The sequence below is a fragment of the Corticium candelabrum genome, chromosome 5, assembly GCF_963422355.1.
Source record: "Corticium candelabrum chromosome 5, ooCorCand1.1, whole genome shotgun sequence".
Lineage (NCBI taxonomy): Eukaryota > Metazoa > Porifera > Homoscleromorpha > Homosclerophorida > Plakinidae > Corticium > Corticium candelabrum.
The window spans coordinates 1,068,952-1,210,066 of NC_085089.1; the positions used below are offsets into that span (position 1 = coordinate 1,068,952).

At 39.7% G+C, this 141,115-nt stretch overlaps 15 protein-coding genes across 24 annotated transcripts in view; 7 read left to right on the plus strand and 8 right to left on the minus strand.

The window, feature by feature from the left end:
* LOC134180610 (uncharacterized) overlaps positions 1-4,307 on the minus strand; it is a 4,997-nt gene extending 690 nt beyond the window's left edge. The window contains exons 1-7 of the mRNA XM_062647798.1: positions 4,113-4,307; positions 3,895-3,962; positions 3,734-3,820; positions 3,039-3,154; positions 2,879-2,976; positions 144-296; positions 1-68 (exon numbers count right to left, since the gene is read on the minus strand). The exon at positions 1-68 is cut by the window's left edge and continues 690 nt beyond it. Coding sequence (XP_062503782.1) covers positions 1-68; positions 144-296; positions 2,879-2,976; positions 3,039-3,154; positions 3,734-3,820; positions 3,895-3,962; positions 4,113-4,307 — 785 coding nt within the window. The remainder of the gene's footprint in view (positions 69-143; positions 297-2,878; positions 2,977-3,038; positions 3,155-3,733; positions 3,821-3,894; positions 3,963-4,112) is intronic.
* A 25,848-nt stretch (positions 4,308-30,155) lies between these two features.
* LOC134180064 (uncharacterized) lies at positions 30,156-31,690 on the plus strand. The gene has a single exon (XM_062647144.1). The coding sequence runs from the start codon at positions 30,162-30,164 to the stop codon at positions 31,308-31,310; it is 1,149 nt and encodes a 382-aa protein (XP_062503128.1). The 5' UTR covers positions 30,156-30,161; the 3' UTR covers positions 31,311-31,690.
* Positions 31,691-35,582: 3,892 nt separating this feature from the next.
* Positions 35,583-38,912, plus strand: LOC134180347 (uncharacterized). The gene is made up of 7 exons (XM_062647485.1): positions 35,583-35,683; positions 35,777-35,855; positions 37,590-37,686; positions 37,761-37,875; positions 38,166-38,283; positions 38,548-38,622; positions 38,692-38,912. Exons 1-7 carry the CDS (start codon positions 35,619-35,621, stop codon positions 38,710-38,712), a joined length of 570 nt encoding a protein of 189 aa, XP_062503469.1. The 5' UTR covers positions 35,583-35,618; the 3' UTR covers positions 38,713-38,912.
* Positions 38,913-39,329: 417 nt separating this feature from the next.
* On the plus strand, positions 39,330-67,745 carry LOC134180612 (WD repeat and FYVE domain-containing protein 3-like). The gene is made up of 54 exons (XM_062647801.1): positions 39,330-39,423; positions 39,499-40,557; positions 41,900-41,955; positions 43,768-43,914; positions 43,975-44,072; positions 44,229-44,457; positions 44,840-44,927; positions 45,043-45,468; positions 45,828-45,934; positions 45,993-46,457; positions 46,516-46,730; positions 47,353-48,088; positions 48,999-49,472; positions 50,147-50,838; positions 51,273-51,533; positions 51,641-52,154; positions 52,739-52,927; positions 52,993-53,019; positions 55,906-56,067; positions 56,125-56,320; positions 56,380-56,451; positions 56,620-56,892; positions 57,127-57,316; positions 57,377-57,424; positions 57,485-57,656; positions 57,801-57,881; positions 57,949-58,081; positions 58,146-58,228; positions 58,286-58,475; positions 58,527-58,591; positions 58,669-58,719; positions 58,847-58,995; positions 59,053-59,127; positions 59,380-59,526; positions 59,626-59,703; positions 59,761-59,815; positions 59,880-59,999; positions 60,066-60,183; positions 60,898-61,161; positions 61,216-61,307; positions 61,409-61,541; positions 61,619-61,698; positions 61,767-61,932; positions 61,998-62,155; positions 62,210-62,302; positions 62,362-62,430; positions 62,489-62,566; positions 63,470-63,571; positions 63,636-63,818; positions 64,820-65,225; positions 66,535-66,646; positions 66,717-66,787; positions 67,243-67,366; positions 67,434-67,745. The coding sequence occupies exons 1-54, from the start codon at positions 39,336-39,338 to the stop codon at positions 67,552-67,554; spliced, it is 10,581 nt and encodes a 3,526-aa protein (XP_062503785.1). The 5' UTR covers positions 39,330-39,335; the 3' UTR covers positions 67,555-67,745.
* LOC134179257 (probable inactive tRNA-specific adenosine deaminase-like protein 3) lies at positions 67,608-69,533 on the minus strand. Its single transcript, XM_062646117.1, has 7 exons — positions 69,430-69,533; positions 69,322-69,376; positions 69,197-69,258; positions 68,807-69,014; positions 68,546-68,657; positions 67,957-68,381; positions 67,608-67,898 (listed from the first exon to the last, which is right to left on the minus strand). The coding sequence occupies exons 1-7, from the start codon at positions 69,488-69,490 to the stop codon at positions 67,730-67,732; spliced, it is 1,092 nt and encodes a 363-aa protein (XP_062502101.1). The 5' UTR covers positions 69,491-69,533; the 3' UTR covers positions 67,608-67,729.
* Positions 69,534-69,699: 166 nt separating this feature from the next.
* On the plus strand, positions 69,700-81,629 carry LOC134180613 (uncharacterized). The gene is made up of 20 exons (XM_062647802.1): positions 69,700-69,958; positions 70,215-70,406; positions 70,468-70,642; positions 70,709-70,855; positions 70,914-70,975; positions 71,852-71,923; positions 72,003-72,111; positions 72,264-72,317; positions 72,679-72,935; positions 73,954-74,142; positions 74,295-74,466; positions 74,530-74,670; positions 74,734-74,867; positions 75,165-75,273; positions 77,253-77,494; positions 80,066-80,254; positions 80,416-80,587; positions 80,652-80,792; positions 80,849-80,982; positions 81,490-81,629. The coding sequence occupies exons 1-20, from the start codon at positions 69,729-69,731 to the stop codon at positions 81,599-81,601; spliced, it is 3,033 nt and encodes a 1,010-aa protein (XP_062503786.1). The 5' UTR covers positions 69,700-69,728; the 3' UTR covers positions 81,602-81,629.
* A 133-nt stretch (positions 81,630-81,762) lies between these two features.
* LOC134179437 (cytochrome c oxidase assembly protein COX16 homolog, mitochondrial-like) lies at positions 81,763-83,113 on the minus strand. Its single transcript, XM_062646331.1, has 4 exons — positions 83,037-83,113; positions 82,899-82,979; positions 82,764-82,829; positions 81,763-81,895 (listed from the first exon to the last, which is right to left on the minus strand). Exons 1-4 carry the CDS (start codon positions 83,088-83,090, stop codon positions 81,827-81,829), a joined length of 270 nt encoding a protein of 89 aa, XP_062502315.1. The 5' UTR covers positions 83,091-83,113; the 3' UTR covers positions 81,763-81,826.
* A 9-nt stretch (positions 83,114-83,122) lies between these two features.
* On the plus strand, positions 83,123-87,793 carry LOC134179436 (small ribosomal subunit protein uS5m-like). The gene is made up of 11 exons (XM_062646330.1): positions 83,123-83,267; positions 83,324-83,371; positions 84,689-84,796; positions 85,178-85,441; positions 86,247-86,281; positions 86,347-86,434; positions 86,917-86,963; positions 87,018-87,075; positions 87,132-87,194; positions 87,260-87,396; positions 87,456-87,793. The coding sequence occupies exons 1-11, from the start codon at positions 83,144-83,146 to the stop codon at positions 87,606-87,608; spliced, it is 1,125 nt and encodes a 374-aa protein (XP_062502314.1). The 5' UTR covers positions 83,123-83,143; the 3' UTR covers positions 87,609-87,793.
* Positions 87,794-92,303: 4,510 nt separating this feature from the next.
* Positions 92,304-96,605, plus strand: LOC134179918 (small ribosomal subunit protein uS5m-like). Of its 2 annotated transcripts, XM_062646941.1 has the most exons (10): positions 92,304-92,336; positions 94,711-94,835; positions 94,900-94,972; positions 95,029-95,157; positions 95,218-95,577; positions 95,631-95,704; positions 95,759-95,816; positions 95,873-95,935; positions 96,001-96,137; positions 96,197-96,605. In XM_062646941.1, exons 6-10 carry the CDS (start codon positions 95,696-95,698, stop codon positions 96,347-96,349), a joined length of 420 nt encoding a protein of 139 aa, XP_062502925.1. In that variant the 5' UTR covers positions 92,304-92,336; positions 94,711-94,835; positions 94,900-94,972; positions 95,029-95,157; positions 95,218-95,577; positions 95,631-95,695; the 3' UTR covers positions 96,350-96,605. The 2 variants fall into 2 exon arrangements, with proteins under 2 accessions (XP_062502925.1, XP_062502924.1); XM_062646940.1 differs by lacking the exon at positions 92,304-92,336 and adding an exon at positions 93,060-93,207 and having other exon boundaries at positions 95,631-95,816.
* A 2,058-nt stretch (positions 96,606-98,663) lies between these two features.
* LOC134180260 (exportin-5-like) lies at positions 98,664-108,476 on the plus strand. Of its 3 annotated transcripts, none has more exons than XM_062647365.1 (36): positions 98,664-98,774; positions 100,280-100,404; positions 100,469-100,541; positions 100,598-100,726; positions 100,787-101,146; positions 101,200-101,276; positions 101,343-101,436; positions 101,510-101,599; positions 101,656-101,781; positions 101,854-101,947; positions 102,009-102,122; positions 102,179-102,297; positions 102,357-102,398; positions 102,461-102,556; positions 102,620-102,664; positions 102,720-102,803; positions 102,868-102,971; positions 103,025-103,117; positions 103,728-103,795; positions 103,861-103,889; positions 104,149-104,202; positions 104,277-104,365; positions 104,425-104,525; positions 104,586-104,673; positions 104,744-104,880; positions 104,981-105,078; positions 105,143-105,198; positions 105,272-105,360; positions 105,420-105,497; positions 105,582-105,652; positions 105,972-106,076; positions 106,152-106,208; positions 106,893-106,970; positions 107,023-107,088; positions 107,152-107,247; positions 108,170-108,476. In XM_062647365.1, the coding sequence occupies exons 1-36, from the start codon at positions 98,685-98,687 to the stop codon at positions 108,308-108,310; spliced, it is 3,456 nt and encodes a 1,151-aa protein (XP_062503349.1). In that variant the 5' UTR covers positions 98,664-98,684; the 3' UTR covers positions 108,311-108,476. The 3 variants fall into 3 exon arrangements, with proteins under 3 accessions (XP_062503349.1, XP_062503350.1, XP_062503351.1); XM_062647366.1 differs by having other exon boundaries at positions 108,174-108,476; XM_062647367.1 differs by lacking the exons at positions 98,664-98,774; positions 100,280-100,404; positions 100,469-100,541; positions 100,598-100,726 and having other exon boundaries at positions 100,787-100,881; positions 100,946-101,146.
* A 12,190-nt stretch (positions 108,477-120,666) lies between these two features.
* Positions 120,667-126,539, minus strand: LOC134179818 (uncharacterized). Of its 2 annotated transcripts, XM_062646788.1 has the most exons (4): positions 126,387-126,539; positions 126,300-126,324; positions 125,209-126,241; positions 120,667-121,103 (listed from the first exon to the last, which is right to left on the minus strand). In XM_062646788.1, exons 1-3 carry the CDS (start codon positions 126,400-126,402, stop codon positions 125,215-125,217), a joined length of 1,068 nt encoding a protein of 355 aa, XP_062502772.1. In that variant the 5' UTR covers positions 126,403-126,539; the 3' UTR covers positions 120,667-121,103; positions 125,209-125,214. The 2 variants fall into 2 exon arrangements, with proteins under 2 accessions (XP_062502772.1, XP_062502771.1); XM_062646787.1 differs by lacking the exon at positions 120,667-121,103 and having other exon boundaries at positions 125,205-126,241.
* A 539-nt stretch (positions 126,540-127,078) lies between these two features.
* On the minus strand, positions 127,079-128,628 carry LOC134179347 (uncharacterized). The gene has a single exon (XM_062646215.1). It carries the CDS (start codon positions 128,626-128,628, stop codon positions 128,038-128,040), a length of 591 nt encoding a protein of 196 aa, XP_062502199.1. The 3' UTR covers positions 127,079-128,037.
* On the minus strand, positions 127,079-133,821 carry LOC134179346 (uncharacterized). 6 transcript variants are annotated; one of them, XR_009969865.1, is made up of 4 exons: positions 133,611-133,821; positions 132,809-133,549; positions 129,776-130,646; positions 127,079-129,712 (listed from the first exon to the last, which is right to left on the minus strand). XR_009969865.1 is itself a non-coding variant. In XM_062646214.1 (3 exons), exons 1-3 carry the CDS (start codon positions 133,791-133,793, stop codon positions 130,095-130,097), a joined length of 1,476 nt encoding a protein of 491 aa, XP_062502198.1. In that variant the 5' UTR covers positions 133,794-133,821; the 3' UTR covers positions 127,079-130,094. The 6 variants fall into 6 exon arrangements, 1 of the variants encoding a protein (XP_062502198.1); XR_009969862.1 differs by having other exon boundaries at positions 127,079-128,631; positions 128,733-130,646; XR_009969861.1 differs by having other exon boundaries at positions 127,079-127,715; positions 127,867-130,646.
* A 187-nt stretch (positions 133,822-134,008) lies between these two features.
* Positions 134,009-136,713, minus strand: LOC134179349 (uncharacterized). The gene is made up of 2 exons (XM_062646216.1): positions 136,451-136,713; positions 134,009-135,459 (listed from the first exon to the last, which is right to left on the minus strand). The coding sequence occupies exons 1-2, from the start codon at positions 136,658-136,660 to the stop codon at positions 134,158-134,160; spliced, it is 1,512 nt and encodes a 503-aa protein (XP_062502200.1). The 5' UTR covers positions 136,661-136,713; the 3' UTR covers positions 134,009-134,157.
* Positions 136,714-137,680: 967 nt separating this feature from the next.
* The window catches only part of LOC134180414 (E3 ubiquitin-protein ligase listerin-like), a 7,594-nt gene continuing 4,159 nt past the window's right edge, over positions 137,681-141,115 (minus strand). Inside the window, exons 15-25 of the mRNA XM_062647564.1 lie at positions 140,829-140,973; positions 140,561-140,768; positions 140,256-140,499; positions 140,104-140,202; positions 139,848-140,043; positions 139,576-139,783; positions 139,409-139,523; positions 139,262-139,349; positions 139,001-139,195; positions 137,853-138,020; positions 137,681-137,788 (exon numbers count right to left, since the gene is read on the minus strand). Of these exons, the coding sequence (XP_062503548.1) occupies positions 137,729-137,788; positions 137,853-138,020; positions 139,001-139,195; positions 139,262-139,349; positions 139,409-139,523; positions 139,576-139,783; positions 139,848-140,043; positions 140,104-140,202; positions 140,256-140,499; positions 140,561-140,768; positions 140,829-140,973 (1,726 nt within the window). The 3' untranslated portion in view covers positions 137,681-137,728. The remainder of the gene's footprint in view (positions 137,789-137,852; positions 138,021-139,000; positions 139,196-139,261; positions 139,350-139,408; positions 139,524-139,575; positions 139,784-139,847; positions 140,044-140,103; positions 140,203-140,255; positions 140,500-140,560; positions 140,769-140,828; positions 140,974-141,115) is intronic.

The window sequence follows — 141,115 nt, forward strand, 5'->3', positions numbered from 1 at the left end:
GCAGTAGACTTGATTGGTGTGACGAGCAGATATAGAATCGACAGCACAATTGCAGTTGCTTGCATTTTCTAGTAAAAGACAACAGAAACGTTTCGTTAATTAACTCAACTTTAAAACCATATTGACTGCACTTCTTCACGTACCTCTGGATAGAATTCTGTATCTTTAACGTATACGAACAATTCAGTTGACTCTAGTCGTTCTGAAACGCTTGCAACACGTCTGCTGCATTTATAGGCGATTGTCTCTACGAAGGGAATCTTTTGGAAATTGTAAACTTGCAGGAAACTGTAAACCTGTAGGAAATTGTAAACTTGTAGGAAATTCTAACGTAAATTACTTCTTGTGTCTTGTTCGTTATTTTAGAACACCGTGCGTGTGATGTCACATAGCACTACATAAAAGTCCCTGTTTAGGAAAATCTTCTCCGTCCGCATACTCGAAACTTCGGACAATTTACAATAGGCCACGATGGCATGTATGAATAAACGGAACAACAAATTTCTTACAGGAAAAATTAATAAAAATATTTAAGGTACGTGGAACGTCAACACTGCAGACAATACCATTAATTATTACGATCCTGTTACAAAGATCACTAATGAATTAGAACATATTGAGATCTCAGTGTTAGTCAAACAAAGTCGTGGTTTGTCCAGTTACTTATATAAGACACGATTGCGCAAAAAACATTGCTTTAATTTAAACAGCACTACAGTATGTGTATTATGTATTTCTTGCCAATCCAGGCTTCCTTGTGTATATACAATTTTTTTGATCTAAAAGCTTCCTGTTTTTACTGTTGACTTTAGCTGTTTACGTCTCAAGTTGAGGTTTACCTTTACTCATCACTAGACCGGAAAATAGACTGAAGTGCAACCCAGAAAACAAACATTTAATTGAACATACAATCTTTAAAAGGACCATATCAACCAGACATATAATGTGTAGTATATGTTTATAGCAGTAAGAACTAATCCTTAACTGTATATTCGCTGGCTTCATGCGGTTGCAGGAAAACGACTTCCGCGTACGTTTGTGGGTTTCTGTACTAGACTCTGATTGCCAATTGACAATAAATGAAGCGTACTGCATGTCTAAAGCAGAAGCTTGCACGATGCAGCCACACGGTGTCTGTTTCTTGTAAACGTATATAGACAGCCACTTATTCTTCAACAGCGCGTGCATCTCTCGCTGACAGTCTAGCAACAGTGAAGTCGACAAAGTCAAACGATAGACGATCATGTGATTATTTGTATTATGTACGATTGAACGTTGTCTGTGCATAGTGTCTCACTTGTCTTTAGATATACTTACTACAGAAACATACTGTTACATTGTGAGTATTTGATCTTGTTCAAGAATGCTCGCGTTCATCTTCAACTTCAAATACAAATTAATTAAAATGTCTATTCTATACGTACTTGCAGACATTCAATTGTGAGTAAAGTTTACCTTCATGTTGTTCGTCGTTCTCTAGCCGAGTCGATAGTCTTAGTTTTGTACTATACTCGCTGTAGTCTCCGGCTCTCTCTAATCTATTCAACTTCGTTAGATCATGCATCCAGAATATATACTACTGTATGTATACTATCTATATAGAACGAGTATGGACGCATTCACGTTTCAGAAGCTTAGAGAGCGTAAAATGAAAGTGTGACGCACTTTGCTAATAATTATTAAGTTAATAACAAAGCTTTACAACAGCCTGCATTGACAATCGCTTTCAATTGATTCTAGTGTACTGTAAGGCAGATCATTCCACTCTAGCTATGACTCGTATAGCTGTAATGTTGTTGCCTAATGCACTCTAGTGCATGTTTATAGATCAAGACAGTGTACATATATATATATATATATATAGCTAGTACAATAATTGTAGAATTATTTGTATACACTGTCGCATGCAGTTGCAGATTCCAAATGGCGTTGTACAGATAGTGTGCATTCGGTGGTATTTCCGCTTGCACTCTCTTCCATAGATAAAATCATGCAACGCCTATTTCCTTCCCTAATGTTTCTCGTCAGGTTGCTAGTTGACAAGTAAACTTACCATTAATAGTTTGTTTTATAATAATCAGTAATATAAAATAACTATGTTTTATTAGATAATTTCTTTATAGTTAAGTCTCTGCTTTGTACAAGTTAAGCCATGCACTGCACTCAGTCACAAAAGCTCGTAACTTTTAATTTTACGGTTGACTCTTCGTGTGTAATTTGATATTAACTAAAAGTACATACAAAATGGTGAGTAACAGAAATAATTAGGACTTACATTGCTATACAGGAAATTGCAGTATTAACAATGTACGTCTTCTAGTCAATTGTGTTTAGACAGGAATTGCAAGTTTGCATGTAGTCAACATGCAACTTGAGACTGTTGTTACGGAAAACAGACAAATTTTGAAAAAACACGGAAATCAACCTAAGAGCAAGTAGGATTACTCTACTTCTTTTTTTGATTTTTAGGGATGATGCAATCTATCTGGACAAGCAGCTGGAATCGCTTCTAGGTGACCAGGTCTCTATCTACAACTAATCATGATTAATATTTCTACGCGGTCAGTCTAACAATTAGATTTGATGTCAAGTGGCTGCCTGGCCCCAACCATGGAAAGCTGGCGACGCCTCTGCCCCAGACAAAGTAAATGGTTAGCACACTAATTGTTGTTATGACTTACTAGATTGTCAGTTTGACACCATTCTTGACCTTGTGTCAAGAAATATCATTTAATTAATTAATAGATGTAAGGGCCTGACTCCCTACCCAAACCGATTTTATGAAAAAATTATTTCTATTAACTCTTTCCTTTATAATTTTATTTTCTCATCAATTGCTACGTCTGCAAAGTGACAATATTCAAACTCCTGGCTTCACCTTTAGATCGACGTGCATTCTTGAGTAACCCTTCACTTCCGGTATTCCTTTCCTCGTAGTCAGAAGTGACGGTACAACATGACTAGCTCCATTCGTCTCTTAAAGTGTAGAAGCAGTGTCTGTAGCTTACGTCTGGCTCACTTGCAGGTTTCCAACCAACCTTGCAACTTGCCGAGAACTTCCGGCGCACTCGACCGTTGAGCGAAGACCGTATGGATGCCATTACGAGCCTTCTTCTTCTTTAAGTTGACAAAACTACAGCGTAGAACCAAAAACCTTGCCACGACGATTAGTTATACACGAGGTAGGGTAATCCGGGGTATTTCCGCACACGGGGCAATTCCGCACACTTTTGAATTCAATTACTTCTCATTTCTTTCAACGGAGACGAAATGGAACGTGTGAACACTCGCTGGATAGCTTAACGTTCTGCGCTTTAGGTAGTGGCAAAATACCTATGTTTGTGAGACGGAAGAATTTTCTAGCTAATGTTTTTCATGCAAAGGTGAGCATCACGTTGCAGAACAAACCGTCTAACTTTTTAGCTAGCAAGTTGCTTGGTGACTTCATACTTTCCAAAGATAAGCACACCAATATTACTGCTCGTGCATATCGCGGAAGATAAATCATCATCTGAAATTAACCGATCACGGGATTCTTCTCGTCATATAACGGGGGCCCTAGTAGGGTGCAAAGTGGATATCATATCATAATCATTTCATTGCAAATTGCTATATATATAGTAGGCAAAAGACCATTAAAGAAGCAGGCATGGGTTTGTAAACGGTGCAGACCTGAGAGAAGAAGCAGAAGACAAAATCAGTGTTGCAGACTTCCCGAAGACGGACGCAGCACCTTACGAGAGAGGACGCGTAGACTGCCCAACCGTTGACCGTGCCGTATATTGTAAACGCAATCTTAATCAACTTCCACTCGCTACCGCTATCCAGTCAAATCTAACTCAATCAGAATCAATCGCGCTTCTTATACTACCCTAGCTCAGTCAAACACAATACCGGTCCAATGACCAATCACAATCATCGACGTATATGTCACATGTCTCTACGTCACACAACTCCCTTCTCTAGACAAGATTTGCTTTCAGCACATCTTTGTACTCACGTAGTAGACCGACGTCATCCCATGCGGCTGAAAAAATCAGCCTTATTCTCCCTCCATTTTACTATTTCAATCTTCATGTTGTATTCTGTAAATATAGCGCCCAACGCATCACTCGATCGTTTAGAAATCTTGCTTGCTTGAGGTATGTTAGAGGCTGGTGATCTGTTTGAACGACAAATTCTCTTTCATACAAAAATGTTCTTAACTTCTTCACACTCCAGACGATCGCCAAACATTCTCTTTGAGTCGTTGAGAAACGTTTCTCCCTTTCAGTTAGCTTCTTGCTGATGTAGGTGACTGGAAACATCTTGCCCCATGTTGCTGCATGAGCACAGCCCCGATGCCTGTCTCAGAAGCATCTGTCTGCAAGAAGAATGGCTTGCTATGATCAGGAAGGTGAAGAATTGGGTGACTTGTTATCATAGCCTTCAATGTCGTGTAGGCCTTCTCCTGAGCATCATCCCAGATTACTTAGTTGGGTTGTCCCTTCCTAGTACAGTAGCATCAGTCAACGATACAGTTATAGCTGCGTAATTTGGGACGAATTCACGGTAGTACCCGGTCAGGCCAAGAAATGACTGCACACCCTTCTTAGTCAATGGCCTACTGGCATTTCTCACCTTTCGAAGGTCTTTTTCAAGTGGTGCACTTGTTTCGCAACCGACTTGATGACCGACAAAAGAAGTTGTTTCTGCCCTAATAACAGTCTTAGATGGTCTGACTGTAAATTTGGCCTTAGCCAGTCGTCTCAACAGCTCTCAGAGCGTCGCCACATGACAATCCCACGTGGTTGTATGAACTAAAATGTCATCGACATAATGCTCTACGTTTTACATTCCTCTCAACAATTTTCTGATAGCTCTGGTCAACGTTGCGGCCTTGAGTTCGCCATGCCAAATGGCATACGAAGAAACTCATACACCCCATCTGGTGCGGAAAACGCCGTTATATGGATGTCGCCAGGTGTCACAGGTACTTGCCAGTAACCCCTACTGAGATCAATCTTTGTGAAGAAACGGTCATTCCTGAGATTTTGGATGAGGTCCACAATCGGAGTCATGGGCTCCACGTCACACACTGTCACCTTATTCAATTTTCAATGGTCAACACAGACTCGGTTAGTACAATCCTTCTTCCTCACGACAACGACAGGCGACAAATATGGGGAATGAGATTCCCGTATTATCTTCAGCTGTAGCATTTTGCTGATGTCTCCATGAGTGACTCTCTAATGCTATATGGCACCGCATATGGCTTGGTCCTGATTGGCTCAGTAGTAGTCAAACTTATTCGATGCTGGATAACGTCAGTTTCCCCTGGTAGGTCGGTAAAGACCTGCTGGAACTCTGTCAATATGTCTCGGACCTGACCCTTTGCTCTTTGGTTAAGTTCTTCCCATGATGACATCCTCTCATGATTCATCATCCTGGCAAGCACCGAGATCTAGTAGCTTGCTGTCGTCAATCGCATCGTTGGAACCAGATGACTCGTCATTCTCAATGATGGCTAAACAGACCCTCTCCAAAACAGAACCACCTACCATCATCGGGTTTCTGTTGACAGCCTCAGCCACCTCTCCATCCTTGACTCTCTTCTGATACTTCTTGAGCAAATTAATGTGATAAGTTTTGCTCTTCCCTCTAACGTTGATTCGATAATCTTTGACACCACGCTTCGTCTCGACTTGGTATGGGCCCTTCCATTGCATGATCAGCTTGTTGCTGTCAGTAGGGCGTAACAGTAGCACCTTGTCCTCTACCTCAATACTCCTTTCCTTGGCCTTGCGGTCATAGTAACACTTCTGTCTAATTTGAGCCTTACCTATCTCTTCTCTTGCAATACGTAACGTCTCCTCAAGCCTCTCCCTCAGCTCGAATAAGTATTGATAGCTAGTTCTCACTTCCGGTACATCATCCTCCGTAGTCCAAGGTGTCGTAGGATTCTCATGGGTCCTCGAACTGTTTTTCCGTAAAGTAGTTCAAACGGAGAAAAACCTGTTGACTCCTGAAGCACCTCTCTGTACGCAAAAAGCAGTGGGTTGACATACCTGTGCTACTGCCTTGGCTGCTAGCTACATAATCTTTTCAGCATCGTCTTGAGCATCCTATTAAATTTTTTCACCAACCCATTGCACATTGGATGATACGGTGTTGTACTTAGTTGGCGTATACTCAGAAGCCTTGAGACCTCCTGCATGCACTCCGACACAAATTGAGTGCCCATGTCGCTAAGGACTTCCTCAAGCACCCCAAGACGGCTATACATGTTCACCAGAGCCTCGGCAACTGCCTCTCTGCTCACCTTTTTTAGGGGTATAGCCTCAGGGCACCTCGTGGGCTAATGTCAGAATGTAGCGATTCCCCTCTTCACTGGTTGGATGTATCGGACCAATTAAGTCGACTGCGACTCTCTTAAATAGCTGAGCAATGAGAGGCATGTTCTGCAGAGGAGCCCTTGAAATCGATTCCTTCCGTATTGTTCTCTGACAAATGTCACAAGACCGACAAAATCTCGACACATCGGTGTGTATGGCTGGCCAATAAAAGTTGTTGAGTATCCTGTCAACTGTTTTCCGGATGCCCAAGTGTCCCCCCATTATTGAGTCGTGCGCAAGCTTCATCACTTGCCTTCGTAATTGCTCCGGTACCATCACCTGCAGAACTGGCTTGCCATTTTTGACATGGGAATGTTTGAACACTCGGCACAGAACTCGATCTTTGACTTCGAACTTAACTTCTTGTAGACCCTTCTTCTTGATATCGGTCTTCTCGTAATACTTCTGTAACGAGACATCCTCACCTTGCATTTTCACAATCTTGTCTCGGTTGATCTCGAGCCAATTTTCCACTAGTCGTACGTTGAGAGGGGTCGCATCACCTACTCTCTTCGCGCTAGATCTTGTCGTCACCACGTTGGCCATATGCCACTCAGGATTCGGGTCGTCTGCTGCCCTTGCGCCTGAGACGTTACCAACTATCACATCATACACAGCATCAGGTGGGCATAGTGCCGAGACCTCTCCTGTCAAGTACGGTGATTCGATGTGAACAGTGGCCATTGGTACTCTACGAACAGTATTGCCCACCATTTGCATCAATCCATAGCGCCCGTATACTGAGTATCAAGAATAAACTTCTGCTTCACTATCACTCCACTGCACCCGGTATCTCTCAAAACACGTACCCTTGAAGTACCAATCCTCCCTTCTGACACTGGCATACACTGACCATTCACTGACAATTCCTCACTCACAGCACTGCTTATCAGCAGAACCTTCTTACCATTTGCTAGAAGTAGGCATCCATCATCAATTGATTCCTTCAGGTCACCCGTTGACACACCATGGGCTTCAGTAGCAGAGTCCAGGCGATCAGTCTTTTGCACTACTCAGTTGCACTTGACAGTAGTGTTTCCAGCCCTGGGATTGCTCCGGCACTTCCTTGCCTCATGACCTGCCTACCACACCTGAAACAGTTCTGTTTGGTTTTGTCTCTGCAGTCAATGACTTTATAACCATACCTGCCACAAACAAAGCAGTGGATACCTGATGGCTTAACTGACTTTACCTCGCCTTCACGATGCGTGGCTGATCCACGGTCTATGCTGGCTTCTCCAGTTGCGCGAAGTCGAGTCACGGAAAGTTGTCTGTTGCGCCCCGTTAGAAATCGGTCCGCGGCTTCGGTCACCTCCTCCAAGCTCTTGAGTGGCTTCGCTCGCAGAAATGCAGCTAAGTCTTGCGGGCAAGCTTCAAGGAACTGCTCTCTCACGAACAAGTCACGCACCCGTGCCGGCGACGTGTCGTCGACTTCAGCCAGACTCATCCACTTCTTCACGTAGTTCAAAAAACGCGCAATGAACTGCGACGAAATCTCGTCCATTTCCTGTCTCTCCTGCCGAAATTTCAGTCTGTAGCCTTTATCAGTCAAATTGTACTTTTTAAGCAACGCCTGCTTCAGTTGCTTGTAATCGGCGGCGGCGCTATCCGGCAATCTCGAATAGACATCAAGCACTCTGCCCGTCAACAATGCGCTTAAGTAGAACGCCCATTCTGTTTCCTTCCATCCACTATCGGTAGCAAACCTCTCAAACCGTCGTAAATAGTTACAGACCGTCGCAAAATTATAAAGCCACTCCCGGCACGTGACTATACCGGAAGTTTTTCAGGCTGATTTACCGATTAGTACCTAGAATGAGCGTTTAACAAACAACCATGTGATAAAGTAAGAACAGAACAAGAACGTGACAAGTTTTATTTGGGAAAACTTCAAAAGTCATCGCGTTACGAAGCAAAATGCAAACGGCGTTTGCGTGGGCGTCTGCGCTGTCCAGCAGAATGACCTTTCTAGACTGTTTTTGGCTTTTAAAAAGCCAGTTATTTATGAAACGTTTCTTTGATGTAGACTCTTTGCTTTAATATTTTATGTTTCCTCCTCTTGCTTTCCGGATTGATTCAACTCGTCGCGGAACACTCTACTAGCGCGCGCACTCCCTCTAGAGAAATCAATGCAAAGTCGCCTGCACTGCCGCCCACTCTTCGCGAGGATGACCAGCGGTTGCCGCTACCTTCAAGATTCGCCAAAGGTTCTCAATTGGGTTGGCGTCAGGCAAACACGGAGGACAATTCAAAACAGTGACGTCATTGTCGCGAAACCATTTGCCGGAGACGACGTTTTTTGGTCGTCTACCGGCTTCTTGCGAGGGCGACGGGCGTGCATTTCTCTCTCCGCAAGTCAACGACAAACTAAAGATCTGGAAATAGCTTGTCCCGTGCTCTCCTCAAACTCTCGTTTCAGCTGGCGCGATGTCAAACGGCGATTTCTCTTTGCTGTCTCCTCCAGAAAGCGGTCATCTCTGTCACATGTTTTTCTTGGCCGACAAGATCTTTTCTTACAGCATATTGTTCCGGCCTCTAGTCTTTTTAGACAGTTTTTCACCGATCCACGTGAAACACCGGCGATGTTACGCTCACTCAGACCACATTCTTTCAAGCCTTCGATTTTACCACAACGTCGTGGACTGAGCTGCCGATCTCGGGGCATCCCCAAACTCACACCAGCTGTCCGACTTTTCCTCTATTTCGTCTAACGAAAGATTGGTCACTCAGCTACAGGAATCCGCAATTTGGCAGCTCTGTGAGCTCAAACAACGACTAGACAATCAAAGATTTCGCGCTATCAACATCATTTTGCAACATTTCGACCACAACCATTTCAAACTGGAAGTTACACTTTTAGAAATTTTGTGTACAATCTAAAGAATTTAGTAGATTTTTACAAGATGTGGTTTTCTAGACAATATTCAGTTGATGTTTCAAGTTATTGTGGTTTTTGTGGGTTTTCTTATTGACAAAAATGACAAATAGTCCCCTCAATGACGTCATAGTGGTTTTTCGTTTTCTAAAGAAAGCTGAAAGAAGTTTGTATTCCAAGTAGATTATGAGCAAAGCATGCGTAGGTTTCTTTCAGCAAATGGCAAAATTGAATAACAAAAATGTTTTGTTGAGCTATTCATCACGTGTTTGTTTTGTGGTGAAAGTAGCGCGCACTTCAAAATTCAAAATTCTGTCATAAGAAACAAACCCAATAGGAAGAGTCCTCCTCTGTTGTTTAGAATAGAAAATTTGCAGTACATTACAGTTGAAATTATTTTTGCAAAAGCTTTTACAATAATGTTGTGGTCATTCAAACTTCAGGTATAGTCACGTGCACGAAGTGGCTTTATACTTTTGCGACAGTCTGTATCTAACTCGTCCGTACCATCTGCGAATACAGGAAGCTTCGATACCTTGGGATTCGGTCTTCGGGCGCCGCCCTCGCTTATTCTAACTGCATGCGCGCTAGCCCCTAATTCGAGTCGATCTCGTGTCTTCGCCGTGCTTCTTCTCTACGCTCATCTTCTTCCGCACTGGCTCTTCGTGCTTCTTCTTGATGCTGGCGCTCCTCGCGTTCGAGTTGGCGTTCTTCGCCTGTTGCTGCGAAACAAACGCCGCTAAGTCCTCACCTTTCAGGCCAAGCTTCTCGCCGGCGTCAATAAGACGATTCATTCGACCACCCACTCACGGTTACTCGCGGCTACGATTCTCTGGAATGACCCCGCAGTCTCTTCTGTTCCTCCTCGATATGCTGGTCGCTCTTCTTGCTGGGACTCACTCCCGGACAGGCCCCCAAATGTTGCAGACTTCCCGAAGACGGACGCAGCACCTTACGAGAGAGGACGCGTAGACTGCTCAACCGTTGACCGTGCCGTATATTGTAAACACAATCCTAATCAACTTCCACTCGCTACCGCTACCCAGTCAAATCTAACTCAATCAGAATCAATCGCGCTTCTTATACTACCCTAGCTCAGTCAAACACAATACCGGTCCAATGACCAATTACAATCACCGACGTCTAAGTCACATGTCTCTAAGTCACATGTCTCTACGTCACAATCAGTAACATCTATAGGGAGGACCATAATCTAACATTCGCAGAAAACCTACAAAAACTTTAACTTTGCTCTAGGTATGCTCAAGTCGTAATTTCTAACCGTTGGTAAAATATACACCAACTAAGTATCGTGTTTACAGCCATCAGAGGGAGAAGCGGCAACTGTGCGGAATAGCCCGACCCCTGATATTTAGTGCAGAAAACGTCCAAACGCTTGCTTGTATAGTGGCATACTGCCAAGAACAGCCGTCCACGTATACTACAGTAGCAAACGAAAGAACCATACGCAGGTAAACGCGGGACGCGATCTCTTGCAGAAGATACGAGTCATCTAACTAAAAGAGTGTGCGGAATTACCCCGGATTAAGCTACAAGAATCTGATGGATTACCTCCGTTACGCTGACGAGCGCATTCGACGTCTTTTCCATACAAACCGTAAACACTTCGAGGTAGCGAAACTCGTCAAAATAAGCTTGAACGCACAAAAAAGATTCTAATCACATCAGACTGGTCGCGACGCAACCTCGCGTTCCCTGCACGTTCGAACTAGGCGAGCGTGCAATAACCGTTGCAAAAACAGCAGAGGCGTGTCTTGTTGCTATGGAGACAACTTGATTAACCGTTGAAACTCTACTAGCATTAACAAGTGATAAATTTTGGAACGTTTTAGCTGATAGTTTATATGTAACAGTTATGTCATGAATTATAATGATTTTATTTTGTCAGTAGGGGATCAGGCCCCTCATTAATGAATTAAATCCTGTCTTACAAAAGAATTTTGACAAAATACTTGTGTAATAAATTTTAACACAAATTTTATTAATTACGTTAATTAAATGCAAGAAAGTTGTTGCCAAGACAGTTCACAAAACTACTAATGTTCAATAAAACATTTGATTTAGTGTACCATCAGCACTGTGGAAGACTTTGTCACACTCTTGAAAATAAATTTAAATATGCAGTAAAGATAACTTTTCATCACTGCTGCTTTGCCGTCTTGCTCCATACTTGTCACTTTGTAAAGGCAGAGAGTCGTTTCAATCTAATACACAGCAAGACATCGTCTGGATCTAAAATGCTAATGCATGCTTATGTCAATTGCTGATGAGAGACTAGAAACAGGTTTTTGAGATCATTTATAATTTAGTTAGTAATAGCGTAGTTGTATTTGGATATTCTGTATTCTGCAATTAGGCAAATTTAAAGATTACAGTATTTACTAGCAATTATCTAAAAGGCAATATTGATATTAGTAGTTGTAGCATCAAATTGTCGCTTGCATGTGCGATCATTTGTCAAATTGCACTGGCAACCATCTAGAATATTATAAAGTATAATCTCAAACTTCTAGACGGACAGGACTCGACTTTATCGGCATATCTATAGCTATTGTTCAATCTCTTTTAGACATTGTGTAACCATTTTTTGTTTTTCTCATTGGAATAAAATATTATTTCTAGACTATAGAGATGCAATCGGCACACTCGACACTGCAAAAAATTGTGTTAATTAGTTAATCGAGCGATATTTTAATGTAATTAAGAAGACTATGTGGGAACTTGTTTGGCCTGGCCTAAGACAATTTGTTACCCATCGGTATATGACCTAGGCAAGAAACGACGCTAATCTTTACCATCTGCATACAACTCAACACAAACGATATTCACTTGAATGATGAAGAAATAATATAATTAGATGTAGACATGTGGTTACCCCAGGTATATACTCTTAGAACTGGCTGATGCTATAATTGACTGCTACGTTACGTACTTACATGTATACAATCGCCTTCATTATATATATATATATATATATATATATATATATATATATATAATCATATATATATATATATATATATATATATAATTCATATATTCTATAATATAATATAATATTATATATTTCATTATATATAGAACGTAACGAACAAGACACAACAAGTAATTTACGTTAGAATTTCCTACAAGTTTACAATTTCCTACAGGCTTACAGTTTCCTGCAGGTTTAAAATTTCAAAAGATTCCCATCGTAGAAAAAATCGCCTATAAATGCAGCAGACGTGTTGCTAGCGTGTCAGTACGACAATTAAGAGTCAACTGAATTGTTTGTATACGTTAAAGATACAGAATTCTATCCAGAGGTACGTGAAGAAGTGCAGTCAATATGGTTTTTTAAATTCTAGTTAATTAAATAAAAGTTTCTGTTGTCTTTTACTAGAAAATGCAAGCAACTGCAATTGTACTGTCCATTCTATATCTGCTCGTCACGCCAATCAAGCCTACTGCAAACTCTTGTATTACTTCTGACAATCAACACAATACCGTTCTATTAACGATATCTCCCATCTCTCGCCTTATCACTGCAGCCCAGCCAGGAACCACATCTTACTTCGATTACTGTGGAGAGAGTCGCAGTCTTCGCAAGAGAAGTGACGAAGTTGGTGTCGTTCGCGTCAATGATTGCTATGAAGGAATATATCCGAGCATGTGCGATTACAATCCCAACAGAATTCCATCCGAAATCCTGATGGCCGATTGCGGAGAATATGGATCAAACGACAATCGAAGTCGTAGACTAGCGAGATGTATTAAGTACATCAACGGAAAGGCAGTGCGCGGACATTGGCAGCCAATCGCGATGAAGATATCTCTACCATTCAAAACATCGATGACTAGTAGTAATGATTATCAACTCATGACTCAACAGATCTCTTATGCTTGTGATTGCAAGACCACAGAATAATCGAAACTGTGTAACTCATGTATTATAACTTGCTACTATATTATATATTGAGTCTGTATAGGCATGGATGCACGCTGAACACATTGTTCAATAATTGCCATACCATACTATAGTATGGTATATGACGACAACATTAAATGTTTTTAAATGTTTTGTTTTATGAAGCTACAACATTGCTGCGTATATATACATGTATACACATTAATTGACTTACCAGAAAACATCATCAATTAATTAATGAATAGAGATGCCCTGTAAAGTGCTAAAGCCTCGGCTGGTGTACTTGCACACCACATGGCGCTAAGACATGTGTACAGTGTAAGACAGCTGATGCAAGAAGCACAAACGTTCTTGCGTTTAACATCATTGAAAACCTTGTCACGTTGTGAGTAGTACGCCGACATACCGTATTTACACAGCTATTCCTCTGACTGCAATTCAATTTTGCTGGTCGTAATGAGGTGACCCCATGCAGAGCCGCCAGAGCCAAAACAAAACATTAATGTGAGCGTACTTACAGGTCAGCCGCTTCGTTCGACAAACAGACGCTGTCATAGACAATGCACGTTGCCCTTTGCAAATTCCCGTCAAGCGCCAAATTTCTGTTGTGATTTTTGCAACAACACCGCAGCCGCTCAACCACGCACACCGAAGCTGTCAGACTGCAGAACCACTATGCAGAAACACTGTGAAACAAGCAAAATGTTACAAGTCAGGTACAGTTACACCTTCCCTCCATAGCTAAACACCTGATTGTTGGTGGGAAAACATACACACTTGTCTTAGCGCCATGTGGTGTGCATGTACACTAGCAAAGGGTTTACAATGCTTTTCTATTCATTAATTAATTGATGATGTTTACTTGTAAGTTAATTAATGTGTATACATGTATATATACGCAACAATGTTATAGCTTCATAAAACAAAACGTCTAGAACATTTAATGTTGTCGTCATATACCATACTATAGTATGGTATGGCAATTATTGAACAATGTGTTCAGTGTGCATCCATGCCTATACAGACTCAATATATAATATAGTAGCAAGTTATAATACATGAGTTACACAGTTTCGATTATTCTGTGGTCTTGCAATCACAAGCATAAGAGATCTGTTGAGTCATGAGTTGATAATCATTACTACTAGTCATCGATGTTTTGAATGGTAGAGATATCTTCATCGCGATTGGCTGCCAATGTCCGCGCACTGCCTTTCCGTTGATGTACTTAATACATCTCGCTAGTCTACGACTTCGATTGATCGTTTGATCCATATTCTCCGCAATCGGCCATCAGGATTTCGGATGGAATTCTGTTGGGATTGTAATCGCACATGCTCGGATATATTCCTTCATAGCAATCATTGACGCGAACGACACCAACTTAGTCACTTCTCTTGCGAAGACTGCGACTCTCTCCACAGTAATCGAAGTAAGGTGTGGTTCCTGGCTGGGCTGCAGTGATAAGACGAGAGATGGGAGATATCGTTAATAGAACGGTATTGTGTTGATTGTCAGAAGTAATACAAGAGTTTGCAGTAGACTTGATTGGTGTGACGAGCAGATATAGAATGGACAGTACAATTGCAGTTGCTTGCATTTTCTAGTAAAAGACAACAAAATTTTTTACTTAATTAACTAAATTTTAAAACCATATTGACTGCACTTCTTCACGTACCTCTGGATAGAATTCTGTATCTTTAACGTATACGAACAATTCAGTTGACTCTTGTCGTTCTGAAACGCTTGCAACACGTCTGCTGCATTTATAGGCGATTGTTTCTACGAAGGGAATCTTTTGGAAATTGTAAACTTGCAGGAAACTGTAAACCTGTAGGAAATTGTAGACTTGTAGGAAATTCTAACGTAAATTACTTCTTGTGTCTTGTTCGTTATGTTAGAACACCGTGCGTGTGATGTCACATAGCACTACATAAAAGTACCTGTTTAGGAAAATCTTCTCCGTCCGCATACTCAAAACTTTGGACAATTTACAATAGACCACGATGGCACGTAAGAATATACGGAACAACAAATTTCTTACAGGAAAAATTAATAAAAATATTTAAGGTACGTTGAACGTTAGCACTGCAGATAATATCATTAATTATTACTATCCGAATACAAAGATCACTAATGAATTAGAACATATTGAGATGTCAGTGTTAGTCAAACAAACTTGTGGTTTGTCTAGTTACTTATGACACTATTGCGCAAAAAACATTGTTTTAATTTAAACAGCACTACAGTATGTGTATTATGTATTTCTTGCCAATCCAGGCTTCCTTGTGTATATACATTTTTTTTATCTAAAAGCTTCCTGTTTTTACTGTTGATTTTAGCTGTTTACGTCTCAAGTTGAAGTTTACCTTTACTCATCACTAGACCGGAAAATAGACTGAAGTGCAACCCAGAAAACAAACATTTAATTGAACATACAATCTAGAAAAGATCATATCAACCAGACATATAATGTGTAGTATATGTTTATAGCAGTAACAACTAATCCTTAACTGTATATTCTCTGGCTTCATGCGGTTGCAGGAGAACGACTTCCGCGTGTACGTTTGTGGGTTTCTCTACTAGACTCTCTGACTGCCAATTGACAATAAATGAAGCGTACTGCATGTATAAAGCAGAAGCTTGCACGATGCAGTCACACAGTGTCTGTTTCTTGTAAACGTATATAGACAGTCACTTATTCTTCAACAGCCCGTGCATCTCTCGCTGACAGTCTAGCAACAGTGAAGTCGACAAAGTCAAACGATAGACGATCATGTGATTATTTGTATTATGTACGATTGAACGTTGTCTGTGCATAGTGTCTCACTTGTCTTTAGATATGCTTACTGCAGAAACATACTGTTACATTGTGAGTATTTCACCTTGTTCAAGAATGCTCGCGTTCATCTTCAACTTCAAAAACAAGTTAATTAAAACGTCTATTCTATACGTACTTGCAGACATTCAATTGTGAGTAAAGTTTACCTTCATGTTGTTCGTCGTTCTCTAGCCGAGTCGATAGTCTTAGTTTTGTACTATACTTGCTAAAGTCTCCGGCTCTCTTTACCCTATTCAACTTCGATAGATCATGCATCCAGAATATATACTACTGTATGTATACTATCTATATAGAAGGAGTATGGACGCATTCACGTTTCAGAAGCTTAGAGAGCGTACAATGAAAGTGTGACGCACTTTACTAATAATTATTAAGTTAATAACAAAGCTCTACAACAGCCTGCATTTGACAATCGCTTTCAATTGATTCTAGTGTACTGTAAGGCAGATCATTCCACTCTAGCTATGACTCGTATAGCTGTAATGTTGTTGCCTAATGCACTCTAGTGCATGTTTCTAGATCAATACAGTGTACATATATATATATATATAGCTAGTACAATAATTGTAGAATTATTTGTATACACTGTCGCATGCAGTTGCAGATTCCAAATGGCGTTGTACAGATAGTGTGCATTCGGTGGTATTTCCGCTTGCACTCTCTTCCATAGATAAAATCATGCAACGCCTATTTCCTTCCCTAATGTTTCTCGTCAGGTTGCTAGTTGACAAGTAAACTTACCATTAATAGTTTGTTTTATAATAATCAGTAATATAAAATAACTATGTTTTATTAGATAATTTCTTTATAGTTAAGTCTCTGCTTTGTACAAGTTAAGCCATGCACTGCACTCAGTCACAAAAGCTCGTAACTTTTAATTTTACGGTTGACTCTTCGTGTGTAATTTGATATTAACTAAAAGTACATACAAAATGGTGAGTAACAGAAATAATTAGGACTTACATTGCTATACAGGAAATTGCAGTATTAACAATGTACGTCTTCTAGTCAATTGTGTTTAGACAGGAATTGCAAGTTTGCATGTAGTCAACATGCAACTTGAGACTGTTGTTACGGAAAACAGACAAATTTTGAAAAAACACGGAAATCAACCTAAGAGCAAGTAAGATTACCCTACTTCTTTTTTTTGATTTTTAGGAATGATGCAATCTATCTGGACAAGCAGCTGGAATCGCTTCTAGGTGACCAGGTCTCTATCTACAACTAATCATGATTAATATTTCTACGCGGTCAGTCTAACAATTAGATTTGATGTCAAGTGGCTGCCTGGCCCCAACCATGGAAAGCTGGCGACGCCTCTGCCCCAGACAAAGTAAATGGTTAGCACACTAATTGTTGTTATGACTTACTAGATTGTCAGTTTGACACCATTCTTGATCTTGTGTCAAGAAATATTACTCAATGAATCAAATCCTGTCTTACAAAAGAATTTTGACAAAAAACTTGTGTGATAAATTTCAACACAAATTTTATTAATTACGTTAATTAAATGCCAAAAAGTTGTGGCCAAGACAGTTCACAAAGCCACTAATATTCAATGAAACATTTGATTTAGTGTACCATCAGCACTGTGGAAGACTTTGTCACACTCTTGAAAATAAATTTAAATATGCAGTGAAGATAACTTTTTACCACTGCTGCTTTGCCGTCTTGCTTCACGTTTGTCACTTTGTAAAGGCAGAGAGTCGTTTTAATGTAGTACACAGCAAGCCATCGCCTGGATCTAAAATGCTAATGCATGCTTATGGCAATTGCTGATGAGAGACAAGAAACAGGTTTTGAGAGAGTAGTTATAATTTAGTTTGTAATAGCGTAGTTGTATTTGGATATTCTGTATTCTGCAATTAGGCAAATTCAAAGATTACAGTATTTACAAGCAATTATCTAAAAGGCAATATTGATATCAGTAGTTGTAGCCTCAAATTGTCTCTTGCATGTGCGCTCATTTGTCAAATTCCACCGGCAACCATCTAGAATATTATAAAGTATAATCTCGAACTTCTAGACGAACAGGAATAGATTTTATCTGCATGTCTATAGCTATTGTTCAATCTCTTGTAGCAATCGGCACCTCGACATTGCAAAACATTGTGTTAATTAGTTAAGTGAGCGACATTTTACAGTAATTAAGAAGACTATGTGGGAACTTGTTTGGCCTGGCCTAAGATAATTTATTACCCATCGGTTTATGCACTAGGCAAGAAACAACGCAAATCTTTACCATCTGCATACAACTCAACACAAACAATATTCATGATAAAGAAATAATATAATTAGATGTAGACATGTGGTTATTCCTGGTATATACTTTTAGAACTGGCCAGAGGCGGATAGATGGGAGGGGGTCCTGGGGGTCCAGGGGGTCCAGACCCCTCCTCTGCAGTACCGTACCACGCCCACTACAGTTTGCTTATTCACGATTATCAATGAACCGTACTGTTGGATTACTACAACAGGCACAAGGTAACAGGCGAGCAGACCGATTGAAGACTCAGTCCCGGATACTCTTACCCGGATATCGCCACTAGCCAAAATTGATATGTCCGGTGAACGCGTGAAAGAACTCCTTCTGTTTCTGGAAAGGGATACCGTGCCTTCTAATGCTTGGAAAATTTTGGAGGAACTCGGGAGCTTTGATAGGTATGGAAGACCACTACCTAGTTGTGCAGACATCTTTGAAGTTGATGAAGTAGGACGAGCTCTGTATCCACGTGACGCTGATCCAGGTCTTCTACCTCTCAGAGTGTACGGAGACGGGAACTGTCTCTTTCGGTCTGCTTCGCTGCTCTTTTACAGTGATGAAAACAGACATCTTGATCTCCGCTTACGAACAGCAGCAGAACTATGTATGAACAGTCGTCACTACGCTCAAGCTACCGTTCAACGCGCTAGTAGCAGGTGCGCTACTTTTTTGTCGGCAACAGCGCTTTTGTCCTCTACTCTGCAAAGAAACACTAGTCTCGTCTTTTCCAAGGCTTTGGAGTCCTGCTCTTCGCTTCAAGATGCCTACTTTGAAGTAATGCAAGAAGAGATCAGGAATACTTGCAGCTCAGGCTGGTATTCATCAGTCTTACACATACTTGGTTTATCTACAACTGTTGGGACTACAATCAATTTGATTTATCCCATGTACAATGAGGGCATCTCGCCATTTGTTCACACAATCATTAATCCGATGGATGTGGAGAGTGGTAGTGATGCTTCAATCAACATCATGTGGTCTCGACAAGCAGAAAGAATACCATTAGTGCTTGGTTTGAACCAAACCACTTTGTGCCCCTACTTTCTAGTGCAGCAGAACCTTCTAAAACAATTTCTGCTCTCAAGTTCAAGATTCAAGATTTCTTCTCGTCTTCAATTGCTAGTAGACGTCCTGCAAACACAACAGGACATTCTTTAGAAAGAACAGAGACGGTCCACTCTGACAGTGGAAGTGCTGTCACAATCAGAAAATTCACAGAAGCGACTTGCTGTAAATGATACTGTTCAATACAAAACGTGCAGTCCTATTGCCTTTCTAAAAGGTAGTTTAAAATCACCCATGACTGATCTAAGTGCAACTGCAATTTGTGAAGATAAAGGTAGTACCCAATAGTCACGTTTTAGAGGAGATGTCTAATTATTTGATTTTTACAGCTGTCTTTGATCTCGGCGACATAGTTCATTGTCGAACAGCTTTCACATCTCAATAGAAGTGACATATTCTGCTACTTGAAGCATCACACGATACCGGAACAAAAACACATGATAACACAGCAGGTGGTGAAGGGTACAGAAAAAGGAAGAAAACCTTGGCATTCCAAAGGTCGTTGGTTAGATAAATTTTCATGGCTGGCATACAGCTCAAGTGCAAGGTGCGGTCTGTGCAAGTTTTGTATCCTATTTCCACCTTCAGGACGACAGAGTGGGACCTTCGTTAGCAAACCATTTCAGAATCTGCAAAAGCATGTGGTGTCAATGGAAAGCTGCAGACCCATGAGAGTTTGCAGTATCATCGTGATGCTGCCACTCGAGCTCAAGCCTTTATTTTGACATACCACAATCCTGAGCAAAAGATTCAACACCATGAATCACAGCAGGCAAGAGAGAATTATGAAGGAATTTTTCAAGTCTTGTCTGTCATCATAAAAGCCATTTTGTATTGCGGGAGGCAAAACATCGCTCTGCGGGGTCACCGTGATGACTGGACATCTACCTCTTCAAATAAGGGTAACTTTATAGAGCTACTGAAACTCTTTGGAGAGTTTGATGAGGGCCTTCGCATACACCTAGAGAGTGGAAGGAAAAATGCAATGTACACTTTAAAAACAGTTCAGAATCAAGTCATTGCAATCATTGCTGATATGATACGTGAAGAGGTCACAACACATATCAAGGGAGATAATGCTTCTTCTCTATAATTGCTGATGAAGTTACGGAAAAGCATTCTAACAGGGAGATCATGTCTCTATGCCTACGGTTTGTAGCACCGAACAACGACAAGCCTGTAATCAAAGAGGTATTCTTCGACTTATGCTATCTGACAAGAACAACAGGAGTCGCTATTGCTGCTGCTATAAAAGAAAGTCTCAAGACTCACGGTGTCGACATCCAAAAAGCCAGAGGGCAAGCATATGACAGTGCAGCAGCTATGTCATCGGATAAGGCTGGTGTTGCAGCTCGAATTCGTGATGTGGCACCGATGGCAGTGTATACTCACCGCAACAGCCAAATTTTGAACCTGAGTATTGCAGCAAGTTGCAAACTTCCGGAGATTATGAACACGATAGATTCCATCAACTCTTTGTTTCTCTTTTTCAACTCATCGCCCAAAAGGCAGAAATTCATGGAATTGGTGCTGGATGTTGAGAGCGCCCAGACGAGGAAACGACATATAGAAGGACTTTGCAAGACTCGCTGGGTTGAGAGACACACCTGTTTTGAAACATTCCAAGAAATCTATGAGTAAGTTTTGTATCTCTCTGGAGGCTATGTCTTGGCCTCATCTTCATCCTCAACTAGAGTTGGTAACACCCTCGGATTTAACGAGTGAAAAGTGGAACTGGCAAAGGGATAGAGAGACCACAGTCAAGGCGCAGGGATTGCTTGCTTCGCTGCAGAAGCCAGAGTTTATAATGGTCTTTGTTGTTGTGAAGAACTGCCTCCAATTGTTAAGAGGAATGACAGCCAAATTGCAAAAGAAGGATATCGACATTGTTTCAGCATATAATGTGATTGACGACACAAAGAAAAAGATCACTGATCTTAGAGCGAACATCGGCAGGGAGCACGCCGACTGGTACAACGAAGCACAACAAATGGCAAAGAAAGTGGGGGAAGATATCACCATGCCACGTATCACTACAAGGAACGTTTACCGGGCCAACGTGGCAAGTACTTCTACTAGCGACTACTATCAAGTCAACTACACTACAAAGTTTGTAGACCACCTGCACGGTGAATTTGGCACCAGCTTTAGCAATGACCACCAAGTCGGAGAGAAATTGCTTCGCATACTGCCATCCTACATATATACCCAACCATGGGCTGATTTGGACCAAGTCATTCATGATTTGGCGTTGTGGGAAGGTGATCTGTCACACCCTGCCTCTCTGAAGAATGAAATCCGGGACTGGTTTAAACTATGGAGTGACTGTGAGGCAACTGGTCGCGAGACTGTACCTACTAATTTGCTGGATGCACTCTGTCAGTGTGATCCAGATGTCTTCCCCTCCATCCATCGACTTTTGACAATTGGCTGCACACTGCCTATCACTAGCTGTGCGGCCGAAAGGTCCTTCTCTGTTTTAAGACGTACTATGAATTACATGCAGTCGACAATGGGTAGAGACAGACTTACTGGACTTATTCTTATGCACATGCATAGGAATATTGACATCGATCCAAGAAAAGTAGTTTCACGTTTCATTAAGGACCATTCCACCAGAATGTTTACTAGTTCTGTCTTGTTTGATTAGGTTACTATTTATCTAAAACTATTTCGTTCGTATATCGTATCTTCAATTTTCATCAGCAAGAATGTTTAAAAGTTCTTTGTTGTTAGACTAGCTAAAAGATTTCATTAATGTGTGTAATGATAATTAATAAGAGGATTGAATATGTCGTAGTCTACATCGTCTTGAAGAGAATAAAATGTGCTGCACTTGGATCCACGCCTACTCCCGACTTTGTAAGACCCCCTCGTTTACAAAATGCTGCATCCGCCTCTGATGGCTGATGCTATAATTGACTGCTACGTTACGTTCTTACATGTATACAATCGCCTTTATTATATATATATATATATATATATATATATATACCTAAAATAAAAATTATTAGTTGTCAAATGCAACAGTATGGTTGATAACAAAGAAGCCTCGCGAACGGTTTCGTTGTACGTCAACCTTTGCTCCAAGCACTGATGCAAGCATTTATGGGTATTGACCGTCTTACCTGTGTTGTAGATAATCAATGCAGACTAACAATTCAGCGGTATTCAAGACAGAGGTATATAACAAAATCTGGTAAAGTGCTTAATTAAAGAGAAGATGGAACGTCGCGATTCTACATTCGTTTGTCTGCAAGATCCTCACAGTTACAGGTTAGTAGGGTAGAGAGATCTAGATCGCTGCAAATAATTCAATTTTTAAGTTTTAAGTCTGTCTTCATCCATCCATCACTACATTCATATCTCTTATTCGTGTCTTAGCTAGTCCGCCTTTCACACTGCCGATCGTCAAGCAGAAAGTGTAGAAAAGCATACAAAACGGAATCTGTTGTCCTGCAACCGTATGAAGCCAACAAGATAGGCTGTAGGTTCTAGTAGCGTCTGCGTGACTTTCCACGTAATCTTTGCACCATGCACATGCATGCACAGCAGATCAAGACTTCGTTATTCAACATAAATGTTTGCATCATGCAACACGGTGTAAGCACACTAATGACGTGTAAGTGCCGTTTCTAGATGGCATTGCATGCAATTAAATTTTCCGGGTTCACGAGGGATGGGAAACATTCCCAATATAGCAGAGAAACGTAAAGCGAGAGAAATACCAACTAATCGAAGGAATGTTGAAGTTTTGTTTAACAGTTGACGAATTACTAGACTAAGAGCGCAAATCACGTACATTGTTCTCTTAGTTTTAGCCAAAAATTAACGTTTGCTCATAAGTAAAGAGTGCATGTTCAGACCACTAGAGATAGAATTTGTTTGACTAGTAGACACGAGCATTTAGCTAGTGCCGTTTGTTTTAGTAAACTGCTAAATTAGGAATGCTAATCGTTGTTTGTTGATGGAATAGTACCGCTAATCAATTATAATAATCGGCATTAATGATAGCGCAACTACACACATAAATTTGATAAGTTTCATTGACGTCTTACAAAGACCTGCGGACAAAAGCATATCAATCGATTTGTCGCATACGTCTCGTCATGGTCTATTATTATTTTAGAGAACACGAAAGAGAAAGATTCTAACTCTAGACAAGTAATTGAGAAATGAGGTCACATGATGTGTAAAGCACGATTGCTGACAAACAAGAGAATGCTAGCTACACGTGATCCATTAATTAATCAATTAGTAGAAGTTCAAGAATTCCCACACAATCCCACTAAACAATATATAAGATACAGTCGACGTGATGTTAGTGTGTCAGAACGGCAAGCGTCAATTGCAACTTCGTTGTTTGTGAATTTGAAGCAACAATACTCTACATCAGTCGAGGTGATCAGAGTCGCAACGGTGTATACTTCATCATCGTTTAATTTAACTAATTGTGATTTTCATTTCTAAGCAAAGAAAATGCAAGCCATTACAATTGTGTTGTCTACTCTATATCTATGTATACTTGTCATACCAGTCACGTCTTCTGCAAATTCTTGTATTCGTTCTGTCGATCAACAAGAAGACACTTTCTGTTGTGAACGCGTCTCGTCTCTCGTCTTGTCAGTCCGGCCAAACCAGGATCAATGTTTTACTCTCATTACTGTGGAGAGAGTCGACACATCGACGGCACTAGAAGTAGTGGTCTTGTTCGCGTCAATGATTGTTACGAAGGAATATATCCGAGCATGTGCGATTACAATCCCAACCGAATTCCATCCAAAATACAGATGAAGGACTACGGAAAATGTGGATCAAACGACAATCGAAGTCGTAGACTAGCGAGATGTATTAAGTACATCAACGGAAAGGCAGTGCGCGGACATTGGCAGCCAATGGCGATGAATATATCTCTACCATTCAAAACGTCGACTAGTAAGACTTATCAACTCATGACTCAGAAGACCTCTTATGCCTGTGATTGTCATACTACAAGAAAATGACTCATGCATGCAGGCTAAGACAACGTAAAGTCGATGACAGTTAACTGCGGGCACGTCTATGATAAAGTAGCAGTAGAATACAAATATTGCACGAGGATATTTTTATGTGCATTCAATCTACATATATTTTTGAGTAATCTATGATTACAAATTGGTTGATAATTAAATGACTACATGCATACGCGTACTTATTAAAATGATTTAGTATTTCAGTTCGTCTTTACGCGGCAAATGAGCGTGTAGTATCTAAGAGGTACACTCTACATGCAAGTGACACACATCTTCACCCTTCAAGCTTCAACAGCCCATCTATACCGATGATGGCACTAAACAGAAAAAGCATTTATCAGCAAAGAAGAATATTCTGTCTTAGATAATGATTGACATTTTACATTAATTAATGGTTCTTAGTTTATGACCTGAAATACTTACACACACACACACACACACACACACGCACGCACGCACGCACGCACACACACACACGTGTGCGCGCGCACGGACGGGCATGTACGTACGTGCAATGGATAGATACAACTCTTTTCGTTTAGTCGTTTTATTTCGACAAAAATATTAGCTAGATCACGTTGCTACAGCGCAATATTTCAAGCGTTTACAACTAGATACAGTTATATATATATATATATATATATATATATATATATATATATAAGATTCTGTTGTGTACACAGTCTGATGTCAACATATATGTGCACGTTGATGATCACAAACGAGTAGCGTTTGCCAGATAACGCCGGGAATGTCATGCGTGCATTTGTAATCTGTTGCAGCAGTATAGATATACTAACATGCATATTTATTCATATCAAACTATATACTTTGCTAGAAAATTGACAAAATTGTTATTATCTATAGTTATGTACAAAATGATTGGTAAAGTCTGCATGTAAGTTGTAACTGCGGTATATTTATTGAAATTATGTATCTAATTAGAGATAATACCGTAGAACTCTAGAGAATATAAATAATATAATCCAATTTGAAGGTATACTAATAGATGATCTGTGGCATGACAGCACTTACTGGTTCACTACACAGCGTATTAAAAAATTTAAAAATTCTGTTTACATCAAATTTTGAGAACAATTATTGCGTGAAAATTAGAGATTAATTAAAAAGCGTTACATCTGCGCTTTAGCGATATTTCTGAACATGCAGCGACTATAATAATTCTTAGTCAACAACCAGGCGTCTAGGGAGCAAAGGTGTAGCTGTACTTGACTTGTAACATTTTGTTTGTTCCACAGTGTTTCTGCACTGTGGTTCTGCAGTCTGACAGCTTGAATTTTTGATTGCAAAAGCACAACAGAAATTTGGCTCTTGACCGGAATTGGCGAAGAGGAATGTACATAATTTGTCTATGACAGCGTCTGTTTGTCGGACGAAGCGGCTAACCTGTAAGTACGCTCAGATTAATGTTTTGTCTTGGCTCTGGCGGTTCTGCATGGGGTCACCTCATTACGACCACCAAAATTGAATTGCAGTTAGAGGGATAGCTGTGTAAATACGGTGCGTAGCCGTACTCCTCACCACGTGATGGGATTGTCAATGGTGTCAAATGCAAGAGCGTTTGTGCTTCTTGCCTCAGCTGTCTTACACTGTACACATGTCTTAGCGCCGTGTGGTGTGCACATGTACACCAGCCGAGGGTTTAGCACTTTACAGAGCTTCTCTCTATTCATTAATTAATTGATGATGTTTTTTTGTAAGTTAATTAATGTGTATACATGTATATAAACGCAACAATGTTATAGCTTCATAAAACAAAACATTTACAAACATTTAATGTTGTCGTCATATACCATACTATAGTATGGTATGGCAATTATTGAACAATGTGTTCAGTGTGCATCCATGCCTATACAGACTCAATATATAATATAGTAGCAAGTTATAATACATGAGTTACACAGTTTCGATTATTCTGTGGTCTTGCAATCACAAGCATAAGAGATCTGTTGAGTCATGAGTTGATAATCATTACTACTAGTCATCGATGTTTTGAATGGTAGAGATATCTTCATCGCGATTGGCTGCCAATGTCCGCGCACTGCCTTTCCGTTGATGTACTTAATACATCTCGCTAGTCTACGACTTCGATTGTCGTTTGATCCACATTTTCCGCAGTCGGCCATCAGGATTTCGGATGGAATTCTGTTGGGATTGTAATCGCACATGCTCGGATATATTCCTTCATAGCAATCATTGACTCGGACGACACCAACTTCGTCACTTCTCTTCTCTCGTACAACACCACTGCTTGTAGCATTGTCAGCGTTGCGACGACTGCGACTCTCTCCACAATAATTGGAGTAAGATGTGCTTCCTGGCTGGGCTGGAGTAATAAGACGAGAGATGGGAGATATCGTTAATAGAACGGTATTGTGTTGATTGTCAGAAGTGATACAAGAGTTTGCAGTAGACTTGATTGGTGTGACGAGCAGATATAGAATCGACAGCACAATTGCAGTTGCTTGCATTTTCTAGTAAAAGACAACAGAAACGTTTCGTTAATTAACTAAATTTTAAAACCATATTGACTGCACTTCTTCACGTACCTCTGGATAGAATTCTGTATCTTTAACGTATACGAACAATTCAGTTGACTCTTGTCGTTCTGACACGCTAGCAACACGTCTGCAGCATTTATAAGCGATTGTTTCTACGAAGGGAATCTTTTGGAAATTGTAAACCTGCAGGAAGCTGCAAACCTGTAGGAAATTGTAGACTTGTAGGAAATTCTAACGTAAATTACTTCTTGTGTCCTGTTTAGAACACCGTGCGTGTGATGTCACATAGCACCACATAAAAGTACCTGTTTAGGAAAATCTTCTCCGTCCGCATACTCGAAACTTGGGACAATTTACAATAGGCCACGATGGCATGTATGAATAAACGGAAAACAAATTTCTTACAGGAAAAATTAATAAAAATATTTAAGGTACGTTGAACGTTAACATTGCAGACAATACCATTAATTATTACAATCCGAATACAAAGATCACTAATGAATTAGAACATTGTGAGATCGCAGTGTTAGTCAAACAAACTTGTGGTTTGTCTAGTTACTTATGACACGATTGCACAAAAAACATTGCTTTAATTTAAACAGCACTACAGTATGTGTATTATGTATTTCTTGCCAATCCAGGCTTCCTTGTGTATATACTACCATTTGATCTAAAAGCTTCCTGTTTTTACTGTTGACTTTAGCTGTTTACGTCTCAAGTTGAGGTTTACCTTTTCTCATCACTAGACCGGAAAATAGACTGAAGTGCAACCCAGAAAACAAACATTTAATTGAACATACAATCTATAAAAGACCATATCACCCAGACATACAATGTGTAGTATATGTTTATAGCAGTAACAACTAATCCTTAACTGTATATTCGCTGGCTTCATGCGGTTGCAGGAGAACGACTTCCGCGTACGTTATTGGGTTTCTCTACTAGACTCTCTGATTGCCAATTGACAATAGAAGAAGTGTATACTGCATGTATAAAGCAGAAGCTTCTCGATGCAGCCACACAGTGTCTGTTTCTTGTAAACGTATATAGACAGTCACTCATTCTTCAACAGCGTGTGCATCTCTCTCTGACAGTCTAGCAACAGTGAAGTCGACAAAGTCAAACGATAGACGATCATGTGATTATTTGTATTATGTACGATTGAACGTTGTCTGTGCATAGTGTCTCACTTGTCTTTTAGATATACTTACTGCAGAAACATACTGTTACATTGTGAGTATTTGATCTTGTTCAAGAATGCTCGCGTTCATCTTCAACTTCAAAAACAAATTAATTAAAATGTCTATTCTATACGTACTTGCAGACATTCAATTGTGAGTAAAGTTTACCTTCATGTTGTTCGTCGTTCTCTAGCCGAGTCGATAGTCTTAGTCTTGTACTATACTTGCTAAAGTCTCCGGTTCTCTTGTACCCTATTCAACTTCGATAGATCATGCATCCAGAATATATACTACTGTATGTATACTATCTATATAGAAGGAGTATGGACGCATTCACGTTTCAGAAGCTTAGAGAGCGTACAATGAAAGTGTGACGCACTTTACTAATAATTATTAAGTTAATAACAAAGCTCTACAACAGCCTGCATTTGACAATCGCTTTCAATTGATTCTAGTGTACTGTAAGGCAGATCATTCCACTCTAGCTATGACTCGTATAGCTGTAATGTTGTTGCCTAATGCACTCTAGTGCATATTTATAGATCAAGACAGTGTACATATATATATATATATATATATATATATATAGCTAGTACAATAATTGTAGAATTATTTGTATACACTGTCGCATGCAGTTGCAGATTTCAAATGGTGTTGTACAGATAGTGTGCATTCGGTGGTATTTCCGCTTGCACTCTCTTCCCATAGATAGATACAATCATACAAAGCCTATTTTCTTCCCTAATGTTTCTCGTCAGGTTGCTAGTTGGCAAGTAAAACTTACCATTAATAGTTTGTTTCATAATTATCAGTAATATAAAATAACTGTATGTATTTATTAGATAATTTCTTTATAGTTAAATCTCTGCTTTGTACGAGTTAAGCCATGCGCTGCACTCAACGACAAAGCTCGTGACTTTTAATTTTATGGTTGACTCTTCGTGTGTAATTTGATATTAACTAAAAGTACATACAAAATGGTGAGTAACAGAAATAATTAGGACTTACATTGCTATACAGGAAATTGCAGTATTAATAATGTACGTCTTCTAGTCAATTGCGTCTAGGCAGGAACTGCAAGTTTGCATGTAGTCAACATGCAACTTGAGACTGTTGTTACGGAAAACGGACAAACTCTCGAGAAGAAACACGGAAATTTACCTAAGAGCAAGCTGGATTACCCTCCTTTTTTTGATTTTTAGGGATATTCACTTGTACGTCATATACAACTGCGAGTGCTGGACGAAGCTATCAATTGGTTGGTCTAGCTTGGTTTCATGGTTTACTTAATTAAGTAGAGAGAGAGACGAGATGAATAATTTTTTTACTTGAACAATCCGATGGCCTCTCGTTGCGCGAAGGGAACGTCAAGCAACGTAAAAAAATAAAAAAACTGCAAGCGCGGTGTTTAGCTTTAGTACGCGTCAACGGAAGTCGAAAACGAGGAGGGGCTGGCTGGCTGCGCGCGAGTCGTACTTGTACACGTGTACCTCGCGTGCGCGTCATCAAAATGCGGCATTCATTGATGACGCGAGATTAACATAGCCTCGCCCAAGACGCAGTGTGGATTGCAGCCCCGAATGCGCTTCCATCACCACTGTGTTAGTCTGGTACCGCCCCTTGCGGTCAGCGCTAGTCATTTTCCTAGTGACATGATTATGGTCAGTTACAAGTATACTTTGTCGGCATAGTAGATTACAGGAAACGACTGTCGCTTGAAATCTTCGCTAATTTGAGTGCAGTACGTGCAGCAGTCCAATGCATTGCAGTAGAGGCATATGACGCATTGCAGCTTCAACTGGGAACCTGTGTACGCGTTCAAAGGCGTATGATGCACTGCAAGTGCCATTTCACCGGCTGCAATCTCTTACTAACGCTTGACAGCGGCCTAAAATCGCAATTTCGACACGTACAGAGGCTAGAACAACGTCAAAGTCCAATCGAAAGCTCAGTTCCTAGCTAATAACATTAGTATGACACGCGCTGAAGAATTTCATTACATATTTACTCCCCCCAGGAAGGCGGTACCGGACCAGACGTAGTGGTGATGGAAGTGCATCCGGGGCTGCAATCCACACTGCGACTGGGGCGAGGCTAGCATGGCGGCCGCGTCTAGCATGGCGGCCGCGTCTGGAAGTGAAGTTGCTAGCAGCATGGACTTGAGTGTTCTACGCTACAGTAACGTGTGGGAAGATCATGCTGTGCTCGAAACGGCGCTAAACGTTCAACCAGATGACGATGTTTTGTCTGTAGCGAGCTGCGGGGACAATGCACTCAATCTTCTCCTCGCAGGAGAGCCCCGTTCTGTTACTGCTATTGATATGAGCGAGGCTCAGATTGCAGTGGTGCAACTCAAATTGGCAGCAATACGACATTTGCCTTCACATCGCGATTTTTTGACTTTGTTGGGGAAAGATGGTTTGTCGGAGCGACGGTTGGATATCTACACTAGTCTTAAGGCTTATCTTCCTTCGTCTTGTTCATCATACTTTGACTCTCGCTTGAGTCTTATTGAAGATGGACTTGCGTCATCTGGACGTTTGGAGAAGTTCCTTGCAGGTTTCCCACTGGGCTGCTTTTCCAAGGTCACTCAGTCTCAAGTAGATTTGCTCTTCAATTCAAAAGATTTGCAGCAACAGTGCAAGATCTTTGAGTCATTTCCTCTCGACGAATTGAAGAAAGATTTTTTGGAATTTAATTCATTTGATCGTGTTGCCAGACATGCTCGTCATCCTGCTCAAATGAAATACATCAGAGATAGCAATTATGGTGACAGCTTGTGGCTCAGATTTGTACACGTTGCTACTGAAATTCCCATTCAAACCAATTGCTACTTTTCTTGGTTATTTAATGGATACACTACGACACATCCTGCTGATCCACCCTATCTTCAGGAAAAGAATTATGTTCGTCTTCGTTCTCTTGTGGATCGTGTGACTGTTATTGAGGACACATTGGAAAACCATCTTGATCAGGCTACCGGTCAATCATCATTTAGCAAAGCTAATTTATCTGATATATTTGAATATATGAGTGAAGATCATGCTGATGCTGTGTTTCATCTTCTGGTGTCAAAGTGTCGACCAGGAGGGCGACTGGCATACTGGAATCTTTTCACACCACGTCAGGCTCCGGACAGTTTAATGAAAGGACAGTTAACATCATTGTCCGAAATAGCTAGTCGTCTCCACAGTGAAGACAGGGTATACTTCTATTCGTCATTTCACGTGGAAGAGGTTGCCAAGTAAGAGTAAACACTGTTGGGTCTCAAGTCTTGTCAATAGCATTTATGTAGAAAGACCATTATCTCAAAGCCCTGTGCTCTGTCTACATCTGCCAATCATGACTGGACTGCTGCACAAGAGATGCATGGTTGTCTTTGACTGGATTGCGTGCATGCTTACTCAATAAGCTGATTTGTTATGCGTTTTATACATTTTTCAGTGTTTCAAGTTTTACATAATAGCAGCCAGCATGGAATTGTATCACATATAAGTTCAGTTCTCTTTCAATCTGACTCTACTGCAGAATACAAAAGTTCATTTCTGATACATACAAATCATTTGAAACGTTTTCTAGCTTATAGTTTTTATTCAATGCAACTAAATTCTACTTTCAGTTCAGTCTGCATTTTATTTAGGACGACAAACACACCCAATAGAAATTGACTGATTGATGAGATGATAAACGTTTGAGTCTGATTGTTTGAATGGTAACGGTATCGTTATATAGATTGGCTTCCAGTAGCCAGTGACGTTCTTTCCCCGCGCATGTGTGCTACATTTCGGCTTTGGACGGCTTCGATTGTCTTGTCCTCCGCATTTCCCGCAATCCGGCATCTGTATATGTGATGGAATTCTGTTAGGGTTATAATCACACATTGTGGGGTATTTGCTTTTGTAACAATCATTAACGTGGGGAAGACCAGCTCCATGGCTGCGTTTCCGTCTGACCATTTTGTTCTGTACGTTTACTGGAGTATCCCGCCGATATTTTCGAAGTTCTCCGCAGTACTTGAAGTAGTTGATCGATCCCGATCTGGCTGGTTTCATGAGTTCCTGAGATGTAATGTTGGTTAGCAGTATAGCTGCGTCCTTACGTTGATTGACGCAAAAAGTTTCACTAGAAACGTTACGGGCATCGTCGGTGTCGTTACGGTTTCGGCTCTGTTCCGCTGTTGCAAGAGATGCCACCAATATACAAAGGATGGGAATCACAACGACTGCTTTCATGATATTCTGCGGGGAAGCAAGTACATTTTTAAAAAGAGCCATCTTCTAAATGCATTGTATACGACTGCTAGCTACTGTACCTTGGTCATTCTTGGAGACTGTCTAGAAGACTGAGTGATGAGACTCGCCTCGTGCTGAGATTGATATAGCAAGTGGTTTGTTCTGGATGTCTGGACTGCTCACAACAGTCTCTATATATACGGTATCTCTTCGGTCTTGTCAGGGAATTGTTCGTTTCTCAGGCTGTATAATTATTCAACCGGGTACACAGTGCCCTTAAAAATTTACGAGGAGAAAACTTGTTTTATATTTCTCTGTGATGATGAGAAGGATCAACGCCATGGAGTAATTTTATCCTTTCCCTGTTCTGCTACATACATTTTCAAGCAAGAAAAACAAGCTCAGTAGTTTTGCCTAATTGTTCAATCAATAGGCATATTGCATCGTCACGAGATCGTACAGTAATCGTGTTTATGTTTGTGTTGTCATCGGTTTATTGATTAATTAAATGATCGAGGACGGACATAGACACCGCAATTGCAAAAATGTTAGAGTCTAGATTCGTAAACAATGAGATGCTCTTCGAAAGAGTTTGCAACTTAAGTTAACTCAATAATGACCGTTGTCTTATTAACATGCATATTGTCGCATTGGCAAGGGATTGGATTCTCAGGATGGATGGCGTCATGCAGCTGACGAAGTGAAATATATTGTTGTGGTCTAGTCGACGATATCGTTACTACATTTATAGACATCAACTTCACGCATTCAGCGTGAGTTTCCGTGTCGCGACTAAATCTCGCGATTTCACGGTGACTCTCGGGTGATAGATATATTTCATTTGCTCTATACATACGTGTATAGAGGGAAACGAGAAAGTTACACTGCAGAGATTGGAATTATTACAGACTCTATCATCACTTCCAAAATTTGATCACATGTCACTTGACAAAATTATTGGCTCAGAATACTGTGCATGTCTAGGAGGGTAAAGACGATGACAGTGCCTAGGATATATAACGTATACACGAAAACTTACATGCCAAGACATATCTGTGTAACACACGGACGTCTTTCCTGCGTCTTCTTAAATTCTTTCGCAATATCCTCAACCCTGTAAAGTGTACTGTAGCAACAGCTTGCACACGTGACTCGTGCTTGCATGCCTACATAGAGTCCCCTGAAGAAGAGCAAAAATGTTTAGTTAGTGTCGACGCAAACCCTTCCCTAAGTTTCGCGGCAGCGTCGATCTACAGGTCATGTTGTCTTAACAACTCTCTGTCAACAGCTAGCGAAATCTTAGGTCCGTTAGCGCATCTTAATCTTAGACTCCGTTCAGTGTGTGTGTGTGTGTGTGTGTGTGTGTGTGTGTGTGTGTGTGTGTGTGTGTGTGTGTGTGTGTGTGTGTGTGTGTGTGTGTGTGTGTGTGTGTGTGTGTGTGTGTGTGTGTGTGTGTGTGTGTGTATTATATATATATATATATATATATATATATATATATATATATATATATATATATAATATATATTAGACATGTATACCTATATGTTTACTCTAGTCCGTTAATTAACGGTTCTCGAAAATAGCTGGACACAGAGCTTATTTGTTTGGCGCAATTTGAGCATTGACTTAATTAGGCCGTTTGGACGGTTCCGCTTTTTCATAACTTAGGGCGCTTTCACACACAGGGCTAAATCGAGGTAACTTTGGGTTTAGACTCCAATTACCCCAGTCGTGTGAACGCGAGTTTAGTAAACCCAAGTTAACTTGGGTTAATTAAGACTAGGGTTAAACGACGGTTAAGCTAACCCTGGCTCTGGCTAGGGTTAGACCGGGTTAATTAATTAAAACGGGTTAGAGTGAAGTTAAGATAAGACACGCCCTAATATGTGCAAAACACGCCATAGGATCGATCGCGCCAACCTAAAAATGGCTTCTTCTTCTCGTTACTGCTTTCTTATTCTCAAGCAGAAACTTCAAGTAATCGATGTATTCGCTCTAGATCTTCTGCATCTAATTACCAGTGTTCTACGTGTAAACGCAAGTTGGGTGGAGTGCGGTTATCATATCTCTACCCGAGTTATCGTCTAAACGCTCTATAGTCTAGATAGATACCGTCACTTTAGTATTAACTAGATGCAACTAATTGCCGAGCGTAGCGAGGCTTCTAATCCGGGTCGCACAACAGAAATGGGCGTAGTTCTATATGAGTCTCCATCGAGCTTCTGGTGTGTGTGTGTGTGTGTGTGTGTGTGTGTGTGTGTGTGTGTGTGTGTGTGTGTGTGTGTGTGTGCGTGTGTGTGTGTGTGTGTGTGTGTGTGTGTGTGTGTGTGTGTGTGTGTGTGTGTGTGTGTGTGTGTGTACACACAAATCTCAAATTTCTCCTCCCCACGACCACGTTTCATGATAAGACCTACCTAAAAAATCGTTTCCGTGTCCGACTACAGATGAGTCTAAGAACGATTCGTTTATGTGACCAAACCACGAAGAAAATGCTTCATCAAGTTCCGTCGCCCCATCCTTTTGTATTGTAGCTAGGGATTGTGTGTACGTGACAACCAAGAAACACCTTCAGGAGTTGAATGCCACCTACAGTCAACTATTCACACGTCCAATACTACAGTATGATCAATCCTTTACTACACTGTGCTGCATCTAACACTGTTGATAGTCAATGTTTGCTGATATCAATTTCTATGTCAGTAAATACCATACCACTGTCGTTACAACGGAACCGAGTCCATGCCTAGACTGTACATTTGATCACGATCGCAAAAACGACGACTACCTATACCAGGCCTGTATAATTAGTCTAGACTACTAGCTAGGAAGTTTGCATGTTTACTTCCATGACAGCTAGGGTTTCAGCAAATACGTATTGTCTAGCTAGGACTCGGCGTTTCAGTAGACGGTCTGAAAACTCCGTTGGACGTGTTACTCACGAACGCGAGGCGCCTACGGATACCGTACAACTAGTTTATAATTATCTAAATAAATAAAGACATCGATCATCACATCGACTGCAGCTAATTATCTAGCACCAGCGATCACAATGAGCGCATGGGCTGCATTCCAATTGTCCGTCCGATCTCACGACTAGTGCGTTCCTTGGTTGGTCCACAGCAGTATTACAGTAACCCAACAATAGCTCATGCGCGCCTTGGGTTAGTCTGCACAGTCATGGCTGTACGTACGAAGTGACCGGTGTACACGGTGGACAACTTGAAGCGACAGACACATCTGCAGGATTCCGAGGCAACAATATCTGCGCAAGCGCAATCACTTGCGCGCAGGATTTGAACAGAAAGCAAACGGTAGGCCAGAATGACAGAGTTTAGACAACCCAAGAGTACTACTTCTCGTAAATGCCCAAATCAGAGAGCCAGAAGGTAGACGATGTTACTAGTTTACACACACGCGCAAGACGTTGATTTACAAAACGACAAAGTCTAGCTAATACCGTGTGTTTGTGTTATCTGTAGTTATAACGAGTTGAAAAGAAGTGAAGAGCAACTTCAGGCAGAGCTTTCCTACGTCACACAAAGGCTAGCGGCAGCAGAGGTGTGATTGAAAACATTAAAATTAATACCTATTTGTTATAATTTTATTATTAATATTTTTAAAATAAGTACTTATTTGTTATAATTTTATTATTAATATTTATTAAAATAAATACCTATTTGTTATAATTTTATTATTAATTAATATTTATTAAAATAAATACTTATTTGTTATAATTTTATTATTAATATTTTTTAAAATAACTATCTATTTGTTATAATTTTATTATTTGTTATAATTTTATTATTAATGTTTATTAAAATAATATCTATTTGTTATAATTATATTAATTTGTTATAATTTTATTATTAATATTTATTAAAATAATACTTATTTGTTATAATTATATTAATTTGTTATAATTTTATTATTAATATTTATTAAAATAAATACTTATTTGTAATAATTTTATTAATTTGTTATAATTTTATTATTAATATTTATTAAAATAATACTCATTTGTTATAATTATATTAATTTGTTATAATTTATTATTAATATTTATTTAAATAAATACTTTTTAAACGATTAAGTACTAATAGTACAGAAATTTATTAGTACTGATAAATTAAGTCGTTGGATGGCTAAGGTATGCGCTGTTAATTACATTGAGATTTGCAGTCATGATAAGACTCGTTGCAACGTATTGGGTTTTTGCTGTAGTAGTACTTCACACTGGCTACACCTAGAATAAGTTTTGTGCGTTAAGTGAAGTTCCAGGTTACTTGTCGTTGTGTTGCTGTGCAGTACTGTGGGACTGAATTAGATGGAGATTTAGTAGCTTGTGGTGTGTCATCTTCTCTTCAACTGTGGAAATTTTAGTTTTGTTAAAGCTTGACTAGAAAACCAATTGTTTGGTACACTGACAGTTAGTCTCATGTAGCCAGACCCTTCCACCTTCCTACTCATGTCGGAAGTATGATGGCAGAGAGGATCTGACTATGCGAGATGATGGCACAGTGGGGTGATATGTGCTATAGTACCACATTATGTCTGTCATGTTAGGATGCAAATGCAGCAATTCAGATTTAGATTTTGTGGCAAGATGTGGTGTGTGTGTGTGTGTGTGTGTGTGTGTGTGTGTGTGTGTGTGTGTGTGTGTGTGTGTGTGTGTGTGTGTGTGTGTGTGTGTGTGTGTGTGTGTGTGTGTGTGTGTGTGTGTGTGAAATGCATACACCACTCCAGTAATGTTGATTCTGGACGAGTAATGTACAGTCTAATTTGTACCATAGAAGTGGCTTTTTGCATTTGGGCATGGTCTCGCTTCTTGTTTGTGTATCTACTCTCTGCTTTTTCTGTCATTTTAAATTTTTTAAGACTGTAAGAGTGCTTGTAGAAAAGGCGATAAAGTGGTGTCAGTTAGTGATTACTGATAACCTTATCTAGTAATTGATTTTATGTGAGAATTGAACTGTTTTAGACATGGAGTCACTTGTGACTTTGTATGTCAATACCAGAGTTAAGAGTCAATGCATGGCCATACCTATGACCTTATTCGTAGCCGGATGTGTGATGACATTTATGCAGCAGCGAGGGTTTGTCATTGAGATTCGTGTGTGGCATGGTTGCATATATCGACTTTCGTTGCTAGTTTCACCAATGCAACCTGTACTGACAGCTAGCCATTTTTGATGCATGTTGTAACTAACCATTTCATGTGTATGTAGTCATACCATTTCATCTGACAAGATGCATAACTGTAAGTACATTGATTTTGTTTTGTCTTTTTATCAGACAACTAGTCAGCAAGCAACATCTGCTCTTCAGCAGGCAAACGAAGAAATTAAAGATCTTCAATCTAGCTTGGAATTTCTTCAACAGGAAGTCAGAGGCAAGCAAGTTGTTTACGTTGGCTTTTATACGGTTAGTTGTATATATTATATTTGTCTTTGTATCACAATGTAGCTGAACTCATTGGGCAGCAGAACAAACACTTATCAGAAATCGAGGAACATCAGTCAGCAAGCAAAGCTGAAATTGGTCGACTTAACAATATCGTCAATGAGGTGACATTGCAAAGGTGCATAGTGCGTAAACTGAGTGTCCGCTGTCGTATCCACTTGAAAACACATCCATTAATCATAAGTTTCCTTGGGCTTTGCTTAAATCTAGATTTGGTCAGTGCATTACGTGTTAGACTTTGTCATATATTAGAAGACTCTGTCACCCATAGTAATATGTACCCCATATGTGTCACATGCACTACTGATTGATATTTGAATATCATTGTGTCAGATTTTCTGAAAGTCTAAGATACATTAATAATGCAATCGGTAGGATTTCTTTGCACAGCGTGAGTTTGTTTGGCAGAGATGCATACGAGAGGCAGCTTGTGAAAGTCGGTATCGATCCTGTCAGCTTAAAGCCATTTTCAGAACCATCGCAAGCTACACAACAGCTGATTGAGGGAATGAGAGCCAACAGCAAGGTAACTGAGGGAATGTCATTCACGACTCTGACTTTGTCATTCTAGAGTACGTACCTAGTCTCACCAGTTACACTGCAACAACAACATGATTGGTACTATTGCCTTTATTTCTGTACAACAGATAGGTTTCTTTAGCAATCGTGATTCATTGAATGGGATTGCACATTATGGCATGACAATAGACAACCAGCACTCATCGACTTGCATACAATATGTCAGCTAGTCTTGCGCATGCAGTTGCACTGGTTTTCTCTGTATTCGCAGAAAGTACGACTCGAGCTTTCTCAGTCTTTGGAAAATCTTGTATCCGAAACAAAAACAAATATGGAAGTTGTAAAGGTATTTTGTTGTGAACTATTAGTAAGGTTTCTAAGGTTACCTCGTTACTAATGCCTTTTTCGTTTCTAGGTGATGATGAGCGTTAATTAATTAGGTCGACAGAAAACTGATTGCTTTATTATACTCGTATATCTATAGTTTAGTAACTCTAGTGTTGACGTCGACTTTATTCATCTGTGCATGTCATGTTACTTAGCGTGCGTTAGTAAATGCAAATATTAATTAATACCTAGACATCACAGTTTGATCTGGACGTTCTTTAATTAAAGGTGTAACAATCAATATTTCTTTCTACACTTCGTTTGTCTGCAGTGACACGCGCTCTACTGTAGTAGGTAGAATGGCTGTTTTGCGATTACATGTGTGACATTTTAGTGCGCATGCCTATTGGCTCAGGCTCTCAAGAGTAAAATTTAGTGTGGAGCGATAATAGTAGCCGTAATTTTTGCTTGCGTTTTAGCGTTCTATTTCGCCTGTAATTTACCTACTCCAAGCACGGAGATAGCCTCGCCCCAGACGCAGTGGCCTCGGATGCGCTGCCAGCACCACTACTGTAACCATCACTGTAGTGGTGATATCGGTGCATCCGGGGCTGCAATCTACGTCTGGGGCGAGGCTAGCACGGGATCTACACATGGCAACGCATGCGTGAACAGATGGGAACGCATGCGTCATATGTAGAAAGAAGGGTTGTCGGACAAGCTGAACTAGGAATGAGCTGGCTTCGAAAATTTCTGGGAAGAGATCGCACTGGCGCTATTTCCGCCAGAAGACAAGAGCCCCCATCAGCGGATGCACTGGGTACGTGCGTTAGATATTGAATAATGTCATATAACTCTACTCTCAGCGCAATGAGAGCTCATTCGACTGTTTCAGGGGCGTTACATCTTCGAAAATTGTTTGTTGAGTACTACAACATGCCTCCAGACGAGACCAAAGAACAGCATCTTGTCAAAATGCTTCCAGTCTTCTGCAAACTTTTTGCTGGAGTGCGTCCTAACGAAATTGGCGAGCGATTTGGTGAGGTGAGCGTCTTTGCCAGGGATGTCTCTCTTCTGTTGGTCGCTGAAATCAAGCGCCACGCGATGTCGACGGACACACAAGAGGCGAGTGCCTCTCTGGCTCACTTCTTGGAGAACCATAGTGATGAGGGAGAGCTTAGCAATGGTTGGAACATGCTTAACACCGTCAACATTCTCTCGTCGTGTGAACGTGCCGTAGTTGAGGCGATGGCGAGCACAACGTTGCCCTCTACACTTGTAAAGTCTCTCTACTTGTTTCTCGATTTGCCTTCGACTCGTGGTCTCTCATCTGGTGTGTCGGGATCTGAGTTGCCTGACGAGGAGAGGAACAGGTCACGAAGGATCGATTTGCACAAGGTTTTTACTCAAGCTCTGATTCGTCTGTGTCGTCACGTCTCTGCGGCTGAAGACATCATGCTTCGAGACGACCTCACAAAGTTGTTTGGTATCATAACGAGTGTGTGTCCTCGACACAACCACAACTGGAGAAAAACAGCTTCGGATTCATTGATAACTATTACTCGACATGCTCTGACTCCGAATGTCGTCAGCCATATTCATAATCACGGCTGCATTGCGCTTTGTATTCGAAACATGCAGGTCAACAGAAACGTTCTACCACTTGAGATCGTTGAGATGTTTGTTTCAGTGTACAGTTGCCTCAAGGATTCGTGCGAACTAACATATTTGCTGCTTGATGATTTTCGTACGGCCCAAGGATATCGGTTTCTCACAGAGTTTTTGATCGGGCTTGAAACGTCTTTGTCAGAAGAGAGTCAAGAAGCTGTTAGAAATATGGTCTTGCTTGTGTCTAGTCTTGTCATGTGTGGATTCCATGATCTATCTCTGCCTGTAATCAAAGGGCAGCCATTTCAGGACAGCAACTTTTCTGTGCCAGAAGTGGCAAATCCTGGTACATTGTCTTTTGAGTTTTTTCTCTTGTCTGTTTTGTGTGTGTGTGTGTGTGTGTGTGTGTGTGTGTGTGTGTGTGTGTGTGTGTGTGTGTGTGTGTGTGTGTGTGTGTGTGTGTGTGTGTGTGTGATTGTCGTGTTTGTTTTAGCTGTCTCTGTTTGTCTGTCATGTTGTTTGTGTGGGTGCTTTATTGTGTCTGTGTTCTTGTATGCATTTCCGATTGCTTGTTTGTCAGCCAGTATTGTCATGTATTACCTTGTCATCATATACAGTACAGTTTGTTGTTGGTCGTACGTGTGCATAGTTGGCGATATGACTTTGCTTGCATATGTATTACTTACGTAATACAGTAGAACATTGCTAATTCAAACAGCCCTGTGCCAAGCTTTGTTTGGAAAAACGCAGAGCAATCTAAACAGCTTTGCCAAAACACGTATCCTTGGGGTCCAGGCCTTGCCTCGAACACCCAGAGGACTGGCACATTTACATATGTCTTTACGTACATCTCATGTTTGTGGTAAATGACACAGCTGCAATGACTAAATAGTTGTAAATGATGTGGCAATCAGGATTTAAAATAGTCAGAAACGTGCATTTGCTGAAAACTAGAATTACTGTTTGTGGCAGCAACCTGGATCAGGCGGAATAATAGGATCTGGTTATGCAAGGCAAGGGCATTAAAGGCTAATTCGGATTAGCGAGGTTATACTGTATTGTATTTCTTTGAATAAACATTGTAGCATGATGCTTGTATTGTTAATATGTTTTGGATGTGGCTTTTAAACGAGGGTCCCATTTACTAATAGCAGCCGATTTGAAGCTTCATACCTCAAGACAGCTAACTAGGAAGTATGTTGTCCTAAAGATCTGTCCCCAAGTATGATGATTGCACACAGAGACAGTGGATGATCAATGATCCTGTACAAATACAGCTAAGACTGGAGGAACAGTCCTACCCCAGTATATTCTGTATTTGTGCAAGCATGCTAAATTGTGAAGTGTGGCATTTATTTGAGGATGGTGTTTAATTGTAGAAATGCGATATTTGATTTTTATGGTAACAATGTTGCTGCCTTTGTCTTAAACGTCAGTGTCATATTACATGGCCAATATTTAGATTTGTTTACTCTTATCAGGAGGTAGTTGAATGACTGTTTACTGATCTTCACTCTGTTTGTTGTGTTTCATATAGTAGCTACAGTAGTGGTTTTTCATAGATGTGGCAAACAAGCTCACTATTGCTTTAATTAATTAATTAGTTATTGTAATCACAGTACAATAATGAATCATGATTGTTTGCATTATGTATGTAATGGTATGGTTTAAAATGTCTGCTTTTACAGGTTTAAGTGTCAAGAACAAGCTGGCATTTCAAGTTTTGGAAACCGGATTTCTAAAGGTTAGAAATGGCACAAACAGTGAAAATGTGAAAATGTGACAGGTTAAAGGATTTTCGCAATTACAAATTGACGTCCATTTTCTACGTTGTTATTCCTACTCTATTTTAGAATTGTTTTTTGATCTTGAAAGAACAAAGTGATCTTTTAATTTTTTTGTGTTTCTGATATAAGGTATTTTAAATCAGATTTATGACTAGTGTGTGTACATACTGTAGTATTGTCTAAGTACTCAATTAGGTATCGTAGTGTCAAGCAAATTAGGAAGTGTCAGTGGTGATGATGATTACTAGTAGGAACCAGATCTAGACAGTTTCTGTGTATGATGCACTAGGCATCAAAATTAAAATGACTATAGCCTGGTTCACAATATTGACGTCGACGTCAATGCGGCGTTGTGACATCCACCTGGATGTCAATATTGTGAACAAGCACAAAGTGGCGTGGCGTCAACGCAGCGTCATCATGCCGGGATAGAGCAAAGTTCTATTCCAGCGTCAAAAACCGGAAGTTGTCAGCGTTAAATGTAACCACGTGGGCATTTTTAGCGAATCAGCAGAGCTGTAAGCATCCCGGATCTAGAAATGGAAGAAACGTTGATTGTCGTTACAAGAGAAGCAGTAAGACAAGGATCATCATCGGAATAGTTGTCCATGATTAGACACGCATGCACAATCTGACTTGAGACTCCAGACCAACCTTGGCGTGCAATTTAGTGACGTCTCAAGATATTGTGAACAGGACGACACTGACATCGGCATCACGACGCCGAGTTGACAACGTTGGTGTTGATGTTGACGTCGGCGTCAATATTGTGAACCAGGCTTATATCTCTGTCTGATTTATGTAATGCTTTGTGCATTTTGGAAGCATGTATGTGGGTATATGATGTTGTTGCTGTATTTGTATGTGGTACATATGCACTTGCTGGATAGTACTACTGTACCTAGCCTCGAAGTTTCAGACCATCTTCCAAAAGAAATGGGAGAAGGTCTGGATCAACTTCTGATCAAACCGAGTTCGAAGGTAGGCATAGTTACTTAAGAGAAATGAAAGGGTTGTAACAGTCAAAAACACCTCTTTAGATACTAGCACTATGCCACCCGATGTGACAATAGGAGATCGATTACTACATTTTAGAGGTGTGCTCAAACAAAGTGGGTGGTAATCAACTGCGATGGTGGCAAATTTGCAGCAGTCCGCTGTTCGGGATGCATTGAATCAATTTCGAGAGCCCCGGGTGTTGTTTCAAAGGCACGGTCCAGTGCAGTTTTACATCACGAAAGACGCACGTTCATGCAATCAATTACGAGTTGTCTGTAACTAGCACGCAATTATTGTCGAACGCCTTTGCCAAAAGCCTGTGCATGTTATTACAGAACTCTCGACGTTCATTGGCCACCACTTTAGTGGTGGCAGCTTGCTGATTGGCTGACTCGGATCACTTCCAAACTCGGTTTGATCAGAAGTTGATCCAGACCGTCTCCCATTTCTTTTGGGAGATGGTCTGGAACTTTGAGGCTATACTGTACCAGGAAAGTATTTGTGGGAGGGGCATGTTTTGTATTAATTAAAAATGAGGCTGGAGGCTTGTTTCTAATTAAAATTGTTTATAATTACAGTGTACTTAGGTAAGATGACATTTGTAATATAATAGGCTGGTCTCTAAGATGTTTCCACTCGACATAATTGACTTAGAAATTAGAACCGTTATAACCTGCATACTGTACTATGAGAGTTGGGTGTTTGTTGTATTCATATGTGCAGTTGTTCAGTTGCTTCTTTCTTCTAATTTTTGATAATGGCTTTTTCAGGCTCAGTCCAGCCATCTGTGTGGAGTGATTTTGGATGTTATTTTTAACATCTACAGTTCAGATCCTGCAAACTACTTTATATTGGAGTCTGAACACACTCTTCCACATTTCATTGAGAGAGTGCATACAAAGCCACTCAAAATCCAGGTTCTTTGTTTGGTATTTGTGATGCGTAAATGAGATAAAACAATTTGATGTTATTGTCAGGAGCAAGTTTTCAAGGTGTTGGAGTATGTTTCATGCTCTTTGAATTATGTACCAATTCCTGAAATCATCAGTGTCAGCATTCTCCTTAAGACTACAAAGTAAAGTTACATAGTAGAGTTTACTAGATTGCTGTCATGAATGTGTTAGCAAGCTATTAGAGCACTTGGGTATATTGCTGTCTGTATATATGGTCAATTATAGTAGTGAGAAGCTTGAAAATGTTTTTTATGTTTGTCGTTGTGATGTGTGTGTAGCATTTCTCGTACTCTCTGCGTTGTCCTCCAGTCGATGATCAAGCTTGTGAGCTTTAATGCCAAATACCAAGACGTGTTCAGAGACATGGGTGTTATTGATGCATTGGTTTGGAATGTACAACAGCATGCAGCTTGCTTGAAAGAAGGAACAGAAAGTAAACCTTTGTTATATACAGCACTCATCTGTAAGGTAGTGATGATTCAATGGGGTCGAGGCAATAATCTTACCGTTTGAGAATCAGATTATACAATCAGTTTCACACAGTATGTATGTACGTGTACAGTTGAAGCTGGAATTGAACTGAATACACAATTGGATTGTGCAATTTTTTGAGTACATACTTTTTACCATGATTTTGTGTCGGCATAAAATGCACATTTTTACAGTAGTTTTATGAAATTTGTGTAGTTATTGATAATTGTTGTAAAGATGTGGTTAAATAAAACTTTGAATTTTGAAACTTTTAGTGTTTGATATGACATAATATGATGAGATCACACTTGCAGACACAATATATTAAGCATGTGCAGCTGATGGACGAAAGATAAATGTTTTTAATGTTTTAAACATTTGAAAGACAAACGTGTGACACATACAGTTGCTACTGTAGATATTGGTCACATTTCATACAAAAAGTAGAGTAGTTGTCAACAACCTGGAACAAATCCAAATTTATTTAAGATGTCAAGAAATGGACAGTGAGGCAAACCATTGTAGAGGATATCGATAGATGTGCAGAAACAGCTGTCTTTGTTGACTACTGTCATCTAACAGGCTGTTTGTTTGACTGAGTATTTGATGTTTTGATTTTAGGTGACAATGTCAAAGACACTGCCGAGGAAGAATTCATCTTTTTGCTCATGGAATGTCTACGTGTGATTTTGGATGCCAATGAAGCCAATGGCCATTTGTTCAGAGAATCTGGAGGTGCTCGGTGTGTGCAGAACATGGTGCCTTATGCTCGGTCTCGTCGAGATGCTCTCAAGCTCATTCAACAGCTTATTCTTTTACCTGGTGGTCATGATGATCTTGGCACACTTCTTGGTCTCATGAACTCTGCTGATCAAACAGCAGTGACACTAAAGACAGATGTGCTTCAAGCTGTGCAAAGAGTATTTAATTTGGCTGCAAGGACAAAGGCCTTGTTTCGTGAAGCTGATGGATTTGTTTATGTTGTTTCTGTTCTTAGTATGATGGGAGGAAGTTTAAGTTGTCCACCAATTTCAGTTTGGGAGAAGGGTCAGTCCAGGATTTTCGTTGTTCGTTGTACTTGTTTGCCTTTTGTGTTTTGTGCACTTCATTGTATTCTGTTTGTTGATTTGTGTCGTCTGTCTGTCTGACTCACTCTGTTTGTCTGTCTGTCTGTGAATACATATATTTAAATTTCAACACTATTACATTGTAAATGGTTCCAGCAAGGAAAAGGAAAACATGCTACAACAATGTCCGGCGACCCTTATGGCCGCTTACCATGTAGGGCGATTAATTAACTGTCTCACTGTGTCTGTCTGTCTGTTTGTCTATATTGCTGTCTGTTTGTTTGTCAAGGTGTTATCTGGCTGTAGAATTTCACTCACTCAGTTTTTGTTTCATGGTAGTTGATCGAAACGAGATGATCTGTTTACTTCGGTATGCTTGCAGTGTCTTAAATGCTGCAATGCAAGATGAACCAGCCAACAAACATTACTTTCAAGAGAATGCAAGTGTTTTATTGCACAGCAGATATCTTTCTTCATCACAACCATCTTCCTGTTGTGTTACAGATTGGCTTTCGTGGCTTAGTGAAACCATTCTTGTATCTTGGCTGTTTTGGTGTTGGCAACTCTGTGATCCCTAGTATATCAAACAGTGCTTTCTATCAAAAATTTCAAACTGATTCTGCCACAGAATGTTCTACCAACTTCAATGCTTTTGTTGATTCTGTTGTGTTGGAGAAATTTCAGAGCAGTGCTGTGTATTTTGCTGCTGAACTATTTCGCTTATTGAGGGACATGGCACTAGATACCATACAAGATCAATCTCCATCTCTGTATCCAGTTGCGGAAGTCTCCAAACATCAGTTGAATGAGATTGCTCATCCAGGAGCAGTTGCTGTGATTGTTGATTTACTGCCTGCCATTGAAGCTAATCCTGTATTTAGACAGAAAGACCAAAGTGATGTAGGTGAAGTGGCTGACAATGTTGGTGGATTGCAGTTGGATGAAGGAGAAAAGCAGATGTATGAAGAGGTGGGTTTATTTATCATTGTTTGGTTAATTAATTATTTATTGTTTATTTTGTTTTCAGTGGGCATTTGGGTTGCAACTTGAAATTGTCAACACAATCAGTCAGATGTCGTTGTCTGACAGAAATGCTCAGTCACTGTGTCAAGCTGGTCTGACTGGGAAACTGATGGAGAGATGTGGTAATGCCCTAGCAGACGAAAAGCATCCTTTGCATGCTGGTCTACAGAGGCTATTTGAGAGATTAGCACTGCAAGCACTTTCTCCTGCTGATGTCAGGTAATGTATTTCTTCTATGGCATTTGCAATAGTTAAGAACCAAATAATTAATTGTTTTTATGAAGTAGTTTTACTTTTTGGTATCTTTAATCAGACTGATTGGTATTGCTGTAGTTTGGACGAATATGTGGATTCTCTAGGACATTAAAGATGGCAAATTGCCAATGGTAGATATCTTTGCAGAAACTGCACAGAATAAATAGATGCTGGCTGACATTGGCATTGATTTGTAATGTGTGTGATTGTTTCATTGAAATGATGTGCCTATAGCAGACTGCATGTGGTCTTTCTTGTGGTTGTTGTACAAGTATTGTGACACTTGGCAAGCTCTTTAAGATAATTTGATTACTTTAGTAGCAGAATTTCTTGGATGCAATTTGTTGTGTTCTATAGTATTTTTAATAAGATGTGGTAAGGATGGAAACAAGGAATTGCTTTCCACATTTCAATTTGATAATTGGAAATTGCTGTTTGTTAACATCTTTAGGTATATTGCACTTGTTATTGGTATGTGTGCTTGTGTACTGGTACATTGTGTTTGATCCATGACTGTCATTTGACTTCCGTTGATTATGTTGTTTTGGTTTGCTTGTATGCCTTATTATTCTAATTGTTATGGTAGGAACTTCCTTCGTCTTGGGGATCCTCTCAACTGTGCCTCTAGTGTCCTTGCTGATTATGTTGTCCAGAATCAACCGTTGCAGGATGGTGAACAACTGAAACAAATTGCACCAAATTACAGCAAACCGGTTGAATTTTCACGCATCCAGTCATTGGTCACAATTGCAACACTACGAGATGGTGGCTTCCAAGGTCCAGACTCCTCTCCATCGTTTATTGAATTTGACATGAATTATGATGGCTATGGATACTTGTATCTACCTTCTGTATCTTCGTCTTTTTCATTGCCGGGCATCACAGTGCCAACACCCTCTGCAGTTGGTAGTATAGGTAACATTGCGTCAGTAGATCGTCCATTTCCTCCACCAAATGGATTGACGTTTTCTGCTTGGGTGTATGTGAACAAAATGGGGACTGTTGCAGATCAGCATCCCATACGATTACTAACAATGATAAGGAAGATGGAATCAGCTGATACAACGAAAACACAACATTGTCTAAGTATTTCTATGACAACTACTGGGGTAGCTGTGACAGTAAATGATGTGCCAGAACCAGATGAAACAAGTGGAGACAGTCACACTTATACCAAGGCAACTAGAGCAGTTTTTCAATATGAAGGCATTGCTAGTGAGGGATGTTGGCGTCATGTCGTAGTTGTGCTAAGCAAAGGTGCTCTATTGCGGTCAAGCAGTGCAGCTTTGTATGTTGATGGCCAATGTGTTGACTCTGTCAAGGTGAGATCTATGGTTACAATGTTTATTGATGCACATTATTTGGCAAACAGCTTTATCCTTTGGTTGTTACCTATCATCAAACTGTGGTAATTGAAAACCAAAATTGATAAAACAAAATTATCTCAGATTTCTGAGTCTACAGAAAACGAGTGAACTGATTTTGATAGTAGTTGCAAGGGATCTAATGTAGTAATCTGGATTGACATTGTTATTACTGGTTTAATGTATTGATTAGAATCTTTGATTCAGTAGGATGAGTTCATAACACTAACAGGTAGGATTTAATTTAGCAACCGCTGATCTGAAATTTTACTTGTAAATCTTTCTACACGTCACATAGTGTTAGTGTGGCGACGTTGATACGTATGTTTTAAGACAGAAATTGGCTGCTTTGCTTTACAGATTTGAAGAGAACTAGATAAAACTAGATAATATATATATATATATATTATCTAGTTGACAAACTAATTATATCATTATATAATTAGTTGACAAACAGCTTGTGCTGCTGCAAACAGAACTTGTATGTGTATCAACACGATCAAGGGTAACTGCTGAATTGTTTTACTGCAAACAACACAGGTCAATTAAGATGACTGATAATGCATAACAGTATTGCTCTCTCTCTTCACCTGAAAAAAATGCTGAAGAGCTACAAAGCATTAAAAGTTTCTCATGGAGCCTTCAGTGTTTCTGTGTCTCATCGGATCATGATGGGTCTCTTGTATGTATTGCTCAAACACTCACGATGTAGTAGTTGAATCTTGTCCTGCTATATTGACATAGACTAAGGAAAGATCATCTCAGAACTAAGACCACAACTCTTGTAGTGTACTGCTTTTTGTGTTAAAACAATTTGTGGTGAAGTGAAATGTTTTGTGTATTACTCGTTGTTTCTATTTTTGTGCAGTTACCGTATGTCGCTGCTGGTGGTAGCTCTAGTAGTGCCAGTACAGAACCTCAAACAAGTCCCACATCACCAGTTTCATCGTCATCCAATATGGTTGCTACTTACATTGGAACACGCCCAAAGCAACGGAGGATCTCACGTCTAGTATGGAGATTGGGTCCTACCTACCTTTTAGAAGAGCCTGTATCAGCTAGCACAATTCTCTGCATTTATTTGCTGGGTCCTGGCTACTGTGGTACATTCCAAGCACCGTACGTCGAAGCAACAGCTGCCAAACTTCAACTGATAGAAGATGCTGAGTTTATTCCTGCTCCAGGATTAAGTGGCTTGTCTAGTGCGGGTGAATTGCTAGGACCGCTAGTGGCAGAAGACAAGGTTTCGTTCGGATTAAATGCACATGCTCAGTCTGAAATTGTGTTTAGAGAATTCCAACAGCAATATAGTGACATGGATGTGATTGCAGTAAGGAAAGAGGTTTGTAAGAAATTAAGTGGAAACCTAAGATAGAAATTGGTGGTATGAGTAATTACATTGATAGCTGATGTGTCCTTCTGTATAAAGGAGAGGTAGCTCTCTGTTTGTGTAGTTGGGTTTTGTTGGTCTGTCTGCCTGTCATGCCTTTAAAGAAGTATATCTAATTAGGCATGTGTATAGATCTAACGACACATCAGGAGATACTTAGTCATCTGTAAATTGTAATGTATTACTAGTGGTGTCCTTTTTTCTTGCAATGCTGTAATTTGACTGACATGCATTGCTTGAGATGCTTGAAGTGTATGTAAGTGTTAATAGATTTCTTATTCTGTGTAAGTATTATTTTCTTGTTTTGAAGTTATAATCTTGGTGTGGCTTATAGTATTAGGCAGTGTTAGAATTTATATTTAATTTTAAAGTGTCTATAATGCAAATATATTTGAGAGAATGAGGAATGATGTTATTATGGCATGTTGACATTTTATTAGTAAAGTGATAATGGAAGTATGTGTTGACACAGCTGGGCAAGAGTAATCAGAATATGTCACTTTTAAAGTGAATAGTTGTCAGATTTCACGTGATGTATTGTTGTAGTTTATGTTTTGGATGAGTGTGGTGAATGAATACGTGGCTAGATGACCTGCAGTGACTAACAGTTAGTTGGTTGTTTGCAGCTTGGAATTTCAAGAAATAACTTGGATTGGCCAGTGCATATACTTTATAATACAGCATCTCATGCAGCAGGTCCTCTTCGGACATTTGGTGCTGTTGTTGTTAGCAGGTCAGGAGTTAGAACGTTTCATCCTTCTCCTATTCATCGTCTGCTTGAGTGTGTTGGGGGCACTTCAGTATTGCTTAGCCTCATCGCTATGGCTACGACTGTCGTCTCATTCTATGCATCAGTCAAAGTTTTGGTTTGTGTGCTACGAGGCAATAATCTGGCTATGAATGAAATGGAACGAAATGGCGGGTTTGGTATTCTTGGAATGCTGTATAAGACAAAGCATCATCTGTTGAACAGTCACATTGTGCATCTAACGTTTTCACTTGTTGGAACGATAGACAGTGATCGTGAATGCTGTCGGATACCACACATTACTGCTTTTCATGATTTGCTTGGCAACTTGGAAGTGTGGAGTGAGGCGGCAGAAGAGCTTCAGAGGTCATTGTATAATCACTTGTTTGAGCTTGTCACATTGAGCAATGAGAAGCACACAAATGCAGAGCAGTTGTGTGACATGCAGATGGTTCGCCGGCTGCTCCAAGTGCTTCACAGAGGTATGTTGTCTGATGCTACAATCAAGAGTGTAGCTAATGTGCTATCAGCTTTGTTACTTCAAGTTCAGGATAAGCACAATATTCTTAGGTGAGGCCTAGATGTGGTGTGTGTGTGTGTGTGCGCGCGCGCGCGCGTGTGTGTGGGCATGTAAATGAGTATTAACTACTTGTAATATGAACAAGCATCCTTTACACTGGACAGCAGACGTGTGCAAAAAAGTTGCAGTTTTGTGTTTTTCTGAATGGAAAGCAAACCATTTTATATTCCCATGTCCAGTGTTGCTGGCATACAAAGGTGTAGCAGGTTACTATTCCTTTGTACCACTGGCTCGAACTTTAGATATGATGTGTCTATAAAGTTGACAGTGATTTTTTATGTGCTTGCTGCTTGTCATTTTCATTGCCTTGACACGATCACAAGTGTGGTCACCAGGTGCTATGTTTGTTTGTACAGTGTTGTGGCAAGTTGAATACTGTAATTGTGGGACTTGTTGTTTATAGGCATATGTTTATGTTTTACAGTTTTAGCCAGTTTTTGGCTTCTCTGCTACCATTGAGAGATCTAGATGAAAGCAAAGCCATACAGTCTGAGTGGTCAGCAAATTTTCAGGCTAAAGCAACTGCAGAGAATACGACGATGGAGAGTAATGCTGGACTGTCATTGAATGACGCTTGTGTTCCATTGCCTGATATACCTCTTGGAAAACGTGTTCATCTACGTAATGTTCTGTTAGAGCTGCTCGCAAGCCTACTTCATGATGAAAAACTAGAACTGGAAACAAGGTATGACAGACAACAGTCTAACATGTTGTGAAATTACTGTTAGTGTAATACTGTGAAATGTGATAGAAGTTAACAGACATTATGGTCAATACTTTGTGTTTGTTTAGGATGGCAGCTGAATGGATTCATGTTGTGGGGATTGACTGGTTTTTGGCTTTCCTTCAGCGCAATGTTCATCACACTACTGTAGCCAAGGCTCTTCGTATAATTGCTGTCTTGCTGTCTCACCCTGTTTTACAACAGAAGTTTCGAGAGGGCACTGCTTGTGGAGGCTGGGCAACTGGTATGTCTGACACTGGAGGACATAGTCCTGTTGGAAAGGCACCATTAGAGAGGAGACCATTATCCATTCCAACTCTTCCAGGATATCAAGCAATGTCTTACCTTCTTACTGCTCACTCACACTGCTCTCATATTTTTGTTGTTTTGCTTGCTATTCTTCTTGGTCGTAACATAGTTGAAATTCCGATGGCAGTGACATTTGATCTTGATGGACTGAGGAGAGCATTCAAACTTGGTAAGGATGTGCCTGTGCAGCCAGTTGCAAGAAATGCAGGGATGAAAGTTAACACAGATGCAGCAATCGTGCTGCTAGTGATTTTGCGGTCTTTTCTCAGTGAGGTATGCATTGGAAACTGAGTCTTTATGGTAAAGGTTGTAAATACTACTGTAACATTTCTTTGAGTTAATGTGGTTGGTTGATTAGATTTATTTTAGACGTGCATGTCACATTTCTATACTTAGACAGGCCAGCACTTAATTGAAATGTAGAAAAATGGTGATCAGACAACATGCTACTCAAATATTGACTGCTGGTCAATCAAATTTCATAAAGTATAGAGATATTCGAGGCTTCTAACTCACTTGAGGGAAATGGTTTATGGCACTGATGTGTTTGCAATGTGTCTCAATAAGGAACAAATTGCTGCACACAGCAGTTGCTTCAATGTTTAGTTTGTCATTCTATGGCTTGAATGCTTACGCTGTCTAGTAATGCAAGACGTTGGACACTTTAATTAAGAACTAGGAGTTTCTCTCTGTTGAGGTAGCTAATTTAAGTTGTCTGCTACCATACATCACATTGGAGCTAATATGCGTATTGCTTTTATTACATAAATGCACTTAGAGTGTAAAATGACAGGATTTTGTTGTGTAGAGTCTGTTTTGCACTGTATGTGGTGTGTTGAATTTTGTACTGTTTTTAGTTCTCACTAGCTGAAAATTCGTCTACTTGTGAATACCCTGTCATCTTGCTACACTTTCTAGCTGAAGTGTATCAGAGCTCACCAGAATTTGCAGCCATGTGCACCGGTCGGGATTTCATAGATGGGCTAACAGCATCTGTTTTTCCTTTGTTTCGGATTCCATTGGACATAGTTAGCATTGGGGCAGAGGTATGTGATGACGTAAAACAGCTGCTATGTTGTGCTTGTACTGACATGACATGTATGTTTTGCAGTATGTTGTTGTTGAGAGCGAAGGAACGGTAAGAATGTTTGGGGCTGAACCAGACAGTACATTGTAAATGAACAAGAAACTAATAGATGTCGAAGACAGTCACTGCTAACTAACATTACGAGAATAGTCTCTTAGAACAGGATACATGAATGTATGAATAGATATGAATAAATATGTACAGTATGAAGATGAACAACAGCAGGCAGATGACAGATAGACAGACAGACACAGACAGACAGACAGACACACAGACAGATTGTTTTATTCTCTCCCAAACTGTAAATGTAACAATCGCAAAATGAAAGCATCCTAAGCATTAACAAAAACTACTGAAATGTTTGAAGTCATAGCTATTATCCTAATGAAGATAGTGCTGAATATCTGCATCAAAGAAAAACTTTATAACTCTAGCACTACATCTCTGGGTAATTATAGAAATCTGTCTACGCCATCTCATCCTGAAGTTGGCTTCAGTACTTCTGCCTTCCGAATCTTTTGATTTCTTCGAGAGTGAGTTCAGGAAGTGAACAGCCTTCTCACCCCAGAACCCAAAGTGTTCAAAGACCAGAGGAACTAAGTTAGGTGTTGCGCCATCCTGAACTGACAGCTTTGTATTTGCTTTTCTTTCTCATCTTTTGCCTCTCAGCTGCATAGCTTGCTTCTTTAGATGCTCTATTTAGAATGTCTCTGCTCCAAGGTGAGCCATGCTCACGTCTAACTCTGTGCTTGATTCATCGTACATCAAACTATCGGGGCGATTCTCAGATTCTGTATAGTGTTCTCTTGGCTCCTTGCGATGGTGCAGTTGGAGCTTGTTCAAACAACTGCACCATCCTGACACTATAGAATTGTGTTGCCAGACTGGTCCTCCCCCAAACTTGCAGGTGAGAAGATGATACCCAGTTTCATCCAATTCTACTCCACATTCACATTTGTTTATGCACGACTTAAAAGGCATTGGTAGACTGAGCCTCAGAAAAGACGCTATACGGAAATCCTTTGCAATAAGTGCGTACCTATCTGAGGATGGTAAGGCCTCTAACCAAGCCCTGGACCCCCTATCTTGAGCAGAAAGTAATCTTGCAGCATCCCTTCTGTGAGGTGCAGAAGACAGACAATGAGCTGCACTCAAGAGGCCAATTTCTGAGCTTAGATTGTGCTGAAGCATACCCTTTGTAGCTGAAAGGGTTGACAATGATTGAGGCCTCTGTGTTTCATCATCTCCTAATCTAACTGGAAGCAAGGACTTGACAGCTGAATGAATATTGAAGCCAAGTGAAGAGGATGTGGAATCGTAGACAGACAGACAGACAGACGACACACATACATACAGACAAATTTGGCTTAGTCCCGTGTAGCCAGATCTTCCCCACTCTATTTGTTTCTGTTTTGGATGTATCTGACAATAGGGCTTGTAGGTACTCAGAATGTAAAAATTTGTGTATACTACACAGGGATGTCCCCAAGATTTTTGTAAGGCAGGGCAGAAATTGCTATAACCACGGCCACCCTTATTTTTGGTGACGCCCATTCCAATTTTTGTGATGACAGCCCCAGGAAAGCTTTGGTGTGGGTTTGCTTATCCCTGAGATGTCACAAACTGTTGTCATGGAATGCTTAGGCACAAAAGGAACGAAGTGGTCTATTTTTAAGAAGAAAGTTTCTCTGTGTTTTAGTTCACTGTGCTTGACCACATGATAGCTATATTAATCCTTATAGCCCCTGGAAAATTTCCAGACCTCAAGAAGCTGAGAACCTACTAGTAGTATAGGGAGGGCCAGATATCTACAGAACTCCTTTTGTTACTGTCAGATACTGACCTAAATAGGGGGCGGTACTGACAACTACTGTTGATGTTCGAGTACTTATATTACAATTAAGTTCAGACGGTATGGCAGTCTTTGTTCTAATTGGTCTTATCTTCAAACCAAGCATCCCAGGAACTACTTGTTAGTCTCAAACAACTTCCCACTTTTCAAAATACAAATACAAGTTTATTATCTTCATAGGTAATCACTGTCTACTCATGCAGTAAAGCATGGCGGGCCTGTACCACGTGGAAGCCAAGGCATAGTGGAGCGCCATGCCTTTTGTATGCTGGGGACAACCCTGCTAGTACATAAACCAGTCAACTATTTAGTAGATTCAGTATAACCACATGCAGTACTGTAGACCCTCACTAGTCTGAACAGTCTTTTACCATGCTCAACATATAGCTGTTTGAATAGTGACTTTGCTTGAATTATCAAAATGCTTGGTGTAAGAACCCTGATCTTATTCTTGATTTATGGTGAAATAGTCACATCTATGAGGTGTAACAAAGATTTAGAGCTGTAACCATGACTGATACATCCACAGTCTACAAATCACATTTTGGACTGAAATATAATAATCTTACTCTAGTCAACATGCATCTGCTGAAGAGACTTAGTAATTTCTTAGCTGCTAAGTTACTAACTACCATTTACGAAGATGTCCCCAATTTTCAAGGATGGCTATTTAGTGATCAAAAGTCAACAGCTTGCATGAATATGTTACCATCTTGCTCTTGACAGATGACGTTCTTGAAGCTCGATGATTCAAAGCTAGCTGCTCAGAGTTTTTAACATGGTCTCAAATTATGAGGGTGCATGCTGGACTGTGTTTAGATTAGTGAGGGTTAGGATAGGAAGGTTTGGATTAGCATTGGTGTACTGTAATTGTATTAGTGTATATGTCATGCACAAAGCGTGGATATTGACGAACGGTGGATTTCTAGTTTTCCCCCGGTGATTTTAGGGTTAGGGTAAGGGTGAGGGTTAAGGCTAAGGTTAGGTATGCATGGTTTGTATTAGCGATCTGTGGATTGTCCAAATCCGTGTTTTGTGTCACATCTTTGCCATTGTTGTAAATTTAGATTGAGTATATTTTGTAGGCAGATGATAGTTTGGACATGCCATCACCAATCAGAAGAACTTCATTGATAGCTCATCCAGCCAAACAAGCAGTGCTAGAGCTACTTCGGATCATTGTTGGCAACAATCTTGTGTCTGCACAGTCTGGGAAAGGATTTCCAGTTCTTGACATGATTCTGGAGGTCCTGAAGGCAGCCAGTTGTATCTGCATGTTTGCTGAATGTACTCTTTGGTTGTAGGCATCCCCAGATGGCTGCAGCTCAGAGCAACAGTCCGAGTTCCAGACATGTTTTATTCATTCTCTTCTTGATCATCTAGTTGTTATGGAAGCGCTCTCTCCGAATTCACCATCTCGCACTAAGAGCAACTCCTCATCTCAACTACTTGTTGGAGTGACAGTTGTTTTGAACCGTGTTGCTGATCGGCTGTGGACAGGTAAACACACGATTGTAAACATAGTCAGATGTGTGCTCTTAACAAGTGTTTGTTGATAGGAATACTTTCTCAAGACCAGGGTGCTGTTTTGATGCCGGTAGTTCAACTAATGGAACAATCCAAGAGTGGTCGTAAGTCCATGAGTGAATTAGAGTTTTTCTGGTAGCATACGCTGAAGTCGCATGCTGCATTTTTTGATTGAATTAATGTATTGATCAAGTTTTGTTTGTGTTTGATTTGTGTCATTGTTGAGTTTGTGCTTTGGTTGTTGTGTACATTCTAATTTGGTGTTCTTATAGATTGGTCATTGAGTCTGGATGATTTGTATCGACCATTGAATCGAATTGTGTTGTTTCTTCTTTCACGTCACTGTCTCTCGGTGGTTGAACAGACGTCAGTGTTAGAGACCTTGCACACAGTCACACGTTATCAAAAGCTCATACTAAGCAGTGCAAACACGGATCAGGAGTTTTTGGCATGTCTCTGTCATTGTCTGGTGTGCTTAGTCAATGGCAAAAGGTGTTCTGAGCCACGAGGAAGATCTGGATCAGAGAGAACGTTGTCAACACCAGGTACAGACTTGAGTAGCCACTAGGTTAAGAGTCTGGTTTATATGACTACTGTATGTAATGAGATCTACTAGTAATGTGAGTGAAACGAACATGTAATCAGACAAGTGGACATGTACCCACTTTCATTACTACATATTTGAGATACACAAAAAACAGATGTTCTATCAATTAGTTGACATTGTTCAGTCTTCTGACATTGACTTGTATTAACTTTTGCAACTGTTTTGTATCAAGATGATGATGATGATGACGTAAGTGGCCAAACTACTCCAGTGATCACCGAGGGCAATCGTCTAGTCCAAAGCTCAGCTGCACGAGTATGGGATATCATTTTGGAGTGCAAACAGAGAGAAATCCAAGATTTATTTAATGTTGAGATTCCAAAACATAATTCAAGACAACAGGGCCCTTCCTCTGACAGAATGTAATCATTTTATCAGATAACATTTTGTTGAATGTAGTTACACTGTGGCTTATTTCACAGGGGTCTGGCTGAAATGTCAAGTCAGAGCCGAAGCATCAAGTCTTTACAGTAGGGCATGATGCTGGTGCAAATATAGCATACTGTCTGTAAGAGGCTGTTGTGGTCTAGGGGATTGTTTGAAGAGCAGGCTGCAAGAGTGTGGATGAACTACAAAGCAACAGAATACAAGAAGCGGACAGAGTCGACAGATTCAAAGCGTATGACGATAGTTCAGCGATTTACCATTTTTAGACAGCGTGGGAAGGAGAAATCAAAGAGCAATGTATCGCAACAAGTTCAGGTACATATGAAAATCACTTCATAAGTAATGCCAGTGGTATTAGTACCCATCAATGTGGTGGAATGGATGGTGGGACTGGTTGGCAGACTGAACAGGAACAGAGTGATTGTTGAATTGTAGACTCTCATGAGTGTTGCTGCTTAGGATTATCTTGATGATGGTGCTTTCGTTAACCTTCAGCTTGTTCAAGAAGTTGTTGAACTGCAGCGAGTGAAATTTCAACAGGTTGGAACTATTATGCACAACGTTTGTCGTGCATAATAATTTTAATTGTGTCTTTTCTGCCATGTAGAATGCTATGTACATGTTCAACTATATGCAATCACAATGGGCCGACATACAATCGAACCTCACACGTGAACGTGGCTTATGGGGCCCAATGATACCATCATCTTTAGACAAATGGATGCTTGACGCTACAGAAGGTGTGTTAGCATCGTTTTGTAGCAAGTAAAATGACTAAGGGTACTATACTCATTGTTGTGGTAGGTCCACATCGAATGCGTAAAAAGCTTTGTCAGAATGATGTGTTTTATGTACATTATGAATACAATAAGAACAAAGAACCAGAGGTGATGGAACAATTACGTTCTAGTGTGGCATGCTTCAATGGAGTCGTTTTTGCTTAGGTTCAGACAAAGTACATACCACCCAACAGTCGAGACAGTGAATTGTACTATCAGTTGTCTCTCTGTCGACAGCAACAGTCTGAAGTGGCGAGTATTACTAAGTTTAACAACCTACCAGAAGACAGCCTTACTACCTTAGTGAAGTTGTCGGGTACTTCAGCTAATAGAGATGAATCAGATACGTTGTCAAGTAAGCAAATCACGGAACACTTTAGCTATTGCTGTAAAAGCTGGTTTGTAGGTGACATTGACTCAAATGACTGTGGGTCAACTATTGCTGATAGTGAGGACTTTGATGATGTTTTGGTGGGTATTGTATATCTTTAATTTTGTTCATATGCTGAATTGCTTTATGATCATATGATGTGATGATGTTTTTACAGGGAGAGCCAGTTCAGCAGCAGCTGCATCGTTTACTTGAGCAGGGAGAGAAGGTTGGAATACTATTGCCAATGCAACTCCACTTTGCTTGTTACTACAATGTGTAGATTCCTTTTGATTGATTTTTTGGTTGTTTATATTGTTTATGTAAACTAATGTAATTAATTTATGTACATGCAGATTCAGCACAAATATCCTTGTGCACGTATTGAAGGTCTTGATGTTATCGATGGTTTGTTCCTCATTGGTTTGTCACATTTCTACATCATTGATGGGCTGATGATGCTTTCTACTGGTGAAATTTCTGATATCCAGTCTTTACCTGAAGAGTATGTTTGTGTAGAAGTGGGAATTTGGGCTGCTAGATAATTGTTGTCAATATTTAGGTCACGAAAATGTGTCATTCCAGTGCAGAAGCATTATTCTCGTAAAGCAATGCAACCAACCAGCTATCCGATACAGTTAGTTGTTCAGTAACAGTTGCAAATGTCTTAATTAATTGTTGTGAACAGGAGAGGCAGACTATAGATGCAGACAAGGAGGCAGACAAACTGACAGACAGATGTGTTAATGCACATACACACACACACACACACACACACACACACACACACACACACACACACACACACACACACACACACACACACATTTTGGTTCTCCATGGCTATCTACTGTTGTGCTTACATGTGTTGGAATTTGTGTTCTTGCAGCTGTCACAAATGGTCATTCAATGATGTCAGTGACCTTCACAAACGGAGATACCTTCTCATGGACATTGCCATTGAGCTATTTGCCACAAACGGACGCAATCAGTTTGTGGCACTTGGAAAGGCAGATCGAAACCGAATACATTCTAAGTAAGTTATTTGTAACAGCTGCTATTTTGTACAGTTTGAATTGTGAGGCAGAGAGTTTGTTTACATGAACTGACACACATTTGCATTGCCTTTGATTAGGTTAGTAGCATCTTGTAGAGCATTGTCACAAGAATCTGTTTTGGTGGGAATGAAACGAAATGGGCCTGTCGAAGTAGGGTAAGCAGTTTGCTACAGTGTGAACCCCTTGTGTCCTTAAATCGTTGTGATGATTAGCACTGGTATTTTTGGTTCAATAATTGGTGAAAAGTCTATCACACAGAAGTGGGAGGTTTGTGGTTTGTTTGTGTGGCTTGACATGATGGCTAACGCTATCGTTATTAACGGCATTCTAGAGGGGTGAATTGTCAAACTTTCAGTATTTGATGTTTTTGAACACACTGGCAGGCAGATCATACAGTGACTTGATGCAGTATCCCGTCTTTCCTTGGGTGTTGAAGGATTATGACAGTGAAGTGAGGAACTATGTAACAGGAAGGTGTCATAAATACTCATGTGTACCATTTGTTGGTGTCTTTTAGGAACTTGATTTGACAAGTCCAGAGACATTTAGAGACTTTTCGAAACCAATGGGTGCTCAGACGCCAGAAAGATTGAAGCAGTTTGTCAACCGGTACGCTCACTGGGAAGACACAACAGGTTATTGTAACAGATACCCTTTAATTAGTAATACATAACAAAAATAAGAGCTAACAGTGGACCATTGCATGTGATTACTTTTGGCGTAGATGACTTTTTAATAATTTAATTTTAAATGGCTATAGTCATAACAGTGTAAGTGAATTGTTTACAGTAATGTAGGCAAGGTAAGCGTTCAGTCAGCGTAGCATTAGTTAGTTGTGTTGTACTGTAACATTTTATTATCGTTTGCTACGTAATGTTGATATTCCAAGTGTGCATCAGTACACTGGACCAGTGGTGTAGAGGTAAGCTATGTTTTAGCATCAAGCTAACCTGAATTGTATGAATCGATTGGGTATAGCAGTAATAACCTAAAAGACAGCACTCTAGACAGCACTGGCAGACTGCATATCTTCTGCCAGCATTGGTCATGTCTACATATATGGATCCTTGCTACATCAATCACATGTTTTATTGGTAATACTGAAAACCCATGGTATGGATTTGGATGTGCAGCAAATGTTCGTCATACTTCCTTTGTTTGTCGTAAGTTTTTCCAGGTTTGATCCTACCTTATCATCATATGTTAGCAGGAGTAACAATTGATTAAAGAAAAAAAGACAGGAATATTAACAGAATTTGATGCTTGAGAATCTGTAACTTTGAGTTGGCCTTGGATTAGAGTAGATATTCATGTGGATGTTAATGTTTGTCTTTTGTTGAATGCAACAGGGGAGAATACACCACCTTATTACTATGGGACTCATTACAGTTCAGCAATGACTGTTGCGTCATACTTGATTCGACTTGAACCGTTTACTCAGCACTTTCTGCGTCTTCAAGGAGGTCATTTTGATATTGCTGATCGCCTTTTTCACAGTGTGAAGGAAGGATGGAAGTCGGCATCTGAATTTAACATGGCTGATGTGAAAGAGTTGACACCAGAGTTCTTTTATCTGCCAGATTTTCTTCTCAATTCAAACAATTTTGACCTAGGTATTTCTCCATGACTGTCTTTTGTAAAGCTTTGTCTGATGTACTTTGTTGTAGGAAGGAAACAAAATGGTGACATCCTTGGTGATGTCATATTGCCACCATGGGCAAAAGGAGATGCTCAAGAATTTATTCGTGTGCATCGAGAGGTATTGGAAATTACTCTTCTTTTTGATTTTTCTCTCCTGTCTTTTCTTTCTATTTTTTCGTGGCCTTTAGGTGCTTTATGTTTGTTATGTGACTGATTTAGGCACTTGAGTGTGACTACGTTTCAGCACACCTTCATGAGTGGATTGATCTTATATTTGGCTACAGACAACAAGGACAGGCGGCTCTTGAACAACACAATGTTTTCCACCACTTGTTTTATGAAGGCACTGTAGATATCCTCTTGTTTGTCTGTCGTGTTGTCATTTGTAGTAGTTTCTTATGTATTCGATGTTCTTGACTCGTTGTGCACATATTGACAAGATAGAGGATCCACTAACAAGGAACGCAACCATCGGATTTATCAATAATTTTGGGCAGATGCCAAAGCAGGTATTGCCATTGCTTTCTACAGCACATGAAATGTTAGTCTATGTTATAGTTGTCTTGTTGTCTTGTAGCTATTCAAGCGTCCTCACCCACCTAGGAAAGTGAAGCCAACTTTAAATCTCACCGAAGTTCCATCTGTTGGCACTACGCTCAATGGAGGACCTTCATCTAGCTCTTCTGATCGTCTGTTTTATCATCACTTGCAGAATCTGATGCCTTCACTACAACCATTGCGAGGTTTGCTGACTTGTGCCATAATTGTTTGATTGCATGTATGTATATGTGTTGTTTCCAACAAGTAGAGCTAAAGGGCCCAGTGGGACAGATTGTTCAGACTGATCGTGGAGTTTTGATAGCAGTTGAAAAGAACAAAATTTTGGTGCCACCTCATCATGTTCGCTACTTGGCATGGGGTTTCTATGACAACAGCATACGAGGAGCCATTTTAGAGGGAGAGAAAGTGTGAATATGAGATTTTCAAGTAGTATAGATGTCACTAATGGTTTCTCTTTAGGTAACATCAGTATATGAAAACCTGCACATTGGAAAAATCAACTGTATGCTTTGTTTGGATGCATTCACACTAATTACAGCTGGAGAGAGCACGGTGGGTGTTCTATGTGAGTAACTTTTGAGAGAACCAATAGATCACGAGGTTGTCGTCAGGTTATCTATGTGTGGCGGTTGGTGACTGGAAGTGTGAGGGAAAGAAATAGACAGTTACAGCCGAAGCAGGTACACTAAAGAAACAATCTCTGATACTTTATATGAACTGATATATCAAAATGTGTAGACTCTGTATGGACACACAGCTCCTGTGACATGCTTGGTGTTGTCTAAGTCATACAGTATATTGGTCAGTGGATCAGAGGTAACACAATGTCATTTTGTTGCTTCTACTATACTTAATGCAGTACCAAGTCATTTTCTGATCTAAACAAGTGGATTATTGTTGAGATTAGTATGTGAGTTAGTGTCCAAAATGTTACATTTACAACCCATATAGCTCACTGGAGCAAGGTTGTAACGTTTTCAGAGGAGTTCGTCTGTGTGTCTGTCTGTAAACATGATACTGTAAATCATTAACTTTTTGTAATTCTATTTAATTTTGTAAATTTTGTAAATTGCAAAGAATTTATCAACTTAACTTGCTTGCTAACCTTTGTAGTCCAAATATCCATGCACTTTTTGTAGCCCAAATATCCGTGTGGATGCACATACAACACTGTCTGAGTGACTATATTCATAGTTTGGATTGGGCAGGCTCAGGGCGGTGTCCTTGTCAACAAATTGGCTTTTGCAAGCCAAGAAATCAGAGACATTGAGAATGAAGTAGGTACATCACAGACCTACTCGAATGTTGATTGAGCCTTGTTCCACACACGTGTTCAGTTTACGAACATTTTACTCTTACAGTTTGCGACAGTTTATGAATGTTTGTAGTTACGAATATTTATTGATTTACAGTATCTTTTGAAGAGTGTAACATATCAGTATGAGATTTTCAGAATATGAAGTGTCAAAATCTTGGACGAGATCGAAAATGGTCACTCAGGGTTGACAAATTAATTAATTAATATTTACATTTGGCACACGGTTTGTGTGATCCCATCATGGCTGACTTCTAGTTTTTTAACAATACGTGTAAGCATTGAATTTAAGTTTATGAAATTTGTGCATATTAGTGTAGGGTAGTATTACAGGTGTTTTCTAGTGTGGCTGGTGACTCGGACCCTTGTAGCTTACTGTTTGTATGAATTTTTGCTATTTGTAGGACCAGTCTTGTATTATCTGGGACATCAACAGGTGGACTTTCGTAAGACAACTGTTAGGTCATGTAGCACCAATAGCAGCTGTTACGATCAACAATCTTACGGTACTCTTCACGTTTTACTTTGCGCTTAGACGTCTGTTTGAATCGTAACTTGTTTCGTTTACAGGGTGATATTGTGACGTGTGCTTCGCATTCTGTGTATCTGTGGTCAATAAATGGTCGGCTGTTGGCAGACTTGACATTACCGGAGGGTCCTAGAAGTAGCATTCAATGTTGTACGGTGTCTGAACTATGTGAGTGGGACAGCCAGAATGTCATCTTGACAGGTGGAGTAGATGGAGTTGTGAGGGTAAGTCGTCATTGCATGCAACTGCAGTAGAGCTGATTTATGTTGATCAAATGGTGTTTGTGTACCAATGATTTAGCATTTGGTCTGTCATACTTTTGTGTAAACTTATCTATTCTGTGTAGTCTTTGGATTGTTTTATGCTGTCCACTTGCTTATGCTGCCATTATTACTACCACACACACACACACACACACACACACACACACACACACACACACACACACACACACACACACTCACACACGCACCCACTCACACAAACCACCACCACCACCACCCCACACCCCACCCCACCCACACCCACACACCACACCTCCCACATTCCACACCCACACCCCACCTCTCACACCCACACCCACACCCCACCTCCCACACCCCATCTCCCACACCCCACACACGCTAGCTAACTACCGTATTCACCCGTAATAACGCCCTGGGAGTATAGAAAAGAAAGACTTTTTTCTGGGCATATACTAGGACATGGGCGTTGTTTTGGTTCTAGTCGTATACATGGTCACAAAATGTCGTCATTTGGCCAGCCATCATCTAAATACTTGAAGACAGAAATACCACAAATGCTTGCAATTATCCATTTGCAAGATCAAAGGTACTGGTATCCATAAAGCATCGACATACATGCAGAAACTAAACACTATACACACGTTGTCGGCCTGAAGCCCGTCAAGAGCACCAGGGTCGGTGCAACGAAGACATGAGTCTAGCAGTAAGTACTTTCACTCAACACTGACACCAGCTTATCAAATGCACACAGACGGAGACAATGTTCTGCAGACCCCATTTTGTTTTGTCTGCGCATGCGTGCCCTGAGCTTATACTTGGGCATGGGCGTATATACGGGTATGGGCGTTATTTTGGTATGGGCATTATTACGGGCAAATACAGTATCATTGCATTTTACTATAGTAGTAGTATATCTACTCTAATACTAATGGCAGAGCATGGGTAGTATAACGTTTTCTAACTGAACTTTTATGTGACAGATGTTTAGTGTTGAATTTGAGCCGCACATATCAGGATTGAGTAAGAAGGAGCAACTTCATTGTGAGGCAGATAGAAGGCTTACAGAAATCATCCGCGAGCAGATGGATGACTTTGGCTCAAGCCAGTCTTTGTTAGAACAAGAGGATTCTAATGCCGGTGTTCGAAAGCAAGGGCAAGATGATGGAACAACAGACACATGTGGAATTGTCTCTGACGGTGACAACAGTGACACAAAACAGTTTAGTTCGTCATCAGATACATCTAATGGTGGAGTCGATCTCGAGAACCCAGAATTAGATGCGCAGAGTTTTGAAGATGGAATCGGTTCTAGCAGTAGAAGTGACAAACATCCTTCGCAACGTGCAAACGTAAACCCATTCTTACGAAAATCACGTTCCACCTCAGGTGAGCAAGTTGGTTGATATGTGTTAACTTATACTGTATGTATCCATGCCAGTATGTCCTTTGTCTGCACTAGACAGTCATATGAAATGGCATGTGGTTGCCCAGAGGAGGTAGAAGCTAGCGTGTGTTAAAGGCACGCCCATAGGCGAAAAGTTTGTCTTCTCTAGACATTAACTAAATTGTTTGCTTTGTTTCTGTGCTGCTGTATGTCTGGATATATTCTAAATAATAACTGATAAGAGCTGCTTTTCCGAGATTATGTTTACATGTGGACTTCACATGGTTACGCTACCAGCTAGTAGTTTACAATGTTCCATCTTCCCGTGGTTCCACAACCTTTGTTTTTCAATGTATGTGTGAGACAAGACGAGTCATCGTAGAATGCTGTATTGTAAGTTATCCTAAGTTATCCCGTCGTTTTTGGTGAGTAACGACCACAACTCTGTGCGATGTAGAAGCTAGTGTGCGTTAAAGGAACGCCCACAGGCGAGTTTGGCTTTTAGCTAGCAAGGCAGTCAAAACGGAACGGTAACTAAAGTCAGACGTCTCCAACTGGTAATAAACCGCACTCTGAGTATACCTTACTCTAATCCTATTAGGATTCTGACAGCGACTAGTGTTCATGGGATCTTACCTGAAAAGCAGTCACCTACGATACACGTACAAGATAGGACGACTTTCACGAATTCTGCTTGACCTGATATTGAGTGAAATCATAGGAGTTACGAAATGTGGCAATGGTAATCCATCAAGTAGGCATGGTCGAACACGTACGAATATTAATCCATCGAATACTGCGTCTACCTTTCCACTTCGGCGGATTTGCACCAGTCAAACGCACGTTGCGTCCACCATGGGAAAGCAAGAAAGTTTGTAATAAAAAGAGTCACGAACGCTCAGAGGGTATCCGGCTGTTGCACTCACATGTAGGCACGTGGTTCAAATACAGGGCTTAGAATGTGCTTATTGGCTGAACATCGCCCAGGTAGCGCTGCGCTAGCTTTCTACCTCCTCTGGTGGTTGCCATTGGTATGTTGTGTACTATGCTTCTTCTTGTATCTGCAACTAGTGCAGGTTTAATATGGTATCGTATATTATCATCCACTTTAGTGGCCCAGATAGTGCAAAGATACTACTCATTTTAGTTTCAACACAATTGCTAGCAGTTACCAGCTGTTGAGAGATGATGTATTAAATAGGTGCAGTTAGTAAGCACTTGTTTAGCTACACATACAGGACAATAATCAGGAAGTAGTGACTGTTATGTGATTGCAATGTCTTGAATTACTACGTGTCTGTGGTTTCTCAGGTCAAACCTGGCGACGAGTTTTGGCAGAACGAGCCAAATTGACAATGCACACAGCTATTGATCGGCACGACAACAGATATCCTGCTCGTATCTCTTGTCTCTCGGTTTCCAGGTATTGTGTTATTCTATTGTGTTTATGGATATAGTATATGGTACTTAGAACGCATTGCTGCCTTTTGTAGAGATCATCGCACGTTGTTAGTGGGAGATGAACGAGGAAGGATATACAGCTGGTCTGTTACGGAATCAGCAGGTAAAGTATGGAAGTGTGACTGTTGTTCTGTATTTTGTAAAATATAATGATATTAATAAAATTAATTAAAAAACAGAGCTTAGCTACTATGGAGGTAGAATTTTATTGACATTAGTAAATCTGGAGAAGACCTTAATTAACTCCTTTTATCCGGGCAACTTGGGAGCAGGCACTGTTCATAACATAGAAACAATCATCTTTGAGAAGTATGATTTCCTTTCTCTAGTACATGCACTGTATGTTCAGTCCTCTTCACTTCTGCTTTTGCTCAACTGCTGACAGTTTCAGTGTTGTAGCAACCGAGCAGTGGCACGCTTCTGTTGGGGTGACCCTAGCAGCAATCACCACTAACCAGTAATGCTGATTTGGAGTTTTTGTTATGCGAGTAATGGGGCACTTGAATATGTCATTACTGTAACCAAAGCCATTGTGCCATATTCTTATTTCTGTATTAGGTAAACGTGCCAATCATTGGGTACGAGATGAGGTAGCAAAGAACTGTGCAGCTTGCAATGTTCCCTTCACTCTTACTGAGAGACGACACCACTGTCGAGATTGCGGCCAGATTTTCTGTCATAAGTAAAGCCATCTCGTAATGCCTTCACCAATGGTAATTCATTACACTTGCTGTTTACATTATGTTCAGATGTAGCAAGTATGAATCAAAGATCGAGCGACTGGGAATTACAAAGGCTGTCAGAGTTTGCCAACAGTGCTTTGTCAAATTGAAGTCTAAGAAATCACCAGATCCGATGAGGAACATTTGACGTGCCGTTCAGCAATAAAATAGATTGTGGCAGCTCTTATACCAGTGACATTCATTTCCAAGCATAAATTACTTATTTACATGACTTGTACATTTTTGTAATGTTTGTTGAGATATGGGCAATAGTTTGTCAGCTAGATTGATATTTGTTCTGTTACAGTTATTTTGATGAAGATTTAACTAATATAATCAGCCTCACAAAGGCCACCAACATATACTTCAAAGTGATGGTTCAATCCATGCTGAACATGCAGCTTGCAAGTACTTCCGAGTGCCCCTCGATTAGGGTCGACAACACGATAGAACACACGCCTGATTCGAGAGTGAACAAGGGCCATGGCACACCTGAACATAGAGAGCTTTCATATCTAATACTGACATACACAGTCATGCTGCAACATACATTATGCTTGGCTCTCTTGTTATGTATAAATCATAGCCAGTACAGAGGTACGGCTGACTTGATTTCTCATCATGCTGCATGTGCAATTTTCTCTTCCTGTTGCTACAGTATGGCATTTGATTTTCAGCTGTTTTGTGTGTGGTTGGCTCTCTGTTCTCTCCAGTCACAAGCAGTCTATCTAGTAAGCAGCCAGCAAGTTGATCTGTACTAGAAAACTGATTAGAAATGCAGTCTTTCAGTTGACTACATAGATGAGCATTTGCGAAGGGTACTCCAAGCTGGTACACTCCACCACCTTGGCTTTGTGCAATGAGATCCACACATACCATTACAGCTGTTTGTAATGGATGATTACAGGTGTGATCACAGGATATTGCTAAGACTGAGTGAGTATGAGCATCAACTACTACAGCTCCCACAGGATCCTAGATAACAATTTGTCAATATTAGCTAGAGAAATATTATGTGTGCGTGCACACACACACACACACACACACACACACACACACACACACACACACACACGCACAAACACACACACAACTTACATACACCACAGACATACAGATAAACAGACATGCACACAAACTTTCTTCATGGTCATGCAATGATTAGCTGCCGCTATAGCTAGCTCCATGTATTGTTTCATTTCCTTTAGTTCTACATCATCAAAGAGCTCACCAGATATTGCCCTGGCGACACTAAAACAAAAGAAATATTGGTGTGTGTGTGTGTGTGTGTGTGTGTGTGTGTGTGTGTGTGTGTGTGTGTGTGTGTGTGTGTGTGTGTGTGTGTGTGTGTGTGTGTGTGTGTGTGTGTGTGTGTGTGTTCATAGTGTTTAATTTATTACTGTTTATTCTCGTGGTAATTTACTGGCCAGTGTTTTGATGCATCTTCAAACTGTTGTCTGGTAAGACATTGATGTCGAGGTACCATAGCCACCAGAGGTTGTCCAAGACCATCAACTCTAATATTCCACATCTCACAAATTTCACGGAAAAATGAGTTAATGTCCGTCACATCACTGCTTCTGCAGAGTACAATACTAACCCCATCATCTGCAATCAACAGCAGAATGAAAAAGCTTTCCTATCACAGCTAGACTTCATTACTTAATTAGTTATTAATTAATTAATGTATTTATTTTTAATTAAATTAATTAATGTATTTATTTTAATTAAATTAATTAATGTATTTATTTTAATTAAATTAATTAATGTATTTATTTACTGTGACTTGCCAAGACTCTTGACACGTTTCAAATGCTCCAAACCAGGCAAGGGAAGACTGGATTTCAAAGCTCTGAACACGACCAGTAACGTCTAACAATTTTTTGAAAAATCTTTAGATCGTACATAGTGTTACTTCAGGATTGAAGAAATGCAGGCTTTGTCTTCGACTTTCGTCACGAAAACTTCTTCTACATGAAACACTTTCCAAGTTTGAATAACGAACATAAAAATAGAAGCAAACCTAAAGCTATGCATCTTTCGTATTCGTCTGCTAGAACGGGACGAGGAAACTGCACGGCCATTATGACAGCACGTGATCATGTCAGACATTAGACTCGCGCAGCTGGTGGGCTGGACGCTCGCGCAAGGTTAGAAATTTTACGAATGCAGACATTGAGTGCATGTGGCTGTACGTGTACATTGTGAGCTAAAGCAGCAAGCGTCTTATTAATTAAAACGGTTGTGAATTGGTTTGTCAAAGCCCCGGCTTCCCAGACTGCATGATAAGCCTATATCCGGGAGTGCGCTTGTCTACGCACGATGACAGACGGGTTTCTATCGTTGTTGCTTGATGGAAGAAACGTGCTTATTATCTTGATTGTTGCTCCTCTTATGCTCTCTTTTATTGGATTCTACATGTTGTCAAGACAAAATGGACTACCTCGCGACGTTGCTGTTTTGTCGCAACTGTATGTCTTTCCGGTGAAATCATGCAGTGGAATCAAGCTGAACACAACGGAATGCACAGTGAGGGGACTAAAATATGACAGGTATACTACAGCAGCCCACATGGTCTTTTGTCTAGATAACCACGCCCAGTTTTCCCCGCGAAAGGGCGTGGCTACACGTGTACACATGGCGGTTACGCACACAACGGACTCTTTGCAATGACTTGTTGCTTGTACTTACCTTGCTGTCTATTGAAAGTGACCTTTCAGACAGTGCTGTTGAAATTAATTAATTTAATCTTCGAAAAAGTATTTGCAAATATTATTGACATTATTGTTTTAAAATATTTTGTTCTAGGTGCTGGGTTATTGTGGATAGTGAAGGAAAGATGTTTAGTCTTAAAAGAAAGCCATCATTAGCTCTTGTCACACAAGAAATAGAAATTGATGATGAAGGCGAGGCTACAGTTACATTGAAAGCTCCAAACATGCCTGTGCTAACACTGACAAGTCGAGTTCATCTCAAACATCAAGAAGCAACACAGTTAACGTGAGTAGAACTATAATGGCATTGGATTGTTTGCAGATTAACTTTCTTATTTCATACATAGGATTTGGAGAATACAAGGTGAGGGAATTGATTGTGGTGCTGAAGCTGCTGAGTGGTTTAGCTCTTACCTTGGAACTCCTGGATCAAAAGTTTACTTCACTTGTCCCGAGAATTGCCAGCCAAGAAGGCTAACTACGGATCCAAAATATGGCCATCTTGCTAAGCCAAAGGATGAAGTAACATCAAGCATTTCAGTTTGGGTATAAGTTTAGTAAAGTGTTTATTGGTGTATGCTCTTGCAGGTTGGATTTGCTGACTTTGCTCCTGTGCTAGTAGCATCAGAGGCATCTCTAGATGATCTGAATTCACGCCTTGATAATCCAGTCTCTATTTGTAACTTTCGAGCAAATATCATTGTTAGTGGTTCTACTCTGAAACCATTTGAAGAAGTGCAGAGAGTGTTTGGGCCATTGTGCTATTGTGATTGACTGTAAATTGGTAATTTAGGATACGTGGAAATGCTTCAAGATTGGAAATGTGGTTTTGAGACAACTCAAGGAGTGTGACAGGTTTATTCTAACATTTTACACACACACACACACACACACACACACACACACACACACACACACACACACACACACACACACACACACACACACACACACACACACACATGCGAAAGCATGCACACATGCACGCGCGTGCACACACACACACACACACACACGCACACAACACACACACACACACACACACACACACACACACACACACACACACACACACACACGTGCGCACGCACACACACTCAACTGGCATACTCAACATAACGGACATACACATCACTCTTCATCAAAGTTTTAGTAATAGTATCAATAACAATATATGGTTCAGTGAAATTTCTGTTTTTTGATTTTATGGAAATTTTTTACCTAGTTGACATTTTAAGCTATTTGTTTTATGTGTGTGTACTTTAATTATTGCTTATAATTAGTGGTGCGTATAGTTGTTATGAGAATGGTAATTGTTTGGTGTTATATAATAGTTACAGTAGGTTGATGGTGTAAATTAATAATTTGACATTCTTATAATTCCTTTTAGGTTATCATATATGAGAGACTTTGGGCTCGTTTGGTCGGGCTCTTCCAGCCTCTTCCAGAAGAGACTCCATGGGCATGCCCCTCTTCCAACTTCTACAGTTCTGCCGCTATGGTCGGAAGAGCCAACTCTACCAACTCTGCTGCTGGTTGGAAGAGCTGTCATCTTTTCCAACCTCTTCCAGCTCTGCACTGGAAGAAGTTTGAAGAGGGGTTCTGGAAGAAGTTGAAAGAAGGGCGTGCTCTTCCAGACTCTTCCGGAAGATGCTGAAAGAGCCCAATTGAACGCGTTGTTGATTTTACCATTGGGAATTTTTTATGTTTATGTGTGTGTTTACTGTCTAGATGTGTAGTGACAACTGTCAATCCTAACACAGGAGAGAAGAACAACTTGGAACCACTGAAAACATTGAGAAAGTTTGTTTATCTTTATTACACAGAAGATATGTATACAATAGTGAATTTCTAGTTAAAGATGTGAGTCTTTCTCTGACAGATATCGTTCAGATCCTCGATATGGTGCTTCTCCAATGTTTGGACTTTATGCTGCTGTTGACGTTGGTGGCAAGCTTACTGTTGGAAACAAGGTAATCGTCACTGAAGTATAATATGATGACACCATTTGGAGGCATTCCAGCGGTCAAGTGTTTGGTAAATTTTTGTGACTGTTTTGCTGTTTTGCATTGAGCATTGATTTCTATGCTAACAATTAAAACACTTGAATGTGTTGCCTGTGGTATATTGTAATTGCTGGTAGCTTGGATTTAGATTTCTCTTTTACGTGTATGAATTGCAATTGCAACGTTTTTGTGTAAATTTGATACACAAAGGTAACAAGTTCTAGCACATAGATCTTTTCGAGATGGTGGTGTCATAGTATTAGTAGATTTTTATTGTTTTGACGTAGTAGAATAAATTTGTTGTAAATGATTGAATGCACATGAGTGCACACTCAACACACACACACACACACACACACACACACACACACACACACACACACACACACACACACACACACACACACACACACACACACACACACACACACACACACACACACACACACACACACACACACACACACACACCACAATAAACAAAGAACTACATCTTTAGATTATTAATTAATCAATATAGCTACTGCTCTAACAGATTAGATGGTCTGGAAGCGAGGCTTGCGCCATCTCAGTATGGTTGACTGGTTGCATGTTTTCTCTGGCATTCTTAACTTGGAGCAATCGTGCTATGGACTTGTCATAGTCTTGGCTGTGTATGTAGCTATACTGCTGGCACGTATTAGGAATAAGAAAGGTCACCGTCGAGAGGTAGGAGTAGTCAGCGAGATGTACCTCTATCCAGTTAAATCGTGCAAGGGCATACCAATAGCGAGTGGAGAATGTACATCTAGAGGTCTCAGATACGACAGGTGAGATGGTTCAACAGTTGTAAGTGTGCTTAGTCATGCATGTACAGTACAACAATAACGTGTTGCAAATTTAATTAACGCTATTAATGACGTAGGCATTTTGCAGTCAATTGAGTAGTGTAGTCTGTTTGAGTGTAGGAACATGGAGCAGCAGGTTGAAGAAAGAATATACGTGTCGTTTGCATGCATAGCTGCTAATTGATCACGACCAGATCGATCGAGATCTGCTAGTCCAGAATTTTTGTAGTCGTTGGATTTTGTTGTGGCTTTTTGTACAACAATTTGGTATCTGCGTACAACAAATATTGTATAGGGGTTTGTACTTTTGGTTTTTTTAAACTTCAATTTTGGTTTCTTGCAGCTATCTTAATTGTAGTTTTGGCAATGCATGCCCACAGTGAATTATATACGATCTTGTGTATCAAGAGCTCTGCGTAAAAATTTTGAATCGCTGCAATGGTTAAGATACTGACTGTGCTAGAGTGTTACTCTAATGATTGTTGTACAGGTTGATTTTGAATAACAAACTTTGTTCTTAAAATTTGTCATTTGTGGGATTTTGACAAATTAATAGTAACAGAGATGTACGTAGGCAGTAGTTTGGCTGCAATGTTTGAAAGGTCCACTATCACCAGCTGCACATAATGACAGCAATTTTCATTTATAATATAGTCAATTAAATATATTATTTATTACTACATGTAGTAGTACTGAATGGAGGAATTTGTTGTTTCGGATATCAGATGTTGTGGTAGAATTTAACATTTCACATATGCTTGTAGAATACCTTTCTGTTTATTGCCTGCCTGTTTACATCCTTCTTACACATGTGCTCGCTATAGCTACTTTATTAATTTTAGTAAACATGCGTTATGCTAACTCTATAGAACTATATTAACTACACCTTCAGCAAGCGCTTGGTCAGACCAATATATGCTGCTTACTTAATTGCTTGTACAGTAACAGCTACTACACTGTAGTAGTTTAGTTTGGATGATATTTGTAATTTTTATCATAGATGTTGGATTGTGATGGATGGAGAAGGTCAGTTCTTGACACAAAAGAGGCAGCCTGAAATGGCATGTGTAGCTCAGGAACTGGAGATAGATAAGTACGGTCAGGTTGCTGTTACACTGACAGCACCTAACATGCCTCCACTAAAGTTGACAAATCACTTTTCTGATGCAGTTGAGAAAACACCAATCAAGTATGAGCTGTTGTCAACGTAGTTAAGCTAGTGTCTGTATACTATTGAAGTCAATGAAATACTTGTTGAAGACGTACAGGCTGGCATGCATGCTGACAAGATAATGGGAAGACAGACAAACAAATATGAACTTGAAGTGCCTTTGTTTATAGAGTGTATCGCATGTTTGGTGAAGGAATTGATTGTGGTTCTGAGGCGTCTGAGTGGTTCAGCAAGTACCTTGAATTGCCTGGATGTCGAGTATATTACATGACAAAATATTGCCAACCAAGACAACTGACAACTGACTCTAAATATGGTCATGTAGCTCAACAACAGGACGAGGTTAATTTTTACTTCTTGTGTACATGATTTACAGATGTCATTGGATTAATTATCTGTCCAAAGGTGGCCTTTGCAAATTTTGCTCCATACTTGCTTACATCTGAGGCTTCTTTAGCAGACCTCAACTCGAGATTAGATAAACCACTTAGTATTCGCAACTTCAGACCAAATATTGTTATCAGAGGTCCCAATGCTTTTGAAGAGGTGTGCACAGCTTGCAGTTGTGGTTTACTGTTATTTGGTTTATTTGTGCATTGGAATTTGCAGGACAATTGGAGCAATTTCGCAATTGGAGCTGCTCATTTCAGAAAGCTCAAGGAATGTGGTAGGTGTGCCTTGACTACGTTGGATCCTGACACAGGGGAGAAACTTGGAGAAGAACCTTTGAAGACATTGAGAAGGCAGGTTTATTATAAATTACGTAGAAAATCACGTTTTTGCAGTGTGCATGTCTAACATGTGCACTTTTTGTGATTTTGGCTTTCTAGTGCTGATTTGATTGTTGATATGTATGTAAACTACATAGTATTAGAAATTATGAGATCGAGACTCAATATGTATTGAGTGATTTTTGTAGGTAGGTAGGTTTGGAAGACATGCATACAGACATGGTGTTGTATGTAATTGAAAACTGTAGTATAGTCATATGATATTGTCTTGTTGTATATATGGTAACAAATTTTGATTGTGTTGTTTAGCTATCGCTCTGATGAACGATATGGAACTGCTCCCAAATTTGGACTTCATGCTACGATAGACAAGGGTGGTGCAGTTTTTATAGGAGAGCGAGTGTTTGTCTATGATGAATGATTGAATACTATTATAAGTTGGGACACTTAGTTATCTAATGATAACGTGAAACATAGATCAGCAGTGCAGTGTTTGTTTATTTTGTCGACTGTTTGTATTCTGTATTTGATACAATCTATCTCTATCAGATTTGACACAACTTTTCAACAGCAAATAGTTTTTCTGTTTGTACAAATATATCAGAAATGTGAAATGTTGAAAGAACAGAATGTCTACTATATATTTCAGCGTCTTGGTACTTAAATGCATTCTCAGACGTATAGATGTTATACCAGGGTATATTTTCTGTGTAGCTCTTGCATTAGAACATGTTTCTATCTAATCACCTGGGAAATGTGGCAATTATTAATGACAATATAACAATTAAGTGTGTCTTTTTATCTAGCACTTAGTAATGTTGGAGGCATGCTTAATTACTGCGTCAGACCAGGTCAATTTGCGTACACACACACACACACACACACACACACACACACACACACACACACACACACACACACACACACACACACACACACACTTGTACACAAACTTGTATACACATACTTATGTTCTAAAACATATAAATAAGTATAGTGTAGCGCACTTAGTTAATTTAAGGCATTAAGTTAACTTAATTAATCAAACACCAATTAGATAGTTTTTCATTTAATGGTTTAATAGTTAATAAAATAATAATGGGTGCTCATTGCATTCCCACCTGTGCGAGCGAGCACGTACTATACAGCTGCAGAGTGAAACAGCTTCGTACAACTACTAGACCCTCTACTGTCGTAATTGATTTGTTTTCTTTACTTTGCGCGCTCTTTTCAGTCAATGGTGATTCTGTTCGAAAGCTGTCACAAAACTGATCACTCTCTAGACAATATAATGTGTGAAATACTATGAGTCTAGCTAACCGTGATCAATATTTCACTCGGCTAGATTTAGACGTCCTCTATGGAGCGACTGTCGGCAAGCGAAATATTTCAATGCAATTTCAGTCACAAACCATCGGCCGCGGCTAGCGAGATGGCATCGGCCAGGTAATTAAATCTGTGCACGGGTAGATTAGCTACGTGTTGCTGAATGCACTCGATGGACAGCAAATCAGTTTTGTTCGAAACAGCTTCGAACAATTAATTAATAAACCCTTTACTGTCGTAAGTGACTTGTTTTCTTCAAATTTCTTTGAACTGTGTACTTTGCGCGCTTTCTTCAGTCAGTAGTGTCTAGCGATAACGTCACATGAAGTGTCACAGTTAGTTACTTAGATCAATAGTCAAGCTAACGGAGAAGCGCCTAGCTAACGGTGTAGCCGTGTAAACTGTTTCTTCAATTCACTCGTGGGGTGGCTAGCTAGGAGTGGTGCACAACGCACAGTAAAACACGCATGCTTAATTAACAGCAAGTGAGCAATGTTTCCATGGCGATGTTAGCAGTTGTTAATTAACTTTTATTACAGTAGCTAATTATTATTATTAGCTAAGAACAGCATTAACTGTCACAAAAACAGTTATTACAACAATTAACTCAGACGCTCTACAAGTTAAAACGCTGCTTACGCCTAATTCAATCTTGTTGCCATAGCAATAATTACAGAGTGACGTCACATAACGTGAAGTGTCAATATTTGGCACCCATCGAGGAAAACAAACAATTATTCAAAATGATCGATTTGTAACAGCTGTCCCCTGGGTGTAGGGGTGGTGGAGCGCAGTAACATAAGTGAGCATAGTTTCCATAGAAACATCTCTAGTGATGACGTCACATGACGTAAACTATTTTATGTTTACTTTCTTCAAAACTGGGAAAGAACGATTCGAATTTGTCAATTCCTAAACGATTCCCCCGGTGGGGTAGAGGTGGTGGCGCACGGACGGACGCTCGGACGCACGGACGGACACTCAGAGTACCCCTTTAACGCATTAGAGAAAACTCGCTCGCTTCGCTCGCTCGCAAATAAACAGAAGTGGTCTGGAAGCGAGGCTTGACATTTTAGCATGGTCGACTGGTTGAACGTTTTCTCCGGCGTTGTTAACCTGGAACAGTCATCTTATGGGGTTGTCGTGGCTTTGGCTTTGTTTATAGCCGTGCTGCTGGCACGTAGAGGCACTAAAACTGTTCGTTGTCGAGAAGTAGGAGTAGTCAGCAAGATGTATCTCTATCCAGTTAAATCCTGCAAGGGCATACCAATAACGAGTGGAGAATGTACATCTAGAGGTCTTAGATACGACAGGTGAGATAGTCTATAATTTTTTAGAAAATTGGATTTTCTGTACATGCATGGTAATTAGGTGCAAATAAACGGTATCTATTCAAGCATATTTTGATCGTAACGTTTTAGCCATTTTACAAATTACGTTTTAGACATTTAGTTAAGTAATTAATGGTTTACAGTATTAGAGAGATTTATGTAGTAATTTAGATACAATTTAACATACATTTGTTGCATGTTTGGATGTTTATTCCGCCATTGCTAGGATTCTTTTTCTCGTTATATTACACTCCTACCATAGCAACTCAACCACATGTTGTATATTTACCGGTCAATAAACGTTTATTGACAGGTCAGAATCTGTATACTGCAAACCAACTAGCAATCAATACATGGGCATACCTATTTTAGATTACAAGCTTATTCTTTACCAATAATAATGTTCACAGTACTGCAGTTTGTAAAGACGCAGTCAGAAATGACAAATGGTGCCGGATTCTGTCTTCCCGTTTCAGACGGCTGTTCGACCTCGACTACTTTCAGCTCATCTGCCTGTTCCGTTGTCTCTCCGGACTCCTTGACTTTTGCGTCAGTGTAATCGGTGTGTCCATGGCCATTGTCCAAAACTTTGCACGCTGCCATTTGCTGCAATTCGGATGGCTCTTGATATTGTCTCAGTGCTTGCAAGGTTTTGTGGCTGGTTCTGCCTTGAATTACATGTTCAGGAACTCCCGCTTGAAACAGCCTTGTCGCACTAGTAACTCGAAGAGCGTGGTTGGTTCGAACCGGAAGACCACCTTCAGCTGTCATCACTTTCATCATTGTAGCCAACGTGTTATGACCGATTACTTGCTTTGAATACCAAGGACCAAATGAAGGAGTAGACGACAAAGGTTTATAATAGAAGTCTTCTCGAGAAAATCCTGCTGGCAACTTACTAAGATAGAGATCCAAAATTTTTACGTGGCAATGGTCACCAGCTTCTGTATTAGCGTATCTGATAAACCACAAACCACAAAATGCTATTACCTTACAGAAACACGTTGGAGCTTGACTATAATTTACCTTGTGACTTTTTTGTTTGGATGCCTTAAATCATGCAGTCCACCACTATGATTTTTGGATCCGTGCTCAACACAAATGTAACAGACTTTTGACAATCCGTCTGTGGTTTGGCTGCATCTAGTCACCTGACTCCATTTGAGGCTTCTGTGCTCCACACCACCTCGAAGAGCAAAGTTTATCCCATTATAAAAGAATACTGCCCTCAGTAGTTTTACAGGTGTGTCCAAGCCAATTACTCCCTTCTTCCATAGACTGTCTTCTTCTTCAGCAGTGAATACACTGGAACCCTTGCGGATCGTTCCTAGTCCTTGACGTAATTCTCGACAGACTCTATCAAGAGCATTGCGCAAACCTTCAAAACGATGGTCTGCCTTGTCGAAAAAAATAAACGAATCGCTTCTGTGCTGAGCTCGAAGTACGTTGTAGCCCACACATCAATTGTACGAGTTTTTGGAGGATACTTGTCACCGTTGGTCTTCCTCGCCTCCAGTAGGAAGCATATTAGCCACTCTTGCAAAAGTTGTGAATCCTTCATTGAGAGAATGTCTGTGGGTACCTGCTCCTCTTGTGGAGCATCCTTGTTTCGATTGCTTCTCCATGCTTCAAATGTTCGCATCGTCCAACTGTTGCAGGCAGTCGTGTTCTTGCAAACCGTACCCTTGCTGTACTCCTGTACTTTGTTCGTACTCGTCTTTTCAGCAAATCTGCTGTCAAGCTGGCTAGTACTAGTGGTAACCTTTTTGGAACCAATGCGTCTCATCTTTGTTGGCGGCTGAAAGTCGTCGTCCTGGTCACTATTACGATCTTCTTTCTGATCCGACATCATGCTGGCAAAACACGTGGATACTGTACTGTACTAATACTTTTGAGCACGTCAACAACACTTCACAGCTGTCAAAATGTGGTTGTTTGACATAAAACTCTAGCTGTCATTGCAATACACAACCACTCTAATTCAACTTGAATAATCTATGAACTCTAATTACAGTAGGATGTTAAATATGCAACAAATAGGTTAATGCATGGTAGGGTCGACGATATCCAGTTTATTGACCTCGGTCTTTTCGGGGCTTTCTCCTCGATAATTAGCCTCAGCTTCGCCTCGGCTAATTATCTCGGGAAGCCCCTCAAGACCTCGGTCAATAAACTGGATATCGTCTTCCTACCATGCGTTAACTACTACATATTGTCTGTAGCAGCAAGTCATTAGCTGCTAAAAGAACTCAGTACATTATCTAACTATTTGTTGAACTAATGAATTACAGTAGACTTTGTAGTTGGCCTAGTAATCTTTGATACACTTTTGTTCAGACATTCGAATAAATACCAGGGACACACATGAACATATTTACCATATTAAAGCAAATAAGGGTTAATAGGATACATTATCCTATATTAGAAATTTGAGTTGCACCATTATGGCTATCATATTACGTACTGAACTCAAAGATTGGTCTGCAGTGTTTTCCTACGATAACTGTTAGCTTTCCTTGCACTGAAGGACTATGATTTTGACGCTATTCCTAGATGCTGGGTCGTGGTGGATGCAGAAGGACAGTTCTTGACACAGAAGAAGCAGCCTAGAATGGCACGTGTAGCTCAGGAGCTGGAGATAGACCACCATGGTCAGGCTCTGCTCACACTGACAGCACCTGACATGCCTGAACTAAAGCTGACAAATTATGTTCCTGATCATATTGAGAAGTCACAAGTCAAGTAAGAATAGTTGTATATAGTAATGTGTATGCATACGGTTAGAGTGACTCGGTTACTGAACACTTGTGAGATGATGTTAATTAACGGCAAGCAGGTAGGCAGCCAGACTGGCAGATGCGCACGAAAGATAAATATGAAGTTCAGAGAGGCCTTGTTTGCAGAGTTTATCGCATGTTTGGTGAAGGAATTGATTGCGGTTCTGAGGCATCTGAGTGGTTTAGCAAGTACCTGGAATTGCCAGGATGTCGAGTGTATCACATGACAGAATATTGCAAGTCGAGACAACTGACAACTGACTCTAAATATGGTCATGTAGCTCAACAACAGGATGAGGTGTTTACTTCTCACATACATGATCTCCAGATGTTATTGGATTAATTAATGTGTCTGTCTGAAGGTGGCCTTTGCAGATTTTGCACCATACTTGCTTACATCTGAGGCTTCTCTGGCAGACCTCAACTCGAGATTAGATAAACCACTTAGTATTCGCAGCTTCAGGCCAAATATTGTTATCAGAGGTCCCAGCGCTTTTAAAGAGGTGTGCACAGTCATAATTTGCTTTTGTCAAGTTTAGTACTGCATTAGAATTTGCAGGACAATTGGAACAAGTTCACAGTTGGAGCTGCTCTCTTCAGAAAGTTGAAGGAATGTGGGAGATGCATTTTGACAACATTGGATCCTGACACAGGGGAGAAACTTGGAGAAGAACCTCTGAAGACATTGAGAAGGCAAGGTGTTTATTAATTAAAATGCACCAGGCATCCAGTTTATTATAATTATGTATTGTAAATTAATTAAAGAGAAATTACTGGGTTATGGCGAATAATTGATCTTTACAGGATGTCTGCATGTCTAGCATGTGCATAATCAATGATCTTTCAACTAAATGACATAGGTCATGGTTTATTGTAGTCTTACTGTTAAACAATACACACGTATAGTACAACTTATACATGACATAAGAGTGTATGTCCTGACGTTGTAATAGTACTGATAGCTGACTGGAGTTTGAATTCCAATTGTTCTTGATAAATTAATCAAACCATTCGAACACACTTTCCAGATTCTCACTTGAGTATCAGCAGACCAAAGAGAAGGAATAATGATTGAGACTAAGAATGAAAGTGTTGTGTATGTCTTCGTAGTTTTGCCAGTGATTTTATGTAATTGAACTTGCTAATATGGTCATGTGATATTGTGTAGTTACATAAGAGAGTTTGATTTTTCTTGTTCAGTTACCGGTCTGATGAACGATATGGAACTGCTCCTAAATTTGGACTTCATGCCACGGTGGACAAGATTGGGACTGTTACTGTAGGAGATCGGGTGTTTGTCCATGATGAATGATAAATGTTGTCAGCTGAGGCATGCAACTTCAACTAATGATGCCTTGAAAACAATGATCAGCCATCAGTGTTTACTTTGTCAACTGCTTTACTTTTACTGCATATTTTATATAATATGCCATGATTAGTCCCGAATCTGCTGCAGCATTTCTAACATAAACATTTTCAATTTGTACAAATTTAACAGAAATTTGAATGTGTTGAATAAACATAAATTAATGTTTGACTATTCATCCCAGGGTCTTGGTACTCGAACGTTCTCCCACTCATTGATGTCTAGTTTCTTTTGTAGCTCCTACAAGACATAAGAGCGTTTTCTATCAGCTGGAAAACATGCATATGCATGCCACCACAATTATATCTAGACAGTCTAGCATCTACACAACCAAAACATCCACAGTACATTTCTACTGGTCTGTGTTTTTTTGTTTTCAATGTTTTTTAATCACGTGAATTTATAAACTGGCAAATAAGGTTTACATAATTCTTATCTGACCTTACTAAGGAAGTTTTAATCATGAAATTGGAATAATTAAACATGTCAGGTCAAACCCAAAACATCATAAATTTGGGTAATCAACCCACTTGCCTGTGTCAATTCTTTTATTTCACATGCACACACTTTGTAGGTCAACCGTGTCATCTTCTGTTCATTGTTGTTATTAGATCCTCTGTCTAAAGTGTCAGGTGGAAGCATGTGCAAAGAGAATTGGGTTGACCTGAGCGTTTATAGTACAACACCCAGCTGCCCACATATCTTTTTTCCTCAAGTTACCCCAATCAGATACCTTTGGTGTGGCCTTATCAACAAACTTAACACTGTTAAGGTGACCAATAACTGTTACTCATATTCACCACTCGATCTATATATGCAGTAATCTCTAGCACCCTGATTCTAATGGGTCAGTATAAGTGTGCAGAACCAAAAATCAGTCAGTGACATAATAATGAATGTATTTCTAGCAAAACAATTTGAATGTCCTAGGTCGAGCTATACAAACATCACAATAAGATGTCAGAGAACTCCCTATACTCATAACACTAATTGCACAGACAAGTCTGTCATAATCAGTTTACCAAATGCTACTTACTTTCAATGTTTTCGTATTAAGATGTACAAGTAATCAATTTTCTTAACTAGACTAGCTCATTAATGTCACTACCTGATGTAGTTCTTCTAGGGTTGTCTGTTTGCCAGTTTGTAGTTGTCGCACTTCCTCTGATGTCAGCTGCAAAGCACAGCAAGCCGAAGTGTAGTGTAACACACCACTTAAACTTTGCACGAAATTATTTATTACAGTCCTAGTCTTCTCATCTTTCCTATCAACTCCTACAGCAGCGAACTCGGCAAGGCCAAATGAACCTCCCACGACGAAAAGCTGTCACAAACGCAAACGTTAACGCACGAAGGTAATAATGCTCGCGTAAACAAGTACCAAAAACGGAAATCCAATTTTTAAAAATTTGCTGCGCCGCAAAAACTGGAGCATTGCGATGGAGCCTCGCTTAACAGATCGTTGGCAATTGATATCAAAAGGTCAACATGGCGTTGAGAGCAGCTTGTCGCATGGGAATGTCCTGCAATGGACTTCTCAGTTCTGGATGGTCGTGTGGTATCGTGAGACAATGTTCAGCATTGGACACTCGCATTTGGATGTTGTACAGACGTGAGACCGTTTGAGTAGCTTCTGTAGGCTCTAAGTTAATTATTTTCTTTTGCCAGAAATACATTTGACGTCATGGGTGAAAAGTTCCGATTCATTAGCACACAGTAAGCTTGAAATTTAATAGTCATTGGTGTACAGTGAACATGCAAATACAATTTCAATTTTGAAGTATAGTTGCATCATGCCACTCTGACTTTCAGTGTTTCTAATAGCGCTGATTTGTATGTATCTAATTTACAGCAGTCTACCAAACTGTTTGACTTACGCCAGACCAACTAAATTTTTTGATACTCAGATATATTTCGAACATGAGACCTGGACCGACCAACTGAAATAAAAAAGTAATGATCATGTGGCATTTTGAGCTTGTGCAGTGTTTGTTGCACTGCATGCAAATGTAGATGGCAAAATAGACACTAAAAGAAAAGACGCTGATACCAAGTGGATACCTAACTGTCGCCAGGCACTGTTACACTTGCGGAGTCACGTTGATACGAAGTCGTAGGATGTACTACCAAGTCATTTACATCAAGCATAATATCATTGCACATGCTCACATCCAATTTTATTTCTATTTTGGTCAAGCTCAGTACTCATTACTAGACCAGTGAATCCAAGCATCAAGGAAATTTAATTAGTCTAACCAGGGGCGTAGCGTGGCATGGGTTGGACCAGGCTATAGCCCATTATTTGTAGGTGTGGTCATAAAAATTGTGGACTGTAAATACATGTGAGGACCAAAGCTGTATATAGTATATACACCACCCCTTTTATCCAGTCTGGATATGCCAATTAGAAGCCAATAAATGTAGGCTTGTCCATAAAAGTGGGCGTTTAAAGTTGAAGTTTAGCCTCCCATTTCTGAGGTCATGCTACGCCCCTGGTCTGGCCGTAGCAGCAGGGGCACACAGTTTTTAGGCTTGTCTGAACTTCAAGCTTGCAAACAGAGGGCATGCGTGATGGCTAGACTAGTTAACACTGAACGGGTATTGTAACCTTTTGATTGGATTGACTGCAACTTGTTTGACCATTTAATTAAAACGTTTAGTAGTAGTGGGAATGTGAAATGACTGATTCCTGATTGACTACAGGACATCAAAGTGAGGAGATCAAAGTGTTGGTCACGGAGTTTGCATCAATTAGTTAATTAATTAGGTTCTAACTCTGCATTTGTATGCAGATATATAATAGAATTTGAACTGTTAATTAATTCAATTTTTGTTGTATTAAATGTTGTTACTGTTGCTGTATGTAATTGTAGTCTGTTAATTAAACGATGAAGGAACTTGTGTAGGGGTTACAGTTTCTAGTTTTAAAATATGGCACTGCATGGTGTCTTGTGAGAAAAGCATGGGGTGTGGATCATAATTGTGGTGTTGTATAAATGGCCTAATCTGTTTCCTATTTGCTGTGCTGTTTAGTGACTTATGGAGATCTGTTGTTATCGGTAAGTGGTGGCCGTGGTAGTCGAGGAGGACGAAGGCGAGGCGCTAGAAAAGGGAAACCTAGCAGTGATGTACTTACCTTAGGTAAAGTAATACGCAGTTTGTATTAGGTAATGGTGTGGTAATGATGTCTGTGCTTTCTTGTTAATTAATTAATGATATTGTTTGTTTATGTGAGGGCTATGTAATGGCTTGGAATTGTAATGTTTTGTCAGGTCTCCTCTTTGTGTGCATATGCGGACACATGCACGCGGGCACACACAGACAAACACAGACACACACACACACACACACACACACACACACACACACACACACACACACACACACACACACACACACACACACACACATATTGGTGACTGTAGAGTCAGACTAATGCACTTTAGTTTGAATTACAAGGGTATCTATTAAGATCCATTAGCTACATTACACACAACAGTTTCACTAATTGTTCTCATGCAGGCAAGGCTGGTATGAAATTCCCTGGATTAAATTCTCCTCTCCCCCCTTTGCCGGAAACAGGTTTGAGTCATGCTCAGAGACCTATATCTCGTCAGAGCTTTCGATCTAAGAGTGAAACAGATGATGAGGATGATGTAGCAATGGTTAATAGAAGGAAGTTGAAAGAACATGTAAGCGTGAAACCTCAGATACCTTACGTAAAGGGATGGAGTGGGAAGAGCTGGGAAGGAAGAAGTTATGGTTCACCTGAAACACCAGATGGAAGTAAGTGTATCCTAATTTAGTTTTCATATTTCTTTTGGCTTTTGTTGTTGCGGTTTGTAATACAAAGTTTGCATACGTTGTTGCCACTGATTGCCATGAGCTTCAATTTGATCAATGCTACAAACTCAACAAGCTTTAGAGAGACTAAGCATAGTCGTGCATTCTTGTACATTGCATGAGCACAAGTGCTGTGGCTTATTATAGGTAAAGTGAGATACACTAATAATTAGATGTATTTTCTAATTTAAAAAAATGAAAAGCAGATGTTGTACAGGGTTCTAGCTAGAACCATTTTTACCATCATGTTTTGTACACAGGCCTGTTTTGTACAGTGTTGACTGGAAAAACACAAAATGCATGACTGATGATCACGAATGCTATCGGCTCTACCTGATTTTGTGAAATTAGAGCTATTTTGAGATTGAGGTTACCTAGTAGGCTCTCGATCAGAAAGTATAGGGAGAGCAAAGCAAAGTCTCCACAAATGCCAAAAGGGCATGGCCAAACAATAATGTGGCCGCCTGTGACGGTTGGGCTGCAATCCTAGCTAGAACCCTGTGACTATAAGTAAGGTATTGTGACAAAGTATGTGGATAAACAACTATGTAGTACTAAAACCCCTTGTTGTTATTGGGGAAATCTACATACTGTGTTTGCCAAGCCACTGTTATGCTGTCAAGCTTTATTGGAAGATACAGTGAGGACTAGCTGCATTAGATTTAACTTAATAGTTAAGGGAACTACAGGGATATTTGGAATTGTACATGCTAGTCTAACCTCATCCCTCATCTCTCTTGTGTTGCAGGTGTACTCGATGCATTTGATTCAAGAGTAATAGAGGTGTAGTTGGTCTATATTAATAAGTATTAATTAGTTAATTAAATCTAATCTTGTATTTGGTGTAGTTGACTAATGTTGCTATCATGACACATGCTGGGAGGAAGAGGAGGAAACGAGCTGTAGTTGTGGTTGGAAACAAGAATGGAGCTGCAGGTTAGCATGGTTGTTTATGGGTGCCGAATTTGTTTACTTAAATAACTAATTAATATAGTGGAGTGATGTATGACTAGCTAATATTGTATTATATCGTTTCTACTGAATTTATGGTGGTGACCTAACTAACTGTTCATCTTTTTTTACAACAATACATGTATTCTTGTTCTTTCTATCAAGCGTGGTGTCAGTACTTTAGCTTTTTGCCTTATTTCACACCTGCAGATTAAATTTTACTCTGAAATGTTTAGCTTTACACAGAAGTACATGTCAGTCTGTGCTATTGTTGTTGGTGTTGGTTGTTTTTAGTGTCTACTGTTTAGTCTGCTGTCAATTAATTATTTTGAATGATATTTCTGCACTTTCGTATGAGATTTCAGAATTACAGAAATAGCTATTTACTAATGAGACGCAACTAGAAAAAATAACCTGAAGTTAGACTTGTCAAGCATATGATAATGTCATTTCGTTCTTTATGATAGGGTTTGCTGTTGCTGGAGGTGGTGATGCTCACTCTGCTATGCGAAAAGTAGCTTTTAGTTGCTCTGTTTATATCTATGATATACACTGGTTTGTAACTTAGGCTAGAAATCAAGCTGCAAATGTTCTTCAGTTTGTTGAACGCTACAATGAACACACCAGTAAGTAGATGTGGACTATATTTTATTGTCTAGTACATTCTTGGTCTGTTTTGCAGTTTATCATGATGTGAAGAGTAGATTTTGCAGAACAAATGTTATTATGCAGAAAAGAGTAAAGGGTGTGGTGCAATATGAATTGCACGTTGATTGTGAGTTAACTAGTTGTATTGGATGTTGAGTGAAGGTTATGGACTGAAATGCCATCGGATCGTAACTGAAATATGCAAACTTGTAGGAATTAGTGATCTTCGATGCAAAGTGATTGGGTCAAAAAATCGTTTGAATGTTGTTCAAGCTGCATTCAAAGCCCTATGCAGCCAGGTCTTGTTTTCACAGCTTGTAAGATCTAGATGTGATTTCAACTGCTTATTTGTTACTAGGAGACACCGCAGATGCTAGCAGATAGAACAGGACTGCGGGTGGTTGAGATGAGATCGGAGATGGGTATGAGACCAGTGGTTCTGGCAGTGCCAGAGAAAGAGAGAGTATTGTATGAGAAAACAAGACAAGCAGTAGGGTATGGAAGACACTGAGAACTGATGTTAGCATGTGCACTAGTACAACTAGGCACAAACAGTGTGATGTGCCGAACTGTACGTCAGAACAACATATTTATGATTTATGACATTAAAGTAGGATTTAGTTGTATTATTGATGCAGACATGTTATTGGATTACTTTCAGCAACCACTGAAGCTGCGTATGGTATGGGTCAATACTTTGATGGTAGCTTTTTCACAGTGGAAAACGTCCCAACATCGTCTGAATGTGCTAGCGCCAAAGTGATGTCAAGATGATATAAAAGTTGTGGCATTTTATTGAAGCATTTCAGAGCTATACTATCCCACAGTGACAATGATGAATTTAATATTAACTATTATATATATATATATATATATATATATATATATATATATATATATACCATTCCGACTTAGAAGTGTTAGCGCACTTCCCCAACACAAAATGTGTGACTGTCTCATTCCTGTCAACTCAGCACGTTTATCACGCAATTTCTAATACTCTGTTTTTTCACGCTTACGCACAAGGGGTCATGATCAAAATCCAGTATTCTACTCTAATGTCATCTTAATTAGAGAGGAGAATTCTCTGTATGGTGTCACATTTTCTTGTATAAGCTAAAATCTCCTGAAGTTGGTGGCAATGGCTACCCTAGAATAGGCTTTAGAGTGATCTAGTCTAAAAACTTGTTGGTTGTGTTCTCCTCGTTCTGTCATAGTACAGGAATTAATTACCAGTTACCCAATACAGGTCACTATAGCTAAGTGCATTGTTTCCCCAGAATATCTCAAAGGCGTGGCGGTGTAGGCGTGGCTAAATGGAAAGCACTTGTAGGCGTGTTTATTTCAAACGTAGGCGTGGTCATCTGAGTGGCGCTTTGCGGTGCAGTGCTAGAGCAACATAGGGTGCTTGTGTTTGGTCTAAAATGTTAGCTGTACAATATTTCTATGCGTGGACAGAGTACAACACAAGGAAGCTATGATCACTAATCTGCGAAAGCCTGCATCTCCCATTAGATTCCAAGCCAATGCAAATCACAAAATCGATTGTAATAGCTTTAGTAGTAACTTATCACTATTAGACAAGTTCGCTAAGCAGTCGGTGACAATTTTCCGTGCCGATATCGACGCTAGCTAGAGACGTGCGCAGCGTATCACTAACGCTAACTTAGGCTTTGGGCCGAAGTTGTTCAAGCGCGTTTTGGCGTTTGTAATCAGTGCATTGTCTTACAACCTGTGCAGGGTAACGCCTCTCAGATCGACTTCCGTAGGTGCCAAAAACACCACTAGAAGAACTTGGGCTATCGCTTCAACAAAACAATTCGAAGCATTGATGTACTTTGTATTCTCTCAACGCACCAATAATATAACGACTCCATGCACAATCAGCTGCTGAGGGCGTGGCTCACATACGGAATTCAGTGTATGAAACGTCCATGAAAATGAACGTTCCATACACGCACAATGGAACGTCCATTCAATTTTCTATTTGAATTGAAAATTGAAAATTGAATCCAACCATAAAAATTGAATTTCAATTTATTGAAATTTGCATCTATGGGACGTTTATTCAATTTTTAGTTTAAATTGAAAATTGAAAATTGAATCCAACATAAAATTTGATTTTTAATTCATTGAAATCTGACATTGAATAAAATTTCTAGAATATCTCAGACAAAGAAACAGCACAAATTGCTATTGTAACGTCAATTAATCAAACTTTAAAGCAATGAGTATTTGAAAAACAAAAAAGGTTAGAGTTCCTGTTGAAAACAGCAGACTTCCTGTTGATAGGCGCCTTGGTGGCTAGTCTTGGCGCTCTAAAGCGGCCTTTGTACCGTATTTGCACTCATTAGGTACACTCTAGGTGACAATTGACAAACAAACCGCTCAAATAACACGCTGATACTAGGGGCTTGGGTCAGAGCCATATATATATGGCTCTGGCTTGGGTGTAGTGACGGCTCAATCCACGCTCCCGTATAAGTCTAGCGTGCGGTAAATATTTCTTTCGTCTGACTGATATACTCACACAGAAACGTAAAACGAAGGCATATTAGTATTGTTCTTTGATTTGTCTATCTAAACGATTTACGGCAAGCTTAAAATTTATTCCTGCTAGTAAAAATTTCAAAGACAACTGGCTGATCAAATGTTGGCATCATTTAGTTTGGAAACTTCGAAAGGAATGACTGCTGTAGCAGAAGAAATCTTGTGAGGATGGATTGAGTTGAGTTATAATATAACCAGCTAGTGTGTGTGTGTGTGTGTGTGTGTGTGTGTGTGTGTGTGTGTGTGTGTGTGTGTGTGTGTGTGTGTGTGTGTGTGTGTGTGTGTGTGTGTGTGTGTGTGTGTGTGTGTGTGTGTGTGTGTGTGTGTGTGTGTGTGTGTGTGTGTGTTACTACAGTACAGTCGCAAATCTTTGTAAGATGGTTAGGACAATTCAACTCTGAATTGAAACCAGTGGATCCAATGTGATGCATCGCATTCTTTAGCTGTTTATATTTGGCTTATTGATAATTTCAATATATTTGATGCATGATTGCTACCTATCATTGTCTTCTACTTCTATGAAATCAAATTTCTACTAATAAACTTTCTTGCTTGCGTTACAGGAATTACTAACATGAAGAACTCTGTTGCTCATGTCATGAGATATGCAGTGAATTTACGTCTACACGGGGTAGTTGCCCATGGCATGCTAAAATATTGTTATAATTTGATACAGGTACTCTTAGATGTAATTAACTTAAACAGTTCAACTGTCTAGCTGTCTGCTTATTCTAAGATTTCTGGTGGTATCATTAGTGTTTGTATCATGTATGTGAATTAATTAGGTTTTATTAAATTATTCAATATTGGTTTTCTATGTATTCACTACATGATTATGTATGATGTACAGCCTGACCACTCTCTGTGTCCAGTGGGAGAAGAAAACGTCTGCTGTTACACGTACAAGATGAAGATCATCTGTTACAAGTCAGAAATTCAGACTTGGTTCACTGTGTTTGAAGTTTTAGTTCAAACATGACAAGGAAAATTGTATTAAACTTGCACTTCAGGTAGATTGTTCATGATTACATATATGGATATCAACTCATATGGAATAGTGACAATTATTTACCACTAAAATGCAATGTCAATTCTTTTCAAAGTACCACTCCAGTACAGGTAAAACTAGTAACTATGAATACTTTCATCACTTCCGTTTCGTTTAGTAGTAGCACAAGCTTGACTAGTCGTGACTCCTCCTTCTGGTAAGTTAAATGCACGGCTTCACAAGGACTTGGCTTAGCTCAGAATCCTTCCGAATAACCGCGTTGTCTTGGATTTCTTTTCACTAGCTCTTTACTGATTGCGGCGTGTGTCTCTTCTTCATTTACCATTTGCTCAACTAAATCTTTAGCATCGCTCAAAGCCATCACCTAGACATGCATGTACGTACACGTGTACTGAGCGCAAATTAAATCCAACACTTCTCTAGACATCTAATTTCGGCGATTTATCTAATTACAGGACTGTGGTGTTAACGGCAACACCACCGATTGTCGCCCTAATTAGCTAATGAATTAACTGAATTAGCAGAGCGCTATCATTTACCGCAAGGCACCATTTACGTGGTCCAGGATGTAAATCAATTTTCAATTTTTAATTGCAAGCAAAAATGGTTCCTGACAATGTAAATTCAATATTCAATTCCTGTTTTTTCATTCTATTTGACAAATAGATTTAGCAGTTATTGCCGACTATTTTAGTAGAATCCAATTTCCAAAACCAAAATTGAAACTGAATGGACGTTTCATACACTGAATGTTCCATACACGCATATACGGATTGGAATGTGCGCGAATACGCCACCAAATGACGTCGGATAGTCTCTATGACGTTGCACAAGAACCCAAACCACTGGTCTTCCATTTCTTACACATAGATAGTAAGGCGTGGCAGGCATAAGTCAAGGCGTGGCCTCGTTAGCCAAGGGAAGGCGGGAATGGGCGTGTCCTTGTAAGATTTAGCCAAGGCGTGGCGGGTCGCCACGTCTTGAGATGCCAGGGAAGAATACTGAAAGTGAGAAATTATGAGTCATGTACATGTGGCTAGAGAAAATGCATGCTAATTTTTCATGATGTTGAAATCTTGTGTTCTGTCTGAAATGAATGCTCTAGATACTATAGTTGGCGATTTCACTGTCACGTGTGGGAAATGTCGTTTTCAGCAACTATATCTCTGTAATAGTAATACACTTATACATGTGACCAAGAGCATACCCTACATATATAAAGATGTTAGACCACTACTGTAGTCTTCACTAGTAATCAACACTCTTTCCAACGGCCTCTCTATATTGCATGTGAGTAGAGTCTAGATTTAATTTTTGGATTCAACTGTAGATGACTGATTAACGTTTGTACATTCTAGTAACTCTGTCGTTCAGACAATTGCAATTGCAAATAACAGCGGTGAAGCTTGCCAGGTCCATTTCGACCAAAAAACGCATGAAACTGACGGAGTAAGCATGCATTACATTCGTGCTACCGAAACATGGATCTGCTGCCGCTGTTGCTACAAAAACTGCGGTAATCACATAACATGCACTCAGTGTGGCGACAAAACCCTCATCCGACGTACGCGTAGTACATGACTGCTACTTGATCCATCAACGTAATACTGTGGGAAAATGGACTACGCATGTGCGAAAGGTCATTTGCCGGAGACATAGAGGTGCGTGTGTGCCTGCTCGGTAAGTTCAATGTTGAAGACAGTCACTTTGGTTTATTAGTGTACGCACGTGTGAAGCTAGATTTTTGTTCGTTAGTGAGTTCATGAGTTTCTAACTAATCATGCTTAGCAATGTGATCATGACTTTGTTTTGATTTGTTCAGACTGAATTGTTAATGTGATTTATTGGTGTCGTAGAGTTTCCGATTTGCTTAGTGAGTAAAATCTTTGACTGTACTTACTACTGCTAGACCGGAAGAGCGTACTATCTTGGAGAGTCATGTCCACGTCCACTTTGTCTGTTTCCGCTTTCAATGACGTGATTCCACGGGGAGGAGCCAGCATGCATGATATTTCTGAAGACGAATGGGAATGTGATCGCTGTAGATATAAGAACAAATCCGTATACGTAAACTGTCAACAATGTGAGGACGATATCGATGGAGGTAAATCCAAGTCTCATTCTACTGGATATGACAAAAAGAAGGCGTCAAATGCTCAATAAATTGCAGTCCCGAGGGCAGTAGTACTATATTTCGATTTTAGATGTAGCCTGCAAATGAATGTAAGCTTGTGGCTAATTAATTGCAGCATTTCATTTGAAGTCAAAGATTTCTATACAAACTTCTAGTTTTAGAAGTAATTAAATTAGCCAGTTGGGCACTTAGCACTGTGTGTGTTTAGAATGAACAAGATGAAAAGCTTGACTCTTACAGGTAGGAAAGGTTTGGAGTGTAGCAGCAGTGCGCGCGAGTACATTACATCCCAAGGTCACTTAATTAGCGTGCGTTAACGATCTCCACATGGAGGAGAGTTTACGGCTTATTGTTGAAGCTGTCGATGTTGCGTTAGATCCTACGATAGATCATAAAGACAGAAATAGAGCGTACGAAGTAAGTGTGCTATTTTATACGTAACACTGTTGTGGGAAATTTGTGTTGGCACTGAAAATTGAAATTTGTACAACAAAGTAGACTATACTATCACTCAGTGATGTTATACTGTAATTTCTGCATATCAGACACAGCTTGCGTTATGGCTTGTTGTATATTAGGGTATTTTTAATTGACGTGTTCTTGCATACGCTGTACAGACGTGGATCCAGCGTTCAATTTCGTTTAGTGCCAATGTTAAGATTAATGAGCTTTTAAACCTCTTAATCTAATATTAATTAATATATTGCTAATTTAAAATTTTAAGAGCAATATACGACTTAAAGACAACGAATACTATCAGCAAAAGTCATCCTGTGAAAGTATGCTTCATCAGTAAAGTTTGTAAGTTCCATTCTACAAGGATGCTTTCTAGCAAAGTCATTAATTAATTAATTAACGATAGCTTCATAGTTAATGTCTAAACCCTAATGAAAATGCATGAGTGCGAGACCGTTACCCAGCATTGCATGCAAGGTTAACCTGATCCAGTTCAGAAATAGCATACGTGCTTCCACTATATTCAGAATTCTGGACAAGCATAAGGTCTTGCATGAAAAGAAGTATCTAACACAACAACTAGCAACTTCTGGACTTAAGAGGCAGGACAAGAAATGTCAATATTTCTAACAACTTGGGTGAACATACTGCTATGGGTTAGTAGGACAGTTCTAATATCTGATGATATGTGCTGATTTTGACACGTAACTTGGTAATACAAGCCCAAGATGATATGGCGGATCGACTGTATACAGACCATCCAGAGGTGCAAGAGATATTGCTGCAATTCTTCTTGTTGTGTCTTCAACTTCAATATCTGGTATTGTGTTTGAAACCTCCAACAGAGGTACTTCAATTAATTAAACTGGAAAAGCTTTAAGCTTAACTGCTGCTTAGACATGCCGTAAAACATCCAGGATGGAAGAACGTCCGGGAAATGGGTGACCTACCCTTTAAGGACATAGGTGCCAGGGCATTTTGGGCCTTACGGTAGATCCACACTTGGTATGGTTGTGTTCTATATGAGTTGTATGTCAAATAGGAATAGAATGAAGAAGTGAGAGGGAATGTTGTATTGTAGCATGTTTTGCTTTGTATTGGCTTTTATGCACTTTGCTTTGCATATATTGTCATCAAATATTCATTTTTATTGTCAGTGGCTGGGAGATTGAATGACACTATTTTGTTAAAGTGCCAACTAAAAGATTTGCTTGATATTCATGGTTTTGCTGTTATAGCTAGTGAGCACTTTTCTTATCATTGCGAACATGTTTCCTGATAGAATCATTAGGGTGCATGAACAGGTTGACAGCTATACTGTAGAAGTTATACCTACTGTGTGTGTGTGTGTGTGTGTGTGTGTGTGTGTGTGTGTGTGTGTGTGTGTGTGTGTGTGTGTGTGTGTGTGTGTGTGTGTGTAGTATGTGAGTTTATCTGTAATTAAAATTGCTGATGTGGTTTTAGGTATGTGAGAAATTTAGAGCAACATGCGACGATGCTTGGACTGCAGGAGTTTTTCTCATAACACAGTCTTCACTGTCCACTGGAGTTCGATTGTTTGGTGGACAGTTAGCACAGCATGCTATTGAGTAAATCACTTTCGATATCTCTCAGTGTGTTTGTTTAATTAATTGATATTTGTACTGTCGATAGGCATCAACTTGGAAACATTCATATCGATGAAATAACGTCATGGCAACAGACAGTTCTGCAACTGATATCCTTAGTGAGTTTATTAACTAATTGTTTACTGGCGAATTGAATAGGTTGATGTTGTATCAGAACTATTGCTCTTATTCTCCGGCTTTGAGCAAGGCAATTATTTGTGTAGTTGGTGAGCTTGTGAAGAAAACTTGGCCTCAACAGTGGAAAACTCTGATGGCAGATCTAACTGCTATTAGCCAGACTGGGGTATATAGGTTTAGTTTTAATTAACTTATTGTATAAAGTACTGCTGTTTGTGATTTACAGACTGTACAGCTTGAGTTAGTGTTGCTGCTGTTTGGTCGGCTTGGAGAAGATGTGTCTAGTTGTGATAGATCTCTTCATCAGAAAAGAAGACAAGAGTTGGTTATTTCTTTACACAAATGCATGTCAGATATCTTTGACTTCATCATCTCAACAATATAGCAGCAACTAGGCTGTTACACTTCAAACGTTTCACTAATACAGGCTGCTCTCAACACATTGTCTGCCTACTTGGACTGGGCGGAGCTCGACTGTGTATTTGGTCAAGACAGAATTATTCTTCGTTTGCTTACTCATTTGCTGACTGAGAAGAGTCATCAAATGCTTGCTGCTGATTGTCTCTTAACAGTTGTGAAGCGAAAGGTGCTTTCTTTATGTCAGTGTGCTATTTGCATTGTAACTGTGTTACTTTGTAGGGCAGGGTGGTTGACCAAAAGCCAGTATTGACTCTGTTGCTGGAGGTGGTGATGCTCACTCTGCTATGCGAAAAGTAGCTTTTAGTTGCTCTGTTTATATCAATGATATACACTGGTTTGTAACTTAGGCTAGATATCAAGCTGCAAGTGTTCTTCAGTTTGTTGAACGCTACAATGAACACACCAGTAAGTAGATGTGGACTATATTTTATTGTCTAGTACATTCTTGGTCTGTTTTGCAGTTTATCATGATGTGAAGAGTAGATTTTGCAGAACAAATGTTATTATGCAGAAAAGAGTAAAGGGTGTGGTGCAATATGAATTGCATGTTGATTGCGAGTTAACTAGTTGTATTGGATGTTGAGTGAAGGTTATGGACTGAAATGCCATCGGATCGTAACTGAAATATGCAAACTTGTAGGAATTAGTGATCTTCGATGCAAAGTGATCGGGTCAAAAAATCGTTTGAATGTTGTTCAAGCTGCATTCAAAGCCCTATGCAGCCAGGTCTTGTTTTCACAGCTTGTAAGATCTAGATGTGATTTCAACTGCTTATTTGTTACTAGGAGACACCGCAGATGCTAGCAGATAGAACAGGACTGCGGGTGGTTGAGATGAGATCGGAGATGGGTATGAGACCAGTGGTTCTGGCAGTGCCAGAGAAAGAGAGAGTATTGTATGAGAAAACAAGACAAGCAGTAGGGTATGGAAGACATTGAGAACTGATGTTAGCATGTACACTAGTGTACACCTAGGCACAAACAGTGTAATGTGCCAAACTGTACGTCAGAACAACATATTTATGATTTATGACATTAAAGTAGGATTTAGTTGTATTATTGATTCAGATATGTTATTGGATTACTTTCAGCAACCACTGAGGCTGCGTATGGTATGGGTCAATACTTTGATGGTAGCTTTTTTCACAGTGGAAAATGTTGTCTCAACATTGTCTGAATGTGCTAGCGCCAAAGTGATGTCAAGATGATATAAAAGTTGTGGCATTTTATTGAAGCATTTCAGAGCTATACTATGCCACAGTGACGATGATGAATTTAATATTTACTATTATATATATATATATATATATATATATATATATATATATATATATATATATATATATATATATAAATGTATGTACCATCCCTACTTAGAAGTGTTAGCGCACTTCCCCAGACACAAAAGGTGTGACTGTCTCATTCCTGTCAACTCAGCACATTTATCACGCAATTTTTGATATACTCTGTTTTTTCATGCTTACGCACAAGGGGTCATGATCAAAATCCAGTATTCTACTCTAATGTCATCTTAATTAGAGAGGAGTATGGTGTCACATTTTCCTGTATAAGCTAAAATCTCCTGAAGTTGGTGGCAATGGCTACCCTAGAATAGGCTCTAGAGTGATCTAGTCTAAAAACTTGTTGGTTGTCACAGGAAACACATCTGTGTCATCACATGCATGATGACCTGTGTAATCATCCACATTATGATTACGTCTGATTTGCACCCCTTCTGTCAGCATATATGTGTTCTCCTCGTTCTGTCATAGTACAGGAATTAATTACCAGTTACCCAATGCAGGTCACTAGCAAAGTGAGAACTTATGAGTCATGCATGTACATGTGGCTAGAGAAAATGCATGCTATTTTCTCATGATGTTGAAATCTTGTGTCCCGCCTGAAATGAAAGCTCTAGATACTATAGTTGGGGATTTTACTGTCACGCGTGTGGGAAATGTCGTTTTCAGCAACTATATCTCTGTAATAGTAATACACTTGTACATGTGACCAAGAGCATATACCCTACATATATAAAGATGTTAGACCACTACTGTAGTCTTCACTAGTAATCAACACTCTTTCCAACGGCCTCTCTACATTGCATGTGAGTAGAGTCTAGACTCTAATTTTGGATTCAACTGTAGATGACTGATTGACGTTTGTATATCTTCTAGTAACTCCGTCGTTCAGACAATTGCAATTGCAAATAACAGCGGTGAAGCTTGCCAGGTCCATTTCGACCAAAAAACGCATGAAACTGACGGAGTAAGCATGCATTACATTCGTGCTACCGAGAAATGGATCTGCCGCTGCTGCTGCTACAAAAACTGCGGTAATCACATAACATGCACTCAGTGTGGCGACAAACCCTCATCCGACGTACGCATAGTACATGACTGCTACTTGATCCATCAACGTAATACTGTGGGAAAATGGACTACGCATGTGCGAAAGGTCATTTGCCGGAGACATAGAGGTGCGTGTGTGTCTGCTCGGTAAGTTCAATGTTGAAGACAGTCACTTTGGTTTATTAGTGTACGCACGTGTGAAGCTAGATTACACTTTTGTTCGTTAGTGAGTTCATGAGTTTCTAACTAATACTTAGCAATGTGATCATGACTTTGTTTTGATTTGTTCGGACGGAATTGTTAATGTGATTTATTGGTGTCGTAGAGTTTCCGATTTGCTTAGTGAGTAAAATCTCTGACTTTGCTTACTGCTAGACCGGAAGGGCGTACTATCCTGGAGAGTCATGTCCACTTCCTCTGTTTCCACTCTCAATGAGGTGAAGGCACGGGGAGGAGCCAGCATGCATGATATTTCTGAAGACGAATGGGAATGTGATCGCTGTGGATATAAGAACAAATCCGTATACGTAAACTGTCAACAATGTGAGGATGATATCGATGGAGGTAAATCCAAGTCTCATTCTACTGGATATGACAAAAAGAAGGCGTCAAATGCTCAATAAATTGCAGTCCCAAGGGCTGTAGTACTATATTTCGATTTTGGAATGTAGCCTACAAATGAATTTAAGCTTGTGACTACTAATTGCAGCATTTCATTTGAAGTCAAAGATTTCTATACAAACTTCTAGTTTTTAGAAGTAATTAAATTAGCCAGTTGGGCACTTAGCACTGTGTGTGTTTAGAATGAACAAGATGAAGAGCTTGTACTTACAAGTAGGAGAGGTTTAGAGTGTGGCAGCAATACGCGCGAGTACGCATTACATCCCAAGGTCACTTAATTAGCGTGCGTTAACGATCTCCACATGGAGGAGAGTTTACGCCTTGTCATTGAAGCTGTCGATGTTGCGTTAGATCCTACGATAGATCATAAAGACAGAAATAGAGCGTACGAAGTAAGTGTGCTATTTCATACGTAACACTGTTGTGGGAAATTTGTGTTGGCACCGAAAATTGAAATTTGTACAACAAAGTAAACTATACTATCACTCAGTAATGTTATACTGTAATTTCTGCATATTAGACACAGCTAACGCTATGGTTTGCTGTATATTAGGGTATTTTTAATTGACGTGTTCTTGCATACGCTGTACAGACGTGGATCCAGCGTTCAATTTCGTTTAGTGCCAATGTTAAGATTAATGAGCTTTTAGACCTCTTAATCTAATATTAGTTAATATGTTGCTAATTTAAAATTTTAAGAGCAATATACGACTTAAAGACAACGAATACTATCAGCAAAAGTCATCCTGTGAAAGTATGCTTCATCAGTAGAGTTTTTAAGTTCTATTCTACGAGGATGCTTTCTAGTGAAGTCATTAATTAATTAACGATAGCTTCATAGTTAATGTCTAAACCGTAAGGAAAATGCATGAGTGCGAGACCGTTACCCAGCAGTGCATGCAAGGTTAACCTGATCCAGTTCAGAAATAGCATACGTGCTTCCACTATATTCAGAATTCTGGACAAGCATAAGGTCTTGCATGAAAAGAAGTATCTAACACAACAACTAGCAACTTCTGGACTTAAGAGGCAGGACAAGAAATGTCAATATTTCTAACAACTTGGGTGACATACTGCTATGGGTTAGTAGGACAGTTCTAATATCTGATGATATGTGCTGATTTTGACACGTAAATTGGTAATACAAGCCCAAGATCATATGGCGGATCGACTGTATACAGACCATCCAGAGGTGCAAGAGATATTGCTGCAATTCTTCTTGTTGTGTCTTCAACTTCAATATCTGGTATTTGTGTTTGAAACCTCCAACAGAGGTACTTTAATTAATTAAACTGGAAAAGCTTTAAGCTTAACTGCTGCTTAGACATGCCGTAAAACATCCAGGATGGAAGAACGTCCGGGAAATGGGTGACCTACCCTTTAAGGACATAGGTGCCAGGGCATTTTGGGCCTTATGGTAGATCCACACTTGGTATGGTTGTGTTCTATATGAGTTGTATGTCAAATAGGAATAGAATGAAGAAATGAGAGGGAATGTTGTATTGTAGCATGTTTTGCTTTGTATTGGCTTTTATGCACTTTGCTTTGCATATATTGTCATCAAATATTCATTTTTATTGTCAGTGGCTGGGAGATTGAATGACACTATTTGGTTAAAGTGCCAACTAAAAGATTTGCTTGATATTCATGGTTTTGCTGTTATAGCTAGTGAGCACTTTTTTATCATTGTGAACATGTTGCATAATAGAAACATTAGGGTGCATAAACAGGTTGACAGCTATACTGTAGAAGTTATACCTACTGTGTGTGTGTGTGTGTGTGTGTGTGTGTGTGTGTGTGTGTGTGCGTGTGTGCGTGCACATGTGGTGTGTGTGTGTGTGTGTGTGTGTGTAGTATATGATGCTATCTGTAATTAAAATTGCTGATGTGGTTTTAGGTATGTGAGAAATTTAGAGCAACATGCGACGATGCTTGGACTGCAGGAGTTTTTCTCATAACACAGTCTTCATTGTCCACTGGAGTTCGATTGTTTGGTGGACAGTTAGCACAGCATGCTATTGAGTAAATCACTTTTGATATCTCTCAGTGTGTTTGTTTAATTAATTGATATTTGTACTGTCGATAGGCATCAACTTGGAAACATTCATATCGATGAGATAACGTCATGGCAACAGACAGTTCTGCAACTGATATCCTTAGTGAGTTTATTAACTAATTGTTTACTGGCAAATTCAATAGGTTGATGTTGTATCAGAACTATTGCTCTTATTCTCCGGCTTTGAGCAAGGCAATTATTTGTGTAGTTGGTGAACTTGTGAAGAAAACTTGGCCTCAACAGTGGAAAACTCTGATGGCAGATCTAACTGCTATTAGCCAGACTGGGGTATATAGGTTTAGTTTTAATTAACTTACTGTATAAAGTACTGCTGTTTGTGATTTACAGACTGTACAGCTTGAGTTAGTGTTGCTGCTGTTTGGTCGGCTTGGAGAAGATGTGTCTAGTTTGGATAGATCTCTTCATCAGAAAAGAAGACAAGAGTTGGTTATTTCTTTACACAAATGCATGTCAGATATCTTTGACTTCATCATCTCAACAATACAGCAGCAACTAGGCGGTCACACTTCAAACGTTTCACTAATACAGGCTGCTCTCAACGCATTGTCTGCCTACTTGGACTGGGCGGAGCTCGACTGTGTATTTGGTCAAGACAGAATTATTCTTCGTTTGCTTACTCATTTGCTGACTGAGAAGAGTCATCAAATGCTTGCTGCTGATTGTCTCTTAACAGTCGTGAAGCGAAAGGTGCTTTCTTTATGTCAGTGTGCTATTTGCATTGTAACTGTGTTACTTTGTAGGGCAGGGTGGTTGACCAAAAGCCAGTATTGACTCTGTTCGGTGAAGAATTGTGGAGCATATTATATCAAGCTTTACTGTATATGTTTGGCTATAAATAATTGTCTGAGCATTTGAAACAATTTGTTGTGATGTGAATATATAGATATTGTCTTTCTTCTACTGAAAGTTATCCATTTTTGAAGAGACTCTGCGAGGTGATTGTAACTCTGGGAACAACACAGCTTTGTATCTTATGGGTATAAGTAGTTTGGCAATAACTTTTATCATAATTTTTATGCTTTTAATTTGTTTGTATTTAATTCTATAAAGGGCAATGAAAAAGAACCAGGAATAGAGAGGCCAGAAAACTTTCTTAAATACCTTCAAGCTATGCTTAGTTTTCTAGAACATCCGAGCCAAGTAAATGTTAACTGTGTATATTGATTGTTATTCTAAACCTTAATTCTGACATATAGACTCTCAACATGTGGGCAGCTCAGCTGTGGCTCAGTTTTCTAAAGCATGAACATATCAGTCAAGATGATCAGCTACAGTCTTTATTACCTGATGTTATTAGGCATGCTGCAAGTAAATTGATGAGAGTATGTATATATTTCTGTTGCATTAATTGAGGTAGTTTGATGTGTTGATAGTAAAGTCTTTTTCCTGGGTAGGTTGGTAATCCTTCGTGTGATGATACATCAGATGTAGGCAATTATTCTAGGATGGATTTCGAAGAGGCTGGCGATTTTGTAAATTTCTTTGCAAGTATGTAACGTAATTACCTTGTATAGATTTGTACATCTGTTAATGTGTAACTGTTTTATAGCATTTCGATGTACGTTGGTTGATGTCATCAGACTGACAGCCTCTTTTATACCCACAGTTGCTCAAGATCTAATGACTCATCAGCTAATGCAGTTGCTGTCATCTAGCTCTTGCAGTATATCTACCATTAAATCTGTTTACGTAAAATCTGTAGCAGCATTTGGTTTGCAGAAGTTCAGACATCTGACTGTACCACTGAGCCATCGTTAGCTGTTTTGGCATGGGAAGCCTTTAGTTGCTTTCTCGACTGCATTGTTTCAGTTGTGATTAAGAGTTCACCACCAGAGCCTGTGCTTTCCCTCAGATATATTATTATTAGAACTTACTTGAGTCATACTGTCTGTTATAGGGCATCAGAAGCATTGAGGCACTTTTGTCATCTTGCTCTGTTGTGAGTTTTACAGAAATTGTTTTTGCTGTGTAACTTCTCAACTGTAGCTTCAAATGTTACAGAATCCTAGTGTTTTCAACCATCAGCTGAGTTGCTTGCACGCACTCTGTCCGTACGTTCGAGTATGTCCAGATCTTGCTCCTCAAATCATGAAGATGGTATGCGATGTATTACTGTACGTTGTATCTTTGCTTGTGTTGATGATGCATATATATTGCTAGCTGTTTTTAGCGGTAGAGTTCAAAGATCAACCAGAATGCATTGCTGTAAATGATTAACAAGTCTATTTGTTTCTGTATGCACGGTGTGTGTTTTCATCAGGAGTCAAGGTCTGTGATAAGTCTTCGAAGGCATGCATGTTCTATTGTGATAAGCGTGGCAAGAGATTATTATGATGTCATGAAGGTAGGTAGTCATTTTATTTTACAAAATGTGGCATTTATTTGACATATTTTGTAACTCATTATAGGTGTTTTTTGATGACATGTACAGTCATGTCATATATCTTTCTCAGAATTCTACGACTACGTATGCGGAAATAGCTATGTTGGTGGAAGCAGTTATGACACTTAGGTTATCTTGGCTGCATATTGATGATTACGATTTCTTTAATTTTTGTGGTATAGCAAACATGTTGAAGACTTATCCAAGCGTGTAGCCTTCTTCTCTGAGGTCTTATCTCCAGTTCAATCTGTTCTTATGTCAGAAGACATGGAGAGGTGTGGAAAAAATTGTTTGTTTTTGGCCGTAGGATTTGGGGCTGTTTTTGTATTGTAGACTGCATGATAGTTTGGTATGGAGCATGTAAATTTGAAGTCGACGTGACATCTGACATTACATTTGGAACATAGAGGCATGAATAGTAGGTCAGTCATAGAGCTGACACACATATATAATTAATTTATACTTACAGTGCAGTATTTTATTGGCTGTATTCTTACACAAATGACACGTCTTCTCTCATAATCTATATCGACTGATATTTAACCAGATCTATTATGCAGAAATGGTTTGTTGAGTGGAGCTGATAAACACATGAAATGAAGAGTGTTTGTTGTTATGAAATCTTACAAATCAATTAATGAATAATTAATTAGTAATTTATCAGTGTTTGACAGTTTAGCAGTCGGTGTCGGAGAGTTACTACAATCTTGGCATATTCTGTTGCTTTTTAAGTTTTAGAAATTTATACCATAATAGGTGCAACAAGTTTTGTTGACAATTTAGTATGTAATGTGATTGTATGATGTCAATGTTATTCTCACCCAAAACGTAATGCTTCTAGCTTGTGTTCTAATCTGCTATTCACATGATTATGATTGTTTGAAGGATTCTTTCATCATCTCCTTCTGCAGTTTTGAAGCATTTTGGGCTTTGTGATGATCTCAGTGAATCAGGTATTAATCTTATACAAGAGGCATTGTTGTAATTGATGTGTAACATTAAATCTCTGAAAACACAGAGCAAGCTGCAAGATCATTGCGGGCACAGGTGCTGTAGTAGTCATAAGAGTCGTGTGTGTGTGTGTGTGTGTGTGTGTGCATGTGTGTGTGCATGCGTGTGTGTGTGTGTGTGTGTGTGTGTGTGTGTGTGTGTGTGTGTGTGTGCATGCATGCGTGTGTGCATGCGCGCGTGTGTGTGTGTGTGTGTGTGTGTGTGTGTGTGTGTGTGTGTGTGTGTGTGTGTGTGTGTGTGTGTGTGTGTGTGTGTGTGTGTGTGTGTGTGTGTGTGTTCCAACCTAGTTTTTCAGGTTGTCTACAGCTTGAAGATTCTTTTGGTTTCTTTGAAACAAAGTCATGTGATTGTAAGGAACACGTTCTGTGTGTTATACTTTAATTATACTCTAACTTGAATCAACAGCTTTGTTTACACTTGTAGCCAAATGAAAGCCATGTAGGAAAGTCTAGTGATATTTCATTTAATAGTCTACTGCTAAACCTTGTGGAGTGTGTCACCTTGATTGGACGGTTAGTTGCTAGCGAAGTTGTTTTCAAATGTCAAATTTGCAACGCGTTTGAATTTGAAGGGCATTAACAGCCATGTGGCTGCCTGAAGTGGTAGAAACGATTCATCCAGTGTGTCGAAATGTTATGGACTTGTTGGATCGTGACAAGCTTTTGGTATTAGGTAACTTCATGATCTGTTCTGTTTGACATGTAAGAGGTCAATGTATTGTGTTTGGTGTAGGATTGTCTACGTCCAGTACAGGAGATGACATGTCAACAGATAGTCATTATCGACTGCACTGCCAATTGTTCTCCATGTTTGAATTAGTGTAAAAACCAATGTTGCTCTGACTTGAGTTGTGGAATACTGGCACCTCACTGTATGTTTTCTGTTTGTAGCTTCACTTGCATTGGTGCTGCAGGGCAGTTTTTGAATCCACCTATTCAAGTTCGTTGCAATGCTGCTCGGCATCTTCTTGCAACTACATTTTCTGCATTACCGTGTATTCCCAACTACCACGTCAGAACTATATTGAATATCCTTTTGTTTTCTTGGTCCTGTTTTCAGTTATTTTATGTCATTGGATCCAGCTTTTACGAGCATACACAGTTTGAATATTCTTGACTTCATAAAACAGGTAGCTTTGAGAGGCTTGATACTTTACTGCCCGACAGATGCTGTTGTACCTTTTCTGGATGTTTTTCTTCCTCCTATAGCCAAGTTCATGTTAGAGGTAGAGTACAACATTTGACCATATCCTAGAATTTGAATAGTACACTATGTTTTATTATTCACAGCGATTAAGTATGGGTTGGGAGGAAATGAGAGCCAGAACTGCTCTGACTAGTCAATTGTATGGAGTCCTAAAGCTAGCAACTATTTCATTCATTTCTTAGTTTTTGTATTTGCTGATGTATTATATATAGTAAAGACAGCGAGGGCGGTCAGGCTCGTGAAGAAGCAGTTAATGATCGGTTGCTAGTTAGCCTCACAAGGGACTATATTGATTTTCTTGGTAAGAGGCATTATTGTTTTTGATGTGGTCTGGATTTGTCTTTGCAATTGCAATTGTAGAAAGTGTTTTGTACAAAAGGCAAGCCTGTCCTCAACAGCATGAAAATGACAGTCTAACAGATTACCAAAGTGTAGATGGTAAGTGCTCAGTTTTTCTTGTTTGAGCAATTAATTGTATTACTCGTTAATTAAAGGAGGTTATTTGACTTTTCTTCATTTTAGTAAATATGGATGATGCAACTATAGAAGGGAACATAGTCAGCGATTTGGGGAAGCACATTATGTCATCACAGGTGAGTTAAATTTTTTATTTCTGTTATTAGAGTTGATTAGGCTGTAGTTGGTTAATTAATTAATTAAGTTAACGGTCGATAAAGTGAACTGAGTGTTGCAAAGAAACAGCTATTTGTGGTTTCCAGGCTAGATGCTTTCGTGTCAGTTGTGAAAAGTTGAATTGAGTTAAATAGTCTTGGAGTGTTGATATTTATGTTATGTAGCTAAGCAGTGCATCGTGGCAGGTCAAGCTGTTTTGTGGCATCCACCAGCTTATGCTGACTTGCTTAGAAATATCCATCTATTTGTCTTTACAGTTTCCTAATGTTGTTGTTATAGGAAACGTGTCACCCTGTGGTTCTTGTTTTGTTCTCATGTTTGACATGGCTGGATAATCTTGCTGCTATGAAGGCTGCTCGTGTCATTAGTTCTGTGTGCATGGAGGTGAGCTTACACACACTAGTTTGATACATTGGAATAAGCAGCTACAACTGGACGTTGTTTGTTTACTATTTGAAGGTGCTGTTGACATCGACTGATGAAGTAGCTGCTCAGTTGTTCACAACAGCATTGCAGGTGCTTGTAGCTTGTTCTTTAATACTTTGCTGTAGTATGTACAGTTGTCAGATGTTAGCGATTGTCAGAATGCTGTGGCTGCCAATACTGTAGGCTTGACTACTGTCTCTGGTCAACAGTGCAGCGTACTGTAACGATTTATATATACAGTTACCGGTAATAGTTCTGGCGACAGAAGTTTGTATCAACTAAATGTTGGCATTTACTGTTCAGTTTATCTGACTACTTGACAGACCTTTGAATAGACTTAATTAAGCTGGTGGTTTCAAGTAAGACAAAGGATTTGTACAATATTGTAATAGATACATTATCTGGCAAGGTCACAATAACATAACAGCTGCCTATCATGTCACATGTTTGAGAACCAGGACAGTCTCTGTCAGTTTCTGTTAGTTTGGCTGCTTAGCCGAGTCTTTAGTACTTGGTGCTAGGCGTAGAATGTTTGTTGTTGGTTACAAATCTGATGTTTAATAAAATATATAAAATTCAGTACATTCAATATTTAAGATCAGTATATGAGTCTGTTTGCACTTTCAGCCATTTTGAAATAACAGATAAATTTTACAGTTGTCAGAAACGTTTGTTGTTTACAAGAACATTGGTGTACAATTTGTCTCTTGTTTTTCTACTGTGCATGAAGATTGTGTTGACAAAATTGTTGGAGCCTTTCTTTGTCATTTCTAGGCATTGCAGTATCATGGTCAACAGGCAAATGTTTTGAGTGCTCTACTGCACTTGATACTGAAACTCTATCAGTTGTGGGTAAGACACGTAGAGCAGCGTGTACATGACAATGACATATATATGCTTGCAGGGGACAAGGAGTGCAATAGTGGTTGTACTACAGTGTGTTCCCAATGTTGGAGAAGAAGAACTTAAAGTTGGTTGATGACATTTGTATTCGTGTTCAACATAGTTGTTGTGATGATGTAAATATTTCTAGATATTAAACAAGTTATGTTTAGCAAAGGAATGTAATGATAAACAACGCAGGCAGCGGATTCGTCAACTTAAAGATATTCTATTTCCTATTGTTGGGGTCAGTAATCGTGTTTCTCTCAAATAGAAATTTTTAGTATTTAATATTATTGTATTACATACAAATTAGCAATGTGTTATTAGTATTGTTGTTGCAACAGTACTATTATTCTATTTATATGCATGCTGATGGTTCTCTCCTTTGCTAACAAAACGTGACCTTTGCTGAGTCAGAGATTTGGATTAAAGTGAGAGAGGAAGACTTGCATGATTCTTCAACCTCACTCTCTCACCCCTGCCCATTTGTGTTGCCCAGGGGCAGGACAAAGTCAAGATGCTTGACGAACGGGGTGCAGTGGACGGCCATTCTGTTTACAAAACCGTATGCACTCCACAGCGCATTGCTGGTAATGCGTTTGTGTCTGTTAATTCTATTTGTGGTTTCTTCTGTTCAGTCCACTAGATCTTGACTTTACCTGATAACGGAGAACAGGCCCCAACATGCCTAAGGTTTGCAGCCCGTTACCATCATGCACTTGGTTTAACATGCCAGTCAAACCGGCCTACCAGGGTGTGGCCATTGCCTCATGCTAACAGCTGGTTGGAACCATGGGTGAGATTTAGATGCCAAGTGGGGATCAAAATGAAGTAGCTACTCCAAAGCATATGCCTGGCCCACCGACAGAGGTGCTATCCCTCTTTGACATCCCATACCCCCAATGTACACACTGGGTATACAAAGGCAACACTTTAATTTCTTGACTAGATATTCTTTAGAAAAAAAACATGAAAATGTTGGCGTTATAGTGACCGGTACTTTACAAAGCAAGTCTCTAGAGGCTAGAAGTTGGCATGGAGGCAACAAAACTAAAATGCTAGTCTGAAAGGTTTGTGATAAGGACAATCTTATTTTAAGGATAGTCTTATTACCCTAACATGATATGTATGTATGGAATGTTATTGAACTGATGTTTATGCTCTAGAGAGAGGTCTCTGAGTTATTTTCCAAGTCGTGCAAATCAAGACTTGAGCTATCTAAATTGTTGAGAACGAGAAAAGATCAAAGTGGACAAATCTTTGAAAGTGATAGTCTTGTGTCTTTATTTGGTCATGACAACAGATAAAATGATGAGGTTTGATGCTGAGGTTTAGTTAATTGAAGGCGATAATACTTTTATTTTGTAATTATTTTGGAGCTCTGGGTATCCAAATGCTTGCAAATAAATTTTAATAAACAAACTGTTAGAAACCACCTTTTAATAATTTAATAATTGTCTGCTATTGATCTTACTTGTGGTCTTGACATAAACCGTCTATATGATGGTCTAAGTATACTGCATATGACTGTACAGTGCCTTCAAGGCCAACCACAGCCACACACAGATTAACACACTGCTATTAACCATTCGTGGTAATATGACAGCAATTACAATTGATTCTAATGAGACTTGAAGTCACTAGTTTCTACTAGACATTCTTTGTCATATCATAATGTGTGAAGCAGCAATTAACTAGACTATCTACTATCTATGCCCATTGCCTTTTTGTGCGTCAATGTGGTGATATGCTTCTTCAGTTTATGATGTTGTTACTTTGGAAGTTCATCATCAGCACAGTTGTTTGGACGAGCATTATATGGAACCAGGAAGTTTGAAAATGTGTACCAGTACTCTCGACGGATATTTCTGCTCCTGGGATTGAAGTTGGGAGCCCACAGACACTGTCGCCAAGCTATAACAGGGATGTTAACGAGGCATTTACTGAGACAATCAACGAATTTTCTCCCTTTAGCACTATGGGCTACTTTGCAAGCATAAATACTGACTGATCTGACTTTGGCTCTAATACCATTACAGAGTTTCTTCATGTTAGCTGAGCCAAATTCTTCCAGAGACACATAATCATTCTCAATCACAAAGAGACCTTTGTTGCCATGAGAATCAATGACTAAATCAACAGGCTTGTTGCCATTTGCAGCAAATACATTGTTGACTGCAGTGATAATGTTGTCTACATTGGACACCTCAATGCGTTCACACAAACCCTTGTCTTTTGCCAAATCAGATGACATTGATTACTTGAACAGTCCCAGCAGCAGGGCATAGAAATTCTCTAAGAATGCCACAGGTTACACTGCGTAGGAAGTCTATATCACAATCTCTGTGCTTATCTTTCCAGTTGACTGACTACAGTCAGGGTTCGGGAAGTAAACAACATCTTTTAGCACAACATATATATATATATATATATATATATATACATGTATATATAGAAATCACCATTTGCCATGACAACTACGACAAGGTATGTTCCTGATCTGTAAACAGTTACCCTTATCCGAGGAGATCACAACCAACTTCGATGCTGTAATCTTCATGTGGAGTATACAAGTCAAAAGTTTCCACATTCTGAGGTGGTATTACCTTTATTGATGTGATTGGGGATTCAACAGCTACGTTGACATTTCCGTCTGCTGTCACATTGTGGAAGTCACAAAAAGTCAACGGTGCAACGCTGTCCAGTTTGTCATCAGGAACGGTAACACTTGAGCCTTCCAAAGGAGCATACGTTGTATCGGGAGTTTCACACACGGTTAACGGGTCTGCACATGAACATCAGCGTTTATCATGACAAGAAGTTTATGGACAAGAGAAAGAGCTACTAACCTTCACCGACCTTAGTACAGTATGTTCCATTCCATGCATATCCAAGTTTGCATATACAAACGGGATATCCTGCATTGTCAATGCATACAGAATGATCCCCACAACTGTGACTCAGACATGGTCTCGATCCTGCACAATTTGTTAGAATTGACAAGTTGTTAATAACAAAATGAAATTAATATTAGAAGTTGAGTACACAATACCTGAACACACCAGATCATCTTGGCACTGCGCTTAAAACTCGATACGTTCAAACAACCTAACAGTTTAAACATCTTACTTGACAACATTGTGTACTGATGCACTATGAGTGATAGATAACCTGTTGAATCAATCCATGATTTAAGGGACGTCATGACGTTATCGGATATTTCTGAGGAATCTTCAGGAGAGGAAACATGTCCCACATCAGCTCCAGCTTCACTGGCAGCAATCCTCCATTCGGCATAATCACGTGTTGCAATTTGTGTCAGTCTTTGAATTAATTCATCAAATGTTATTGTTTCGTTGACTGGACCAGTAATGTCATCAATTGGATCAAGGGGATCAATGGCACTACAACTGGATGTCACATAATGTTCACGCCAAGAGTAGTGTCCATGAATCCTTTCAACCCATTTTGCCAGTTGATCTTAATTTGTTGCTCATCAGTCAATGGACCATCAAGCAGATTCTCTAAGGATGGACTTGGAGAAAAGCCAGCACCTCGACTAAACTCGTCAGACCACAAGCTGTAACGAGTTGCAAAGTTGTCTGCAAAATTAAACAGCAAATCTGATGCTTAGAATCAACTTGCTGTCGGTTGTATTACCTTCATTTGAATGATCAGTTTGAGAATTATTGTTTGCATCAGCAGAATCACATATCAAGAATGTGCTTGAACTTATCTTTACCCAGAATGTTGTAAACTGCTGTACAATCTGTGGTCAAGCGCATACATAAAAGCCTTTCATTAGAACAAACAGCAAAACAAATTCAGACATGCAGATAGATTCGTTTACCAAACCCACTTTACATGCCAACACCAGATAGTCTGGCTAGCAAAAACTAGTTAGGTAGAAAGTAGGAAGCACAGCTGCAGCACTGCACTACATACTTGTGGAGATATGTCCAGAAACGGCAAATGATATGCTTACATCAAGACCAAAGTGGTTCCCAGATACAACATTTAAGAGCCCCTAAAATAGTTACATGTCCAGACTGGGATGGAATTAGAACTGTATGTACATAGTGTTGTGTGACAAGCAATAGCTTGTGCTAGTATACATTCTCTAGTTGTGCTAGGTTATCTGGTATTATTAGTCTACTAAATGGTTGTCCATCTGTTGCTACTCCTTTGCAGCAATTTATATGTATCCAGACTGCTATTTCGTATTTGTATTCTACAACTGAAGTTTAGAAAGTTTTGTGCCTTCTTGGTCTCCCGAGTCTTCAAGAGATAGAGTCAAAATACCAGCAAATTAAATAGGAACACACCTTACCTTATGCTAGACTACTAAATACAAAGGTAGTGGCTCAAATTCTTGGGTTAAAGAGTCACTCATATTATATTCCTTATGAACATAATTAGATTAATAGATGACGCCCAGTAACAGTGGTATACTTCCATTAAGTACCTATATCAGCCACTAACACGTGGCCATGGGCAGCCCAACACTTTAATTAGAACAATAGTACCCACCCATGCATTACAATTATGTGACTATAACGAGAAGTTTGTTGGCCTCTCTAAATGACTGGTTTCTACTGCATGCCATTCAGAGTACACCATAAAGTACCCATTTGAAGCCCCAACCTCTGCCTTGCCTGAAATTATTTTTGGAGACTTCAATTAAGGTAAGGTGCCTTGGCAATGACAGTTATTTCTAAGAGGGACTAACTTTTCAAAAAGGAGTGCCTTACAATAATAAGACATACCATAAATGGGTATTTTATGGTATGCCTTAAGTTAATTACATTCATCCAACTGCACATACAAGAAGCGAATTTCCCCCATATCTGTTGATGGAGATGTCCACACGAGTTTTTACCTTTCTGTTGACATGAGTGATTGCATCTTAAAAATTTAATTGTTGTTTCTAGTTTCAAATATCTTTCTATTAGCTATACTTACATCACCACCCCACACTGTGTTTGACTTATTTCGTCAACTGCTTTGAACTGCCCCAATTGCGAATCATCTGACCCTTTTGCTTGAACAAAGAAACCTCTAAATGTGTCATTAGCACTCGCCCCTTCCAAAGTCACTGCCAAAGCAACGACAAAGTACTCTACAGAAAATGTATAGCTACATCGCGTGTGAAACACCAACATACAGTTGTATTTCGTGTTCAGCTGGTAGCATGGGATGTTGAAAACAAGGTTGTACGGAACAGCAGAAGACTGGGGAAACAGCATCACCATGTGGAGGAGTCATCGAGTCACTTGCACTAGATGGGGCTCCCGTAGGATAAGCTGCTGAAGGTGACAAAATAACAGCTACCAAAGTCGCTCAATACAAGACATCACAGGAAAACTTGATCATGATGAAGCTCTGAAATGGGAGTCCGCACACATTCTGTCCACAAAGACACATTCTATATTATTTAGTTCTAATTAGTTTACTAATAATACCTATATTTGGCTCTACCTGCTGACAGAGGCATTTGAACTGTCCAAATTGCAATGCTTTCAAAGCTTTACAGTACAGCTAGTCTCACTAGCCACGCCCATTTTGCGAGAAGAAAGAGGCGTAGCTAGCAAGACTGTTATATGTCCTACCCTATTAAAAAGAAACGGTAAGTTAACGCGCAGAATCGTAACCCTTTACTGGAGTATCTTACAGTACAAGACAAAGGGGAAATTAACCTTACATACTGGTGTGTGTACAGCAAATTCCAGCCACCTGCTCACGCATTTTAATTGCACTTAGAATTAATTATTAAAAATAATATTGATACACAACTATCCGATCTTGTCTTTTGTGAGTCATGTAGGAGACATTGAAAATCAGTCTGTTTGCGCAGCTGTTGGCAGAACTTATAGGAGATTCATATCTATAGAGCTCGAAGCTAGAAAAATAGTCTTGAAATGAAACTTGGGATTCTATCAGAAAGATTTTCGGATTGGTTTGTAGAAGCATCTGTGAAAATGTGCGAGTCAAAACACATATAGTGGCCTCTTAACTAACAACAGAGCTACTGCTTGTCTGAAAGGTTTATGATAAGGGTTAATCTTATTAACATAAATAGCTATATTTTTTATATGTTGGAACGTTATTGTTTAATGTTAATGCTTATAGAGAGAGGTCTCTGAGTTATTTTCCAAGTCGAGCAAATCAAAACTTGAGCTATCTAAATTGTTGAGAACAACGAAGGATCAAAGTGGACAAATCTTTGAAAGTGATAGTCTTGTGTCTTTATTTGGTCTTGACGACAGAGAAAATGATGAAGTTTGATGTTGGATGAGGTTTAGTTAATTGAAGGCGATAATACTTTATTTTGTAATTATTTTGGAGTTCTAGGTATGCAAATGCTTGCAAATATTTTTAGAAAGCAAACTGTTAGAAACCACCTTTTAATAACTTAACTCAAGTTAAATAATTATCTTCTATTGATCTTACTCGTGGTCTTTGACCTAGACAGTATTATGTATGACTGCATATTACAATGTTAGACTGGACAGTGCACGGCCAACCACAGCTGCACACAGATTAACACACTGCTATTTAACCATTCATGGTAACATGACAGCAATCACAAGAATTATTGATTCTAATGAGACTTGAAGTCACTAGTTTCTACTAGACATTCTTTGTCATATCATAATGTGTGAAGCAGCAAATTAACTAGACTATCTAATATCTATGCCCATTGCCTTTTTGTGAGTCAACGTGGTGATATGCTTCATCAGTTTATGATGTTGTTACTTTGGAAGTTCATCATCAGCACAGTTCTTTGGACGAGCTTTATATGGAGGCAGGAAGTTCGAAAATGTGTACCAGTACTCTTTACGGGTAGTTCTGCCCTTGGGATTGTAGTTGGGAGCCCACAAACACTGTCGCCAAGCTATAACAGGGATGTTGCCGAGGCATTTACTGAGACAATCGATGAATTTTCTCCCTTTAGCACCTTGGGCTACTTTGCAAGCATAAATGCTGACTGATTTGACTTTACCTTTAAGGCCATCACAGAGTTTCTTCATGTTAGCTGAGCCAAATGCTTCCAGCGACACATAATCTGTCCCAATCACAAAGAAACCTTTGTTGCCATGAGAATCAATGACCAAATCAACAGGCTTGTTGCCATTTGCAGCATATGCATTGTTGACTGCAGTGATAATGTCGTCTACATCGGACACCTTGGTGCGTCCACGCAAACCCTTGTCTTTTGCCAAATCAGATGAAATTACTTGAACAGTCCCAGCTGCAGGGCATGGAAATTCTCTAAGAATGCCACACTTTACACTGCGTGTGAAGTCTATTTCACAGTCTTTGTCCTTATCTTTTCCAGTTGACTGACTACAGTCGGGGTTTGGGAAGTAAACGTCTTTTAGCACAACAAATATGTAGACATCACCATTTGCCATGACAACTACAACAATGTATATTCCTGATCTGTGAATAGTTACCCTTAGTCCAAGGAGATCGCAGCCAACTTCGATGCTGTAATCTTCATGTGGAGTATACAAGTCAAAAGTTTCCACATTCTGAGGTGGTATTACTTTTATTGATGTGATTGGAGATTGAACATTTATGTGGACATTTCCGTCTGCTGTCGCATTGTGAAAATCACAAACAGTCAACGGCGCAACGCTGTCCAGTCTGTCATCAGGAACAGTAACACTTGAGCCTCCCAAAGGAGCATACGTTGTATCGGGAGTTTCACACACAGTTAACGGGTCTGCACATGAACACCAGCGTTTATCATGACAAGAAGTTTATGGACAAGAGAAAGAGCTACTAACCTTCACCGTCCTTAGTACAGTATGTTCCATTCCATGCATATCCAAGTTTGCATATACAAACGGGATATCCTGCATTGTCAATGCATACAGAATAATCCCCACAACTGTGACTCAGACATGGTCTCGATCCTGCACAATTTGATAGAATTGACAAGTTGTTAATAATAAAATGAAATTAATATTAGAAGTTGAGTACACAGTACCTGAACACACCAGATCATCTTGGGCACTGCACTCAAAACTCGATACGTTCAAACAACCTAACAGTAAAACATCTTACTTGACAACATTGTGTACTGATGCACTGTGAGTGATAGATAACCTGTTGAATCAATCCATGATCTAAGGGACGTCATGATGTTGTCGGATATTTCTGAGGAATCTTCAGGAGAGGAAACATGTCCCACATCAGCTCCAGCTTCACTGGCAGCAATCCTCCATTCGGCGTAATCACGTGTTGCTATTTGTGTCAGTCTTTGAATTAATTCGTCAAATGTTATTGTTTCGTTGACTGGACCAGTAATGTCATCAATTGGATCAAGGGGATCAATGGTACTACAACTGGATGTCACATAATGTTCACGCCAAGAGTAGTGTCCATGAAACCATTCAACCCATTCTGCCAGTCGACCTTGTTGCTCATCAGTCAATGGACCATCAAGCAGATTCTCTAAGGATGGACTTGGAGAAAAGCCAGCACCTCGACTAAACTCGTCAGACCACAAGCTGTAACGAGTTGCAAAGTTGTCTGCAAAATTAAACAGCAAATCTGATGCTTAGAATCAACTTGCTGTCGCTTATATTACCTTCATTTGAATGATCAGTTTGAGAATTATTGTTTGCATCAGCAGAATCACATATCAAGAATGTGCTTGAACTTATCTTTACCCAGAATGTTGTAAACTGCTGTACAACTGTATATCTGTGGTCAAGCGCATACATAAAAGCCTTTCATTAGAACAAACAGCAAGACAAATTCAGACATGCAGATAGATTCGTTTACCAAACCCACTTTACATGCCAACACCAGATAGTCTGGCTAGCAAAAACTAGTTAGGTAGAAAGTAGGAAGCACAGCACAGCACTACATATCAAGCCCAAAGTGATTCCCAGATGGAACCTACATTAAGATCTCCTAAGAATAGTTACATGCCCAAACAGACTGGACGTCACTTAGAGATAGATTTAGAGCCAATTTGTAATGTTGTGTGCATGATAGCAATAGCTGTGCTTGTGCTAGTAATACATTTCTATAGTTGTGCTAGGCTATCTGGTATCACTACTATTACTGGCAATTTCCGAAACAGTGCCCAGCCGACTGTGCTATCTTTTGGAAATTGTTCTTATTTACAGCTGATGGGCTGCTAATGGGAATCAAGATTGTGGTGCGCAATTTGACCACGCATGCAGCCCCGGAAGTTGGTCGATATTCCAAGGTTGTATTCTAGTGATGTGCATTACTATACTACAGTGTATGTACTGGTATGGCAACCAGACAGTGTGTAAGCGGTGGAACAGAAGTTGAGAGGAGGCTGACAGAATAACTCGGAAGCAATGTCAGCCTCGAGTTGCGTGAGCTGGGTATTGACCGGAAGAGCTAGGGTACGAGAATGGAGAGATAAATTAGCCTCTAAAAAACACCTGACAAGAAGTGTAGGAGGGCAGTCGGTCTGTTCGTGCTCCTAAGTACATATAAAGACTAAGTATGCAGGGCAGGCCTCACACTTGCCTACTCTGTGATACATGTACTCAAGTCATTTTTGCCAATTTCTATATATCCCATGAAGCGCCCTAGTGCTTATTGGGAACAGATTTCTTTCATAAAAATCTCTCATTTTCCGTATTGCAGCCCCTTGGCTCTGTTTCAGAAATGGTAACAGTTGTCCATCTGTTAGTACTTAGTATTAAAATAATTTGCTGAAGGACTCTAGGCATCCTTTGCAGCAAATTATGTATCCATGCAGACTGCTACTCTGTATTTGTATCCTACATTTGAAGTTTGGGGAATATTCTGCTTTCTCTCCCAAGTCTTAATTAAAGGTGCACCAACTAACAGGAATGAGACACCTTATGTTATGTTACAAAGGTAGTGGCTCAAATACTTGAATATCCCCAACTCAACTGTGGGTTGAAGAGACTCAAATTGCATTCCTTATGAGCATAATTAGATAAATAGATGACGCCCAGCAACAGTGGTATACTTCCATGAATTATCTAAGTACCTATATCAGCCACTATAACATCCCTAGCCCACACTTTAATTATTTAGAACACCACACATCACACAGTCAGTCTGTTGGACCTTGAGCCTGCCATTGGTCATTACAATTATGTGACTATAGCAAGAGCAATTTGTTGGCCTCTCTATAATATTGTGACAGTTCTTACCAGGATATTATAACTAAATAGTACTCCATATCTGGATAATTGCGCATGTTGGTTTCTACTGCATCAGAGGCAGTAGAAGCTGTTGCAGATTGAGGGTACATCTATCTGCCTGAAATTATTTTGGAGACTTCAATTAAGGCGCCTTTGGCAATGACAATTATTTTTAAGAGGAATAGTTTTTAATTAGAGTCTTACATCACACTGAAGTGGGTGTAATATACCTTACGGAGGGTCTTACAATAATAAGCATACCATAAATAGGTCCTTTAGAGTATGCCTTACTTAATTAATTACATTCTTCCTACTGCACATACAAGAAGCGAATTTCCCCCATATCTGTTGATGGTGATGTCCACGAGATTTCCACACGAGTTTTTACGTCTCTGTTGACATGAGTGATTGCATCCTAAAAATTAATCGTTGTCTCAAATTTCAAATATCGTATTATTAGCTATATATATACTTACATCACCACCTCCGCACTGTCGTATTTGACTTATGCCGTCAACTGCTTTGAACTGCCCCAATTGCGAATCATCTGACCCTCTTGCTTGAACAAAGAAACCTCTAAACGTGTCATTGGCACCTTCCAGAATCACTGCCAAAGCACACAGACTTTACAGAAAATTTCTAGCTCTAACCACATCCCGTGTGAAGTTAGACACCAACATACAGTTGTATTCCGTGTTCAGCTGGTAACATGGAATGTTGAAAACAAGGTTATACGGAGCAGCAGAAGACTGGGGAGCCGCACCACCGTGTGGAGGAGTCATCGAGTCACATACACTAGATGGAGCTCCTGCAGGATAGGCTGCCGAAGGTGACAAAATAGCAGCTACCAAAGTTGTCCAATACAAGACATCACAGGGAAACTTGATCATGATAAAGCTCTGAAATGGAGTCCACAGCTGCCTGGTGTGATATCTTACCAACAAAACAAGAAAGACACCCACCCAGCTAGGCAGCCGAGCGGTAAAGAAATGAGTGATGAGAATGCATATGCGTCATCAGTACAAATCCTTCACTAGGAAACTATTTTAGTATCCAGTACTAGATCAGTTATATCACATCCGCGTCCCCACAACACACGTTCTTTATTTAATTATAGGTTCATTTAGTTTACCAATAATAAGGATTCGGACTACCTGCTGACATTTGAACTCTAGCGCGGTAATAACATTAAAGCAATGGTTTCATAGCCACCGCCGCATACCGTGCCAGACACTCTCGCGCTAATCTTTTTTAGTCCTGTCCAGTTCTCGTATGTTCCTACTAGAAAGGAGAAACGGTCGACTGAAGGTGAGTCAGTGATGTGAAAAAAAGCACATTTTACTTTCGCCTACGCAAATATCAAAGTCTATCTATCTATTACGAAGCGGTAAAACGAAACCTACACATAATGGACGTTACCCTATAGAAAATCTTTATGCGATCGCATGAGATTCGCATGCGAGTCTCTTGTGTATGTCGTTTACGCATGCGAATTGGCCGATTTCGCATGCGGAGACTAGCTGGCAATGCGTTACGCACGAGTTCCGCATGCGTTCGCATGAATTTCGCAACACTCTGGAAGGTTTCGCATACGAATCGCATGCGAATTGCAATTTCGCATGCGGAGGCTCTAGCTCGCAATGTGTAATCACAAGTTCCGCATGTAGAGAGGCGACCCGATGGTACGAGTTCTGCAAGTGTTGCAACACCTCCTAGATCTACGTACCTACACCACTTCGGATAGACCTCTACTACGAAGACCTACGAAGTAACATCGTTACTAGACGCTCGTAGCTCAGACTGGGTTCGGATTTCCCAACTATTCGTAGCGTACTGCAGGTATGTACACACGGATAAGTTCAAGTTCAAAGAAAACGACAGAACCGCAGGCTCCACCAAGGGCGGCATTTAGCGACTGTAGACTAGCAATTAGCGCGTTTAGAGACTAATCAGCTACCACCCAGAGGCTCACAAGATGTGACCGGTCTGCAACATTCGTACTGGATTGAGAAATGAAACAATGGGCGTCAAGCTGAAAAGGCGGAGCTGAACGGGAACCTTCGCTGTAGCCAATCACCATCAAGCACTGTTCACCTACGCGGGCACTCACGGACTCAACCGGCAGTTCAACGGTCTAGCTGTTTTGGCGGTGTAGCGACGCCGGGTGCAGGAGGATCGACTATGGCTTCACAGTCCAGCGACAGTCAAAGACGTGTCCCTACAGAAAAGATAGTTTGTCACTTCAGCTCCAGTAGCTGTTACCACACTGCATGGTCACCTAACCCACCTCAAAACAGAAAATTCGATAGATTCTTCACGCTAGAAATAAGATGGAGCTGGGACTGAGGCTTTTGGAGAAGATTAGAAAAACATACAGGTACCCAGACAAGAGTCTTGTCTTTCTTGTCTGTGTTACTGCAACTGCTTTATTAGACAACGATGAAATCTCCGCGAATATAGGCCTATTGCTGAGGTCGCTCATGATAGTGATTCACAACCCAGGCAAGAGAAAAATCAGAACCCAAGTGAAAATGCAGACTGACAACCACAGCGTAGAAGAAGGCGAGTTCTTGTGGAAAACATTTCTAGACTGGGTTTTTGCTAAGGTAGAGTGCGAATGTCAAATAATTGGTTAGAAATATAATCAGAAATCAAAGAAATCGCGGTCAAATGGTTCTCAATCATGTCTCTAGGCGCATGATCGTGACCTAACCCCGTGCATGCGATTCTCGTGCGTTCCGCATGCGATTATCCGTACGTTTCGCATGCGAATGAGGTCCCAATTATGTAAATGAGCTACGCATGTGCGAGTCGACCCTCATCGCATGCGTTTCGTATGAGAGTAGCATGCGAGTCGCACAAAAATTTTTCTATAGGGAATTATTTGAAAAAAAACGTCTCCTACGATGTTGTTATTTTGCGTTATCATAATGCTCAGCTATCACGTCTGCTCTGAGATAGCATCAAACTTCCCAACTTGACAAAAAGACCAGAAACGACTAATATGCGCGTGCGTCAATGGGTGAAGTGCTCCTTTAATTAATGCGCAGAATCGTAAACCCTTTACTGTTGTATGTATGCTAGAGTACAGGGTTAATTAATGAACCCTGCGTATTGGTGTGCAGCAAATTCTAGCCAACTGCTCAAGCTTTTTAGTTGCACCTAGAATTAACTAGTAAAAACAATATTGATACACAACTATATCCAGTCTTGTCTTTTTGAATTCATCTAGGGGTGGAAGTCATCTGTGGGACTTTGAAAATCGTCTGTTTGCAGGGCTGTTAAAATAGTGTTGAAATGAAGTCTATTGGATTCTATCAGAGAGGGATTTTCAGATTGGTTTGTAGAATTAAGCATCTGTGAAAATGAGCGAGTCAAACACAGGTTCTTGAAGAGGGCGGCTATTGCACAAACTGACCTCACTAAGGGAATGAATTTGCTTGAATGTCACTGTGTCTGATTCTTTTTTGTATATTTTTTCTTTGCTACGCGTTTCTCTTAATTAAGTTCTGTATCTTGTTTCACTTTTTTATACTAAACTAATCAGAAGATTCAAAGTCTTAAGATAATTTAAATAAAATAATTAGAAGTCTATGACTCATTACATATGGACAGTTTATATTAGATATAATATTCTTGCACAAATCATTTTCTCTTGTGAGAAACAACGTACACAACCATAAAATATAGTATACATCTTTTGTTAGATACTTGTATCACATAGAATACTTTGTTAATTAAAGTGCAATAAATGTTTATCAACCTAAAGTTAATCATACATGTAGACAGCTAGCTAAGTAGCAATCAGACATCAGCTAACCAGACGTGGCAAAACCTGTCACAGTCAAACTGAAAGCAAGAAAGGCAACCAACTGCACCACTACAATAACTACTGGCCGACTATGCCATCCACTGTAGCGAGTATCATCTAAAAAATAAAAAAACATTTTGAGAAAATGATGGGTATGTAGGGATGGGCATGTACTTAATCATGCTCATCTCCTACATCACAATCCAGTACTGTGAGTGTCACACACGACTACTGCATTTTAATTAATTTAGGCTGTCTGTCTGTCTGTCTGTCCATCTGTCTGTCTGTCTCAATACATATATTTTCCATTTAAATCAAACATTTACGTCTGTCTGTCTGTCTGTCTGTCTGTCTGTTTTCATTGACTGTATAAGTCAATCAACATAGTGACTGTATAAATAGATCAATATTGACTGTATATATCAATTCATACCGACTATATAAAATTAATCAATAATGACTGTATAAATCAATCAATATTGACTGTATAATCAATCAATATTGACTGTATGTATCAATCAATATAATGACTGTGAAATCAGTTGGTATTGATTGATTTATACATTCAAACTGATTGATATATACAGTCAATATTGGTTGATTTATACAGTCAATATTGATTGATTTATACAGTCATTATGGTGATTAATTTATACAGTCAATATTGATTAATTTTATATAGTCAATATGAATTGATCTATACCGTCAATATTGATTTATTTATGCAGTCAATATTGATTAGTATATACAGTCAATATTGATTTATTTATACAGTCAATATTGATTAGTATATACAGTCAGTATTGATTGATTTATACAGTCAATATTGAGTAATATATACAGTCAATAATAGTTCTACGTTAATTAGTACATACATACATCCATATGAGCAAATGAATTTGGTACATGTACCTGTTTGTCTGTCAATTTATGCTGTTGATCTAGCAAAGCCTGTAACTCTGTGTGTGTGTGTGTGTGTGTGTGTGTGTGTGTGTGTGTGCACGCACGCGCGCATGCTCACATGTGTTGTTGCACGCTTGCGTGTGCATGAATAGTGTAGAGTAGTGTAATGTAGATACACATATAGACAGATATGCTCGGTAACTGTACACAAACAGACACAAAGACACACGGTCTTGCACAGAGGAAATAAACACACGCATGCACATGCACATGCACATCACACACACACGCGCGTGCGCGCGCGTGTGTGTGTGTGTGTGTGTGTGTGTGTGTACCTGTGACGGTGTCTATAGATCTGGGTTATGGTTATGCGTGTAAGTGCATATCCTTGCATGTTTATGTGTATATTATTGCTATGTTTACTGGTGTAGTAATATATATATATATATATATATATATATATATATATATATATATATATATATATACCTATATGTAACATGACATTTGTGCAAACAAACAGTACTGGACCATCATGCCATGAATTCTTCGACTACTGTAGCAGGTTAATGTCTTTCATTGAGACTTGTTGTCTGTTTTGTCAACGTGGGTTTTAGTCTTCTAGGTGACCGCATCAAGCAGCCATCAATCTATGGATACCATGCATCTCAAGAGAGAGTTTCTGTCTACAGTTTGCAGCCGAAGCTGCCCTATCTATAGTAATTCTTTTTCTTCCTGGCAGCTTTCTGAAATGGAACAAAGTACAGGAGTATGGCATACTGTAGCAGACCTCGTACTGAATTCTATGACCCATAATTACTACACATATAATGCGAATTTTTTTGGACGACATATATATAGAAGCAGAGGAATCTATGTTTTAGATATGTGAATCTGAATCTGAGTTGTCTTTCTTGGGACAGAAATTAAAAGATCTTGGGCAAACAAATTGAAGTCTCTGTGTAAAGCATATACGTGCAATAGATGCAATATACTGTACATACGTAACCGGCTTGTTCAGATCGAGTCTAGGCTAGCATTGTGAGTGTCTATTTGTTGATTCTGAAGTTTGTTGAAATCAGCTAGAAACAATCGCAATTCGTGTGGTTTACGTCCACTAATTTGCAGAAAGGTGAACAGTTCAATTGAGTTACTACAAAGTCAAAAGCCGCAAGTGCCGATAACGTGCACGTGGTTTGTCCGCATGCGTAGCACGTTTTGCATCTGTGGCGGTAAGAACTGTAGTACTTTTATTAAATTTACATATGGAAATTATTTTAGACATCTTAACAACTTTCGCCTTACAATAGATGGAAAAGGAATTGGAATTGGTTGAAATTGTAGACGTTGATGAACCACTGGCTGATCGTGATTCTCATGACATCTGTGAGGGTCACTTAATTAATTCGTTGGAACTTGGAGGCCATTGCATACAATTTGTTAACTATCTAGGCTTAAAATTTGACTACGCAAGTGCATTGCCGCGTGGAAAAGATTGCGGCCCATATCCTCTTCTACTGATGATTGTACGAATGCAGTGTCGTCAGTGGAATAACTATGATCGCCTTCAGGAGACATTTCTCGAGAAAATTTGCTACTTTCTAATCGTAGGTTACTAGATGCCTCTGCTACAGCTCCCGCTGACAAACAAGAATCATAAAGCAAATCGCTTTGCTGTCTGTCAGACAAACTCCAGAACGTTACTCTGTCACTAAACTGTGACAATACAGCTCTCTTTAATTAAGGAGGGGAAGGTGTAGTGTATACTTTGGTGTTACTAATCTAATTAGAGACTTATTAGCGGAAGTATATCATAATCAGTTGAGTTGTATTGTGTGCTCACTACACGACACTTTCAAACAACAAAGTCATAGATTAACTAATGGACTTGGCCTTGAATGTCAAAATCAAATAATCTATCTACACACACACACACACACACACACACACACACACACACACACACACACACACACACACACACACACCACACACACACACACACACACACACACACACACACACACACACACACACACAGTAACCCACTGGTATCATCTGCCTCCATATGTATGACAAGAGGATACAAATCTGGTCTTGATCAAATGATAACTAAATAAACCAAGCTGACAATCTCTTGTCATATGTCTCACAGATGAGAAACAGCACAAACCTCATTCTCTGGAAATGATTTTGGTTTTAGCAAACAACCCGGCTTCTTGAACATTTGACCATACTCTCTCTCTTGTGTAAGGAAATGATTGGACTTCATTTGTGGTTTGGGAGAGTACCAAACAACAAATACACACACAATACACACATAAACAAACAATCAGATGCATACACATATACACACACATGCACATTATGTTACATTGTCCGCTGCAGATGTACGAATCCACGACTTCTCTACTGATTAGAATTCAACCATCGTTTGTGTGCTTGTTTATGTGCATAGAGACCAATACGAGAATAACAATCGCGATGACAGATGGCGCATACATATTGACTTGTAATTACTCCTTGAGCCATTTGCTAAGTGTACATGTGTACGTGTTATCATTCTAATTTTTTCATTCTCTCATCCTCAAACTTCTTCAGACCAGACATATGCACACATGCACAAAAACAAACACACACACAAGCACGGACACACACACACACACACACACAGACACAGACACACACAGACCCAGACACACACACACACACACACACACACACACACACACACACATGCACACACACACACACACAAAGACCCAGACAGACCCAGACACACACACACACACACACACACACACACACACACACATGCATATGGGCACACACACCACACACACACACGCACGCACGTGCACACACACACACACACCCACACACACACACACACACACACACACACACACACTGTCAGTGAAACACAAGCGCATACAAATTTTCTGCACGAATTGCCCATGTCTATACAAAGCATTTGCATGCGTCAAGTAGCACATAGCAATTGAATGCAAAATATTTCCTTTGTATATACCATGAAATCTTTGCGCAATAGTCTTCAACACTCAGACTAAGGTGCAAAGCAATTTGAATTTCAGCGGGGCTTGTATTTGGACAGATACACAATGGGGTTCTTAACAACTTTTGAGCTAAAGTTCTCACCTAATGTTACAGTACAACTTTAGCGAGTGCTCAAAATTATCAGACAAAAGTGTTTGATAATAGACTACCTGTAGCTATCATTTTCTGTCAAGTAGGCCGTGTCTATACAAAGGTAATGCATGCATTCTTTGTAATAGCAACACAACTGACACGGTCTCACCAGGAGTCAGGCATGATCAGCTTCAGTAGGAAGTTTCCATAGCTCATTCAACGTCCATAGTAAGTTCATTTCGTTCAGTGCCCCATCGACGATGAAGCAATGACTCCATTTGGGATAGTCTTTGCCAAATGGCTTGACTTCTAGATGGCAGATGCTGCAGTCATATTTCCTATTTATTAGAAGGCCTCTCACTGTCACTGTTTCAATGTCACCGTCATCCTGCTGGTTCACCAAACGTGTTAAAATTGCAGTACCAGCAGTCAACAACATGGCTGCATATAGCTGTCCTTGACCACCAGAGTTTGATTCTTTGCATTCAATAAGGTCTTCTGTAGTGACTTTAGCCACCATAACAAGTGTTTCTGATGTCCTGGAACTTCCAGCAAGGATGTCTGGTGTACCAGAAAAAGGATGCCAGCACAACTCTTTGTCAAGGTCATACCTACCCACTTGCATCCAATCATCCCCAAAGCACATGGCAAATGCAAATTCTTGGTCATATAGCTTATTTAAACACCACTCCAGTCTATGTGTCCAGCCCTCTTCCTTGAGATAGCGTGCCCTTCGTTGTTTCCAGCCAACATTGGACGACAAGAAGGGATGCTCTTTAGGAATGGATGGATTTAACCTGAAATATGGAATCAGCATATCACATCTATCATCCTCCTTGTACTCTTCACTGACTTCCCTATACTCATTCTCGGATAGACAGGTCTTCCAAAGTTTGGTTTTATCTACATCTGAGAATGACATGGTTTTATCATGTCTATATATATACGTCATCTTCCTGTCCCCAAGCATAGGAATACATTCAAAGTGTGGTTCCAATTTCACACTGTCTTTCTTCACAGCCTGACGCAGCGTCGAATATAAATGCAGGTCATTGTCCACAGAATCCAGGAATGCCTCCCACTTCAACTTATCTTCCGCCGCCGGTACTAGTTGTCGTGCATCGATAAGTTGGACAGCACAAGACAGCTCGACTTTTAGAAATGTAAGACCAAAATAATAAACGACGGTCGATTGCCCGACTCTAGAATACAAAGAAAATGGTAAGGCACACGTCACACGCAAGTGTCGGGGTCCCTTACTTCTCGTCTGCAGATGCCACTTTTGCTTCACATATGATACATCACAAACTAGTTACGACTCATTCGATACATATGCCAATGACGAACCTTTCTTCGCTGCCATGTTAGAGCTTGCGATTGCCGCATGCGCAACACTTCTCGCGACCTCGGTGCCAAGAGCGCGACGTCTATTGATTCAATGAAGTGAGATTTTACATACCGCAACAGTGGCGTTAGGCTCGAGTGTCCAGCCGGTCATCCCCCGTGGCGGAGAAAAGGTCTTTCTCCGCCGCGGGGGAGATGAACGGCTGGACACTCGAGCCTACAGTGGCGTAGCCAGAGTCCGAGATTGGGGGGGAGAGGGAACACGGGAAAATTTTTCAAATCTGTATTTCTACGTTCACCTTTTCACTTCATAACATCAGAGTATGGTGCAACAGGGGATTCAATTCTTGCCTCTATGAAACGCTTTAGATTTTGCTTGTGTGTGTATGTCGAGTAACTAGAACGATGATATCTCACCTCAATTGCTGAGGTTGATGCTGATGTTCGATAGCTAGAAGATTGTCTTTATCACTTAACCTACGAATAATTCGAGCTGCTTCCACCAGAGTAGCACTAGCTTGCTTTGTCAAGCACAGGCTAAGTGATTCGTTCAAGTGTTTGTCTTTATACTTCTTTTTTGTTGTTTGACAAATTATTTTAGTTAATTAAAGAGTTAGCTGTAAATCTAATTATTGGGGCCTTCAAATTCAGTCCCACGTTCCCTAAAATAACATAACGTTTTAATCTCCTACATATATATGTGAAAATATATTTCATTATTTCTATCAATAAATCTAATTAGTGCTAACACCATACTAACTAATAACAGTAAGCATCTAACAATCATTGAAAGCTGTTATGCAGTACAAGACCGGTCACAGTCAAACCTAAAGCAAGAAGGCCAATCAACTGCACCTCTACAACAACTACTGGTCGACTAGACCATCCACTGTAGAAAGTATCATTTATAGTGATCACCTTAGAACCAATCAAAGCAGTAGACTCAGCTGCATCTTCTTGTTGAAGATTTTCAGCTGCAGTTGCAGCAAATGTCTTAATCTCAGCCATCCATCTCTTTCTTGAACGATACTGCAGCAAACCCGGAATGAAGTACATCAAGAAGAACAAGAGAAGACTCAAATACTTGTACTCAGTCACCAAATTACTTACAAAAATTAGTGGAATGAGACGAATAATTGTCCAAAGAAACCGATGAACAGATTAGTCAAGTCTAGAAAATTGCCTGTCACCACCAAACAGCCGAGATTCCACTGTATTTGCTAAAATAATGGAAATCATTCTATATTGAATGGACTGCTCCAGTGATGGATAAAGCACGATCCAATATGAAAGTACTTTCACAAAAGTACTACTTGAGTCAGAAAGAGGCACCTTCATCATAGATATGCATTAAGTCTTTTGGTAAAGCAATCCCACATCAAATTAAATACATGCAGCTGAGCTCAATCTATTATGTGCCTGCCTGTTATTAACATTTCCATAATAATTAATTAATTAAATTCCTAGTCTTTTCACAACTTACCCAGTTCATGATCAGTGATGCAATTTCATTTATGAGACTTGAAACGAATTGCAAGGGTAATGCCCATGACACAGTACAAAATCGATGACGTGACGTATACTCCTGTCCACATCCTAACCAACCCATGCTTGTTCTCAACAGGATCTGAGATCGATGGCACTGCAATCACTGTCACTTGCGCGTAAACCATGGCAGCAATAGCAACCAAAAGCCAAGTAAAGAAAACTGATACCAAGCAACTGCTCCCTCCTTCGAATTCCCATCTTCTTTGTTTTCACTGTCAGTCACCATACTGTACACTACCATAGCTCCAATAGTTGTAAAGCGAAATATCGCTAACGCTGTCTGAAGAATACTCATTTCTCCAAGCTCAGTGAGAGCTGTAACCAAAGAGAGTATACCCAAAACTAGTACAGAAAGTGTGTAGGTATTCCAACAAGTGCCAAGAGGATGTACATGGAAGAGGAAGTCTTGATCAGTGCACCGAGATAGAAACGTGCCATGATCGCCAACAGGAACATTAGTGGCGAATGCAGTAGCAGAAATGGCGGCGGACGACCAGTCCCAGAGGTAAATAAGGATAAAGAGTGTACACAGAATACTTGCCGGTTTTCCAATAAACAATTTACAGAGCTCGTCTAGCTCAAACTTTCTCCCGGTTCTAACTTTGCAAAGGGACACGACTTCCGTCACACTCAAACGTTCATATTCAGGTTCCGTGTCAGCGTTAATCTCTCGAAGATCGAGATCTAGAGTTTCCATTGCCTGACAAACGTATACGTCAAACGATAAAGCGAGTAGACATTTACAAAACTAGACTTAGTTAGCTATTCGAGTAGGTAGAGATCTTAGTCCACAGCTCTCACCTCGGCTCTGGACAGTTTCTAGTATCCATAGAACTGGGAAAAAGCTCGCTATTGAAATGATGAGGAACGTAACAACACCAACAACCAGACCAGTATGGTACATGACAACAGGAATGCTGTAAGAACTACATAAACATCCAACTATCGCCGGTAAAGTAGCCAACCAATTTGCTGTAAGTCTTCGTGGTCAGAGCACCGTTCTAGCCGACCAATGAAGACCTTGCAATTTCTAGAGTACAGTACGGATGCCTTGCAGTAGCGAGCGTTTAGATATAAATATCAGCACTAAAATTTAGTGGGTCTAACGCGCGTGATTGCATGCTTGCAATTGTGTCTGGAAAACAAAGTTGCCACGAAAAGCATGCCTAATCTTTCATTGATTTAATTTAATCTCACCATTCAAAGACAATTTACTTGAGATGTCCAAGCTATCAGTTTGGATCTCCTCTAATTCCAATTATAAATATACCTTGTTCCATGGCCATTTCATTGAAAGTTGCTTTCAACCTTACTAATAGTCAACTTAATTAGCACTACAACCTTGCGTTGTTTTGTTACAGTGGTCTTGTCAAATAGGTCACTAGAAACACTAAAAAATGAATTAGTAAATGACCTATAACGGTCTTTTGATCTGCGTCTGACATATCACAGAAGTGTGCAAACTGATCACTAGATTCGATCTTGATAGTCGTAAGAACACAAAAAAGGAAATTAGTGTATTACATCTACAACAATTCTTAGATCTAGAATTTATATAATGGTTAACAAATGACACTGATTGCTGGAAAACGTAACGCTCTAAGAATCTCGCAAAACGTAGTCACATTCCCTTATTGAAAACAGAATCATGTAGAACCCTAGTTAATACAGTTGAATTAAACTTCAACATTAGATCAATGTCATGTAGATGGTTAGAACATCAAACCCTTTGCATGAGACTGAATTACTAGTCACTTCTCACCCTGTCTTGTACCGAGACTCTCCATTGTACATACATGAACGGATGCAATTTCTGAAAACCGAAGTGATGTACAGTACTATACCTGTTTCAGTAATCTTTGGCTGCGAAGCCTCTGACTCAATGAAATGCTTGTATGTCATCTAACATGTGACCTGACAATCAAATTGATACATTCTTAGTCTCCCAACTCTTACTCCTCACCAAACAGAGAACTACTAGACTACTACAGTAGAGTACAAACAAGTCAACTTCTAAGCACGGTTAAGCGAACAGTCTACCTAAATACATACGCAATGCAATTTGTCTGTACAAGATTCTTGAACAATTAATTAAACTACACAGAATCACGAATAAACTCATTAAAAGACTTTCACACAGTCTCACAAATAGCAAATAAAAAGTCACGACAGACTGTGAGGCAAGGCAAGACCTACCACAGTCAAACCAAAAGCAAGAAGGCCAAACAACTGCACCACGACGACAACTATCGGTCGGCTATACCATCCACTATACGGCGTATCATTCACAATATTCAACCTAATCTTAGTACTAATCAAGCCAGTACGCTCAGTTGCATTGTGATGTTCAATAATTTCTGGTGCAGCTACAGTAACCTTCTTAATCTCGGCCAACCACCTATTTCTTGAACAAAACTGCAGCAATCCTGGTATGAAGTACATCAGCCAGAACAACACAAGACTTACATATTTCGACTCGGCTACCAAATTGCTTACAAATATTGGTGCAATGAGACGAGCTGCTGTCCACAAAAACCGATGAATTGATCGTTCGACCCTAGAATGCTTGTTACTGCCAACCAACAATGACTCAACCGTGTTTGCCAAAATTATTGAAGTCATTCCATAAGACACACATTGTTCCACTGATGGATAAAGGACAATCCAATATGCAAATATTCTCAAAACAATATTGCTTGAATGAGTAAGAGGAACCTAGATCAAGGAATCGTCAAATATTGTATACACACATACCACGACTGAACAAAGTTTTAGTCCTCCCTCTCAAAGTTCGTGCAAATCAGGTGAGACATAGATCCATTCAAATTTTGACTCAAACATACAAGTCACACAATGATCATCAGCTGATAACATCATAGCTGCATTTGGATCTTATAACAATATAAGATGTACCAATCAAGGTCAAACGAATTGGATCATTCATAAGACCTATTGACAGTTCTGAGACTTCTGCATTATATCAATTGGCAAAACACTGTTAGTGCCAAATACAATTGAATCATACAAGTTATAGCCAATGTGTGAGTCAATCTTGATTTCCTCAAGTAACAGAACAAGACCATTAATGGTCTGAGATTGGCTGTGCTTAGTTCTTGCCTTCAGATGTAATAGGTTGCTCTCGGCTAAAATGTGTTTTCAGTTAAATTGCATGCAATACACATGCACAAGCTCTATTAACTGAAAATTTGACTGAATTAACGACACATCAGATAAATATAATGTTCACATAACTATAGTAACAGTACATTCATACATCCATCCATACATCCATAACACGAATACCAGTAGTGTGTGTGTATATATATATATATATATATATATATATACACACACACATTCTTACATGCACAAGCTCGCACGCTCGTGCACACACACACACACACACACACACACACACACACACATTGTATATACATATACAATGTGTGTATTTACATACATAAATTTCAATCCTAATCCACACTATCTCCATCTCTATGCAAAATCTTCATAATATTCCTGTGGCATCCACTGTTGTCAATCACTCACTACATTCATCATAGCCAGTTTGCAGTAGCTCTTTGGTCTCTCAGCTACGTAATTTCCATAAAAAGACTATATGACACCAAACCTCGGCACTTGATAACCAACTACACACATACCAATAATTCCTTCTTGACTTAATAATTTCAACTTTCTCTCAAGCTACCATATAATTATGCATAGTCTTGACCAAACCCATCTCAGGCAGAATGAACAGGCTAGAGATTCAAGTAAGCATTGACTGTATAGCTTGGATAATAAAAACCATGCATGAAATTTGACTAAATCTAAAAATGAATTTGACTAAACATCTCTTCGTAATAGAAATTCATTTCTAGCATAACCTTTGGACTCAAATCTGATACTTAAACTCAGTGACAACAACCACTAAAACAATAATAAAATCTGAAACATACTGTAAAGCATGCAACTTAGTCTAAGCATTGCACACCAACAATTAATTAACTAATGTAAGGAATAGCAATACCTGACCAGTAACTTGACCTCAACAGGACTACGCAATAATCAGCATTGGCAACAGCAATCAAGATGACCATGTGCTTCATCAAATATTCACGTCAAAATAGAGTGAAACACATTAAGCTCAGCATGTCCAATGAAGTAACCCATAGATGCAGCAATACCACATTTCATCTTGGAAAAGCCCAGATACCAAAGACTTTATCTGACACTTGAGATTTAAAGTAATACATTATCAGTATCCACCTAGAATGAATAACTACATATGAAACAATGAACAGAACGTATTTAGACTTGATGCTTGTAACCAATTCTTGACACAAGTGATATTAGATACTGTTAGCATTCATCTACATAATTTCTAAGTCCCCGTAAAAAAGTACAATAGTTTCTGCTCATTGCCAACACAACTTTCTCACTGCATAGAACTTCGATATGGATTATGCCAGTTGCTTATGTCCCATTACATGCACAAAAAGGCATGTTTGATTATTGCATAAATGGAAAATATCACTTGAAAAGGCAGTAATCTCTATGACAACTTTAGCAGCTAATGGTGTCCATCAGTTGTCTTGAAAAGTGTAATAAACACTGTAACCGTGTAACTTCTTATCGTTTCCCAAATACTCTTGTAGAAATTTCATCAGTAGAGCACAATAGTCTAACATGGTTTCAAACAAACCACCATTCTTGATGTTGTTCATGCTACTGTCAAGAAATAATACCTTTAAGTAATACCTAACCCAAAAGCCACCTTAATTAAACAAATGTTTAGGCAATTCCTGAACAGAAACTATTCTTTGATTACATGGCCTAAATGATTCCTGTACCTTCCTAAACTCATTACAGCTTACCCAGTTCAAAGATGCAACTTCATTCACAGTGGATTTAAAGCGAACAGCAACTGTGAGACCCAAGATGCCACAGAAACTTGATGTTGTAAAAAATATTCCGGCCCACATCTTGGCAAGTCCTTGCTTCCTCGCAACAGGTTCTGAGATTGTTGGTATTCCAATGACTGTCAAGTGTGCATAGACCAGGGTAGGAACAGCAGCCAAAAACCCACGCAAAGAAAACTGAAACCAATGGACTTTCCTGTCGTGACTGTGATCTTCGTCCACTGTAAAAATACTGTAAACTATCATGGCTCCAATAGTCGCAAATCGAACAAATGCCAAGACTGTCTGAAGAATCCTCATCTCTCCAAGTTCAGTGAAAGCCACAATTAAAGAGAACACACCAAAAACCAACACTGACAGTGTGTATGTATTCCAGCAAGTTCCATCAGGATGAAGACGAAAGTGAAAGTCCGAGTCTGTACATTGTGTTAAGAAGCTTCCATGACTATCGACGGGAGCATTAGTAGCCAAAGCAGTTGCAGAAATGACGACAGTTGTCCAGTTGGATAGGTAAACAACAACCAAAAGAGTACAGATAATAGCCGCTGGCTTTCCAATAAATATCTCACACAGCTCCTGTAGTTCAAATCGCCTCCCAGTTTTTATTTTGCATAGAGACATGATTTCTGTCAGGCTACCAAGGTCAACACTTTCCATGTCCACATCCGCCTTCCTCTCTTTCATGGTTTCTAGTGCCTGAAACACGTAGTTTTAGTAAGAAACAAGACAAAAAGGCGACGAGGGTCCTACAGCTTACCTGCGCTCTGCACAAAGTCTCCAGTATCCACATAACGGGAATGAAGCTTGCTATTGCGATGAAAATTAGAGTTAGGATACTCGCAACCAGTCCAGTATTGTACATTACAAAAGGTACACCATACGGACTGAACATCCAGCTAATGCCGGTGAAGTAGCCAACCAATTTGCTGTACGTTCTCATGCTCAAGTTCTGAAGTAAAGCGGAGCATGCCCAGTTGTATGAGGTCATTGACAATCCGGGGATGACGAAGGCTAGTCTTTTCTAGCGTATTTGTGTTGTGGCATCTACACTACGATAACAGCGTCACTTAAAACTTTCTACACTATCTGCAGTGAAGTAGGTAAGAAGCTTAATTAATTTTTAATGGGTTCTTGACAGCTTTTGGATGAATTTTTATATAATTAATCATTCCAAGTGCATAGTATAATGCAACAACTTCATCTACTAAATTTTTAATTACAAATAGATTGATACACTGATTGAGCTGTTGTTCTATGTATTCAGCTGAGTCCCACTCAATATCAAATCTAAATCCAGCTCAAGCTCATTGAACAGGGTAAGATACCATACCAACTACTGTAATGATTGCACAAATGACTGCTGAAACCAGTACAACAATGACAACTGGCGTTCTGCTATACCAACCAGAGTACGGATTGTCATTCAAAGAAGTAGGACATAAGTCTGTTGCGATAAGAGCTGCTCTGTTGATAAATGTTGCCCCCTTAGAACGATCATCTGGCATCTCTTTTTGTTGTGAAAGAGAACAGAGTTTCTTGAGCCAGATGTTTTTTGATTTGTATTGGATAGCTGCAGGAATCACAACACCTAGAAAGTACACTGTTAGGCTAATATACTTAGTGACAGTCACCAAATTTGTAATAAACACAGCTCCAATCAATGGAATGATGGATGCAATCAGCCGGTGAATGAACCTTGTTTGTCTACTAAATGACACGTGACCACCGAATATCCAAGATTCAGCAATGTTGACCAAAACAATGGCTTGGTAAACGAAACTCAAAGTTACATCAACAGAAGGAAATAACACAATAATATGAGCGAGTGCTCGAACTGCCCCATTGTACTTCTCGCCAGTGTAACGAACCCAGTTCAAATTTGCCATTTCATTTGTATTCCACTCAAAGTTTGTGGCTACAGCCACTCCGACGACAAAATACAGTACCGCATTTGTGGTAACAGCTGCTATGAGCATTCGACGCAGCTTGGCTTTGTTAGACATTGGTTGAATAACAGTTGGTATTGGAAGTGGAAATAGCTGACTAAAAATGAATACGGGAACAGATGCTAGCCACCCTGCAGTTGAGAAATTTGTCCACACAGAGTTGCCAGTTTCCTTAGGTTCCTTTCGATCGACGTTTCGATCAGCAGATAAGACAAGAGAATGAACAACCATTGCAGCTAGAACAATAAATCGTGCCACCGTGACTATGTAGTTAAGGAAGCCCAGTTGATGAAGGTCAAACCACGCAAGAAACACAGTGATAACACCAAACACGACAATACAAACAGCATAACTATTCCAGCATCCGCCATTTGGGTGATCATGCAGAAGAAAGTCTTCGTCAGTACATTTGGCAAACACAGATCCTTTGAAAGGCAGATTACTAGCCCAAGATGCAGCAGCGACCTGAGCTTGTAACCAGGAGTTCAACAAACTGTTGGTGATAGCAACAAACCAGAATACAAAGCCTAGATGTTTTCCCAGGAAAATGTCAGTTAATTCTTGCAATTCAAATTTCCTCTCAGTTCGTACTTGACACGATGCCAATGCACTACTGACAGTGACCAATGTTTCATCACAGAAGGACAATTGTTCCAGAGCCTACACAACACCTATTACTAGAAGGTATGACAATTAAGTGTTCTGTATACACTGTATGATTCATGCTTTAGCAGTAAGTGGATGATGAATCAAATCAACCACAAAGCCAAATAATTACTATAGTGATTTACCACTTCAAAAAACTGATGAAAAGTTTACTAAGCATACAGGATCACAGCCCAAGGTACGCTTCTTTAGGTGTTCAGCTTACTAGAATACAAGCCAACAATTGAACCTTGTGTGATACATATTACTCCATGCTAATCTCATGCACATGCAATTTACTGCAATTTGTGCCTTCAACGTGAACCTCGATCTACTCTAAAAATGTTTGTATGTTACTAGATTTTTGAACTAGAACAAACTCTGCATCCGTATTATTAAAGTATTCACATAATGAATATTGTAGCTAGCAGGTACAGCTCTAAGACTTCGCAACTGACACCTTCATTGCACAGCTAAAACATTTTCATCAATAGCTACAGTTCAAACTTCTAGATGAACAAGGGCATACTGGATTTAAAGCTAGGTTATAATAATTAACAGAGTAAGCCACCACACAGCATATTGGTAGGTGGGTATATTCAACTTCCTCAAATTGTTGCTGTAATTCACTCTGCATATCAGGTTGAACTTGAACTTGGTCTGGGTTGGTTGAAACCAAGCCTTCCCAAAACACAACGACGGACAACAGACCACCTACAAATTAATTAAGTCTACACCTACTGTGTTCCAACCACTCCTCCGTTAGGTCTGCTTCCGCTATACTGTATGCACGTACATCGACGGCATGCAGTTGAACTGAAGTGTTGGAAAAGCGCTACATGTACTTGCGCATGCATGCATGTGCTCCACATACACGTATACTGGTTACCATTAACTTAACTTAGAGAAGTAACGATACGACTAACAGAAACACTGCAGCATAGGAAACGAACAGATACACCAATTGCAACCACTACTTGCACTCTAGGTACAACGAGATGATGACCTCTGCTCTAGCGGACGTCTCGACGATCCAAAGGGCAGGAATAATAGCCAACAATGACGCAGCAACCAGTGTGAATAGACTAGAGACGGCCCCAGCATGCCAGACGACAAACGGAATTCCGAGAACACTCGTACCCCCTATGATGAGAGTGACCGTAGTCATACACCCAGCAGCGAGACCGTACGTCTTCATATCGCTTGTCGAAGCCATTAGAAACAAAACTAAAAGTCGCGGGTGTTGCAATCCAGTAAATAGATTCAAAGGTCGAGCCGAGCCAACCACTAGCACTGTTAGTAACGTATTAGTTGACATCCTGGTACCCCGAGGGACCTGTCGCTCTGGCCATATATGCCTCTGCCTGTTACAATGTGTAGTCAGAGCTGTGCATGTGTACATGATGACATATGGCTCGTAATGCTCGAAAGTCTATACGTAGATGCGCGTATACGTACTAAAGCCAGTGATAGTCCTCTAATTTCACAGTGCAGGCCTGTAAGGAACTAAAAATTGTTTTGTCATGATCATTCTTGCAAACGTAAGGATGGACTGACAGGGTTAGTGTACATCACCATTTCTACGTTTACGGAATATGGATCGATCATCATGATGAGGAGATCTGTCAATAAGATTAATACCAATATTATATTATTACAAGATTATTACAATATTATTACAAGATTATTCAAGGCGACTGCCTCGAAAGTTCATTGCTTGCAATCTCTGTCCTTACACATCTTACATTGCAGCATGATGCTTCCTTTCTATATGACCTCAAGATCTCTCTCCTCTCTCTCTCTCTCTCTCTCTCACACACACACACACACACACACACACACACACACACACACACAAACACACACACACACACACACACACACACACACACACACACACACACACGCACACGTGCACACACACACACACACACACACACACACACACACACACACACACACACAGAGCAGGCCACTGAACGGCACGGCACAGCACAGCACAGCACAGCACAGCACAGCACAGCACAGCACAGCACAGCAAACTCGTACCACCACATCTCACCCTAGCTACCCTACAAATAATATATGTTCCATAATTTTGTTTGTTTGAGGCATTAGGTGCCACTACGCCACTGTTAATTCAACAAAACACACTTAATTAACATCCAAATCACAGAATATTCAACGCCATTCAAAAGGTAAACATATCTGTGTTACTACCTTCATTGCAACCTCCTCAGTGAACAAACACTGTTTCTATTACAACACAACCTTCTACAGCATATTAGAACAAGTTCCTGCAGAGAGGACAGGATGATAAGTTACTTGTGCTGAACCATTTGTACTGCAATACAATAGCAATGACGGTATTAATTAAACAACTCTCGTGTCATAAAAATGTTGCTTACTAGACATGCTGAATGAAATTTCTTCTTGCATGTTTTACATTGCAATGAAGGTATGGAGCAGTTGGAACCATGAATCACACTGAAGCAGATCATACAGTCATCTAAACCACTAAACTTTTTGTCGAGGTTGTCTTTCCATAGTACAAGGCCGTCAAGGATTGTTCCATTCTATAAATAAATTTACGGGTTAGTTACTCTTTATACATCTAGCAACATCAGCAACCATAAGCAGTCTGACTCATGAACCCAAACTTGAAGCCTTCTGGTTGAATCACTCAAATGTCTACTTATGACTCCAAGAGATACATGTAGACAAAATCTTAAGTCTCTGTGTGATTTCAGTAGATTTCCCATGGCATTTCAGTCCAAAACTTTAGTATCTACATTCATGTTTCACTTTTGGTGACTTTCTTGAAGCAAAGGCTATTATGGGGTAAGTGAAAGTTCCAATCCAGGTAACAGCTTTGTTGCCGTTATTTGTGATGTGTCAATTAAACTGAAGCAAAATCGTTGTTCCAGCTAATGATAATTTCCTCTGCTTGATCTAGCTATTACAAGCCAGCCCAGCTCGCCAACTAATTTCCTCAATCTCTAATTGAGCGAGATGTGCGTATATGAGATACTTGTAATGTCCTTCTAATATTACTAATGTAAGATATGATATACAAGAGTGAAACAAAACAGTTGAACAGTTGAAGAACCACTGAACCCTGCTTTCCATTATATGCACTACAAATTGTCGTATTAATTAATGGTATAATATTAACACAAAAACAGAAAAAAGCGTTATTATGTAACTCAGGAATTCTAAGCAACATGTCTTGCATGTCCATGGTTGAATATGTCCATGGTTAAACATGCATGTCCATGGTTGATCTAATTTAATTAATAATTATAACTTAATTTAAAAAATATAATTATACACATAAAATATTGACTAGTCTGTATGTATGTAGCTGCTGTGTTAAGAGACAAAAAAGGGTTGAGGGCAAAGTCCGGGGTTTCCCTGTACTCAAACATGCTCCAGATTTAGTCAAACAAATGAACATGTCCATGGTTGAACATGTCCATGTATACTCAAACCTTCTCAAATTTCTGTAAACTGTTTGAACTAGTGAGGGTCTAATCAGTAATGTAAGATATCTTACCTGATGACTGAGGAACGTCGTCAATTGCAGCATCCAGTTTCGCCATTGAGTGTGAGGTACACCTACTCTCCTACCACATTCTACTTTAACTGGAGTAAGAGGATGGCTTGATGTTAGTGCAACAATCAACTCCATAGACACATCACTAATAGTGTAAACAGCTACAACCTCTCGACTCAGTTGTCTTACACGCACCTTTACACATCACAGACAAACAGTAAGTAATAAATGTCCCATGTATTTAACATCGTGCACTGTTACCTGCATATTGTCTGATTTATAATTGCGCTCTTGAATTGCTTTCAGTTCATGCTGTGCTAATAGTGGACTCATAAATTGACTTGTAAACCTATAGAACATCATAATGGCTATAATAATCTCCTAACCAGTATTGACACTTTCTCATACTTTTCTACTGTCTGTGACATCTTCTTGTCAGTGCTGGAATACCACTGCCTGACAAGAGCAGGTAGTTGACGAAGGCATCGAAAATAGACACTACATGACAAGCGTTCAGCCAAATCTAAATATACTTATAAATGCAATGTCATGAAATATTTCTAAGGTAGAATTACCAGCAGCTTTGTTCAATTTATGTTGAGTCCACTGCCAGAAGTTTGTGTGCCCTGTTGCAGGTGGGCTATCCCATGAACTTGGTCTACAATCGCCTTGCAAAGCAAAGATCGCAGATTTCTGACCATCTGGCATGAAGGCAAAAAGATTCTGCATCAGATCACTTAATCGTCCACCTTCCTTTGCGCTATAAGAGTAATGGACACGCAACTGCAGAATCAGCACAACTGTCTGCAAACCACTTCTTAGTAGCACCATTACATGACATAATTACCACATGGTTAGCAGTTTGAAAGCAGTCCAATATGAGCAGCCAGCACAAGCAATATGCAACACATCCTGACTCAAGCTGAAGTTTCAATGAACTTCTAGCAAAAGAAACCCTCTCGCCTTTTTCAGAAACTCCCAACAGATCTGTGATCATATGTGAAGTGTCACTGATGACTGCAAGCAAGCATTTGGGAAGACCACTATTCACAAAACAAATCCAATTTACACAAACCTATAAGGTTTATGGTGTAAAGTCCTACATTCGATTTGCATCAGATTCAGTCTCATTGGAAAAGCTGGCAGCACCACTCTGAGCATCAATAGCTGCTGTATCCAGTCTCACAATTATAGGAACCAATCTAGAAGGTCATCTCATAGCACCGACCACATGATTGTGAATACTCTAGCTTACTTTTTCAAACACTCATAACCACCACCTTGTACACTAAGAACGTCACTTGCTAGTAACTTGCTGTATTTCTTCATACTTCCATGCAGCTGTGGCAGCTCTCCAGAAGCTACTTCATTGCCTGTTTCATTATTACTGCTAAGAAGTTGTTGTTCTAAACATTGCAAAGGGCACTGGATAATGGCCTGTGACACTGCACACATCACTAGTTGTTTGGAAAGACATAAATCAGCTGATGTTGATGTCTCTGGAGAGACACCAATACTTAGTACTGTTGAAGAATCAGGTATCCAAGAAAAGTGCCTTACCTGCCATACTCAAAAACATTGGAAATGCAATCGCATATGATGTCCCTGAGAAATAGTCGTGAAAGTCACTTATAATCTTTGAGGCAATACATGTTTCATTTGTAGACAACTGCAAACACTTAGATACACCAGCCAACAATAGCATAACTTGATAAGTCAGAGCTTGATATCCAAGAGACGGTGCATCTCCGAATCCTTCACTGCATGTCTAAGAGATGGCAGGTGCAAGACTAATCAACACAAAAGTACAATGCACACAGCAACTCACCTGCAGCCAAGATACTAAACCACAGAAAACAAAGTCCCAATGTTTGTCGATCAGAACCTTTGGATAATGTCTGATAGTCCAATTGAGAAATCGACATGCTTCTGAATTAAATGCCAGTTGCACTGAAGATGCGGACAGAATAGAGCTAGACACAAACACAACTATCTGACACACTCTCCCTCTCAAAACCTCTATTCACAAATTATAGTGTGTTTAACTTTCTCTTCTTGACTAAAATATGATAAGTCCTAATGTGTGCCACCCGCCACACCCGCTGGTTGCATGAA

Bases quoted from the DNA above. Each gene is read 5' to 3' on its own strand.
- LOC134180064 (XM_062647144.1), top strand. From the start codon at position 30,162: ATGGCGGCCGCGTCTAGCATGGCGGCCGCGTCTGGAAGTGAAGTTGCT.
- LOC134180347 (XM_062647485.1), top strand. From the start codon at position 35,619: ATGACAGAGTTTAGACAACCCAAGAGTACTACTTCTCGTAAATGCCCA. The intron at 35,684-35,776 runs GTAGACGATGTT...TGTTATCTGTAG, and splicing joins CCAAATCAGAGAGCCAGAAG to TTATAACGAGTTGAAAAGAA. The intron at 37,687-37,760 runs GCAAGCAAGTTG...ATCACAATGTAG, and splicing joins TCTTCAACAGGAAGTCAGAG to CTGAACTCATTGGGCAGCAG.
- LOC134180612 (XM_062647801.1), top strand. From the start codon at position 39,336: ATGAGCTGGCTTCGAAAATTTCTGGGAAGAGATCGCACTGGCGCTATT. The intron at 56,893-57,126 runs GTACAGACTTGA...TTTTGTATCAAG, and splicing joins GAGAACGTTGTCAACACCAG to ATGATGATGATGATGACGTA. The intron at 67,367-67,433 runs GTAAAGCCATCT...CATTATGTTCAG, and splicing joins GGCCAGATTTTCTGTCATAA to ATGTAGCAAGTATGAATCAA.
- LOC134179257 (XM_062646117.1), bottom strand. From the start codon at position 69,490: ATGGCCGTGCAGTTTCCTCGTCCCGTTCTAGCAGACGAATACGAAAGA. The intron at 69,377-69,429 runs GTTTGCTTCTAT...TGTTTCATGTAG, and splicing joins CGAAAGATGCATAGCTTTAG to AAGAAGTTTTCGTGACGAAA. The intron at 69,259-69,321 runs GTAACACTATGT...GGTCGTGTTCAG, and splicing joins TGCATTTCTTCAATCCTGAA to AGCTTTGAAATCCAGTCTTC.
- LOC134180613 (XM_062647802.1), top strand. From the start codon at position 69,729: ATGACAGACGGGTTTCTATCGTTGTTGCTTGATGGAAGAAACGTGCTT. The intron at 72,112-72,263 runs TAATATGATGAC...AATTGCTGGTAG, and splicing joins AGGTAATCGTCACTGAAGTA to CTTGGATTTAGATTTCTCTT. The intron at 74,467-74,529 runs GTTAATTTTTAC...ATCTGTCCAAAG, and splicing joins TAGCTCAACAACAGGACGAG to GTGGCCTTTGCAAATTTTGC.
- LOC134179437 (XM_062646331.1), bottom strand. From the start codon at position 83,090: ATGCTCCAGTTTTTGCGGCGCAGCAAATTTTTAAAAATTGGATTTCCG. The intron at 82,980-83,036 runs GTACTTGTTTAC...CGTTTGTGACAG, and splicing joins AAATTGGATTTCCGTTTTTG to CTTTTCGTCGTGGGAGGTTC. The intron at 81,896-82,763 runs GTAGTGACATTA...TATGTCTTGTAG, and splicing joins CCCTAGAAGAACTACATCAG to GAGCTACAAAAGAAACTAGA.
- LOC134179436 (XM_062646330.1), top strand. From the start codon at position 83,144: ATGGCGTTGAGAGCAGCTTGTCGCATGGGAATGTCCTGCAATGGACTT. The intron at 83,268-83,323 runs GTGAGACCGTTT...TTCTTTTGCCAG, and splicing joins CATTTGGATGTTGTACAGAC to AAATACATTTGACGTCATGG. The intron at 86,964-87,017 runs GTAGCTTTTAGT...TTTGTAACTTAG, and splicing joins CTCACTCTGCTATGCGAAAA to GCTAGAAATCAAGCTGCAAA.
- LOC134179918 (XM_062646940.1), top strand. From the start codon at position 93,118: ATGGAGGAGAGTTTACGGCTTATTGTTGAAGCTGTCGATGTTGCGTTA. The intron at 94,836-94,899 runs GTAAATCACTTT...TACTGTCGATAG, and splicing joins TTAGCACAGCATGCTATTGA to GCATCAACTTGGAAACATTC. The intron at 94,973-95,028 runs GTGAGTTTATTA...ATGTTGTATCAG, and splicing joins TTCTGCAACTGATATCCTTA to AACTATTGCTCTTATTCTCC.
- LOC134180260 (XM_062647365.1), top strand. From the start codon at position 98,685: ATGGAGGAGAGTTTACGCCTTGTCATTGAAGCTGTCGATGTTGCGTTA. The intron at 102,123-102,178 runs GTATATCTACCA...TTTGGTTTGCAG, and splicing joins GCTGTCATCTAGCTCTTGCA to AAGTTCAGACATCTGACTGT. The intron at 102,972-103,024 runs GTTATCTTGGCT...TTTGTGGTATAG, and splicing joins GAAGCAGTTATGACACTTAG to CAAACATGTTGAAGACTTAT.
- LOC134179818 (XM_062646788.1), bottom strand. The intron at 126,242-126,299 runs GTAAGGGACCCC...TTTGTATTCTAG, and splicing joins GTGGCATCTGCAGACGAGAA to AGTCGGGCAATCGACCGTCG.
- LOC134179347 (XM_062646215.1), bottom strand. From the start codon at position 128,628: ATGGAAACTCTAGATCTCGATCTTCGAGAGATTAACGCTGACACGGAA.
- LOC134179346 (XM_062646214.1), bottom strand. From the start codon at position 133,793: ATGAGAACGTACAGCAAATTGGTTGGCTACTTCACCGGCATTAGCTGG. The intron at 133,550-133,610 runs GTAAGCTGTAGG...TACGTGTTTCAG, and splicing joins AGACTTTGTGCAGAGCGCAG to GCACTAGAAACCATGAAAGA. The intron at 130,647-132,808 runs GTAAGCTGTAAT...TCCTTGATCTAG, and splicing joins AAGTTGCATCTTTGAACTGG to GTTCCTCTTACTCATTCAAG.
- LOC134179349 (XM_062646216.1), bottom strand. From the start codon at position 136,660: ATGGCTTCGACAAGCGATATGAAGACGTACGGTCTCGCTGCTGGGTGT. The intron at 135,460-136,450 runs GTCATCATCTCG...GGTGTTGTGTAG, and splicing joins AGACGTCCGCTAGAGCAGAG to GCTCTGGAACAATTGTCCTT.